General features: G+C 50.0%; 3 protein-coding genes across 13 annotated transcripts; all 3 read right to left on the bottom strand.

Moving 5' to 3' along the window:
* Positions 1 to 17372: 17372 nt before the first annotated feature.
* On the bottom strand, positions 17373 to 53848 carry RNF212 (ring finger protein 212). Of its 10 annotated transcripts, none has more exons than XM_036921473.2 (12): positions 53652 to 53848; positions 49855 to 49916; positions 48529 to 48627; positions 45151 to 45207; positions 44420 to 44478; positions 42812 to 42864; positions 42672 to 42732; positions 41670 to 41715; positions 37584 to 37647; positions 18719 to 18791; positions 17722 to 17874; positions 17373 to 17547 (listed from the first exon to the last, which is right to left on the bottom strand). In XM_036921473.2, the coding sequence occupies exons 1-12, from the start codon at positions 53758 to 53760 to the stop codon at positions 17484 to 17486; spliced, it is 900 nt and encodes a 299-aa protein (XP_036777368.2). In that variant the 5' UTR covers positions 53761 to 53848; the 3' UTR covers positions 17373 to 17483. The 10 variants fall into 10 exon arrangements, with proteins under 10 accessions (XP_036777368.2, XP_036777369.2, XP_036777370.2 ...); XM_036921474.2 differs by having other exon boundaries at positions 17722 to 17871; XM_036921475.2 differs by having other exon boundaries at positions 48553 to 48627.
* A 1509-nt stretch (positions 53849 to 55357) lies between these two features.
* Positions 55358 to 99750, bottom strand: LOC118930319 (transmembrane emp24 domain-containing protein 11). The gene is made up of 5 exons (XM_036921480.2): positions 99194 to 99750; positions 74090 to 74190; positions 57380 to 57505; positions 56497 to 56643; positions 55358 to 55728 (listed from the first exon to the last, which is right to left on the bottom strand). Exons 1-5 carry the CDS (start codon positions 99435 to 99437, stop codon positions 55579 to 55581), a joined length of 768 nt encoding a protein of 255 aa, XP_036777375.2. The 5' UTR covers positions 99438 to 99750; the 3' UTR covers positions 55358 to 55578.
* A 20072-nt stretch (positions 99751 to 119822) lies between these two features.
* LOC118930315 (spondin-2) lies at positions 119823 to 123640 on the bottom strand. Of its 2 annotated transcripts, none has more exons than XM_036921470.2 (6): positions 123253 to 123640; positions 122853 to 123078; positions 122493 to 122716; positions 122231 to 122422; positions 121794 to 121968; positions 119823 to 120523 (listed from the first exon to the last, which is right to left on the bottom strand). In XM_036921470.2, the coding sequence occupies exons 2-6, from the start codon at positions 123073 to 123075 to the stop codon at positions 120339 to 120341; spliced, it is 999 nt and encodes a 332-aa protein (XP_036777365.1). In that variant the 5' UTR covers positions 123076 to 123078; positions 123253 to 123640; the 3' UTR covers positions 119823 to 120338. The 2 variants fall into 2 exon arrangements, with proteins under 2 accessions (XP_036777365.1, XP_036777366.1); XM_036921471.2 differs by having other exon boundaries at positions 123366 to 123639.
* Between the last annotated feature and the right edge of the window lie 15389 nt (positions 123641 to 139029).

Here is a 139029-nt window from a genome sequence, read left to right as displayed (position 1 = left end):
CTCGACCCCTCCCCACTGGGCCCCTCTACAGTGCAAGCTGGGTCCTCCGTCCTCAGTGTCCCCCTATTGCTGTCCCCAGGAAGGCAGGGACCAGCCTCTGAGGGAAGGCCTCTGGGTGGCCCAGACTCCAGGGGTGGGGGCCTTTGGTGGCCAGTGATGGATGCCACCCACATAGATGCAATGGGGCGCCCGGCCCTGCTGTGGGAAGCCCTGCTCAGGGGCCACGGGGAAGTGGGGACCGAGGCAGCCCTCAGCAGGTGGCCAGATGTGTTCCCCAGACGGGTCAGGCTGCACAGGTACAGCTGACTGGGCTTCAATCTTGGGGGGGCTCTGGGGAGTGAGGTGGGCTCTGGTGGGGGTGACTGTTGCCAGCCCCCAGGAGACAGCTGCCCTCTCCACCAGAAAAGGGCCGAGGGGCAGCGCCTGGAACCTCCGAAAGCCTCTGGAACCGCCCTGTCCTGAGCCTGGGGTCAGAGCTGTTCCCCCGTGGCTTTCATGGGGCCTGTCCCCCACCCGCCCCAGGAGGCCTGGGAGGCTGACCACCTGGCCACGGGGGCGCAGTCCTGGTCCTCCGGGCCCAGCGGCTCTGGGCTCCCCGCCGAGGGCCCTTTCGGGTGTCTGGAGTCTGGAGGGTCGTGTATTGGGCTGGTTGGTCTGTGAGCATGTTGGGGTGCTGGCTGGGCAGGGGGCCCTCAGAAGACAGACTGACGCCCACCTCGAGGAGCTGCTGGCCGCCCCAGAGCCCAGCTCCTGCTGCTGCAGCTTTCACCTCCTGCCCTCGGTGTCCACGGGCCCCTCCAGGGGCGGCCTGGCGGGGTCAGCGCCCTGTGCCCCCTGCAGCTCCCAGGCTCTCCTCCCGCAGCCCCCTGGTCTGCAGCTGAGAGTCCCCACCCCTGCTGTCCCCGGGCTGTTTTCTGCTGGACCCTACCATGACCCCTGGCGGTTCCAGTGCCCACACGCCACCCCATCCCCTCAGCAGCGGGCCCCACTGCGAGGCCCCGTTTTGAGTCCCAGGGTGGAGGTGTGTGTAGCCAGCCCTCCGGATGGCCTCGCTGACTGGCGGGCAGCGGGCAGGCCAGGCCTCTTGTGGAGCTTGGCTTCTCTGCCCACCCCCACCTGCCACCTGCCCCTGCTCTGTCTCCGAGGGCTTCCTGCCCTGCTTTGGGCTCCCAGGCTGGGTGCGGAGGGTGCGGGGGGTGGCAGCCCTGGGGACGAGGGTGTGGGCCTGCGGGCAGCACCCTGCTGATGGGCCGGGAGGATGGGGGTGGGGGGGAGGAGGAGGCGTCCAGAGGCACACAGGGAGGGGTGCGGTGGTGGGGCCACGCCCGGGGCTTCCGTGCCCCTCCACGTGCACCAAGAGCAGCCGCTGAAGTGCCCTCAGCCCCAGGCAGACGGGCTAGCTGGCGGCTGCCAATGCTACAGGGACCATGGCAGTAAAAACGCCAGCTCTGTGGGGCTCCCCGTGTGGAGGCTGGGCCTGGGTCTGGCCGGGGGTCCCAGTCTGGAGGCAGCGTCCAGCAGTGTCCCCAGTGATCCCAGGGCCACACGGGTGGGGACGGGGCAGGAGCCTCCAGTGTCCTTGGAGGGGGTGCCAGGGATTGCCGCAGGTGCCACCAGGCCAGTGATACCCCCTTGATCCTCTTCTGGACCGTCTGAGCTCGTTCCCTTGAAGCCCAGCGAACTTGAAAGGCAGCCCAGGCTCTGACACCCTCGAGTGTGACACCCCGCCCGCCCGCCCGCTGCCCAGCCCTCCTGGCTTCAAAGAGGTATCTGTGGGGTGTCACAGCTGTCCTGGAGGGGGGGCCTGAGGCTGATGCCCGGGGAAGGGGGCCGTGTGACAAGAGGCTGAGGATGCGGGGACGTGGGGCACTCCCCCCCACCCCAACAGGCCTTGGGCTGGGAGGGACTGGCAGGAGATCAGAGCCTTGTCCCAGGGCCAGACAAGGGGGCCTGGGACAGTAATGCAGAGTGTGGGATGCCGGAAAGATGGCAGGAACTCGGGACGTGTGACCAGGACACAGGACGGGCACTTTGCAGGGCGCAGCCTCGGCTTGGACTCTCAAGGGAGGCCAAGGGCTGCCCACCCTCCAGGCGGTGCTGCAGGGACCAGGCTCGGGAGGGGCGAGTGCTGAGCACTCCGGGATGACCTTGCCAGGCTCAGGCAACTGGGCTGGGCCGCACAGGAACATGTGGGCCTGTGGGCAGGCAGCTGGGGGGTGGGTCAGGGAGCGGGACTCCCACAGGGTCAAGCCTGGGAGCTGGACCCCTGGGTGGGCTGCGATGTGCAGAAGTCCCTCACTTGGCACCGACATCTGGTCTGAGAAGCTTGTGGGTCCCGAGGGGCCAGGGCCGACCAGAGCCCTGCAGTGCCCGGTGGGTGGGGCCTGGGCCTGCTTGTCAAGCAGAGGGGCTGGGCCTGGGCAGGGCTGAGGCTGGCACTGGGGGGCTCCCCCAGCCCTGCACTGACCTCCACATGTGCCCGGCCCACACAGCCATGGGCCCTGGCTGGGCTGAGCCCTCTCAGGACAGGCTGGGGGAACCTGGGACGGGATGGGGGAAGCCTGAGAACAGGGGTGCTCATGGGGATCCAGCATCCCAGCGTCCAGTGTTTATTTTTAGGGTTCACACCACTGTCTCTGAGGGGTGTTCCACCCTAGGCTGTCTGGGTGCTGAGAGAAAGCCCTAGCTGGGCACGCCATGCTGGCTGAGCCCTTGTGACCCAGAAGTGGACCTGGCTTGGAGTGGCCAGCCAGGAGGGCAGGCAGGACCTGCGAGGTGGGTTTTGCTGGGGGCCCTCCTGCTGTGGTACCTCCATGCCCGCATGGGGCTCCGAGTGGGCTTGGACTCCGGGCCCAGAGGATATCCCCCACCTGGTGAGACTGTCCCCAGGGGACACCCATCCAGGCCCCTCGGACAGCTGGGGGCACTGTCACGTGCACTGGCCCAGCAGGGCCTGGGCTGTAGGTCGGGCCCCCAGGCTGGCTGGTCATGTACAGTCCCTGGGCGTCCTGTCCCCAGGTCCATGCTGGGACCGCCCTTCGAGCACTGCTGTTCTCCAGCACCGAGTCCCTCGCCTGCCAGCCCTGTGGAGGTCCCGCTGTCGCCTCCAGCCTAATCCAACCCTCAGTCCCATCTGGGGTGTCCACACCCCATGCCCGCCCTGACCTCTGGGCTGCTGCTGTCTGTGCAGAGGGGGTTGGCCCACTCAGACCCACACACTTCAGTGGCCCTAGCCCAGATTTCGGGCTGGAGCTCTGCAGGCAGGCTCTGCCTCTGCTGGGCTGTCTTGGAGACCACCCAGGGGTCACCACAGGGGAGCCCCGGATCAGCCGCCTCCTGATGGCTTGTTCTGGCCTCACTGACTCAATCCTCCCTGCTGCCTGGACAACCTGGGGTCCTCTCTGGGGGGTCCAGGGCCCCCACCCCTCAATGTGTCTCTGCGGGGCAGCAGCCTGACCAGACCCTGCGGTCTCCTGCACCCTCGTCAGCCGCTCATGCCCCCGGCAATGCCAATTCCAGGCAGAACTTGCCCCAGCCCAGCTTAGCGCGCCCGTCACCACGTGGCTGCTGCCAGCAGGGCCGGGCAGCCTGGGGGTGGGGGGGGCGGGGCCCTGCCAGCACACATCCCACACTCTGGGTCAGGGACCCTCGGCACCCGTGTGCTCAGGGCGCTCTCTGGGCCCTCTGGTGGGGCCTTGACTCTGGCATTTGTTTGGGGCTGACAAGACAGCATGTTTGGGTCAGGCCCAGGAGCCGGCAGCTTCCTGGGGTCACGGGCTGAGCACGTGCAGCGTCCCCCACTCCTGATGTTGGTCAGGCCTAGTGGGGCCGTTCTGCTGGGCAGGAAGGCTTTGGGCCACCCCGGAGGCTGACTCAGGGTCCCAGCCCACTGCCCCTCGGGGCTGTAGAGGGGCCCACGGAACGGTGCATGGCTCTCCGGGAGCCCACCAGCCACCCGCTGCCGAGCCTGGGGGAGGGCCCACACTGGCCTGGGGGCAGGCACCCCACCAGGCCCATGCCTGAGAGGGTGGGGTGGAGACCCACACCTGGGGCTGGCCAGGGTGGGGCTCCACTGAAGAGTCTGCTGCAGCCCCAGGTAAGGGGGGCTCCGAGGCTCCCCTCTACCCAGCAGCTGCACATCCCCCCACCCCCTGCGACAGCCGCCAGGCATCTGGCCCTGGGCCGGCAGGTGGTGACAGCTGCCAACAGCTGGCTGGAGGGGCGGGTGCCCATCCCCAGTCATGAGGAGGGGTGGGGAGTCTGGCCGGCCCTTGGGGACTGGGGTTGGGTGGCAGCTGAAGTGGGGTGAACAGGGAAGCCCAGGGGCAGGCGAGCCCTCCTGCCCGGGTGCTGTGAGGAATAGGTGGGGGCTCTCAGCCTGAGGCTGCGGCGGGGACTCCCGGAGGCTCCATGGCCCCTGGGGGGCACCCGGGGGGGCAAGGCTGGCTGGGGTCGGGTCCTTGCTGCAAAGCAGTGTCCACCCCGAGGGGCAGCAGTACCGAGGGGCCTGGCAGGGGAGGTCCTGGCGAGAAGCGCCCCCCCACCCACCGCTGACACCGGTTCCCCCCAGGCTCACGGTGAGGGGTGGGGGCAGCTGGCCCACCAAGACCCGGAAGGTGCGAGTGACCCCCCCCGGGGCCGCTTCTCCTGAGCCTCCAGCCCCTCCGCAACTGCTGTTCTCTCAGCAGCCAGGAAGGGACCTGGGTGGGACCCCCTCCCTTGGGCGTGTGGGGACCTCCCCTGGGAGACTTGGTTTGGGGTGGGCTTGTGGCCCAAGAACACGGGGGCCTCAGACTTAGGCAGAATCCAGGGATGGGGCAGCAAGCTCAGGTGGGCGGCAGAATGCGACCCGGCTGCCGCACTGCTGTCTCTGAGCCTCCCCTGAGGTGGACGTCCCTGGCAGCCTCTCCCAGGACAGCCATCTGGCAGAGCGTGGCAGTCAGCCAGGCCTCTGATGTGTGGGCAGGAAGGTGGGAGTCTGGGGGTCACCACCCCACCACTCTTGGCCCTGAGAGGCAGGGAGCAGGACTGTAGCCGCAGCCCTCATGTGCTCCGCGCAGCCCAGTGTGCGCAAGCCGGCATCTCCGGGGTCCGGCAGCCCCTGTGCTGTGAGGTCCCAGGCCAGGACCCACCCGCTCTGACTGTCCATATCCTCATCTGCGGCACCGAGGAGACGCGCCCAGCTCCGGGACTGCGGGAGTCCCCAGCGGCCCACGGACAGGGTAAGCCCAAGACTTGCTCTGCTTCCATGGAGCGGCGCAGGGGGCCCCCAGGACCTCGGCCTGGCCCGGAGCCGGAGGGTGGGGTGGGTGGGGCAGCGCCGGCTCTGCGGAGGCAAATTCCTTCTTCCTTCAGAGCGTTTTCCTCTGATTTTTTCTACTTTCTTCCAAAAGCCGTCCGCCGCTGTTTGTTCCTGGACCCCCTCCAAGACAATCGGGCAGCTCTGCTGCCGGCCACAAAGCTCCTTTGACGGTGGTGGTGCGGCTAAACCAACAGAGGGGCTGGGGTGCGGCCGCAGGGGGAGGGGCGGGCCTGCGGGGCAGGCTCTGGGAGGGGCCGTGCTGGGACCCCGGCCGGGGCTGCCCAGCGGAGCCCACTCTGCTGCTGGCTGTGAAGACGAGGCTGGTGCCATGAGGCCCCTCTGGCTGAAGCACGGCATCGCGCATCTCCTCTGAGGGGCACGTCCCGGCCTGTTAGCGTGTACCCCAAATGAGGGCGTCTAGTCGGCCAGGGACCAGGCTGCCTGTGGGCCGAGTGCAGCTCCAGGGCTCTGGGCCTTCCTGGGAAATGGGTGGTGTTTGTCCTGGGGTGTCTGTCCCCTGCCCTATGTCCCCCCATCCTTTGGCTCTGCAGGGCTGGGGTCTGGCACCCACACTGCACACAGCTGCAGTCATTGATGCCTGGTGGGGGGAGGGCTGCCAGACCCGGGCACCGGGGAGTGCGGCACCAGGTACAGTGGGGGCTGTGCCTCCTTCCTTCCCTCTTGGGAACCTAGAGGCCTGGCCCCCTTTGGCACCCCCAAAAACCAACACTGAGCATAAGGTTGTCCGTAAATGCCTGGTGACTTGGAAGACCTTTCCTCTGGTCCAGCAGCAGGGTGGACAGGTGGTGGTGGGTGTTACAGACGTGGGGCCCCTGGGCTGGGGGGCTGGCCGGCCATGGGCTGGCCACAGGAAGCGTCTTCCCAGGAAAGGTGCGGAGCTGGTGCAGCTGAGCCGGCCTGGCTGCTGTTGCTGGGCGTGCAGAGACACCATGGAGCTCAGCGGGCCAGCCTGGCCTGGGACAGGCCCCCAGCCCTGGGCTGCCCCCTGCGCCTCCGCAGGTGAGCCCTGTGTGGCTGCAAACGCACATGTCGCCCATGGGCCCAGGCGGGCAGCAGCGGGCTGAGGAGCAGACCCAGAATGAGGCACAATCCACTCTTTGTTCCTGCGGCTGCCCAGAGCCTGCGGGCCAAGAGGAAATGAGGGGAGCGCCAGCCAGCAGCCCTCACCCGCCCCGCAGGCCTCACTGCCCGGGCCCGGCAGGCGCCAAGGCTGGCCCCCAGGGGACCTGAGGGGCCTGCTCTAGGGAGGGGTGCTGTGGGGCCCCCGCAAAGGACAGCGGGAGCCAGCTGCTTGCCACGCCTGCTCCCAACTTCCACCTGGGCAGGCTCCAGGTCCCAGTGCACCTCGGCTGTGAGGGCGGCAGAGGGCCCTGGCCGAGTGGGCTCTGAGCAGAGGTCCCAGCAGACTTGTAGCCCCTGCCTCATGGGATGGCCCGCCGGTGGTCTCCCACCCACGCTGCTCCCCTCCTGTCTTCCCTGGCTGAGGGTGTGTGGCGGAGGGCAGAGGTCTTGCTGGATTGGGGGCTGGTGCTCCTTGCCACTCACCAAAGACCTCCAGACATGGCCAAAGGGTCTGCATCTGTCCTTGCGGCAGGTAAGCTTGGCCTATGGGGATCTGAAGGGCAGATTGCCCAGTGGACTCCACCCGAGGGCCGTCCCCAGAGCCAGCCTGGGCCCCGATGGGAGTGTGTGCCCATGAGCATGCACGCACGCACACACACACACACACACACACACACACAGTTGGGGCCTGGGCCCCCCATGCTCCTCCCTCACACCTTCACTCCGCACACCCCCAAGGGGCCTGGGGCATGAGGCATGGGGCTGCAGGACCCCAGGAGCCCGTTCACTGGGCTGCCCTTTGGGGCCCACTGCATCAGGGCTAATGGGCCGCCTGGGCCTCACCTGTAAGGAGGCCCTCGGTCTTGCCACCATCCTGCCTGGGCTGGGAAGGCCGGCTGCCCAGGTGCCCAGCTCCAACCCTCATGGGCAGATCCCACCCAGGCTGCGGCAAGCAGGGTGCCCCCCTTGCCACGACAGTGTGCCAGCTTGGGAGCACATCAGTTCCAGGTCACCAGCAGGAGGGGGCTGTGGTCCCCACCCGTGGACCTCAGGTGCATGTGCTGGACCCCCAGGATAGCCTAGGGCCAAAGCCCACCCAGAAGTGGGAAGGTCCCAGGCTGGGGCAGAGGCTGTCACCACCCCCTCGAGGTTCAAGCCAGCCCCGGCCTTGTGCTGCAGCAAACGCCTGGTCTCAGCTGTGCGGTTCCAGGGCTGGGGGTCCTGGCCCACCCTCCCTCCTCTGGCCCCAGAAGAGGCTGCCCTCTGGAGGCACAGGAGGCAGGCCTGGCTCTGCAAAGGGCAGCTGGAGCGGTGAGTGCCCTGGGTGATGAGCACACAATGTCCCCAGCCAGGGGTCGGGGGCAGCAGGCCTGGCTCCCCTTCCCTTGGGGCCCAGGTTCCTCAAGTGAGTGCTGGTGAGGGTGGCCCCTGGGGTCAGGAACGGCCCAGTGGGGGTGGACTCCGCTAGCAGTCCTGGGGAGCCTCTCTCAGTGCCCAGTGCCGGCTGCTGAGATGCACAGCCCACCCTGCGTTGGCTCCCTGAGCACCGGGCCCCTGCCTTCTGGAAGCTGCAGAGCCAAGAACCAGTCCCATGTCTTTGCAGCTCAAGCCCATGTGGGGTGGGGCGAAAGTTCTTCCAGGAGGACAAGTAGTTGCAGGTGAGCCCAGCCCAGGGGTCGCAGCAGCTGCCCTCAGCCCCGGGGGCGCGTGGACAAGAACAGCACTTACCTGGGTGCTCGGCTCGGCCTCACGCCACCCAGTGCCCAGGGTCATGGCCTCAAGGGTGCCCCTGGAGAGGACCTCTGCCTGGTGCTGAGCTCCCCAAAGGGATGGAGGGCAGAAGCCATGTGACTTGGTGAGGCCTCTCGCGCCCACAGCTGGCTGGGGGTGCCTGGTGACTGGACCTGCTTGGCTAAGAGCTGGGTCCAGGTGCCACGAGGGGTTTGGGTGGACGCTGTGGGGTGCAGGGTGGGCATGCTGCGGCTGCAGCTCTGCTGGGCTCTGCTGGGGGGTCTTCAGAGCCTCCTTCTGGCCCCAGTGCTGCCCTGGTCTTTTCCTCCTTAGCACCTGTCTGCCGCCCTGCCTCCATGCCCCAGGCCGGGGCCCAGCAAGCTCATGGGGGGCTCATGGTGTGTGCAGGGGGAGGGCAGGTACTGGGCAGGGCCACCACGATGGGGGGCAGGAGCTAGGCCAGCATGGCCCCTGAGCCCTAGGGCACCGGCTCACACGTGGCGGGGGCGTCGGGGTGTCTGTGCTGTGAGCAAGCAGGAAGGGGTCTGGGCTCACGTTACAGTTTCCACTGGAAAAACAGCCCCATTTAGAATGTTGGCTCCAAGCTTTTAAAAAATTGCAAATATATCCAGTTTCCTGAGTGCTAAGTGAACTTGGTAGTTCCTGCTGGCCCTGCTGAGGGTGGGAGCCCGCCCAGCTGGAGCCACAGGCGGGCGCCACAGGAGGCAGTGGGGGGCCCGTGGGCAGAGCTGACCTGTAGCTCTGGGGGCCCTCTGCGGTTGGGCCAAGGGCATCAGGCCTCCAGCACCCAGGCAGGTACTCAGGGTGCAGGCCTGGTGGGGAAACGGGCTGGGGCGGAAGGCCCCTCTGTCCCAAGCGGTCAGCCCCATCTGGTGGAGACGGCCCTCCCAGCCCCCCGCATCCCACAGGGCTGTGGCAGCTGTGCTTCCTCCCAAGGTTGGGGAGCTGGGCCTGCTGGGGACGCTGTCCTGGGCGCTGCTGCGGGTCCCACATGCTCGGACGAGGCCCCGGCAGCAGGAGGGGCCCCGGTGCAGACCTGGGCTTCAGGGTAGCGGGTGGCAGAGCTGCTCTGCGGTTCCGCCAGGGGGTCACCACATGCAGTTGTGGGGCGGGGGCGGGGTGTGTGCACTGAGTGTGCGTGTGTGCCCAAGCGCATGAGTGTCTGTGCTCACGTGAGACTATGTGCACATGTGAGCACACACAGTGTGGGTCTGAGCACATCCCCTGCCTCCTCCACACTCTGGCTCGGCCCCCAGCACCCCTCCCACAGCAGGGGGACCAGGTCTCCCTCTGCCTGCTGCCAACAGCAGGTGGGCCTTGCGGGGCCCTGGTGGCTCTGCGGCGGGAGGTGCAGGGGCAGAAGCCTGCCACCCTGGTCCTTGGGTTCCTCACGCCAGGAGCCTCCAGCCGAGGGCAGGGCCCCTGCCCACCCGTGGGTGCAGGGTCTTCCCTGAGCCGGCCTGTTTTCTTTGGAAGGCAGCAAATGCTACTTGTATGGTGTGGCTGACACACCAGATGACAGAAGCGCCCTCTGGGTAAGCCAGGACCCCTGCCCGCCACGTTCCCAGCTTCACTGAAGGCTCTGGTGCCAAGATGTCTGGAAATGCTTCCAAGGATTGGAGCTGCACTTGGAAGTCGGGCCGTCCCACGTAGGATGGAGGCTGAACGGCATCAAGACAGTGCCCCCCAGCTTGGCTGCGGGCAGACAGGGAGCCAGAGGCTTGGGCGGAAGACCTCGGTCCCCCAAGGCAGGAGCTCAGGCGGTCCCAGAGGCCCAGACCCTGGGGCTTTGCAATGCCGTCCAGCCTGCCTGCAGCCAGTTCAGGAGCTGAAGTTCCTTATGACCTTGTTCTGTAGAGCGTCCCCTCTGAGGTGGGCCCAGCCTGGGGGTGATCGTGCAGAGGGTTCTGGAAGTCTCAGTAACCCCAGCTCCACCCTGAGGGTGGGGGACCACCGTGGGACCTCACGGTGACCCCAGCCCAGGGTGTTGAGTGCCAGGAAACCATTTCTGTGCTTCCTCACAAGGGGGAGAATGGCCCGCACTCGGTTTACACCCAGCGAGCATCCGCACACGCATGGAGACGCCTCTCCCTGACACCAGTTCAGGCTCCATTGCAAAGAAAACAAACCTCAGCACAGGGGCTGATGTGCCAGCCACACTCCTGAATGATCTGCCCAAGGTCTCGGCTCAGAAAAGTACAAGGCAAATTGTTTTTCTGCCAAAGATGTAAAAACGCAGAAGCCAGGAGTGGGGACACTGGAATGAGGTGAGAGGAGGCAGTGGGCAGAAGGCACAGACAGCTCCTTACTGGCTAGGCAGCCGGCCACCTGCCCAGGAGACACGCAAGGCCAGCGTCCCCTGCAGGTTTCTGGATGTGGGAGGGTCTGCGCCCACCAGGCCTGAAAGCCTGGGTCAGAACCCACTTGCCAGGGCCAGAAACAGGCGGATGCCAAGGAACGCCACAGCCCCAGGTCCTGGCTAGTGCCGAGTGCGCACAGCCCCCGAGGGCCCCGCAGAGGTTTCTCTCCGTTCCTCCCTCCCCACACATTCACATGTAGAGACATGTGCTCACACACGTGCATGCCTGGGTGCATCCACCCCTCCATCCATGCAGGCCTGGCGCTGCCCCGCTCTCGGGGTTCATGCCGCCTTGTGGAGTTGGGGACGGTTGGCCTGAGGGGGTCTTGAGGGGCTAGAAGAGGGTCCTGTCCCATAGCAAGGGCCTGGACGGAGGGCAGGGTGAGCTTCTGGGAGGGGCTCTGCCCTCACTTGCTCAGCAGGGCTGGGCAGGGCTTGTATGGCTTGGAGCCACAGTTTTCCGGGTCTGCAGCCACACGATTCCCTGGGCATCCTGTTCCTGGCCTCTCCAGCACCCCCAGCCCGTGGAGGGCCCCCTTCAAGGGCACTGGTGCTCCCGATGACTCAGGTCGCCCTCACCCGACTGAGTCAGCCCCAGCTCTCTGTGGGGCTCGAGTCACCCAGTGAGGTAATCCCGGGTTGGGCAACACTCTGAGTCATGTGCACCCCCTCCCAACCCGGTTGTCCGCCCAGGCAGGGGGGCAGAGCAGGGGTGGGAGGCGGGGTGGAGGCTCGGGTCAGCTTCTGCCTGGACCTGGTCGGCTTCGTGGCATCTCCTTGTCCTCTGCCTGGTTTGAGGCCATGTTGGACCAAGCCTGGCCCCTCCATCCTGTGCTCTATGCCCCATCATGTGGCCCCAGCGTGCCCAGGCTGAACCGCAGGTGGCCCTGGGCTCTGGAGCAAGGGCCGTGTTGCGGTGTTTCTCTGATGGGAGAGAAATGTTTCCTAAAATGGATTTGTTGGGGTGCTGAGGGTCTGTGACCATGGGACAGAGTGCCTTCCGACAGCATCTGCAGCACTGCGTCCCGTCCTCAGGGAAGCCCTCCTCCAAAGGCCCCAGGGAGCTGCGTGCCCACTCCCACCTTCCTGGCTGTCCTTTGAGGACACAGCTGGGCCCTGCAGCTGGGGTGACAGGGATGGGACCTGAGGCTGGGTGCAGAGGGCTCCCCACCTCGGTGTGTGAGCAGTGGGTGCAGCCCAGGAGGCCCTGGAGGTGGGGCTGGGGCCAGTGGTGCCCGTTCCCACAGGCCTGTGCCTGGAGCTCCTGGGGGCGTGGTGCCGTCTGCACATCTTTAGGGAGAGACCCCGGCTGGGGAGCCTGGGCCCCTCCTGGCACCATGGGGTCACTCTCTTTGGTTTTGCCCCCACCAGGGCAGGTGGCACAGGGAACGGGGTCCCGTTCTGTGCCTGGCTGAATGGGCTCTGTCACTAGCCTGCTGGCCCTCCACAGAGCCGAGGCCGGCCACCGGCCCCGTGCCTTCTAACAGCTCCAGACCTGCACCACGGGCCCTGCTAAGCAAATGCACGTCACTGGGCGTGTTCTGTGTTCCTAAGGCGAGACACACTTTCTGGAGGCGACTTTCCAAGTAGCAGTGGTTGAAACACACCATTCTGGGTGAGCCTGTGCTCACCATTGCAGCTCCAGGGGGCTGCCTCTGTCTCTGGGACCTGCTGGCCCATCCGGCAGCTCCCCCCTGCCCGGAACCCACCGAGAGCACACGGGCGGGTAAACCCGCTGGCCACGGGCTGGCTGTACGGCCGTCCTGAGCCTCCCAGTGCCCGTCTCCTGGCCTGTGCCATTGGGACTCATGGGACCTGAGGCCCGCCGACCACAAGGCCCCACCCTTGGTCTTCCTGCAGGGGGCACTTAGTGTCCCCCCAATTTCTGATTGCTCACACTCACTGGGCAGCTCCTGGGGGTCCCTGGTGCTGTGGGCAAACATCCCCCAGCCACGTGTGGGCTAACTGGGGCAGAAGGCTGGTGTGGAGGGGAACGCCACGGAGCAGGGCCCAGTGACCTGGGCAGGGACGGGACGAAGCTTCTGGGATCGGGAACATGTCTCACTGAGGCAGGGCGTCCCGCCTGTGAAACTGAATTCTTGGCCTATTCACAGCCCCACGCAGTGGGGCAGGAGCAGAGAGGGCGTTAGACGTGACAACAGTCCTGTGGGTGCTGTGCTAAGCTGCTCATCGCTGCTACAAGAGAGACAGACGATGGAAACCCTGGGTTTTTTAAAGAAACTTCTGACAAGTACAGAAGGTTCAAGGGCAAGTGTGCTGTGCGCACACATCCAGCCACCACCTTTGGTTTCTCAGTGAGGCCACCAGCGTGGTCGCCTGCCTGTGGAAGCCCGAGGGTGGGTGTGCGTGGCCCCAACCCGCAGCAGCTGGCCCTCGCCCCCGACCTGGGCCTGCCTCCCGGATGAAGCAGGCGGTGGGCGGCCGGCGAGCGAGGCTGCTCTGGGGATCGGGGCCACACCTCGCTTGCCCCCATACAGCCTCTCCCCAGGTGATGCTCGCACGCCGCCCGGAGCCGGCGTCCTCTGTGCAGTGACTGGGACGGAGCGTTTTAAAAGGAGAGAGCGGCATTTCTGCAGGCGTGCTTCCTCAGGCTGGGTTCCGGAGTGCCTCCCAAGTTTTTTATTGTGGTAAAACATACATATTGCCACATGGGCCATTTAAACCCTTTTTGAGCGTAAGGTCTGTGGCATGAGGTCTGTTCACTGCCGAGCGGCACAGCCACCCGCTAGTTCTGGGACGCCCCCAGACACACACCACCCAATCAGCAGGGTCCCCCGGCTCAGGTGCCTGAACTCTTTCTTGGAGTGTCCGCACAGCACGGTGGACACAGCTGGGCACGATGCCAAGGTCTCCACAGATGCAAACGGGTGCTAAACACTTCACTTAGCGTCCTTTGATTTTATTGTGAAACACCGGTGCCTGCGCCTCCCGTGTCTCCTGTGTGGGATCAGTCAGCTGACAGTCTGGGCAAGTGTTTTGCTCCTGGAAATGTAACCCGCCCCAACCCCCCCCGGCCCTGCCCACCCGCTCACGCATGGAGATTCACCTATCAGCCTTGCTTCAGAGGTTTGGTCCTGCGCATACATTTGGACCTAATTCAAGGGTTTTGACAGCTTCACGGTTCCTGTAGGTGTTTCCTGCAGCAACGTCCCAGCTGCTGGCTACAGGCCCTGCTGGGCCGCCTTCCTGAAGCCCCAGAGCTGCCTGAGTGCCCGGACTCCACCACCAGCACCATGGGCTGCCAGCGCACCCAGTCCTGGAGCGCTCAGACGTCCCACTTCCTACCATCAGCTGGGGGACGGAGCCTCCTCACCGCCCTCTGGCTTCCACAAGCTGCAGCCCGAGGTTGGAAGGAACTCTCTGACCATCGAGCGGGTAACTGCAGCCCTGCGGACCTGGTAAGAAAGACATGGGCTGTGTGCTGTGCTTACCTAAAACCTAATTTTCAAGGAATGCCTTTTTGTGCTGTTTACAAAGTCTGGCTCTGTGGCAGGCTGGGGTTCCAGCAACAGCCCTTTCCCCGGGGAGCTGGGGTGCCCCGGCCAGGCTCAGGGAGGCCCAGCACCTTCAGAGCCAGCCAGCCAACAGGACAGGCGCCTCAGCTGGGTGGCCGCCTGCCCTCCCAGCCAGGACTTCAGTAGGGCCACAAGGCGCTGACTCCCTTTCCTAAAGCAAGTGGGCGTCCACACTGGCAGCATCAGGACACACGGAGAGTTACCAGATCTCAGTTACATCCCAGGAAAATGAGACACAAGTGTTCACCTGCGCAGCATGCCCTCCTATGCCTGGAGACACACGGTAACACGTGTGGTTTCCTCACACACCTGTCCACATACTTGCCAGAGTGTATCTAAATACACCAGTGAGGTGTGCTGGACCTCATGTGCTTAACCTGGGTGCCCCGGAAGGACATGCATGTGGTTTTCCATCTGGAATGCTTGCGCTGGCCCTGAGGAGCCATCAGGTGAAGCCAGAGTGAGAACCGCTCCACTTGGAGGAAAGGCTGGTGTGCTTCAAATGTGCCCATGTCTGCCATCTGGTTCAGAACAAAACGTGTGCCAGAGCATGTGCAGGTGAGCATGTGTGTGGCTCACCCAGGCGTCACGCTCCCGGTGTGGGGAGGACGTGGGGCCGGCCGCAATCCCAGGCATCAGCAGTTGCCTGGCGTCGGGAGCGGTGCTGGTCCAGCTCCCGTTCTTTCACTTTTGAAAAACACATCCAGGAATTGTAAATTCATACCCGAATCACACTCTCCATGCATGGAAATTCTGTGGTTAAAAGCGAGGTCCCTGCCAGAACGGCATCACTTTGCCTCTGAGGCAGCTGGTGCACGGCAAGAAGGGCCGAGGCCCCCCGGGGTGCTGCTGCTCCTGCGGGGCTGCCAGGGAGGGCGGCGGGGGCTGGGCAGAGCTAGGCCCACAGTGTCACCTGGGTGCTGGGGACAGGCCCCGACACGGGCGTGCACGCTCAGTGTGGGAGACCCTTTATGTCCGAGGGGCGCGGACTCTGTTGCACTGACGGGAGCAGTGGAAGCCTGAACCACAGGCCTGCTCTGTCCGGGTGGCGGGGAGCAGGCGGCCACACGCGCCAGCCCCTTTTGGGGTGGGATGGGTTTCAGAGCCATGTACACACGCAACGCTATGTGTTACAAGTAGAATGACATGGAAAGCAGCCCCTAAGATGAGGCCTTCGGGCCACAAGGTGCCTCTCTGCACACCAGTGGGAGGTCTGCTCCCACGGGGCTCTCCCAGAGCATTCCTGGTGGGACATGTGGTCACCAGGGCTGGGTGGCACCTGAGTGGCTGCGCCCACAGGGGGGTGGTGGGCTGGCTGTGGGCACTGTGCCTTGCAGGGGTGGTGGCCCTTCTGCTCTGTGACGCAGACAGTTTCCTCCGACAGCAACGGGAGACCACCAGGCGCCTGGCCCTGTGGAACAGACCCCGCCACCTGTGGCTCGCCCGGCCCCAGGCTGTCCCCGCCCTCCCACAACCCTGTGGGCCTGGCCAGCCCGACACAGGCTTCTGCCCAGCCCCACCTCCTTGCCAGACTTGCCCCCTCAGCCGCATCCCGCACCAGGGCTCCCAGGACCACATCGCCCAGACTCTCTGGGCCCGCTCCTGAGGATGGCCCGCATCCCCCAGCTCCTTCAGGCTGGGCCCCCAACCCTCCCTCTGGCTCTCCTGGTCCAGGGGTTTGGGGTGCTCCAACTGAGCTCCCAGCCCCAGTGCTCCCAGCTGGCCAGTCCTATGGCAGGCGCTGAGGACCGCGTGTGGCCACGGTGCTCATGGCTGCTCTGGCATGCCAGACGTCACTAGGCCTGCCCCCCACGCGCGGCCGGGGCACCACGTGACCCAGCAGGCGTGGCACAGAGCCTGCTCCTGTGGTCCCATTTTTATTAAAACAAGAACAAATGACCTGACCCAGCAAGTAGGGCTGAGGTGCTGAGGAAGGAGGCGCATGCCCAGGCAGCGCATGGGGCTACTGGACTCAGGGAGCAGCCGCCGAACCGCCGCTGCCACTGCTCCGTCTGGCGCCCAGCTGTCCGCAGCCCCACGGACGACCTTCAGCCCGCCGCCACCGACTTCCACAGACTTACTGTCACGTGGCCCGCACCTGGTGCATGGTCCGCCAGCGTCTCTGGGCCGAGCCTGGCCCTCTCCGCGCCGGCTGAGGATGCTGGAGCTGCCACCGGCATGGCAGGGCCTGCGCTTCATCTGGACTTGTACCTGCTTTTGCCTTCCAGGGGGTTTCTGAGAAGGAGCTCAGGAGCGCTGGTGCTGGTGAGCTGAGACAAGGCTGGGTCACAGGCGCTGGCCAGGCAAGCCCTGGGGCCCACGGGCTGAAATTCAAGGGGTGACAAGTGTCACATGTGGAAAATACAGCAGCAGCACCCATCTAAATGGTGTGCGATGGGGTGGAAGAAACAGCGAACCTTAAAGTTAGGAACCGACCATCGGGCACACCTGCGGGAGGCGCAGAGCAGCGGCCGTTTCCAGAGTGGTTCCAGGGAGGCCCACGCCCACCTTCCAACCCAGTCCTGCTGCCCAGAGTGCGCGGCCCAGGCCGGAGTGGGCGCTGGGGGAGGGCCATGGGGACGCTCACCCTGTGTCCCACCAGTAGCCCTCCCTTGGAGGGAGGTGACAAGGTGCGTGAGACACTGCGCATGGGGCACAGGCCACCGTCACGGACTGTACGACGCCTGAGATTTCCAGGAGTGAGCCAGCCTGGAGCAGACACACGTGCTGCGAGGTCTGGACCGTCAGCCTCTGGGCTGCACCTGGCTGTGGGGTGGCTGTGCGCCCTTCCCTCAGGACTCTGTGTCTCCCCCCGTGCAGCCCCCGGTGCTGTGCATGATGGCTCCTGGCTCCGTCACCTCGAGTAAAGTGTAACCCGCGGCCGCAGGCTTCCCAGGAGGAGGGTGGGTCTTCCCTGCTGGCACCCACCCTCGGAGGAGCCTGACCCGTAAGGTGGCCAGACCCAGGGCTCTCTCAGTGTCAGGCAACCATAATGCGAGGATCATGGTGGGCCCCGTAGGCCTCTTTTCAAGCCCTGGCGGTCCCCACTGCTGGGGTACGGAGGGAGCCCCAGCCTCAGCCCCGCCAGCCAGGAGCAGCCGGCACAGTGTTTGTGTCTGGGCACAGAGCATCCCCGAGCACGCAGCGTGTGTATGAATGTGCATCCCGCGGCAGGATGGCTGCGGTGGAGGCAGCAGGGCTGGGCTGGCCGGGCCGTGTGGGCCCTGATCTGCCGCCTACTCATCTCGCCAGAGCCAGCAGGAGGGTGTCCTGTGCTTGCAGCAGCACTTTAAGGGCAGTCTAAGGTATTAGGGGCAGAGATTCAAACTGCACACATATGTTCCCCAGATAGAAAGCTTTATTCAACTGCATTACTTAATTATTCCATCAAGAAAGAAGAGGACACACTGCCTGCTAATGTCTGCTCACGGGCTGGCCTTGGACCCGGGTGTCAACAGAGTCGAGGGGCAGGACCACGTTCGCCTTGCGTGTGTGACTCCCAAGGCCGGCGGACCCTGCGGGAAGCACGGAGAGCCAGGCTGAGGACGCAGCTCAGCTCCCCGCCCCCGTGCTGAACCACTGGCCGAAGGCTCAGGGCCACAACGGTGACAGCGAGGCTTGGTGTCGCGGGTTTGGAACCTCCGACGGCTCCTCCTCGACCAGCTCTGCTCTGCACCGCCTGTACTTGCCTAAGTGCTGCTTCTGCAGCAGCCCCGAGATGCTGGCTGGTGGTCTGGGCACCTCCGAGGCTGGGCGTGCCCCCTCTCCTCCCTCCGCCGGGAACCAGGGGGGCTGGCGCTGGGGACAGCCCCTTGCCCGGGATCTGCAGCGGTGGGACCCTGCTGAATCAACAGACACACTGTCAATGTCTTCGCAATGTAAACACTCAAACTTCAGCTGTTTTTTAGTTTTAAAGGCCATGTGTGGACAAAAAACCACATTCAAGTGTCCAGGAGGAGCAAAGTCACCCGCTACAGCCAGAGAAGAGGCTTCTCTGGGCTATGTTGACATGGGTGAGCCCCTCCCACCAGGCTCTCCTCTGCACTGATGCCAACCAAAGTCAGGAGTTACCCTCAGAGGCACGAGGATGGAGTGAACAGAGGGGCACATGGTGGCACACAGAGGAGGCCCTGGGTCAGTGGGGAAGGCATTGGTGCGGGAAGCCAGGAAGGAGCTTTCACTGGGTGGTGGGGAGGGTCCCTTTTCAGGGAGCCCAGTTGACTTAGAGCTGCAGACAGGGCCCTGCAGAGGAGGCAGGGGAGGGGGCCTGGAAAGCAGCAGCCCAGAGCTGACCCAGCCCTACCTGCTTTTGAGATAAAGTTTGGTGGGATGCAGCGTGCCCACTCACGCACTCTAGGACTTCTCTGCATGATGGATGCAGATCTGAGAATATTTGGTACCTGCCTTTTACAGAAGCACCTGCTCTCCTGGGCTGTCTCTGTGACAATATACCATGTGAATGCTAAGGGGCTCTTTAGGATTTTTTGTAACAGGACAACTGTGTAATTATGTTTTAGCTTCAAAAAGCAAAATGCAGAGCATCTACTGTATAATCTCACTCAAAACATAAAAATGGGTTTAAACAGCAAGACAGCAGAATGTGAAGAGCATTGCTCCTAGTGAGTCAGGTCACTGGAACCTGCCTCCCCGGCCTCCCAGTGGTTAGGCGGCTGCGTGGGGCACTACCTGGGTGCTGGTGGCACGCTGGCGAGATGAGGCGTCAGGCTGGGGCGCTGAGGGCCACGGTGGGAGATGCCGCCTGCAGGGGACAGGTGAGCATGAGCCAGGGAGGGAGGCCACACCCGGGCCCCGCACCCCACCTGTGGGGGGTGCCCGCACCCCCTGCTCTCCTGGCAGGCAGGCGGCTGTCCACTCGATCTTCTCAGTCGCAGGCACTTTGCAGCTCGGACGACATGCAGAGCGTCCCAACTGGCCCCCCGCCCCACCTTGTGGGCGCAAGGCGCTCCCTGCCCCCCAGCCTTGGCTTTCGCCCCTCGGGGTGCCTGAGAGAGAAGAGGACCCCCAGAGGCTCTCTGCTCGGGCCAGGGGCAGGAGCGGTGGGCGACACAGGGGCATCCGTGCCCGCCACTGCCCGGTTTGTCTGTTGAGATCTTCCGGGTTGGTGAGAGACTTCTCGTGTAGATGTAAATGGGCCCCGGTATGTTCCAGTCACCCGAGGGCAGATGTGGAAAGACTGCTCTGGTTGATGCCTGAATTCCTTTGCATCTGAGTTTTGGAGAATTTTAACAGAAGAAAGGCAGGGAAAGAAGGGAGACAGACTTCAGGCTAGGCTCCCTGTGTTCCTTTCACTGCTAAGAACCTGGATCAGAGAGGATAGGGCCTTTCCCAAGGCTGCACAGCGCCAGGTGGCCGAGGGGGGTCTCATCTCTCTGCCCTGGGCTGTGTGGGCACCAGAGCACTCCTGAGTCTACAGCGGCACCAAGAGGCCCTGTGCAGCAGCTAAGAACAGGGAGGCAAATGGTGCTAGCAGGCTGGTTATTGTGCCTTCAATGTTTGGACATCTGGGGCCTTGCTGACCCGGGAGGCAGAGCTCTCCCTGGGGCTGGCCAGCTCCTGGAGCCGGTATGTGGTTTGCGGGTGAGTGGGCTGGGTATAAAAACCAACGCACCCAGGGCCTACACTCTGGGCGCCCCCCGGCCTTACATTGCCCTGCCTCCTTGAGACCAGGCACCAGGGACTGGACTGACTCCGAGCGGCCAACCCCAGAACTGGCGGGCGGGCTCTTCCCACTGCCTCCTCACTCCTCCCTGTGAGGGTCCCCCAACCCCTGCTCCCTCTGTCTCTGGACTGAGCCAGTCTCCTTCGCAGCCTCCCTGTTCTGATTAACCAAATCCCGGGTATGTTTCAAACACAACTGTAACGGCAGAGACCTGCTCGGCAGTTATGTGCTTGGCACCACAGCCGTCCCCTGAAATACTTGCTTATTTGCTTCTCAATTTGTGGAGACAGCTGTAACCAACAGAGATTAGGAGAGTGAGGCCCCAGGAGGCCAACGCCTCAGGGGGTCGTGTGGGCAGCGCTGGGGGCCAGGGGGCACCGTGGCCCTCTGACCCCGAGAACATGGGTGGCCTGCGTGCCCGCAGACGTCCAGTCCTAAGGACCGCATGGCACTGCAGGTCTGCTCTCATGGAAGAGGTGCAGAGCGCTGCCGGAGGGAGGCCCCACAGGTGCCAGGAGGGTGCTGTGCTGCCAACAGGGCCCCTGCATGTCAAGGCTGTGACTTCTGTCCAGGAGAACCATGTTATCCAGGGCACTTCAGAAAGGTTTCCATTAGAAAAATTCAAATTTAAAACACTTTGACATTTAAAGGTGGTAAGTTTCTTTACCCTCTTGGTAAACATGAAAAAATGAATCTTCTGTGGTGCTAGGTAAACAAGGATGTTTTCTGGGTGGGACAATGTGCTCTGTGTGGCCTCTGTGGGGAAACAGGCCAGAAACACTGAGCGGTCAGGCGCGAGGCCCGCGTCCCAGGTTGCTGCTCCGGCGGACTGACGCATGCGATGAGCGTTCGTAGGGCAGGGGCTTCTAGCTACCGCGGCATCAAGACCCAGGACCCCGTGTGGGGCTGGACGCACTGCATGGACGATGACGCTGGGGAGTCAGCAGGGCAGACGGCGATGTCACCTGGCCACCGCATGGCCTGTGTGGAGCTGGGGAGGTGCTGCGCCAGGTGGGGTGGCTGTGCTTGCAGGGGGCGGATTCTGTGGGAGGGACGGGTGCCCATGCCACCGCAGCCCAGCTGCACAGAGCAGAAGCCAGGAGAGGCTGGGAGACTCGGGGCCAGAGTGCCTGAGAGGCTGCACAGCGCCAGCCAGGCTGCAGAAAGCATGCGTGCGTATGCAGGGAGACCCCGAGAGCCTGGGGGGAGAGGGCAGCAGCTTGGGAGCTGGCTGGAGGCTGGGAGGCACCGGCACAGGGTATCAGAGGTGGAGTCCGGGCCCTTCAAGGAGGAAAGAGGACCCGCACGTCGCCACTGCAAGTCACTCCAAAGCCCCTGAGCACATGCCACAGAGCCTTCGGGGCAGTGAGGGAAAAGCAGCTCGCTACACAGAGACGCAGTGGGACTCAGGGAGCCGGAGGGCAGGGGCGGGGGGCCGTGCGGGGCCATGGAAGAGCTCCTCCTCCAACAGGAAGACAGAGGCCACGCGGCCCAGAGAATCCACTGGCCGCCAACTTCCCTACAACGGAAGGTACTTCGTGCTGAAAGGAAGCAGCAGCTGACGGTGGCCAGGCCCCAGGAAGGGATAAGCAGTTCAGGGATGGTGCCAATGTGAATGGAAGGACAAGCGTGCTGTGTGTGTGTGTGTGTGTGTGTGTGTGTGTGTGTGTGTGTGTGTGTGTGTGTGTGTGCGCGCGCGCGCGTGCAGGGACTGGTTCCTTGTATGATCTTCAAGAAATAAGAGTTTGCTTAACATAAATAACAGTACATAATCCTGGGCTTTTAGCGCCTATGGATGTCATATACACCACGTGTGACATGTACAGTTATGTATAAATGGCACATACAACGTGCAGGGATGTGGTGCTGCTGTTTCATCAGAATAAGCCAATATTCACCTCAAGATGCAGGCTGGGGGCCCCAGGGCAGACACTAAGGAAAGAGAAAGCTCGTTGCTAAAACACCAACAGAGGGACCGAATGTGTCCTCATCGGCTTGGTGGCCACAGCAAAGTACCACAGACGGGGTGGCTTCAGCAGCGGCAGTTTATTTCTTACAGGCCAGAGGCTGGGGGTCCAAGGTCAGGCTGACTCCCCCCTTTCTGGGTTGCAGAGGGCTGTCTTCTAGCTGTGTCCTCCCACAGCCTCTGAGCAGACGATGGAGAGAGCACGCCAGCTCTGGTGCGCCTCTTTCCTACAAGGACACTGATCCTATCAGGTTAGGGCCCCACCTCTGTGACCCACCAGAGGTCCTGTCTCCAAATATAGTCACGCTGGGGGTCAGGACTTCAATATAGAAATTCTGAGGGGACACGATTCAGTGCATAGCAAACTGACACACTAAAAATTTTAATACAAAAGAAGGCATTTAAGGAGATACAGATAAACAAAAGACCCCAAGTCACATATAAAACAAATAGTAACATGGCAGACATGAACCCAGACACGTTAAGAACTATATTAACTATCAATAGATGAACACTCCAATCAACAGGCAGAGAGTATAAGAGTGAGTCAAGCAAGAAGAAAGACATGATCAACCTTACACTGCACAGGAGGCATGCTTCAGACTTAAGGACACAAAGAGGTTGAACATAGAAGGCTGGGAAAAGATACATCAAGTAAATTATAATCAGCCTGAAAATTAAATGAAGGAAATTCTGTATAAAAAATAATTAAATATTTGGGTATAAGTTTATCAATAATGAATAAGACCTGCACCCTAAGAACTACAAAAGCTTCCTTAGACAAATTAAAGACCGGACAGATGGAGAGAGGGGAAGGTCCATGGGTTGGAAGACTTAACACCCACATAGCAGTCTTCCTCAAACTCACTCAGAGAGTCAATAAAACACCTACCAAAATTCTAGCAGCCTTTTCTGATAGAACCTGACAAATGGATCTTAAGGTCCAAAGGACCTAGAATATCCAAAATTATTTTGGTAAATTAAGAACAAAGTTACAGGGCTTACACTGCTTTCAAAGTCTTACTGCAAAGCAACAGTAGTCAAGCCAGTGTGGTGTCTGTGGAAGGACAGCACGCTCACCAGTGGGCATGATGGACAGGCCAGAGGAAAGCCTGACTATACAGCTGACGGGCAACTTCGATTCTGGGCTGTCTGCTGTTTGCAGAATGACAACTGGTGTGTGCACACGGATCTGGCAACCTGTAACCTTACCAACCTTGTTTACAGTTCTAGTGTGATTCTTACAAGTTTCTACATACAAGAGCACACTGTCTACAAAGACTGACAGGTCTTCCTCCCACGTACGTGCCTCCGGCTCCTTGTTCTCACTGACTCGACAGCATCAGATGGCGGTGGTGCTTGTGGGCACCTCATCTCCCTCCCCACAAGGGAAACAGTCGTTCAGCACTGTGATGTTGGTGGGGGTTTTCTGTAGATGCCCTCTTTCTGGTTGAGTTCCCTTCTATGACACATTTCCTGAGAATTTTTTATCAGGAGTGATTGTAGAACTTTTTACATCCGGAATTCTGCCAATAGTTTATGGATCTTCAGATGTCAAATAATTTTTAATTCCTGGGATAAACCCCGTTTGGTGATGGTATATAATCCTTTTTGTGTTGCTAGATGTTATTGTCTCACATATTCTAGAAGAATTCTGCACTTAATTTCATATTAAGTCACCTACTTTGCTGGCATAGAATTGTGTATAATATTCCCTTTTAGTCCCTTTAACATCTGTGGGATGTGTAGTGATGTTGCTTCTTTCATTCCTGAAACAGGTGATTTACTTAAAAAATTTTTTAACTTAAATATAGTTCACATACAATATTTCATTAGCTTCAGGTGTATAAGACAGTGATTTGATATTTTTATGAAACAAAATGCTCACCATGATAGGTCTAGTTACCATCTGTTACCATACAAAGTTGTTATGATATTGATTAGATTCCCAGGCTGTACTTCTCATCCTTATGACTTATTTCATGATCAGAAGTCTGTGCACCTTTGACCCCCTCGCCTACTTCTCCCACGCACCCGCCTTGCTCTTCTGGTGGCTAGCAGTCTGTTATCTGGTTTTTGAGTCTGTTTCTTTTTCTTTTAGGTTCTACATTTAAGTTAAATGATATATTTGTCTTTTTCTGTCTTATTTATCTAAAAGTGATACCCTCTAGGTTGATCCACATTGTCACAAATGGCAACATTCCATTCTTTTTTATGGATAAGTAGTAATTTGTTATGTATATGCACCACCTCTTCATCTGTTGATGGACACTTAAGTTACTTTCCTATCTTGGCCATTGTAAATAATAAGGCAATAATCACAGTGGTGCACATCTGTTTTTGCATTTATTTTCATTTTCTTCAGAATTCCGTAAGTGGAATTACTGGATTACATGGTATTTTTACTTTTACTGTTTTGAGAAAACCCCAGACTGTTTTCCATAGTGGCTGTACCAATTTATATCCCACCAGCAGAGCAGGAGGGTTCCCCTTTTCTCTGTGTTTTTTTATATTTTTATTTTGGTATCGTTAATGTACAGTTACTTGAACACTATGGTTACTAGACTCCCCCTATTATCAAGTCCCCCCCACATACCCCATTATAGTCACTGTGCATCAGCGTAGTAAGATGCTATAGAGTCATTACTTGTCTTCTCTGTATATACTGCCTTCCCCATGGCCCCCCTACATTATGTATGCTAATCATAATGCCCCTTTTCCCCCTTTATCCCTCCCTTCCCACCCACCCTCCCCAGTCCCTTTCCCTTTGGTAACTGTTAGTCCATTCTTGGGTTCTGTGAGTCTGATGCTATTTTGTTCCTTCAGTTTTGCTTTGTTCTTATACTCCACAGATGAGTGAAATCATTTGGTATTTGTCTTTCTCCGCCTGGCTTATTTCACTGAGCATAATACCCTCTAGCTCCATCCATGTTGTTGCAAATGGTAGGATTTGTTTCTTTCTTATGGCTGAAGAGTATTCCATTGTGCATATGTACATCTTCTTTATCCATTCATCTACAGATGGACACTTAGGTTGCCTCCATATCTTGGCTATTGTACATAGTGCTGTGATAAACATAGGTGTGCATATGTCTTTTAGAATCTGAGAAGTTGTTTTCTTAGGGTACATTCCTAGGAGTGGAATTTCTGGGTCAAATGGTATTTCTATTTTTAGTTTTTTGAGGAAACTCCACACTGCTTTCCACAATGGTTTGCCTATTTCTTTATAGGATTTTTATTTTGGTGTTGAGTTTTGTGAATTCTTTATATATTTTGAATATTAACCCCTTATCAGATTCATTACTTGCAAACATCTTCTCCCATTCAGTAGGCTGCTTTTTTTTTCTTGATGGTGCCTTTTGCTGTACAAAAGCTTTTTAGTTTGATGTAGTCCCACTAGTTTTTATTTTTGTTTCCCTTGCCCGGGGAGATGTAACTAGAGAAATATTGGTAATGCTGATGTCCAACTTTACTGCCTATATTCTCTTCTAGGAGTTCTATTGTTTCCTATTTCGTATTTGGGACTTTAATCCATCCCGAGTCTGTTCTTGAGTGTGGGGTGAGACTGGGCCAGTTTCATTCTTTCGAATGTTCCTGCTCAGTTTTCTTGACACCATTTTTGAAGAGACAGTCTTTTCCCCATTGTATATTCTTGCCTTGTCATATGTTAATTGACCATAATACCCTCTATGTTAATTGACCAAAGGTTTATACCTGACCCTTTATTCCATTCCACTGGTCTATGGGCCTGTTATTGTGCCAGTACCATCCTGTTTTGATTGTTGTGGCTTTGTGGTAGAGCTTCAAGTCAAGGGAGCATAATCCCCCCAGCTTTATTCTTCCTTATCAGGATTGCTTTGGCCATTCGGGGTCTTTTGTGGCTCCATGTAATTTTAGGATTACTCGTTTGAGTTTTATGAAAAATGCCATTGGTATTTTGATTGGGATTGCACTGAATCTGTAGATTACTTTGGGCAGTATGGACATTTTAAACAGTATTAATCCTTCCAATTCATGAGCACAGTATATCTTCCCATTTTTTTGTATCATCTTTAATTTCTTTCATCAGTGTTTTATATTCAGAGTACAGGTCTCTCACATCTCTTTGTTCAAACCTAGTCTTAGGAACTTTACTTTTTGGAAGCAATTATAAATGGAATTTTCCTAATTTCTCTTTGCTATCTTATTATTAATGTACAGGAGTACAATAGATTTCTGTGTATTAATTTTGTATCCTGCAACTTTACAGAATTAATTTATTGGTTCTGACAGTTTTTTGGTGGCATCTTTAGGATTTTCTATATATAGTGTCATGCCATCTGCAACTAGTGACAATTTTACTTCTTCCTTACCAATATGGGTGCCTTTTCTTTTTCTTGTCTTATTACTGTGGCTAGGACTTCCTGTACTATGTTAAATAATAATGGTGACAGTGGGCATCCTCGTCTTTTTCCTGGTGATACTGGTAATTTATGTTCTCTTTTTTGGTCTGTCTAGGTAAAAGTTTATCAATCTTGGTAATCTTTTCGAAGGGCAAACTTCAGATTCCATTGACTTTCTCTATTCTCTATTTCACAGATTTCTATTATTTTGTCGCTTAAGATGGATACTTAACAGATTTTAGTCTTTCCTAACATAAGCATTTAAAGCTACAGATTTCCAAACCACCCTGTCGAGGATTCTCAAAATGGCAGAGTGAGTAGGGTGATGGAAATCTCCTCCCAAAAACATATATATTTTGAAAATACAGTGAACAACTATTCCTAAAAGAGTGACTGGAAGATACAGTACATGAGCCAGGCTACATCTGTGAGAGCCCAACATCTCATGGAAAAGGGTAGGATACAAAGCAGTGCCCCGGCAGGACCCGAGCACTCCCCCAACCCCAGCTCACCAGCGGGAGGAAGGGAATCAGAGTGGGGAGGGAGTGGAAGCACAGGACTGCTAAATAACCAGCCCTGGTGGTCTTCCCTGGAATCACAGACACACATTGTCTGGTGCACTGGGTTTTGGAGGAGCAGAAAAGCAAGGCCCAAGATTGAGACTGCAAACAGGTTCCCACAGTTGGCTGCCCTGGGACAAAAGAAAAGCAGGTGTTTTAAAAGTCTTAAAGGGACAAGGATTTAACAGGTGGATAAAGTCGTCCTGGCACACTCAGCCCAGCAGGCTGGTAACTTTAAGGAACTTCAGGCACCCTAACACCTTGGGTGGCAATGCAGCTCTGAAGCCCCTCATGGCGATAAGCAACCTGTCATTCCTTCCCCGCCACCAGCACTGCAAACTGGCTGACCTGCCATTGCTGTGGACCAGCTGGGGAGCATCCCTGCCTACAGCAACCACACAGCATAGCACAGAGGCTTCTCCCTGCGCGCGGCTAACCGGCCCAGACCCAGAGGCTGCTTGACTGCTTGTGGTTGACCAGCACAGACAGTGGAGACTGGCGCATAGTCCGGGAGGCACAAAGGGGCTTTGTTCTCATGGCAGACCATGTGCTGCTCACCTGTGACCTCCGCCAGTGCCCTAGGCCATCCCGAGGGCCACCCCACCAATGGCAGATTGGGGGATTAACCCAGCGGTTGCTCCCTGCATGCAATGGACTGGTGTAGACAGTGGATATGGGAAGCATGAAGGGGCTCTGTTCTCACAGTGGGACACGCGCCACTGGCCTGTGACCCCAGCCAGTGCCCTAGGTCACCCTACCCATGGCAACTCAGAGCATTAACCCAGAGGCTGCTCTCTGTGTGCGGTTGACCTGCACAGACAGCAGAGACAGGCAAGGCAACCAGGAAGCAGGAAAGGACTTTGTTCTCCCAGCTGACATAAGCGCCACTTGCCGGCGACCACTCCCATCGCCATGAAAAGGCAGAACCTCGTTCAGTCTAAAATCCCTCAAACACCAGAGAGAGGGCCTGGTGAGACTGAAATCACCAATATTCCTGAAAAAGAACTCAAAATAAAAGTAATAAGCATGCTGATGGAGCTACAGGGAAATAAGCAAGAGCTAAGGGATGAATTCAGAAGGGAGATAACACAAATGAAACAATGGAAGGATTTAAGGTCAGACTGGATGAGGTGCAAGAGACAGTTAATGGAACAGAAATCAGAGAACAGGAATACAGAGAAGCTGAGGCAGAGAGACATAAAAGGATCTCTAGGAATGAAAGGATATTAAGAGAACTCTGAGACCAATCCAAAAGGAACAATAGTCGCATTATAGGGGTACCAGAAGAAGAAGAGAAAGAAAAAGGGATAGAAAGTGTCTTTGAAGAAATAAAAATTGCTGAAAATTTCCCCAATCTGGGGAAGGGAGTAGGAGTAAGTCTCTCAGACCATGAAATCCACAGATCTCCCAACACAAGGGACCCAAGGAGGACAACCGAGACATATAATAATTCAGATGGCAAAGATCAAAGACAGGGACAGAGTATTAAAAGCAACCAGAGAGAGAAAAAAGATCACCTACAAAGGAAAACCATCAGGCTATCATCAGATTTCTCAGCAGAAAGCTTACAGGCCAGAAGGGAGTGGTATGATATATTGAATGCAATGAAACAGAAGGGACTTGAACCAAGAATACTGTATCCAGCAAGATTATCATTTAAATTTGAAGGAGGGATTAAACAATTCCCAGATAAGCCAAAAGTTGAGGGAATTTATTTACCACAAACTATCTCTACAGTGTATTTTAAAGGGACTGCTCTAGATGGAAGTGCTCCTAAGGCTACTAGATGTCACCAGAGAAAATAAAACCACGGCAAAGAAAGTAGACCAACCTACTACTAACTAAATGTAAAATAAAATCAGCTATCCACAGAATCAGTCAAGGGAAACACAAAAGAATACAGCATAAAATGCCTAACATATAAAGAGTGGAGGAGGAAGAAAAAGAAGGCAGAGAAACAAAGAGTCATCAGACTGAGTTTATAATAGCATAATAATTGAGTTAAAGTTAGATGATTAGATAGTAAAGAAGCTACCCTTGAACCTTTGGTCACCATGAATCCAAACCTGCAATGGCAATAAGTACATACCTTTCAATAATCACCCTAAACGTAAATGGACTGAATGCATGAATCAAAAGACACAGAGTAATAGAATGGATAAAAAAGCAAGACCCATCTATATGCTGCCTACAAGAGACACACTTCAAACCTGAAGACATACACAGACTAAAAGTGAAGGGATAGAAAAAGATATTTCATGCAAACAATAGGGAGAAAAAGGCAGGTGTTAGAGTACTTGTAGCAGACAAAATAGACTTCAAAACAAAGAAAGTAACAAGAAACAAAGCAGGACATTACATAATGATAAAGGGGTCAGTCCAACAAGAGGATATAACCATTATAAATATCTATGCACCCAACACAGGAGCACCTACATATGTGAAACAAATACTAACAGAATTAAAGGGGGAAATACAATGCAATGCATTCATTTTAGGAGACTTCAACACACCACTCACTCAAAAGGAGAGATCAACCATACAGAAAATAAGTAAGGACACAGAGGCACTGAACAACACACTAGAAAAGATGGACCTAACACATCTACAAAACTCTACACCCAAAAGCAGCAGGATATACACATTCTTCTCAAGTGCACATGAAACATTTTCCAGAATAGAACACATATACGAGGCCACAAAAAGAGCCTCAGTAAATTAAAAAAGATTGAAATTCTACCAACCAACTTCTCAGAAACACAAAGGTAGAAAACTAGAAATTAATTGTACAGAGAAAACAAAAAGGCTCACAAACACATGGAGGCTTAACAACATGCTCCTAAACAATCAATGGATCAATGACCAAATTAAAACAGAGATTGAGCAGTATATGGAGATAAATGAATACAACAGCACAAAGCCCCAACTTCTGTGGGACCCAGCAAAGGCAGTTCTAAGAGGAAAGTATATAGAATCCATGTGTATTTAAAGAAGGAAGAACAATCCCAAATGAACAGTCTAAATTCACAATTATTGAAACTGGAAAAAGAAGACACATGAGGCCCAAAGTCAGCAGAAGGAGGGACCTAATAAAGACCAGATAATAAATAAATAAAATTGAGAAGAATAAAACAATAGAAAAAATTAATGAAACCAAGAGCTGGTTCTTTGAGAAAATAAACAAAACAGATAAACACCTAGCCAGACTTATTAGAGAAAAAGAGAATCTACACACATAAACAGAATCAGAAATGAGAAAGGAAAAATTACAACGGACCCCACTGAAATACAAAGAGTTACTAGAGAATACTATGAGAATCTATATGCTAACAAACTGGAAAACCTAGAAGAAATGGACAACTTCCCAGAAAAATACAACCTTCTAAGACTGACCAAGGAAGAATAGAAAATCTAAACAGACGAATTACCAGCAATGAAATTGAATTGGAAATCAAAACACTACCCAGGAACAAAACTCCTGGGTCAGACGGACTCACTGCTGAATTTTATCAGACATTTAGAGAAGACATAATACCCATTCTCCTTAAAGTTTTCCAAAAAATAGGAGGGAATACTTCCAAACTCATTCTATGAAGCCAGCATCACCCCAATACCAAAACCAGGAAAAGACAACACAAAAAAAGAAACTGACGGACCAATATCCCTGATGAACATAGATGTGAAAATAGTCAACAAAATATTAGCAAACTAAATTCAAAAATACATCAAGAGGATCATACACCATGACCAAGTGGGATTCATCCCACGGATGCAAGGATGGTACAACATTAAAAAATCCATCAGCATCATCCACCGCATCAACAAAGAGGACAAAAACCACATGATCATCTCCATAGATGCAGAAAAAGCACTTGACAAAATTCAACATCCATTCATGATAAAAACTTTCAACAAAATGGGTATAGAGGACAAGTACCTCAACATAATAAAGGCCATATATGAAACCCACAGCCAACATTATACTTAACAGTGAGAAGCTGAAAGCTTTTCCTCTAAGATGGAGAAGACGACAAGGATGCCCACTGTCCCTGCTTTTATTCAACATAGTTCTGGAGGTCCTAGCCATTGCAATCAGACAACACAAAGAAATAAAATGCATCCAGATTGGTAAGGAAGAAGTCAAACTGTCACTATTCACAAATGACATGATGTTGTACATAAAAAACCCTAAAGACTCCACTCCAAAACTACTAGAACAAATAACTTGATTCAGAAAAGTTGCAGGATAGAAAATTAATACACAGAAATCTGTGGCATTCCTATACACTAATGATGAACCAGCAGAAAGAGAAATTAGGAAGACAATTCTACTCACAATTGCATCAAAATGAATAAAATACCTAGGAATAAACCTAACCAGGGAAGTGAAAGACCTATACCCTGAAAACTATAAGACACTCTTAAGAGAAATTAAAGAGGACACTAACAAATGGAAATTCATCCCATGCTCTTGGGTAGGAAGAATTAATATTGTCAAAATGGCCATCCTGCCTAAAGCAACCTACAGATTCACTGCAATCCCTATCAAAATACCTACAGCATTGTTCAATGAACTAGAGCAAATAGTTCTAAAATTCATTTGGAATGACAAAAGACCCCGAATAGCCAAATCAATTCTGAGAAGGAAGAATAAAGCTGGGGGGATTATGCTCTCTGACTTCAAGCTCTACTACAAAGCCACAGTAATCAAGACAATTTGGTACTGGCACAAGAACAGACCCACAGACCAATGTAACAGACTAGAGAGTCCAGATATTAATGCAAGCATATATGGTCAATTAATATACGATAAAGGAGCCATGGATATACACTGGGGGAAATGACAGCCTCTTCAACAGCTGGTGTTGGCAAAACTGGACAGCTACATGTAAGAGAATGAAACTGGATCACTGTCTAACTCCATACATAATAGTAAACTCAAAATGGATCAAAGTCCTGAATGTAAGCCATGAAACCATAAAACTCTTAGAAGAAAACATAGGCAAAATTCTCCTGAGTATAAACATGAACAACTTCTTCATGAACATATCTCCCCAGGCAAGGGAAACAAAAGCAAAAATGAACAAGTGGGAGTATATCAAACTAAAAAAGCTTCTGTACAGCAAAGGATACCATCAGTAGAACTAAAAGGCATCCTACAGTATGGGAGAATATATTCATCAATGACATATCTGACAAGGGGTTAACATCCAAAATATATAAAGAACTCACACACCTCAACAAACAAAAAGTAAATAATCATCCAATTACAAAATGGGCAGAGGAGCTGAACAGACACTTCTCCAAAGAAATTCAGATGGCCAACAGGCACATGAAAAGTTGCTCCACATGGCTAATCATCAGAGAAATGCAAGTTAAAACCACAATTAGATATCACCCCACACCAGTAAGGATCGCCACCATCCAAAAGACAAACAACAACAAATGTTGGCCAGGATGTGGAGAAAGGGGAACCCTCCTATACTGCTGGTGGGAATGTAAATTAGTTCAACCATTGTGGAAAGCAGTATGGAGGTTCCTCAAATAACTAAAAATAGAAATACTATTTGACCCAGGAATTCCACTCCTAGGAATTTACCCAAAGAAAACAACTTCTCAGATTGAAAAAGACATGCACCCCTATGTTTATTGCAGCACTATTTACAATAGCCAAGAAATGGAAGCAACCTAAGTGTCCATCAGTAGATGAATGGATAAAGAAGAGGTGGTACATATACACAATGGAATATTATTCACCTGTAAGAAGAAAACAAATCCTACCATTTGCAGCAACATGGATGGAGCTAGAGGGTATTATGCTCAGTGAAATAAGCCAGGCAGAGAAAGACAAGTATCAAATGATTTCTCTCATCTGTGGAGTATAAGAACAAAGAAAAAACTGAAGGAACAAAACAGCAGCAGAATCACAGAACCCAAGAATGGACTAACAGTTACCAAAGGGAAAGGGACTGGGGAGGATGGGTGGGAAGGGAGGGATAAGGGGAAAAAGGGCATTATGATTAGCACGGATAATGTAGCGGGGGGGCACGGGGAGGGCTGTACAACACAAAGAAGACAAGTAGTGACTCCATAGCATCTTACTACGCTGATGGACAGTGACTGTAATGGGGTATGTGGGGGGGACTTGATAATGGGGGGAATCTAGTAACCACAGTGTTGCTCATGTAATTGTATATTAATACAAAAATTTAAGAAAAGAGAAAAAAAGGAAAATAAAGCTACACATTTCCCTTTAAACATTGCATTATCTATATCCTATAAATTTTGATGTTGTATTTTCTTTCATGCAGCTCACAGTATTTCCTGATGTTGATTTTTTCTTTGATCCGTTAGTTACAATTGTGTCAATTTCCAAATACTTGTTTTATTCTCAGATTTTTCTTCTGTAGATTTCCAGTTTAGTTTCATTGTGGTCCAGAAATAATAATGTATGATTACAATCCTTTAGAAATGTACTGAGACTTGCTTTACATCCTGGCATATGGTCTATTGTGGTGAATGTTCCATTTGCACTCGAAGAGCGTGTTCTCTGCTGTTGTTGGGTGGGTTTATAGTTGTGAGTCATTTGGGTTAATAGTGTTCAAGACTCCTGTCTTTTACTATCTGTCTAGTTGTTCTATCAGTTATTGAAAGTGGAGTATTTGACACTTTTATTGTCATGAAATGCCCATCTTTGTCTCTAGTAATATTTATCTTAAAGCCTACTTTGTCTGATCCGAAAATAGCCACTCCAGCTATATATTGGCTCTTTATCCTTTTATAGTTTTTCTTTCAACCTCTTTGTATCTTTGAATCTGAAGTGCATCTCTTATAGGCAGCATCACATTGGATCCTTCTTTTGTACCAGTGTAATGATGTTTTTTATTGGAGCATTTAATGCTGTCACAGTCAATGTCAGAACCATGGGCAGATCTGTGTGCCATTTTGCTGGTGTCTCCTACATGCCCATCTCTTCTGTCCCTATTCCCCTTTACACGCTCCTTGTCTTGTTCTGTCAAGCTCTCAGAGAGGACTACTGAGCCCTCTAAAAATAAAGTCTGTTTCTTCTTCCCATTTAGTCAGCTTTCCCTTTGTGTACCTGCTGATGTTACACGTATGTATATTGTAAAACACTGTCTTTCTGATGTAGCGACTCTTTATCATTGTGAGATGTTCCTCCTCCTCGTCTCTAGAAACACCCTTTGTCCTGAAGTCTGTTCTGATGCTCACATCATGACTCTAGCTCTCGTCTATCACTGTCTGCATGGTACCATTCCACCCTGCTGCTCTGAACTTACTTGTGACGTTGGATTTAAAGCATGTCATGTAGGCAGTATGTGGTTGTATTTTGCTCTTAGTCTCTGTCTTATGACTGGCATGTTTAGTCCACTCATGTTTAATGCAAGTATCGGTATGATCTGATTTACACCTGCCATTTTGTAATTTTTCTGTCTACATTTCGTCTTTTTCTTTTTCTCCCTTTGTTACCTTTTGTGTTAAACAAATGTTTTGTAATGTAATATTCATTTTTAAACTATTCTTGGAGCTATGTCTGTTGTGGTCACTTTAAACTGAACAAGTCTAATTACTATGTAGCACCTCTGCCCCAACCTAGTTCTTTTCTCCCCTCCTCTGAGACTATTGTCATACACATTACATCCACTGATATTGTATCCCCAACAATAGTGTTACAGTTGCTTCAACAGTCTTATGTTTCCTTAAGTAAGAGGGATGGAGAACAAGAATACAGTGGTTTATACTCTCCTGCAAGCTCACCACCTCTGAGGCTCTTCCTACCCCTCGGTGTGGCAGGTATACACTTCAGTGTCGCTCAGCCTGAATGCCTCCATCAGCACTTCTTGGGGGGCTGGCCTATTAGCGATTAATTGTTTTTGTTACTACGTATGTTTATTTTGTCATCATTTTAAAAGGAGAATTCTACTGTATATGGGTTTCTTGGTTGACATTTTATTTACTTATTTATTTTTAATTTTTTATTCAGGTATGATTGATATACACTCTTATGAAGGTTTCACATGAAAAAACAATGTGGTTACTACATTCACCCACATTATCAAGTCCCCCCCGTACCCCAATGCAGTCACTGTCCATCAGTGTAGTAAGATGCCAGAGATCCACTATGTCCCTTCTCTGTGATACACTGTCCTCCCCGTGATGCCCCACACCATGTGTACTAAACATAGTACCCCTCAGTCCCCTTCTCCCTCCCTCCCCACCCGCCTTCCCCCACCCCTCCCCTTTGGTAACCACTAGTTCACTCTTGGAGTCTGTGAGTCTGCTGCTATTTTGTTCCTTCAGTTTTGCTTCATGGTTATACTCCACAAATGAGGGAAATCATTTGGCATTTGTCTTTCTCCGCCTGGCTTATTTAAGTGAGTCTTGGTTGACATTTTATGACATTGCATATGATTGTAACTGGGAGGATTTGAGCAGAGAATACAAAGCATTGAATGAAACAGGAATCCATGGATCTATTCTGCTATAAATGAAGATATAAACTGGGTTAAAGGGGCTCTCTCTCACAGCAGGATGCTAACTGCTCTGTGCAGAAGGGCGTGTGAACATGAGGTCGCCATGTGGTGGCCGCCAGAGCAGGGCTGTGTGCATCGGCTGGGGCCGGTGGGGAACAGGGTCGTGGTGCGAGCCTGAGGGATGGACAGACACCGGGTGAACCAGCTGGGGTGATACAGGCCGACCCCGGGTGCCCTGACGTGACATGCTGAGAGGAGTGGCAGCATTTCTGGGTTATTCCTGCCAGGGGAGAGTGGTCTGGCCTCATGAGGAGACACCAAATGACCCAGGTTGTGGGTTGCATTTTAGAATTCAAGGTCTGTGTTTTTTAGAACTGTTGAGGACAGAAAAGGCAGGGCAAGTATGAGGGGCAGTTCCTGCCTGGAGGAGACTGAAGGGGCGCACAACTAGATGTAGGGGGCTGTGGGTCAGAGAAGGAGGGAGGCCCCACCGTGACTGCCAGCATGCCGGCGCTGCTGATGCTGACCTGCTGCAGGCGGTGGGTGCTTCTGCAGGAGGCCCCTTGCACCCTGCAGCAAGTGGGGTGCCGTGTAACACGCTCTCAGTAGCTCAGAGATAAGACAATGCTACAGAGAGGGGGCAAACCTGACAAAAATCCAACTGTTGAGGAGTCTCATGAGAGGGGGATGGGAGTTTTGCACTGTTCTTACCATTTCTCTGTGTTTGAAATAGTCTCAGAGTAAATGATGAGGATACCAAGTAGTACAGCCATCTTACAGTGTATCTCAAAGTACTCTGAAGAATTTAGAAAAAGGTAAACATTAAGATCTAGAAGAAAATGATTTGGGTATAGAAAAATCCATCTAAGTATAAAAACCTATATAAAAAAGATTATAGCAACAGACTTGAGAACATAAAAATGTTAATCGTCTAAAATTTAAAAACTCAAATACAAAATTAAAAAGCAAATATGGTAAAGTCAATGTCCTTCATACTGAGGATTTCAGACATACACAGGAGAAAGGGAAAAACAGACAATTCACCAGAAAACCCAAGAGACGACCCCCATGAAGACAGTCAGCATGCCTAGCATCACAGAGGTAAGGCCCTTTCTCTGTGGGGTTGGCGGGGGGGTCCTCACAGACAGACGTGTGGGAGCAGGACACCCTCCGCAGCCCTTCTGTACCTGACCATGCCTCACGACACACTTGGAAACCATCAGGAGGCCCCTGGACCCTCCAGAGACGTGTGCAGGAGCACAAAGCATCGGAGCGAAACCCACGTTCCCTGGTTGGTAAGGCTGGGCAAGAGGAGGAGGTGGGAAGGGCCTCCTGGGCCGGAGATGTGTTCAGGCAGGACGGTGAGGGCACCGCCAGTGTGGAGAAGGTAGGCACAGGGGTGCCTGGAACTGCGGTCTCATGCTGCTGGGCTCCACCCCTCATCCTATAGGATAAACCACTTGGGAACAGTGAGGGCTGAGCCATGGGCAGGACCAGGACACGTGAGGGCAGTTTGCCTGGCCCTGCCCAGGTGCATGGGACGTCAGTCCCCCAACGCCACCAACTAAGGCCAGCACACAACAAGCCCCGGCAGCCAGGAGATGCCACTCAAACACCAAGGAAATGGCACCGGGTGGTGACAGGGTGCTGCCCCCATGTGATATGCCAGCTACAATGAGTGAAATGTGGGGGCACGCGGCGGAGTTTCAGCAAGGCAGTGGCACAGCGAGCCGCATCCAGGGTCTGCCTGCTGACAGCACAGCAGGCCCAGGGTGTGAGAGAAGGGGTCCCCAGAGGAAAGGGAGGGAGGGGGCAGGATGCACGCAGACCCCACAGTGAGGCACCTCCTGGTGGGCAGACACCCCAAAGTGGGTGAAGCGACATCTCCTAAGGCTGCAGGGGCACCTCCCTCGCTCAGGTGCACAGAGGCGCCAGCAGGCTCTAGACAAGCGCCACTCAGAAAATGGGCATCCCTGGCCTTCTCTGAGGCAATTCTTAGAATGTCAGCTTCAGTAAGAACAATGAGGCAAGACGGAGGAGGGATGTAGGTGGCGACGGGCGAGCAAGCACTGCAGTGTGAGCCCCTCCAGGCGGCCCAGACTCAGGCCCCAGGGCTGGCTGGGGCTGGCGACCAGGACATGCAGGCAGAGGGGGCCAGGGGCCTTGTGCTCTGGGGCAGTGGGGTGTCAGTGGAGGGGCATGGGCTCCAGAAACTGGCCAGTGACTCCAACTGCCAGGAAGCAAACCAAGAGGAGTTACGAGAGTGTTTTTCTCCTGACTGGTCCATGATGCTCACAAAGGCGTCCCAGAACGAGCCCAGGAGCTGCGCCCTGGGGGTGTGAGGCCGCCCAGATGGGCGCTGGGAAGGACGTGCTCACCTGGATGGGCTCTGATGGAGGTGATGAAACTTCCCCCTAGGGGAATGTATTCAACAAGGGGCCTGGGGTGTGGTGACAGGGGCCTTCACTTACCCATGCGCCCATCTTGAGGAGGACTAATCAGGGAGATTCTTGTCGGGCCAGCTGCGATCTCAGGCTAAGCACATAAAAAGGAAAACAGTGATCAGGCCAAAGCTGCCATTAGGAGAGCAAGACCTCCCCCTGAGAACACGGCTCCTCAGTCTCCGTCCACCTGCCAGCTTCCATCTGCCCCCTGCGAGCACAGGGCACCCACTGTCCCACCAGGGGCACAGCAGCGTGGGCATGAAGAGCAGCACTAAGTGCTTTTAAGAATCTCAAAGAAAGACAGAGTAAATGAAGTTCTTGGCTGACCGTAGAAACTCTAAAACCCTGAGTAAATCCCCATTTTGGGTGAATAATTGTCACCCTGAGATGCAGACACAGACAGTGGGGCACGGTGCACTGCTGGCAGGGAGCAGGTGTGACCAGCTCTGCCCAGAGCTGTGCCCTGTCGTGCCCCCACTGAGCGCAGAGAGAGCAGCCTGTGTGTTAGAGGCCCTGCGCCAGAACCCGCCTGGCACTGTGGGTGGAGCCTGGAGGGCGGGGTGGACACAAAGCCTGCAGGAGCCGGGCCCAGCGCTGCTTCGGGCTGCCCAGCTCATTTCCTCGGCCCTCCTGGCCTTGCTGCAGGGGCCCCTCATACCGGGGCCCCTCTGGTCTGTCTCTGGACTTGGCCACCATCCCTGCCTGCTGGGATCGTGGTGACCCGTCTTCCAGCTCCCGTGCCCTCCACCCTGATGGACCTTTGCTCCATCCACCATGGAGAAGCCACCCCACCAGCCCAGTGGTGGGTCTGTCCAAGGCACCTTCTACAGACAGCTCAGGCCCCACTGATGCTTCGCTCTTGTCCCAGAAAAACTTCTGAAATCCAGAGTGTCTCTCAGCAAGGCCTCCACCTGCTCAGGGTGCTCACTCCTCACTCTGGTCCTCCTGGCGGCCCTCGGCTTCAGGTGACTGGATGGCACTCACTCAGGGAGCCCAGGCCACGTGCAAGCTCACAGCCACGGCTGGCACGCCTCCTCACGGCCTTCCACAGGGGTTGTCCCTTCCTGGCCTCTGCCTCGTTCTATCCATCACTGCCACGTGTGTCCACTTCACGCCAACTCTGACCAAGTGAGACAGTATTTGAAACTTCAACAGAAACACTTGCATCACTGAGGGCGAAGCTGCTCGTCAGCTTAGAATCACAGCTCTTCTCACACTGGCTTCCAACAGGAAAGGATTTGTTTTGGTTGAGCCACCTCCTGGGTCCTCCATTCAGGGAAAATCCAGCAGGTGAAGCAAAAAGAATTTACAGACCCAGAGTGCCTGGGTGGTGGCCACACAGAGGCCAGGCCTGGGGAAAGGCACAGGTGCCCTATGGGAATGGGGTGACGGCTCTGTGAACACCTTGCTGGGCCTGGCCAGGACCTGCTTTCTGGAGCACATTTGAGAGCTACTGTCTAGGACTTGGGGGCACTGCCTGCTCCGCTCAGCTTACTGAGGACTTCAGTGGCCACTCTGACCCCACAGAGTGGGGCTCTGCCAGGCAGCTGGGCCACTGTGGCAGCACGAGGAGGCCAAGGCACCTCGGGGGAGGCCCAGCTTTGGCAGCATTCTGGGGAGCATGGCTTCAAGAGTGGAGGCCTCTACATGGTGGCAGGAGGTCACGGGGGAACAAGAGGCAATGGCCCACATGGCAGATGGCCACTCGGAGCAGCATGTGTGACGTGCAGCCGGCACTCACACCCTCTTCCCACGGCCTCCTAGATGTTCCCAGACGGCACAGCTGCCTTTGTCCCCTGCCAGGCCCCCAGGCCCCATGTACCTAGAGCACAGGCCGGGCCGGCTCTGGGGATGCAACCAAATGCAGCTGCACTGCGCCTCCCAGTCATGTGCGCTCCGTGGAGAGCTTTTCCGGCCACAGAATGAAGGTGCTGCAAAGATCCGAATCCCCGATGTCAGGAAAGCATGGGTGATTCTGGGACAGGCAGAAAGAGTGGGTGTGTGGAACTCCCTTCTAGGTTGCCTGGGCCACGGGCTGGTCTCCTTGTCCCGGAGTGTCTGCTGCCCTGGGCTCTGAGGCACCCACACGTTTGTTTCCGCCGCTCGCTCTGTGGATCCTCATTAGACCAGCACACACATTTAATGGCTTCCCTTGTAAATTAGTGAGCTGAACAAAGTATGTACTCCCTTCATATACGAAGGTCCCTGTTTTACTGTGAGAACCGTGGGCTTCGTCAACGCCGCCCCTTGGGCATCACAGAGCCCTGTGCTCATTGACCTGGAGGCCTGCGTCCTTGCCCACGCACACCAGTGTTTCCGTCTTTGTTTGCGGGTGGCAGGCCTGGGGGTAGGCAGCAGGCTCTGCATCTCTGCCTCCTCTCTGGGGGTCCCAGGGTCAGCACAGGGCAGTGGGGGGGAGGGGTCCTGGAAAACCAGCCAGGTTGCACTCCTGGGGCGACCAGGAGGCACAGGCCCCAGGCCGCTCTCACAAGGGCTCACGAGGCAGGTGCTGCGGTGCTCTGCCCTGCTGCCCAGCAGCCCACCCACACCAACGATGCCCCTGTGGTGCCACTCACCTCTGAGAAATCCCCTGGGGTAGGTTCCCCACCCAGACAACACCTGCTCTGGGCAGCCCCACGGCAGGAGCTGGAGCTCCCTTCTCATTCCTCTCAAGAGCAGGCAGTGACGCCCTCCACCCCATCACCTGCTGCAGACCCGTGCTGTTGGGGTGGCCTCCTGGAACCTTAGCATGGGGTCCTAGGAGGCAGCTCTCAGCCAGCCCCATTTAGGAGCCTGAGGAAGCTCTAGCCTAGGTCGCCCCTACAGGTGCCCACTCCATGCGGACAGGACGTTCAGGAGGCAAACAGCGGATAAATTTCCCTTGAAGACTTGCATCCTGCTCTGGAACAGGCCGGCTGACCACAGCCCACAGCCAGCTTCTGCTGAAAGAGTTTTTATTAATGAAGCTCTCCTGGGACACGGCTGCACACTTGCTTCCTTCTTGCCAGAAGTGGGGAGCTGACACAGAGGTAGGTCCACGGCCCACCCGGCCCCCAGCAGACATTTGCTGACATCTGCCCTAGAGCCTCACGTTGGGGCTTCCGAACAGCTCACAGGATTCTGGCCCCTCGTCCACAGAGTCTCCTGGTGGCACCAGGTGACGTGCGAGTCAACTATGTGCCAGCCTTCAGTCATGGACCAGGCTGTGCAGGGCTGAGGCCGGGGTCCAGCCTCTGGGAAGCAAAGGCCAGCAGATGGGGGGTGGAGGCTGGGCCCAAGGGTGCCCAGTGCAGGGAGGAGGTGCGCCCACAGCCCGCTGCTTGGAGGGATGGGCAGCCTGGGGCGGTGAGCTGGACACGAAGGGAGGCGCAGGCTCACGCCACAGCCCAGGGGTGATCTCATCCTGCTCTCTGTGGCTCTGCATGCCCTCCTTCCCCTGGAGTCCAGCCCCCGCTCCCCCCCACCAAGCGTCATTCTCAGAGACCAGCCTGCACACAGTGGCCACCAGGAAGACAGCCTACACGCACAGGAGCAAGAGGGCAACTCCGTGCGTCGCCTCTCAAGGCAACGTGCAAGACACACGCATCGCAGGCACCAAGGAGCACTTGTGGACCAGCGACCCTGCCCTGTGCTCCAGGCAGGAGCTGTCCCCGCCCCTCCCAGGAGGCACACACTGCTCCCACCCCTTTTCTGAACTGCCCAGGGAGTGAGAGCTGGTGCCCTGCTGGGCTGGGCAGTGCAGGGCCACACTTCCCACTTCCTCTGGTCCTGCTTCCTGCAGGCTGCTGCCCCACCCCCAGGGCCCATACCATCTCTGTACCCCCTCCACTGGAGCTGATTGGATTGACCCTGGTTTGACCCAGGTGGAGGCTGCCGAACTCCCACGCCAGCAGGCCCACTGTCCTGTCTCCCTCCTGTGGCGGCCATGGCCCCTCGTGGAATGGGAGCAGGCTGCTGAAATGGCCCCGACAGACTCAGGCGTGGCCTAGCCACACTCAGATACGGTGTATGACTGGTCTGCGGTTACCTGAACAGTTCTGCTTAGTAGTGCTGAGAAAAACTGTTAAGCGCTAACTATGTGGGGGACAGTGGCACAAGGCATGACGTACTCACCTTTCTCATCGGGGAAGGAGTGAGGTCAACTTCCATGGACTCCACTCTGTTAAGGAAACAGTGGGATACATTTACTGGCCTGGGATCAGCTAAGCCGGAGCAGCACAAACAGAAACGAGACCCCGAGCAGATGCCCAGCCTCCCTCTGGCTTCCTGACGCCGTCAGAGCCCCCCTGAGGATCTGGTGACTCGTCTCCCTCCTTAAACGCTCACTGGACACACAGTGTGTCCAACACCACCTACATAGCTCTCTGCAAACATGGAAGCCCCTTCATCGGCCCTAGCAAGCTATGGAACCGGCTCCAGGCCCAGCCCACCCTCCTCCTGCAGCAGGGCCTTCCGCGCACTGCCTCGAGAGCCGCTGGAGGAGGGACGGCTGGGTGGCGCTCCGCTGTGTGACCCGGGCTCAGTAAATGTTAGCTCCTTGATGGATCAGCCCATGCCAACAGGGGGCAGCAGGAGGAAGAGGACAAAGGAGGCAGCAGGGCACCAAACGCAAGGCCGAGCTGCCAGATGGGAGCTGAGGGAGCAGGGGAGGGGGCGGGGACCTCCCGCTGCCCTTGTCTGCACACGGACTCAACAACAACCACTTCAAGAAGAAACCAAAGTGGGGGAGGAACACAGGCATGACCATCCGTGGCAGGGGCTCAGGTGGGTCAGGGGCCACCAGCCCGGCTGCACCAGCCCGGCTGCACTGTGGGCCTCCTGTCTGTCCCTGCACCTCCTCGCTGGCTACCCTGTCAAGTGCACAGAGGGTCCCGGGGCCATGCCCATGGGACCTTCCCAAGCCAACCCCTGGGCCGCCAGGATGGGCCGCACTGGGTCAGCCCACCTGCTGGTGGAGCCGAGTGAGGGGAGGGTAGCTGCAGAGAAGGCGAGAAACAGAGAGGGGTGTTCTCCCCACCCGTAACCGGCTTGTGGGGTGCAGGGAGGAGGGCTCGTGCACCCCAGCCCTCGCAGGGCCAGACTGCTGGTCAGGCCGCTCCTACTGGGCACACGCACCTTCCAGAGGCCAATGTGTCAGGGGCCAGGAGCAGATGTCCTCTTAGCTCAGCGGGAGGAGCTGTGAGGAAAAATCTGGTGTCAGTGCCCTGGGGTACTGCGGCCACCCCCGTCTGTCCCCCAGGCCTCACTTCACTCACTTGAAGCTGGGATTTTCCCGGTGCTGAAAGTTGTCTTCTGTGCTAATCTCGTGCTACACAATGGAGAAAATGTATTGACTGAACTAGAAACACTTAATTTCAAGTGACTCCAGTATGAGAGGCTAAACGGCCATGGGCTCTCCGGGCCCCCCGCCCTTCCCCTCCTTCAGCCTGTGTTCCCCTCGTGTTTCCTGAGGACACGCTCTGGGCCTGTGGCTCACTGACATGCCAGAGCCCAGAGCCGTGCAGACTGGCTGGCCACGGTGGGAGGGAACCACAGCTTCCCAGGTGCTGACCCAGCTCCTCTGAAGGGCTCATGTTCCTGCTTCCAAAAGCCTCTGGAAAGCGAGCTTTGCTGCCTGCTGGGCACAGGGGAGGGTGTCTGGGTGGTCTGGGGCGAGGGAGGCCACTGGCAGAGTGCATGGGGTCAGCAGGAGAACCCCACAGCCATCACCACCATGGCAAAGTGCCCCACTAGAGAGGCCGAGGACACCAGGTATGGGAATCTGGTGCCTGGGACACAAAAATAAGCAAGCATACGATGGCAAAAATGGCCAGAATACTCCAGCACCATGCAGCAGAGCAGCTGAAAAACACCCACGGGGGAAGGTGTGCGGTGGGGGCTGAGCAGAGAATCAGGCTGGCGCCGGGGCAGGAGGCTCGGAGCACAGAGTGGGCAGACCCACCCGAGCTGCAGAAGCAGATGCAAGGGCATCATTTGGAAGGATAATGACTGGGAATTTCCCAGAACCGATGGACAATATGATTCCATAGAAAGAGCAAATTATACACAAAGGTCAAGTCTCCTAGAGGCTCCCCGCTGCAGTGCGTCTTCAGTCCTCTGAGGCTGTGAGAGTCCTCAGCCTGGGCCATCACTGCCGCCCGGTGCAGCCCTCAGGTAGCCTGCTGACCCTGGAGTCACCTTCACACGAAAGCACACGGGCACCCCCTCACCGCGGCACAACAGCTGGCAGGGCCTTTCACCCCTGGCAGGGCCTGCGCAGAAACAGTGCGATAGGCCGCCAGTTCCTTCTCCAGCCTGCGGCCCCTAGACGGCCAGGAAGCAAGTGTTCACATGGGCTGCACGCTTGACCAGCTGGGCAGACAAGAGCTTTACAGGGCCATCCACTTTGAGTTAATGCGCAACCCACCAAATTGGGACTTGTTAACATTTATCACATTAAAGAGTTTAATAGAAAACTATCACATCTCACAAAACAGGACCCCACTGAGCGCATCAGGACCCCGGAGGTGTGTCAGGTGCTAACCGGCCGGGAAGCACTGGCAGCCAGGACTGGCGGCCCTGCCTGTGCTCGTGGACCACCAGACGCAGGCGGGTCTTGCTGGGCCTGGGCCTGGGGGCAGAGCCCCCAGCGTGGGTCCCGGAGTCAGCGGGGAGCCCTCACGGGAGGACCCCCACCAGGGGACCCGTTTGTGCCTTTTCCTATTTCCTCTCCCTTTTCCTTGCCATCGGCTTCCTGGTAGCTCTGCCCGGACAGATGGTTCTAGCGAATCAAAGTGCCCCTCCTGTGCTCTTCAGTCTGGGGTAAGAGCTCAGAGCCCAGGACCAGATGCCAGCAGCCTCGTGCGCCCACGAGGAGAGCTTACCTTTGCAGCTGCTCTATTTGCAGTGCTGACTTCTGGAGGGACTCTTCCAGCTTAGAAATCTAAACACGACAGGCGTCCAGTCAGTGGGCCGCTGTGCCACGGGACAGTTCACCGGAGACACGACCCACTGAACTTCTCAAACCGCGAGCCACAGTGGGAGTCGGGGCGCCATCCCACACTCTCTGCTGTGCATCTGCTCCCAGCCCTGGTGGTCAAGGCTTGGACCCGTGCCAAGTGGAGGCTGCATGCCACACTCCGAGGGGCTTATTCCTGCAGGCGGGTCCCATGGCGTGCACCCCGCCATACCCAGCTGGCTACTCCCGTGTGCCCCCTGCTTGAGCCCACCAGCCCTCGGCCGCCCCCCCACCAGGAGACTTCAATCCAAGTCAGACTGGAGCTCCAGGCTGATGATGCTGTTTTCCTTCCATTTAGCTTAGAGCAAGCGGGGAGGATATTTAAAGAGGAAACAAACCAGCACCTCAAACTTCCTTTCGGAGCAACCAGCTGCTTACAAAAGGAGCCTAGTCCACTTGGGGTCACGGGGCATCAGTGCAGATACCCCAGGGACCACAGCTGGGTCCCAGGAGGCTGCGTGACTGATCGGCAGCCGTGTGGGAAGCAGGGCACGCGTTAGCCCAGCAGTCACTGCCTATAAGACCCGCCAGCGGGTGAGGTGTCTGGCGAGAACCCAAGGTCAGACCTTCCTAAAGTGGCCAGTCGGCTGGACTTACCTTTTCTCTATAGAAGGCCAACAGTCTTTTCCTGTGTTTGTCTTGAAACTCTGAAATCTGAGAAGACAGCACACGTCAGCTGCTGACGAGGGCATGTGGCCACAACAAACTGCGTTTCGTCCTGAGCACCAAGGCTGGGAGGCACCTTCCGAGCAGAGCACCATAGCACACTGCACTTGGCCCACCTGCCTGGATGTGGGCCCCGCTGGACCAGGGCTGCTGGCCACCACCCTGTGCCCAGAGTAGATGCTTGGTACAGCCAATCACAGATGACTGTGTGCAGCAGAGTGTACTCCAGTGCCTGCAAGCTGGGCAGCGAGTCCTGCGGTGGCATGGGCACTGAGGCTGCTGCCTCACTGTGCGGCCTCAGGGGCACTCCGGGTCTGGCCATCGGCCAGGACATGCCCACGCAGGTCAATCAAGTGTGCACGTCCTTTTGGCAACAGCAACTGGGTCACAAATGGCCTCTGACCTAATGGGAACGCCCTAAAACTGCGCCCTGGGCAGCGGCCAGGAGGGAGGGGGGCATGAGGGGCACAAAGCCAAGCAGGGGCAGGCAGAGCTGAGATGTCCCAAGGGCCCAGCACCACAGCCACCTTCCCTCCCTGGGAGCCCATGCCTGTGGTGCACGGGGTCTGGGCTGGGCTTCTAGAGTGCAAGCCTGAGCAGGGAGAGCACCCCATGACTCACACGAGGGAGGGAAGGGCTACCTCACAGGGGTGATGACCCCCAGCCATCCTCCTACAACAGGGGCCTGCAATTGCTGAAGACCCCTGAACCCGTGCCCTGCATACAGCTGATGGCAGCATCTACCACTCGCACTCCCTCCCAGACCCTGCTAGTGCCCACAACAACAAGGGGCGGCAGGCACTCCCCAAGGCACGTGGGACCCTAAGCAAAGCACATGGCCCAGCCCAGGCATCCTTCAGCACCCCACCCCCAGTCACGGCCACCTCCAGAAGACAGGCTGCAGTCAGGAGTTCACGTCCTACCAGCCTGGCTCCTGTGTCTGCTGAGGGGCTCAGTGCCCTCAGGGTGTGGAACACAAATCACATGGGCTTCCTCTCCATGAGACAAGGGACACTTACGTCCACGGTGGGGAGGGATGGTGGACACAGGTTCTGTCCCCTGCCTCCATGCGCCGCTCCCCCCCCCCCAAGAAATCCTTGTCACACAGCTACATTCCCCAAGCCCTCCTGACATGAGGATGGTTCTCAAGCCCTGCAGCTCCTTGGGTCTGCTTCTGGGCGAGACGAAGCCCACCCACATCGACCTGTGACCGGCTCCTCCTTCCCGCTCCCTGCCACACTATGTAGGGCAGTGAGGTGGGGCCGTGAGCAGCTGGGAGGGGTCTGGGCCAACCTCATGCCACAGTCTCAGAGGCTGACACCCTGTCTCCTCAGTGGTATCCCTCTTTGCTCTACTCCCTCGGCAGGAAGAGGACCACCACACAATGACCCCTAAACCTGTCTTTGTGCAGGGTCCAAATTCCCAGCACCAGCATCTGGGCAGGATCTCAGGATGGCCCTTCAGGAAACTGGGCCTCTGCAAGGCCCCTGGACAGGTGGGCGGGCCTGGGGCTGCCTGTGAATGAGGACTGTGGCGAGAGCCAGTGTGCTGGCCTCTGCCAGTGGATCTGCTTCCAGCCCTGGTGGTCAAGGAATGAGGGGGCATCCAGGAGCCAGAGCAGAGACATGATGATGCAGGTAAGGCCCCTGCAAGGGTGGCTGGTGGGCAGAGCTGACCCTGGGGAAGCCCGAGGGGTCTGCGGCGCCTGCTGCCCTCCACAGGGGGCGCCTGTGCAGCCCCGCCACGGACCCCGGGCTCACCAGTCCGCCTCAGGTCATCTTGGAAAGGATGGTGTTCGCTATTCCAAACCAGATGGGGAAGGGTCACTAGGGCCCAAAGACCCTGGCAGGTAGTTTCCAGGGAAGAACCTGCCATGGATGTGACCTAGGCTTGGTCAGGTCCCAGGGGAGCCCCAGCTTTGGTTTCAGGCTGGTTTTATGCTCATGAAGTAACTGAGGGCCCCCATAGGCTCTGTCCTGTGGGTTCTATCTGTCAATGTTTGCCCAATAGGAAGGTAATGCTGACAGAAATCAAACTACTAATTCATTTAAAAATAAAAATAAGCCCAACAGGCTGGTGAGCTGTGATGACGCCCATGTCATGGCCTCTGCACCTGGGAGATGGGTCATGGTCCAGAGCTGGGGAGGGAGGCCACTGTCGTCAGCTGCCTCCACGGTGCCCGCCCCACGCCCTGCCTCCCTGGGTATGGCACAAGGCCCTGCAGGACTGCTGGAAACCCTGTATCCCCAGCAGGACTCCCTGGAGCCCAGCTGCTGGGGTTATGAACATTGCGGGTATAAAGACCTCCCACCATTCATGATCACGGGCAGCTTCAGGGCCACTGTGACCATGGCGAGGGTGATGGGCCCCCCCGGAGCTCGCCTTGTGCCCGCACTGTGGTCTGGGGCACTGTGTGTCCCCTGGGGGCTCCCCAGGACTATGAGGCTAACTGTAGATGGGACGATGCGGGGACAGCTGTGACCTCATAGCACCCAGGTCGTCAGGGGGATGGTCTTAGCAGGCTGGCTGACCACAGCCAGCAGGCAGACAAGCCAAGCACTGGGAGTGGCTGAGGCAAGCAGTGGTCTCCCCCACCTGCTGCCCCAAGATCAGGACCTCAGCTGGAGGCGGCTCCTGGATGCTCCCTCATCCTGCCTCTTCCGTGGAGGGCAGGTGGGAGGCGGCGACACAGGCATGGGGGCCACATGGTTAACAGAAGAGGGACAAGCACCCTTCTCTGCAGGGCAGTCTCCCGGACAGCTCACTGGACTGGACGTCTGGTGACATCCATAGAGGTCACCATGGGCTGCAGCTGGGTGGGAACCATTCATGACAGTAGAGGCTGAGGGGCAGGGCATGCAAAAAGCATAGAGCAGAGGGGAGACGGAGGGGCGAGCTACAGGGGTACAGGTTGGGGGGGACAGTTCCACAGTGCTGGGGGGCGGGGGTGTGCTGGAGTGGAGGCCCCAGGAAAAGAACAGCTTACCCAAGCAGCCTGCTCCCTAAATCTAGACAGCCCTGATCTGGGCTCCTAAACCCAAAATTCTAAGGCCCGTCCCTCAAATGAGGATCAGTGGGGCGTCCTGGCCCAACAACCGTGTCCTGAGCACAGCATAGGCACAGCCAGCCAACAGAGTGGGGCAGGCTGCAGACAGTCATGGTGAAGGCAGTGTGGACCCAGGCAGAGCCACCTGCCAACTCCAGGGAGGGACTGGTTCCAGAGCGAGCAAAGCATCCCAGCTCTTCTGTGGTGACTCACCTGGGCTGTCCCAACACCCCGTCTCCAGCAACCGCCAGAATGGGAGTTACCTGAGCAAGACGTGGCCCACGCACCTGCGAGGTCTCCTTTGAGTACTTCTTACACAGCCTGTCGATGCCCATGAAGAATGCTTGGATGTGCCAGTCAGTCTGAAAGAAGAGTGGCTGTCCAGTCACTGCCTCAACACGTGCTCAGTGAGCAATGGCTCGAGATCTAGAATTGACCACGGATGACACAAGCGACAAGCACCGACTCCAGCATGGCCGCCTAGCAGTGGAGGCAGGTGAGGGGCAGCCCTGCTTCCTCCAGGAATGAAAGGGCAGGGCTGAGGGCTGTGGGTGCCACCAGAAGGCAGCGCCAAGGCTAAGGGGGCCAGGCACGAGGAAAGGTTGGACTCAGGAGGGAGGACAAGGCAACCTATGCCATCCCAGGTATATGCTGAGTCACGTACAAGGCAAACATACGGCACTTAAGAAGAAAATAAGGGCCTAAGGAATGGCATCTGCCTATTCCCATTTGCTGGTGCAGGGATGCCCACCCTGCATCTCCACTGCCAGCACAAAGGCCAGGTGCCCATGGCCCCGCGGTGTGACTGGGGGAGCTCCAGACAGAGCATGGATGTGGACACAGCAGACCAGGGTACGCGAGCGGCTGGAGGGGTGCCGTGCCTCCCAGGCTGCTCTGTTTGCACCATAAGCTTTAAACAGGTGTCAGGATTGCCCTGTGGGCCCACCATTTACCTCCTCCTTGTGCTCCCCAAATTCCACTGAAATGACAGCACTAAATGTGGGGGGAAATCTGGATTGGGGGGGATCTCTGGAGGAGCGGCCAAGGGGCTGGGGCAAGGGAGGGCTGTGGGAGAGGCCAGGCAGGGATATGCCGTAACCTCTGGGTCTCCTCAGCCATTCCCCAGTGCTGAGTGTCGGCTGTGTTCAGACCATGAAGGATTCACTGGGCTGCCCACTTACAATATGCACACTTTTCTGTATACACTTCAACAAAAGTACAAGCAGTAACTAAAGTTCCCACTCACTGCTCAGTTAACTAATGTGCTTTTAGAAGACACACGAGTCAGAGGAGTAACTGAGTAGTGAAAGAGAAACCGTAGGACAGCCGACAGCTTACAGTTCAGGCAAGGAGCCAGAGCCCACTGCAGCCTGCACCCCAGGCACGGCACAGCAGCAACAGGGCATGTGCGGGAGAGGACAGTGGTCTGGGGTGCCCAACGTGCCCTCAGCGTCCTTTACTCAGGAAGCGTGAGGTCTATGACATCAGAGTGAATGACTCTGTAGACATCACAAATGACTCAACACTGAATCTCAAGTTTAGAAGGAAACAGTGTGATTAATATTCAGGTACTACACATTTCCACTTACATGTTTTGAAAGTAAGACCATATGACAAGGGACTTTACAAATCAGGCATTCACCCTTCCTACCTGTGAAAGCAAAGTAAGTGTGATCAGGTTACAGTGCATCTCCCCTTTAATACACATAAACAGACTTACTTTTCCAAGAAACACCCAGAATTTGAGCATCTAGTTTTTCCACATACAGAGAGTGGATGAGATATGGGTATGTATATGGTTGAAAAGATTCATACAGCTAACAACCTTTTTCTCCCTGCTTTGCAAATATGCCCCCAAATAGTGATCTAAGATACAATACTTAAATACCCCAGGTATTTCTTAAAATTAGATTTAACAGTGGAGTCTTAAAGTCTTAACTATTCTAAAAGAAAGCAGCTCCTCCACCCCACACCAGGTGGCTCTGTCCAGCGCCCCCCCACCGGGCAGCACTGACCGGCTCGCGCAGCAGCCCTGGGTAAGCACTTGGGAGAGTCGGCAGGCTCTGGCTCCCACGGGGCAGCGCCAGGACCATAGCATCAGAGGCTCCCCACGCTGCCCATCGGCCCTGCTCACACACCTGCCCTTCTGCAGGGCCTCTGCCCACGTCTGCAGGAACGCTGGCACCACATCACCTGCTGTCCACGGGGCTGGCCACATACCCTGCCTGCCTCACACTGGACCCTTCTCGGACACCCAGGCCCTGCACGCTGGTGCACCCGAGTCCCCGGGGAAGCCCACAGCACTTCCTTGCTTCCAGCCCCTCCTGTGCGAGTGGAGCCTCTCTCTGGGCTCTGCGGGGCCCTCACACTCCCCTTTTCACTGACCAGCTTGGGGCTGGGGCCGACCCGTCCATGCTGAGGTCCCAGACCTGGGCTGTCTCTCCTGCTGGTCTGGCCCAGGGATGCTAAGAACCAGGGGAACACCAGGGAGCTGGGCAGCGGAGTCAGTGCACATGCGGATTCCGACTCTGCTGGCCCTGCAACACTGCTGGGCAGCCCTCTGCTCTCCCCGGGCGCCCCACTTCCCCATGTGAGTGCTTGAACGCACCCCTCACATCACCTCTCGAGCTGGGGCCTGCCTGCATCTCCCACCTCTCCCTCTTGGGAGAGATGCCCCACCAGGCCAAGTCTACCCTCCAGCTGTGTCCCCTTGCCTCTCACCCACAGCACAGGAGGGGTCCTTGTGTGGAACGAGTGGGTCCCCGTCCCCCAGCCTGCGCAGCTGCCTCCTCTGCCCTCTTCCTGAGATGTGCTCAGGTTGCCCTCCTGGAAACTACCCACCCTCCACGTCTCTACTGCAGATTCCAGAGCAAGAAAATTCCCCTTGTGACCATCACAGCCAGATGCCGTGGAGCCCAAGACCAGCAGCATCGACCCCTAAAAACCTAAGAGCTCTATTGGGGGTGGGGGAAGTATGGACATGCAGAGAGGGAGCCACTGCCCTGAGAGGCAAGCCGATACTTAACGTAGGGAGGGTGCTCATAAATCCATGGAAACACTCACTCCAGCAATGGAGGTGGGGCCCAAACCAGCAGTCTTCAGAAGTGCCAGCCACCAGGAATGCGTGAGAAGGAAGCCCAGGCCTGTGGACGAGGGCTGTAGACACAGGGAGACCGCCCCCCCACCCTCCAGGGCTGGGACGCCGCACAGCTGCCCCTCAAGGGCAGCTGGGAGTACCATGTCCACCCCAGGCTAGCACTGTACCCCTGGGATGCCCCCAAAGGAAAATCCAAGCAGTGGACAGGTGAGGTTTAACAGCCAAGTATTAGGAAATATGAATGACTTTTACTAGGAAATTAGTTAAATAAACCATGGTACAGCAACTAAGATATATTGTGCAGCTTTAAAAATGATGATAGACTTACTTTAATGTGGAAAGAGGTCCACGTCCAATGAATAGGTTACTGAACTGTATACATGCACCATCATTTTTGTCTTAAAAGTCTGCATCTATAGGGAAAGCCTGGAAGGATACTCCAGAGCTTAAGGAGAGCTCATCTCTGAGCAGTGGGTCACTGGATAGCCAGGGAGCTACCTCGGGGCTCTGCCAGAGCCCCCAGGCCCTGTCACCTCCTGTCTGTGGCGTCTGCAGCTTTTAGAGGAGTGACCTGTAATACTAGAACCTGCTTCAGCCACTAGAGCGGGGCCCTGGCCCTGCCCAAGCCACACGGGGGACCTCCTGGCTGGACGCTCTGCCCTTCCCCCACACCCTTGCCCAGCATCCCCGGGGGCAACACGTGGGCTCACACATGCCACCAAGACCACGGCACTCCAAACCACGATTCTCTGCCACCCTGGCTAGACACAGCTACTTTCTGTCCACAAGAGCTTTCTGCTGCCTTCACCCACTTTCTTCAGAAAGGCTCCTCTCCAGGCCGTGACCTGCTCCAGCTCCCTCCACCCTCTGCCTCCCCTCACTCTTACCTTCCCTCTCATCTCCATGCTAGCGGCTCCCCACATGCATTCCTGGCCAGCTTGACCCCCAGCCCCTCACCCTCTCTGCATGGACGCGGATGACCCTCCTGTGTCTCAGCGTCCGAACATGAGCTGAGTGTGCACGCACCGGCTGCTCGCCAGTGCTCTGTGTGGCCCCAGCGATTGCCCTGCTGCCTTCTCGGACGCACCTCTGCTGACTCTGCCAACCTCCCCCAAGGGGCTGCCCCCAGCCCCCCACTGCTCACCTGCCCAACCTCGCCCACAGCAACCCTCTCAAGCGATCACGTCACCTGCACACCAGACATTTGCCTTTTTCAATACACATCTGAGACTCAGCAACTCTGCTCCCTGGTGCACAGGCAGCCGAAATGTCTACATTCACCCAAGGACATGAACAGGGCGGTCCCCAGAGCACTCTGTGACAGAAACTAGAAACAATGCGCACCACGCCCGTCAGAGGCAGAACCGGTGCCGGATGCAGTGTACGCTGTGCTGCATGAGGCGGGCGGCTGCAGTCACACACAGGCGCACGGATGCGGCTCACCACCTGATGCAGACGCGCAGCCAGACACAGAGGGAGTGTGCCCCTGCGACCGCCTTGGTGGGCTGCGGAGGGGTGGTGCTGGTCAGCCTCCCCACGTGTGCGCTGGCCTCACAGGTAAGTTCACTCTGAAATCCACTGTTTCGTACTTATGCCTTTTTCCTGCATAAACTTTATGCAGCTGACTGTCGAATGGCACGCAGTTGGGGTGCCAAAGCCCCTCACAAAAATCTGTGCGTAGCTTTTGATTCCCCAAAAATTTATTTTATAACAGCCTACTTACTGCTGACAGAAGCCTTCGGTCAACAGTCAATTAACATATTTTGTTGTAGGGGTTACATACCACATTATTAAAATAAGTTGGAGAAAACAATTTTTCAAATTGTCACACGTTCCCAATAAACTTTCCAATACGCTTATTGAAAAAAATCCTCGTAAGTGGACCAGCGCAGCTATGCCCAAAATTTACTGTTGTTGTCCAAAAATTAACTGTACTTCAATTAAAAGCTTAATAGAAAGAAAAATACACCTACCAGGTCACTGCTTAAACCCAATGGTCTCCCCTGCCCAGAGGTACGGGGCCGGAGCCTTGGAGGCCTGCCTCCTCAGGCTGCAGGACCCCTGAACCTCGGCGGGGCCGTCGCCGCCTCCCCCGGCCCCGCGACCCCCGCCCCCGCGGCCGTCGCCGCCTCCCTCCGAGGCCGGCCTGGGCGCCGGGACTCTCAGCCCCTCGGGCCCGGTGGGAGGCGCCTTCCCGCCCCGCGCTCGCGCCCGGAGTGCCCGGCTGCGGCGGCCACTCGAGGACCGCGAGGCCGCGCCCCCCGCCAGCCAGCCCTGACCTTGCCTGACCTTTGGCCAGGCAGACGTCGCAGTACACGTGGCCGCAGTTGGTCAGGCTGAAGCTCGAGGTCCGGCGGGGCGGCTGGAAGCAGCGGTTACAGAACACCCCGCAGGCCATGCCAGGCCGGGGTGCGCGCCGCGCCGCCGCGAGCCGCCCGAGGGCCTGACGCGAGGAGAACCAGGCCTCCGCACGGGGTGGGTGTGGGTGTGGGGGGACGCCTGCGCGCGTGGGCAGGGGGCGCTGCGTCTGCGCAGACGGTCGCGCGCAATCTGCGCCTGCGCACCCGCGCTGAGTGCCACTCCCGCCGAAACCGCCGCGGGAGGGTACCCGCCGAGAGGGGAGGCAGGCGTGAGAAGGGCTCTTCTCCTCGCGGGTTGTCGCTGGACATGGAGAAGAGGAGCAGGCACCGCGGACCTGGCCCTCTCTTTCCACCAGGCAGCCCCGGTGATTGCCCTGGGTGGCAGCATGCCGTCCTAGCCCAGTCCTGGCGACGGTGCCCCTATCAGCGCTGCACAGGCACCCCTGGAGGGCGGACACGGGCGCAGAACTGAGAGAGGAGACACAGTTTCCAGACCCCCAGCGGGGCGCAGGGGTCGGGGGCTGCCGGTGGTGGTAGTGGTGGGGGTCACCGCCGCAGGGAGCCTGGGCGTGCCCCGGTTTGGTGAGTACATTAAGGAGGAGTGGACAAGGTGGCTTCCCATGCCCACCGTAACGGGGTGGGGGTGGTGGAGGGACCACACGAACGAGGCAGGTGGAGCCGGGAGCTTAGGGCGAGGGACCTTCAATGGCCACCATGGTGGAGGGAGGTGGGAGGGAATAGGGGCACCGGGGAGCCAGGGCAGAGCCCAGAAGAGCAGGAGGGAGGAACCAGGGGCCCGGGCGGAAAGATGTAGGGGTGGCAGAAACCAAGAGGGCTGGGTAGACCAGGACTGGGTAGATCCACCAGGTGGATCAGGGGAACCAGGATGGTGTATGACTGGGGCTTGGGGCCCACTGGCTTGGGGGACCATGTGAGAGGTGGTCTGGGAGGCTTCTGCTTGCTTTTCACATGTGCATGTGAAAGGGCCTGACTAGGGGAGGTTGTTTCCCTTTTAAAAATAATAGGTGGGGGGAGCTCGGGGAAGGGACTCTTTGTACTGTTTTTGCAACTTCCAATGAGCTTATCTCCTTTAAAAGTTAATGAAAACAGATGGAAGTTACTTTTCATAGTTACTCTCTTGTGCCCCTCCCCTCCCTGCAGAGGTTCCCTCCACATGTGGACGTGCTCAGAAGGTCTCCAAGGCCTATTGGTGACCAAGTAGGGAAACCCGGTTTAGAGAAAGCTTCTGGGCAATTTGTGGAGAAAAGTTGCTGCCTTTCAGTGAAATTGGAAAAATCACAGATTCGGGATGGCTCTTTTTGAATGGAATGCATTTGGGAAAGGACATGCTCCCTTTGTGCAGTACTGTGTGTATGAACTTCATGTGGTCAGTGAGCCCTTGAAATGTGGCTGGTCCAAATAGAGGTGTGCTCTGAGTGTAAAACACATTTGGGTTTCCAAAGCATTCTATCAAAGGAGGAATGTATGCTATCTCATTAATAATTTTATGCTGATTATATGTTAAAGAGGCAATATTTTTGATGCATTGGGTTAAGTATAGGTCACTAGGATTATGGCAACCAGAAAAGGTAAAATGTACATGTGTAGCCCACATTCAACTTCTTTGGACAGTGCTGGTCTTTACCAAGTGTAGAATAGGAAAGGATGATGTGCTTAATCTATCAAACTCAGGAACCACATTGTTAAAGTGACATTTTATCAGTGTTGCAATGCTGTAACATTAATTTCAACCTCTGAAGTCTCCAAGTCTCAAAAGTAATCCACATTTATGAGTGTATTTGATTTATTAACTCAAACATTATGCAAATTAGCAGTTATTTATCTTTATCAACATTTTAAACAAGCTTCTTAGCTATAAAGAAGTCTTTAAGGTACTTCATTTGGAAAATTCCAATTGAGATGAAGATTAATGTTTGTGCAAAAGCCCACCATAAAACATTGCTATTTGTATCTTCACTGGTCATTCGAAAATTTTCTTCACGGTCCTATGCAGAAGAGAAATAAGCAAGTTTACTTTTGTGTAGTACTTAATGTATGAATTTGAGGGGAAGGTACTATATGCACTCAAGGTATTTAATATTTCCCAATCAATGTCTTTTACCAAAGTACAGTATCTGATTTGTGAAGCCAGAGTTTGTTGTTAACCCAAAGACAAGTAAGAATCAACCTTACAAAGCACACCTCTGTATTTTGGTGCAAAATGTAAGATATATTTGATCTGTTACTATGTACATGTTGTCACCAACAAGCAGAATGACCATAACCCAATATTGATGATTTCCATCATTTGAGTCTTTAATCTGGGCACTGTGCCAAGCACACCTGTACTCATCTTATTTTCCAAGTAAGGACACTGAAGCTTGGCAATGACATAGTCAGCAGTGAGGCAGATTTGAGCCCACATCTGGCCAGAGACTACTGAGTGCAGTGACCCAGAAAACAAATGTCACAAGAACAAGATTAGTATTAGGAAGTGGGCATGCTGAGCCCCTTCAAAATGTGTGGTGTGTTTGGAAGCACTTGCTCATTTTGAAGCTCACACCCCGAAGGTGAATGAGCCTTCGTAGAGGGAGCTCACAGTCCAGCAGACAGTGAAAGATTGCTCTTCCCTACACCCTGTGTGTCCACACAGTTATAGCTCGGCGAGAAAGACCAAAGAGCAGGCACCTTATTCTTTCTTTGGTTCAGGGCTTTGTCTCAAAAATTATGTTCCTGGCAGGAAGAGATAAAATAAGCTGAACAAGCAAACTGACCCTTTGATAGTTTTGTTCTTTGACTATTTGTTCAATTTGCTCAATTAGATGTTCAAGCTTAAAACTAACTTCATTAACTTTGTCCTTTGCTTGAGCAATGGCTGCATCGAGGTCATGTTCTCCAACACGAATCTCTAAGTGGATCCGCTGTACAAACAATAAAAAAGGAAGAAACATGTTTTTAAAACAGCTCCACTCTTTCTTTACTTTGTCCCTCCTGGGTCCTCCCATTCCTCTGTCCTTCCTTTTTTCCTTTCCCCCTTTCAGTGGCAGGTGCTGCTTCTCCATCTCTTTTTTCCTCATTGCCCACCCCCACACCCCTTCCCTTTTATATCCAAGAGTCTTCCTTTATAATGATAGTGCATTAAATGGTAACATACTGATCTGAAAGCATCCTGACACCTTCCCGAACATTAAACTATTGGACAAATGCCTCTGGTGTTGAGAAAATTTGATTACTCTCAGGAAAATTTTTTTAACATATAACTAAGTTTCTGATTCTGAATTACAAATTCTCTTCAAAAGTTCTCAGCACATTTAGAAAATAGCCAGCCACCATTTACTGTGTAAGAGTTTTATTTACTGGAATTCCCTTGTTAATTCACCCTTCAGCCTTCACTCGTTTTCAGGCCTGAATAATCACAGTTCTTTTAACCTTCCCTCACGGTTCTTATTTTTCAAGCCCCTTAATCAACTTCACGGCTCTCCTTTGAACCCCTTCCAAGCTCTCCAGCTCCCTCCTTGGTTACTGTGCTGAGATCTGGGCTCAGGGCTTTAATAGGTTTCTAGCTGGTCTGGGAGTAATGGTTCTGCATACCAATGTCATGCCTGAATAGTGCTGATGTGTGTTCATCTCATCAAGGACATGGAGGCGGATACTCACCAGCTCACTCCCTCCGAATGACACAAGCCTCGTAGAATTAGATTCTAAGCAAATGACGTGTTCACCAGGCGAATGTGAAGTAAAATAGAATGTCCCGCGTGAGCCATATAACTTTGACAATAATACCTAAGATTGAGGATTTCCATAGTTTAAGTTTACTATTCTCTACATTCCATTCTTAAAGATAAGTCTCCTATACAATCTAGTAAAAATAGTACAATTCTTAAAGAAGAAATCAAATGGCCAATAAGCATGAGAAATTTTTAGCTATGCTAGTAATAATAATAATAAAACCAAACACAGGTTAAATATTCTTTGTTCATGATCAGATTGACAAAGATTTAGAAGTATCCTAACTATCTCCAAACACTGTTTTGGGAAATTTAGTTGAATTTTGGAGAGCAGTTTAGCAATATGTTTTAAAAATTATAATGTATATACCATTGACTGAGCATTCTACCTATAAACATTTATCCTATGGAAATGCACAAGTAGGCAAAGTTATATGTAAAAGGATATTCAGTGTGATATTATTTGTAAAAGCAAAATTTCATTTTTGAAATAACTAATACTTTTTGGGAAGGGATTGATTAAATTTACATAATGCCACATAAAGGAACATTATGTAGCAACAAGATAAATTATATCTGTATCCATAGTAAACCAAAGAGACTCTGGGTAGAGCAGGCTGTGTAAGGTCCTGTCTTTGTACAAGTACACATGCACATGCATGTTCCTACATGCCTAGAAGAAGATTCTGAAGCATACACACCAAGCTGTTAGGTGGTTATATTTATTGGAGAGCTTTGGTTTTCTGTTTAATTTCTGTATTGTTGACATTTGAAAACAGGTATAGGACTTCCAGTCTGGCATATAAGGAGCTTGAAAGTTGCTGCTCTGGCCTAACAAGTAAAAGCCTGGATAAAAAGAAAATGAATTCTTAGATCTTTTAGAGAATTGAGGTCGCAGGTCAAAACACTGCCCATATATTGGAGAGACAAGCAAATACAAAGAGTCCCAACTTACCAAAGTGGAAACCTCTGTGGGAACCAATAGTAAGTTCCTTTATCCAGGACATCATGTCCAGCTTTCCACAACACAAAAATCATAAGGCATACTAAAAGGCAAAACCAGTTTGAAGAGACAGAGCATCAGAACCAGATTCAGATATGGCAGGGATATTGGAACTAATCAGATTAAGAGTTCACAAAAACTGATTGTATGTGAAGGCTCTAATGGAAAAAGACAACATGCAAGGACAACCAATAATGCTCTGTTTATTAATAGAGGGATGGAAATTCTAAGAATCACAAGGAACTGCTTGAGATCAGAAACACTAACAGAGGAAGAATGCCTTTGATGGATTCAGTAGTAGATTGGGTGCGGCTGAGGTAAGCATCTCTGAGCTAGAGGCTATGTCAACAGAAACTCCCAAAACTGAAAGGAAAAAAATGGAATAGGATATCCAAGAATTGCAGGGCTACTAAATATGTGATATACACATACGGGCAATAGCAGAGGGAGTCACAAAATACTTAAAGCAATGATGATCAAGAATTGCCCCCAAAGTAATATTGGACACCAAACCACAGAGCTAGGAAGCTCAGAGGACATCAAGCAAATACCAAAAAATATATATATATCAACATATCATATTAAAACTGCATGAATCAAAGAGAAAATCTTGAAAGAAGCCAGAGGAAGGAAATAGCTCTAGAGGAGCAAAGATAAGAATTACATCTGATTTCAGAAACCATGTAAGCAAGAAGAGTGGAGTGAAATATTTAAAGTGTTGAGAGGAAAAAGACCTTACCAGAGTAGAATTCTGTATCCTGCAAAATTCTCCTTAAAAAATGAAGGATAGTTTTTTTCCACTTGAAAGTTGAGGGAATTTATCACTGATAGATCTGCCTTGCAAGATATGTTTTAAAAAATTCTTCAGAGAGAAGGAAACTGATATAGTTCAGAAATTCAGATCTACATAAAGAATGGAAGAATATAAGAGAAGGTACAAGTGGGCAGAAAAAATACGGTGGTGTGAGAAGTAAGGCAGAAATCTCACAAAACCACATATAATATGAAAATACAGCAAATACAACTAATCCTAATACAGTGACCAGAAATAAGATTGCACCAGACAATCTACATCTGGGAAAAGAGAACATTTCATGGAAAAGGGATTATGAAAAGGCAGAAGAACCTTGTTCAATCCAAAATACCTCAAACACCAGAAAGAGGGCTCAGTGAAACAAATCACCAATCTTCCTGGAAAAGAACTCAAAATAAAGTCAAAGGCATACTAATGGAACTACAGAAAAATATTCGAGATCTAAGGGATGAATTCAAGAGACAGACACTTTGAAAAAAATAAAGCTGAAATGAAACATACAATGGAGGTATTTAAAAGCAGATTAGATGAGGTAGAGGAGACAGAAAATGGAATAGAAATTAGAGAACAGGAATACATAGAAGCTGAGGCAGAGAGAGAAAAAAAGGATCTCTAGGATGAGAGAATATTAAGAGAACTGTGTGACCAATCCAAACAGAACAATATGCACATTATAAGGGTACCAGAAGAAGAAGAGAGAAAAAGTGATAGAAAGTCTTTTTGAAGAAATAATTGCTGAAAACTTACCCAATCTGGGGAAGGCAATAGTCTTTCAGGCCATGGAAGTGCACAGATTTCCCAACACAAGGGACCCAAGGAAGGCAACAGCAAGACATATAATAATTAAAATGGCAAAGATGAAGGACAAGGACAGAGTATTAAAATCAGCCAGAGAGAGAGAAAAAATCACCTAGAAAGGAAAACCCAAAAGGCTAAAATCATACTTCTCAGCAGAAACCTTACAGGCCAGAAGGGAGTGGCATGATATATTCAATGCAATTAAACAGAAGGGCCTCAAACCAAAAACACTCTACCTGGCAAGATTATCATTTAAATGTGAAGGAGGGATTAAACAATTTCCAGATAAGCCAAAAGTTGAGGGAATTTACCTCCCACAAACCATCTCTACAGTGTATTTTAAAGGGACTGCTCTAGATGGAAATGTTCCTAAGGCTATATAGCTGTCACCAGAGAAAATAAAATGACAATAAAGGAAGTAGACCAATTAATTACTAACAAAATGCAAAATAAAATCAGCTACCCACAAAGTCAGTCAAGGGATCCACAGAGTACAGAATATGACACCTAACATATAAAGAGTAGAGGAGGAGAAAACAAACAAAAAAAAGAATCTTTAGATTGTGTTTATAATAGTGTAATAAGTGAGTTAAGTTAGACTGTTAGATAGTAAGGAAGCTGCCCTTGAACCTTTGGTAACCATGAACCTAAGGTCTGCAATGGCAATAAGTACATATTTATTGATAATCACCCTAAATGAAATTGGACTGAATGCACCAATCAGGAGATATAGAGTTACAGAATGGATAAAAAAGCAACACAAATCTATATGCTGCCTACAAGAGACTTACTTCAAACCCAAGTATATACACAGGCTACAAGTGAAGGAATGGAAAAAGATATTTCACGAAACTAATAGAAAAAAGCAGGAGTTGCAGTACTTGTATCAGACAAAATAGACTTCAAAACAAAGAAATTACTGAGACAAAGAGGGCATTACATAATGATAAAGGGGTCAGTTCAACAAGAGGATATAACCATTATAAATATCTATGCATCTAACATAGGAGTATCCAAATATGTACAACAATACTAACAACTAAAGGGGGAAATAGAATGCAATGCATTCATTTTAGGAGACTTCAACACACCGCTCACTCCAAAGGACAGATCAACCAGACAGAAAATAAGGAGGCAGAGGCACTGAACAGCACATTAGAACAGATGGACCTAACAGACATCTACAAACACTCCACCCCAAAGCAATAGGATACACATTCTTCTCAAGTGCACATGGAATATTTTCAAGAATAGATCACATAGTAGACCAAAAAAAGAGCCTCAGTAAATTCAGAAAGATTGAAATTGTACCAACCAAATTCTCAGATCACAAAGGTATGAAACTAGAAATAAATAACACAAAGTAAAGAAAAAAGCCCACAAACACATGGAGGCTTAATAACATGCTCCTAAATAATCAATGGATCAATGACCAAATAAAAATGGAGATCAAGCAATATATGGAGACAAATGAAAACAACAGCTCAATGCCCCAACTTCTGTGAGTCATAATGAAGACAGTTCTAAGAGGAAAGTATATAGCAGTTCAGGCCTATCTCAGGAAACAAGAACAATCCTAAATGAACAGTCTAAATACACAATCAATGAAATTGGAAAAGAACAAATGAGGCCAAAGTCAAGAGAAGGGGGGACATAAAAAATATAAGCAAATAAATAAATAAAATTGAGAAGAATTAATGACACCAAGAGTTGGTTCTTTGAGAAAATAAAAGAGATAAACCCCTAGCCAGACTTATCAAGAAAAAAAGCCTACACACACAGACAGAATCAGAAATGAGAATGGAAAACAGTGTGGACACCACAGAAATACAGAGAGTTATTAGAGAATACTATGAAAAACTATACGCTAACAAATTGGATAATCTAGAAGAAATGGACAACTTTCTAGAAAAATACAACCTTCCAAGACTGACCCAGGTAGAAACAGAAAATCTGAACAGACCAATTACCAACAACAAAATTGAATCAGAAATAAAAAACTACCCAAGAACAAAATCCCTGGACCAGATGGCTTCACTGCTGAACTTCTTTGACATTTAGAGAAGACCTAATACCCATCCTCAAAGTTTTCCAAACAGTAGAGGAGGAGGGAATACTCCCAAACTCATTCTACAAGGCGAACATCACTCTAATACCAAAATCAGGCAAAGAAACCACAAAAAAAGAAAACTACAGACAAATATCCCTGATGAACATAGATGCAAAAATACTCAACAAAATATTAGCAAACCGAGTTCAAAAATAAATAAGAAAGATTATCCATCATGATCAAGTGGGATTTATTCCAGGGATGCAAGGATGGTACAATATTCAAAAATCCATCAACATCATCCACCACATCAACAAAAAGAAGGACAAAAATCACATGATCATCTCCATAGATGCTAAAAAAGCATTTGACAAAATTCAACATCCATTCATGATAAAAACTGTCAACAAAATGTGTATAAAGGTCAAGCACCTCAACATAATAAAGGCCATATATGACAAACCCACTGCTAACATCGTGCTTAGCAGTGAAAAGCTGAAAGCTTCTCTTCTAAGATTGGAAACAAGACAAGGATGCCTACTTTCCCCATTTTTATTCAACATAGTACTGGAGGTCCTAGCCATGGCAATTGGACAACACAAAGAAATACAAGGCATCCAGATTGGCAAGGAAGAAGGCAAACTGTCCCTGTTGGCAGATGACATGATATTGTACATAAAAAAACCTAAAGAATCCACTCCAAAACTACTAGAACTAATATCTGAATTCAGCAAAGTTGCAGGATACAAAATTAAGACACAGAAATCTGTTCATTCCTATACACTAACAATGAACTAGCAGAAAGAGAAATCAGGAAAACAATTCCATTCACAATTGCATCAAAAAGAATAAAATACCTAGTAATAAACCTAACCAAGGAAGTGAAAGACCTATACCCTGAAAACTACAAGACACTCATGAGAGAAATTAAAGACACCAATAAATGGAAATACATCCCATGCTCATGGATAGGAAGAATTAATATTGTCAAAATGGCCATCATGCCTAAAGCAACCTACAGATTCAATGCAATTCCTATCAAAATACTGACAGCATTCTTCAACAAACTGGAACAAGTAGTTCTCAAATTGATATGGAACCAAAAAAGACCCTGAATTGCCAAAGCAATCCTGAGAAGGAAGAATAAAGCAGGGGGGATCTCGCTTCCCAACTTCAAGCTGTACTACAAAGCCACAGTAATCAAGACAATATGGTATTGGCACAAGAAGAGACCCATAGATCAATAGACTAGAATACAGAGTCCATATATAAACCCACAAATATTTGGCCAATCAATATATGATAAAGGAGCCATGGATATACAATGCAGAAATGACAGCCTCTTCAACAACTGGTGTTGGGAAAACTGGACAGGTATATGTAAGAGAATGAAACTGGATTACTGTCCAACTCCATACACAAAAGTAAATGAAATGGATCAAAGACCATGAAACCATAAAACTCTTAAAAGAAAACATAGACAAAAATCTCTTAAACATAAACATGAGCAACGTTTTCACGAACATATCTCCTCAGACAAGGGAAACAAAAGCAAAAATGAACAAATGGGACTACATTAAGCTAAAGAGCTTTTGCAGAGCAAAGGACACCATCAGTAGAACAAAAAGGCATCCTACAGTATGGGAAAATATATTGGTAAATGCCATATCTGACAAGGGTTTAACATCCAAAATACATAAAGAACTCCCATGCCACAACGTCCAAAAAGCAAATAACCCAATTAAGAAATGGGCAGAGGAGCTGAACAGACACTTCTCCAAAAAAGAAATTCAAATGGCCAACAGGCACATGAAAAGATGCTCTATATCGCTAATCATCAGGGAAATGCAAATTAAAACTACAATGAGATATCACCTCACACTAGTTAGGATGGCCAACATCCAAAAGACAAACAACAACAAATGCTTGCGAGGATGTGGAGAAAGGAGAACCCTCCTACACTGTTGGTGGGAATGTAAATTCAAGCATTGTGGAAAGCAATATGGAGGTTCCTCAAAAAACTAAAAATAGGAATACCATTTGACCCAGGAATTCCACTCCTAGGAATTTACCTGAAGAAAACAAAATCACAGATTCAAAGACATATGCACCCCTGTTTATTGCAACACTATTTACAATAGCCAAGATACAGAAGCAATCTAAATGTCCATCAGTAGATGAATGGATAAAGAAGAGATGGTACATATGCACAATGGAATATTATTCAGCCATGAGAAGGAAACAAATCCTACCATTTGCAACAACATGGATGGATCTAGAGGGTTTTATGCTCAGTGAAATAAGCCAGGTGGAAAAGACAAGTATCAAATGATTTCACTCATTTGTGGAGTATAACAAAACAAAAACTGAAGGAACAAAACAACAGCAGACTCACAGAACCCGTGAATAGACTAGTGGTTACCAAAGGGAAAGGGGTTGGGGAGGGTGTGTGTGAAGGGAGGGATAAGGGGATTAAGGGGTATTATGATTAGCGCACATGATATAGGGGGGCACAGGGAAGGCAGTAGTGACTCTGTAGCATCTTACTATGCTGATGGACTCACTTACTATACAGTGAATGCTATGGGGTATGTTGCGGAGATTTGACAATAGGGGGAAATTTAGTAACCACAATGTTGCTCATGTGAAACCTTCATAAGATTGTATATCAATGGTACCTTAATAAAAAAATAATAATTATTGGTAGTTAGATGGTAGATAGACAAAATGAAAAGGAAGGTAGGAAAGCAGAAGGAAGGAGGGAGGGAGGAAGAGAGGGAGGAAAAAGGATGGAAGGAAGATAGGCAGCTAGATAAGTAGGTTTTGAAGGTTACCAAAAATAATTCTTCATTAACCGTCTAGAACATTGTATCTTAAAAGAAGTCAGTTAAAAAATAAAACAAAGTATTTCTTGGTTTCACTGGATATGGCTGGTAATTGTAGGTCTGCTTTTGTTATGTAGCTGTATTCCTATTCTGTTAATGTGTGTATGCAATTCAATTAGTAGTTTGTTAAAACCTATACATGCTTACGTTACTCTACAAGAAGTTATGTCAAAGAAATAATCAATCTTCCCATGTTTTCTTCCGCCTGCTACTTCTATAGCTTTTCTTCTTCCTTCCTAATTACAGCCCTTTAGTAGAATTCGTGCCTCATATCAAAAATTACCGAGTATCATAATTCTTCCAAGTGGTAAAGATACCTCAAGACAAATGCTGGGCACAGAAGCCACAGGGCATAAATCTGCAAAGAAGTAAAAAGCTAACCTTTTCAAAGAATATTGCTTCTCTCTCACTTACCAACTTTACATTTCCCTGTATGGCCCCGGAAAACGGCTGGTTAGCCAGAGACGGGTAAGATTCCTCAAGGAAGGAACAACCTAAGACAGGCACAGTCGCAGGGGGGCCATCAGGTGAGAAATTGGGGATCAACAGAGGTGAGGCTTAGAACCTCACCCCCTGTTTTGAGAGAAATCTTCTGCATCCGTGGATGTTTTGTTGCCCTTGTCTAGCTTGGATTAATACTTAGTCTGTAGGCACAGACCTGATCATCTACATTTGCCCTCTTACAGCACTAAATTATGTCTTCTACCTTTATCTTGCATCTACCTACCACTTCAGCATTTTATTAAAAAAAAAATAAGGGAGAAATGTGGGATTCACATATAAATCAAGTATAAAAATCAAATGAATAGTCATATCTGACTTGATTGTTTATAGTTCATGATGTGTGATCAAAACCAAAAGTTTCTGTGATATGACTGCCCTTGCACTGTTCACCGTGTAAGAACTTATTCACTATGTAAGAACTTGTTCACCATGTAAGAACTTGTTCGTTATGCTTCAGAAGATTGGAGACTTGAGAATTAGGCTTGGGGTTGATTAATGATTGTGCATTGAGTCCCCTATACAGAATTTATTGTTGTTAACAACCATTTGATCAATAAATATGAGAGATGCTCTCTCAAAATAAATAAATAAATAAATAAATAAAAATAAAACAAAGTAAAAAAAGAGAAGGTGCAAGTAAAGGTAAGATTAAAACTTATTTTTCTTAACTGACTTGATAACAGTCTGTTTAAAATAATAGCAGTGATGTGTTTGATGATTATAATTCATGTATAAGTGAAATGAATGATAGCAGTGATGCAGAGCATGGAATTATAGGGAACTGTTATTATATGGAACTCCCACTACCTTGAAAGTGCATTGATACTTGAAAGTGGACTTGGTTTAGTTGCTAATGTGTATTGCAAACTCTAAGTTAATCACTAAAAAAGGTTTTTAAAAGGATAATTGATATGCTAAGGAGAGAAAAATGGAACTATATAAAATACTGAAAACCACAAAAGTTAGAAAAAGAGTAGAAGACAAACAGGAACGGAGAACAAGGGCAATGAATAAGGACACAGTAACAAATATGGTTGGCACTAAACCACCTATATTAATAATCACTTTGAATGTCATTGGTCTAAGCGCACTGACTCAAAAATGGAGATTGCCAGAGTTGATCAAAAGATCAGACCCAATTGTATATGTCTATAAGAAAGCCACTTTAAATATAAAGATACATATAAATTAAAAGTTAAGGGATGGAGTGATGGTTCCATGAGTGTATACACATCAAAATTCATCAAGCCTTACATTGTGTGGTTTGTCGTGTGTGCCTCAATAGAAAAAAAGGTCTTTTAATTTACTGTTAAAAGGATGGATAGAGGTGTATATACAAACTTTAAGCTAACCTTAACCAGAAGGAAGCTTGAGTACATATATTAACTTCAGACAGGTAGAACCTCAGAGCAAGGAAAGTTATCAGGGATAATTATATAATAGAGCATTCCATAATGATAAACAGGTCAATTCTCCAAGAAAAAGTAATGTGTATGTGTATGCATCTAACAACGGAGTGTCAAAATACATGAAACAAGAATTTGTAGAACATAATTCACTATTATGGTTGGAGACTTTGATACCCCTCTGTCAGAAGTGGACAGATCAGTAAGGACACAGCTGAACTCGGCAGCACCATCAATCAACTGATAATTGACATCGATAGATGGCTTCATCCAGCAACGGCAGGCTACATATTCTTCTCAAGCTTGTATAGAGCATTCACCAGGATGGGCCACATCTGGACTGTAAAACACACCTTAACACATTTAAAGTAATAGAAACTATACAATGTAGAAATTAGTAACATAAAGATGACTGGGAAATCTCAAAATATTTAGAGATTAAATAGCACATTTCTAAATAACATGGGTCAAGGAAGAAATTGTAAGACAAACTTTAAAATATTTTCAGTTAGGAGAGAATTCCAGGAAGGTGGAGTAGAAAGCATCAGGAATCTGGTTCCCCATCTAGACAACAATTACACTGTTAGAATCTATCTAATGTAACTGTTTTGGAATTCTGGAGTCCATTGAAGATTTGCAACTTCCAGAGTACATCATGGTTTATTTTGTTTCAATTTTACCTCTCCTCACAGTTGGGCAGCTACCCACCCCCAAACCCCAGCCACATGGCAGGCAGTGTACACATGTTCCTGGAGTAGCTTGCATACAACTTATGGAAGCCAGGGTGGGCAAAAATGACTGTCCTCCAAATATCAGGGATCTGCAATACCACATTTGAGGGAATTCTTGGTAAGATTTATTGACAGATTTATCATCAGAGACTTTGGAGACCAGAAGGCAATGGGTCAATATATTCAAAGTACTAAAAGAAAAGGCCAGCAGGAACATGGAAATATGCTAAACATTAATTAATACTAGGGAAATGCAAATCAAAACTACCATGATGTGCTACCTCACACCATTAGGATGGCAATTATAAAAAAATTAAGTTGGCAAGGATGTGTAGAAATTATAACCCTTGCGCACTCTTATTTGGAATGTAAAATGGTACAGCCACTATGGAAAACAGCATGTGGTTCCTCAAAAATATGGAAATAGAATTACTATGTGATCCACTTCTGGGTATATATCCAAAAGAATTGAAAACAGGGTTTCAAACATTCATACACCCATGCTCATAGCAGCATTATTCACAATAGCTAATATGTGGAGGCAACCCAAGTTTCTGTTGATGGATAAATGGATAAACAAAATGTGGTACACATGTGTAATGCAATATTACATGTGTAATATTCCTTAAAAAGGAAGGAAATTTTGAAATATGCCACAACATGGATGAACCTTGAGGACATTATGCTAAGTGAAATAAGCCAGTCACAAAATACCAAACACTGTATGATTCAACTTATAAGAGGTACTTAGAGTAGTCAAAATCATAGGGGAGTTACTGTTTAATGGATAGAGTTTCAATTTTACAAGATGGAAAGAGTTGGGATGGATAGAGGTGATGGTTGCACAACATTACAAATATATATGTATTTTACCCTAGTTAAAAAATATCAAACAATATTTTGAGCTAAACTGAAATGAAAGTACAACAGCAAAATTGGGGGATAAGTGAAAGTAGTACTTAGAAATTTATAGCATTGAATGCATATTAGAATGAAAGATATATTTTAAATCAATCTAAGCTTTCACCTTAGGAAACTAGAAAATGAAAAACTAAATCCAAAGTAAGCAGAAGAGGAGAAAAAAGTTCTGCTCTAATAAAAATTAGTACAGAAATCAATGAAATTAAAAACAGGAGATAGGGTAAACCGATGAAACCAAAAGCTGGTTCTTCAAAAAGATCAATAAAAACCAATAAGCCTTTAGCTAGGCTACTTAAGAAATAAAGAAGATCCAAATTAATACCTACACAAAGTAAAAATAGAGAACTTTGTGCTTTACCCCAGTTAAAAAATATCAAACAATAATAGCAACAAAAGGCCTATATATTTAATGGTGAGAAACTGAAACCCCCACTAAGATCAGAAAAAGGCAATAATGTACCCTCTCACTATTCTTTTTTCAACATTATACATGTCATAGCTAATGCAATAAGAAAAGGAAATAAAAGATACACAGATTAGAAAGGTAGAAATAAAGCTGTTTTGTCCACAGATGACATGATTGTGTAGAAAAGTCAAAATAACAAAATTGTACTGGAACTAATATGCAATTATAGTAAGGTTGCAGGATACAAGGTTAGTATGCAAACGTTAATTACCTGTGGAATAAGAAAAAACACATTAAAATTAAAAAACCAATGCCATTTACATTAGCATTCCCCCAAATGAAACACTTAGGTATAAATCATATAAGATATATATGCAGAAAGCTATAGAACTGTGAGGAAAGTAATCAATAATGAAATAAATGGAGATATTCCATATTCATGGATAGGAAGACTCAAGGTTGCCAAAATGTCATTTCTCCCCAGTTTGACCTGTAGACTCAACACAATCCCAATCAGAATCTCAGCAAGTTATTTTGGAAATATTGACAAACCTAAAGTATATATGGAGAGGCAAAAAATATAGAATAGCTAAGACAATATTGAAGGGTAAGAATAGAGGCCCAACACTACCCAGCTTCAAGACTTTGCTATAAAGATACAGTAATGAAGATAGTGTAGTATTGGTGAAAGAATAGACCATTGAATTAGTGAATCAGAATATAGAAAGCCCAGAGATGATACACAAATATAATCAACTGATCTTTGGCAAAGGAGCAGAGGCAGTACAATGGAGAAAAGACAATCTCTTCAACAAATGGTGCTGGAACAACTGGACCCACGGGCAAAGACATGAATGTGATACAGATCTTACACGTTTTACAAAAGTTATCTTAAAATGGATAGTTAAATGTAACACAAAGCTATAAAACTTTTAGAAGACAACAAAATGTAGGTACCTTGGGTTTGGTTATAACTTTTTAGATACAACATCAAAGTCATTATCTATGAAATAAATAATTGAGAAGGGGGACTTCATTAAAGTTAAAAACTGCTCTGCAAAGGACATGGTCAAGATAATGAAAAGACAAGCCACAGATGGGGAGAAAATATTTGTAAAAGATAAGAGAAGTGACTGTTACCCAGAATATCCAAAGAACTCTAAAAGCAACAAGAAAATGGACAAGTCAGTTTAAATATAGGGAAAAGATCTGAATAGACACTTTATGAAAGAAGACATAAGGTGGCAAATAAGCATATGAAAAGGTGCTTCTCCTTATATGTCATTAGGGAATTGCAAATTAAAAGCAACAATGAGATACCATTTCACACCTATGAGAATGACAAAAATAGGGAACACTGGCAACACCAAATGCTGACAAGGACATGGACAACGGGAGTGCTCATTCGTTGCTGATGTGGAATGACAGTGACCTTGGAAGACAGGTTGGCAGTTTCCTATAAAACTAAACAGGCTCTTAACATACAGTCCAGCAATTGTGCTATTTATTTACCCAAATAACATGAGAACTTAGGTCACATGAAAACCTTCATGTGAATGTTTATAGTAGCCTTATTTGTAATTGCCAAAATTTGGAAGCAACCAAGATTTCCTTCTGCAGGTGATGGATAAATAAGTCATGGTATACATCCTAACAGTAGCATATTATTCAGTGCTAAAAAGAAATGAGTTATCAGGCCATAAAAAGATATGGAAGAAACTTACATGCATATTACCAAGTGAAAGATGCTAACATAAAGAGGCCTACTGTGAATTCCAAGTATATGACTTTCTGAAATGAGGCTAAACTATGGAGACAGTAAAAATGATCAGTGGTTGCCAGGAGTTGGGAGGAGGGAGCAAGGAGTGAGTAGGTGAAGCCCTGCAGACTTTTAGGGAAGTCAGACTACTCTCCATGTTACTAAAACGGTGGATACACACCATACATTTGTAAAACCCATAGAATGTACACCTCCATGAGAGAACCTTAAACTGTGAACTTTGGGTGATTATGATGTATGTAGGTTCACTGGTTGTAACAAATGTTCCATTCTGGTACATCTGGTACATTTGGGAAGAGGGCATATGGGAACTCTGTTCTTTCTGCTAAAGTTTTCTGTGACTCTAAAATTGCTCTAAAAATAGTTTAAATCATTTAAAAAATAGTTATATATTACATACAGAAAAATGCAATGAAATTTCTCCTTTTTCAAGGTCTTTCAGTTTTGATTTGGAGAAAATTAAAGATCTTGCCGTTTACTTAATTTCATTTAACAGACTGTTGATAGGGAACTTTTGTTAATAAAAGCACATACAAAGGTCAATTGATTTCTGATTTTGCATGAATAACAAAGAACTCTCCCTTAAAAAATATTCGGTGACTACTCATACCTTTTAAATTTAATTTCTGAGTTTTAGTTTAAGGTTCTACATGGTCTATTTCCAGTGAATATTCAAGTCAGTAAACATGTTTTAAATGCCTATCAGTGTGGTGTAATGGAAAAAAACATACTTGATAAAATGTGTTGCTGCTTGCCAGAGATATGGTCTGTATACATCATTTAACCTCTCAGAACCACAGTTTTCTCCTCTACAAAATAGAATAGGAATATTGGAGGTGGGATAATGGAACATGGGATACAAAATGCCTATGTTTGAATGGTACATATATATTATTGTTGTTGTGGGCCCTGCCTATCCTACCAGCTATGCTATTCCCTTGGGCTGTCACTCACATGCCATAGGAATGTGCACATGACCCAGGTTAACAATTCAGATCGCCCCACAGATCCAGTATACGCAGTCCTTGTGGGAGTGCTGATAGGACCTTAAAGGGGACCTTAGCTTGTAAGAAATGCTGAAACTAGAGCTTTTTCTTATCATTTTCCTTCCAGATGCTGAGAGATTTCCTGAAAATAAGGCCTATGGGGTGAGAATTTTCTGTCTCCACAGCCAAGAAGAGGGTGGGCATATATTAGGCACCTGATAAATATTTGTTGAATGTTTGCAGAATGAAAATATTTCTCTTCCTTACTAGGAGAGGACACTGTTTCAGGCAATTGTATTTATTATTATTTTTAGACTGAAGTGTAATTGACATACAATATTCCATTAGTTTTAATTCAGATGTACAACATAGTGGTTGAATATTTATATACATTATACAATGCTTGCTGTGATAAGTGTAGTTATATCTGCCACCAAACAAAGTTACTACAGTAGTATGGACTGTGTTCCCTATACTGTACTTTTCATCCATGTGACTCACTTATTTTATAACTAGAAGTTTGTACCTTTTAATCCTCTACACCTATTTCACCCATCCCTCCACCCCTCTCCTCTGGCATCCACCAGTTCTGTATATTTATGAATCTGTTTCTGTTTCATTTGTTCATTTGTTTTGCTTTTTATGTTCCACATATAAGTGAGATCATGAAGTATTTGTCTTTCTCTGAATTATTTCACTTAGCATAATACCCTCTAAGTCCAGCCATGTTGTCACAAATGGCAAGATTTCATTCTTTTTTATGGTTGAGTAATATTCCATCTTATATATGTACTACATCTCTATCCATTCATTCTATGGTTGGGCACTTAGGTTGCTTCCATATCTTGGCTATTGTAAAGAGTGCTACAGTGATCATAGGGGTGCATATATCTTTTCAAATTAGTATATTCATAATCTTTGGGTAAATACCCAGAAGTGGAATTACTGGCTCATATGGTATTTCTATTTTTAATTTTCTGAGGACTGCCATACTGTCTTCCACAGTGGCTCCACCAGGTTACATTCCAAGCAGTGCACAAAGGTTCCATTTTCTCCACGTCCTCACCAACACTTGCTATTTCTTGCTTTTTAGATAGTGGCCATTCTGACTGATGTGAGGTGATAGCTCAATGTGCTTTTGATTTGCATTTCCCTGATGATTAGTGAAGCCAGTGTCTTTTCATGTGCCAGCTATCTTCTTTGGTTTAGGTATAACTGGCCAGAATTTGGAGGCAGGGTGTAGGGAGGAGAAGGTGGCTGTACTGACAGGTGACTGGAGTTAGGAAAATAGCCCTACTGGAGCTGTTGTCAGGGAAGTGCCAAGTGCTCCAAGACGAGATTGCTGCAGTAGGCCTGGGTCAGCCTGAAGCTAGGAGTGTCCAACAGTCCAGTTGTAGTGGAGCCCTAGTGTCCCAGCTCCCACCCTCCATATGGGTGGGGGTGACAGGACACCTGCCCTCAGCTCAAGACAACCAGTCATGAGTTTTCATGAGAATAGGGATTTTGAACTCTTTCCATCAGGTACCCTCTCCTTACCAGAGAAGATGCCTGTTTTGTTCTACCTGGCTCTGATCCACCACCATCCTGCTCCTCCATGAGCACATCCCCAGAACATCTCTAAGTTCAAAGGGAAGTAGCTCCTGCAATCTGTGCTTGAATTGTTGGACTGAGCAAGTCAGGGCGCCTTGAGCTGACATGGTGGGGAACGGGCATCTCTGTTATATCCATTGCACAGATGAGGAAACTGAGGAGTAAAGCAGTTAAGTAACCTGCTGAAGATTCGTCTTATAGATGACATTCTACACTTTAACTTGGATCTGACTCCAAAATCCACATTCTTTCCACCTGACAGTGATGCTTTTCTACTCCCCCGTTTACCCTGTGAGGAAGAGGCCTTGGGGCAAGACCCAGAGTTTATCACGGTACTAAAGAGAGCCCCTTCTGGGACAGGACAAGGTGGAGGTGGCCTGTCTGGCCTTCGTGCTCTGCTAAAGCTGCAGTACCTGCAAAGTGGAGGAAGCCTGGCCTTGCAGAGCCACAAGGGCAGGTGGACTACATGGATCTCTCCACGCACCGAGACCGGCAGGCCTTGGGGTGAGGAGTATGAGGCCTGCCATTTGTATTTTATTTAAGCTTTTAGGTTAAGGAGTCACTGCTCCTCAGCTGTACCATAGGCCCAGAGGAGGCAGGCACTGTTCATCTTGGTGCAGGGCCTCTGTTCAGGGTCCTACATGGTAAAAGTTGTAAATGTTGGTTAATGGATGCTTATGCAGAGATATTTAGTTTGTGGGATATATGACATGAATTTATGGCAAATGAAAAATTTTAGTAACAAAACATAAAAGAATGTTTTACCTCATCATTGTAGGTTGTAACAGTCACAAACATTCCCAAACCAGGAGCAGATTCAAGGAAATCTTGTCTGCCTATGTTCCATTGCTGTATCTTGAAAGTCCCTGTTTCAAAAATACAAGATAATATATTAACTACAAAAATTGTAAGACATATAGTTACTGATAAATCAATTTAAATTTTTTTCTTTACTGCCTTTCCCGTGTCCCCCACACCCACTACATTATGTGTGCTAATAGTAAAGCCTCCTTTTCCCCCTTATCCCTCCCTTCCCACCCATCCTCTCCAGTCCCTTTCCCTTTGGTAACTGTTAGTCCATTCTTGGGTTCTGTGAGTCTGATACTATTTTGTTCCTTCAGTTTTTTCTTTGTTCTTATGCTCCACAGATGAGTGAAATCATTTGGTACTTGTCTTTCTCCATCTGGGTTATTTCACTGAGCATAATACCCTCTAGCTCTATCCATGTTGCAAATGGTAGGATTTGTTTTCTTCTTATGGCTGAATAATATTCCATTGCTGAATAATATTCCATTGTGTATATGTACGACCTCTTCTTTATCCATTCATCTACTGATGGACACTTAGGTTGCTTCCATTACTTGGCTATTGTAAATAGTGCTGTGATAAACATATGGTTGCATATGTCTTTTTCAAACTGGGCTCCTGCATTCTTAGGGTAAATTCCTAGGAGTGGAATTCCTGGGGTCAAATGGTATTTCTATTTTGAGTTTTTTGAGGAACCTCTATACTGCTTTCCACAATGGTCAAACTAATTTATATTCCCCCCCACCAGTGTAAGAGGGATCCCCTTTCTCCACATCCTCGCCAGCATTTGTTGTTGTTTATCTTTTGGATGTTGGCCATCCTAACTGGTGTGAGGTGATTTCTCATTGTGGTTTTAATTTGCATTTCTCTGATGGTTAGTGATGTGGAGCATCTTTTTGTGTGCCTGTTGGCCATCTGAATTTCTCTTTAGGAGAAGTGTCTGTTCAGCTCCTCAGTCCATTTTTTAATTGGCTTATTTGCTTTTTGTTTGTTGAGGTGCATGAGCTCTTTATATAATTTGGATGTCAACCCCTTATTGGATGTCATTAATGAATATATTCTCCCATACTGTAGCATGTCTTTTTGTTCTACTGATGGTGTCCTTTCCTGTACAGAAGCTTTTTAGTTTGATACAGTCCCACTTGTTCATTTTTGCTTTTGTTTCACTTGCCTGGGGAGATATGTTCATGAAGAAGTTGCTCATGTTTATGTCCAAGAGATTTTTGCCTATGTTTTTTCCTAAGAGTTTTATGGTTTCATGACTAACATTCAGGTCTTTGATCCATTTTGAGTTTACTTTTGTGTATGGGGTTAGACAATAATCCAGTTTCATTCTCTTGCATGTAGCTGTCCAGTTTTGCCAACACCAGTTGTCAAAGAGGCTGTCATTTCCCCATTGTATATCCATGGCTCCTTTATCATATATTAATTGACCATATATACTTGAGTTTATATCTGGGCTCTCTAGTCTGTTCCATTGGTCTGTGGGTCTGTTCTTGTGCCAGGGCCAAATTGTCTTGATTACTGTGGCTTTGTAGTAGAGCTTGAAGTCAGGGAGCATAATTCCCCCCACTTTATTCTTCCTTCTCAGGATTGCTTTGGCTATTCAGGGTCTTTTGTGGTTCCATATGAATTTCAGAACTATTTGCTCTAGTTCATTGAAGAATGCTTTTGGTATTTTGATAAGTATTGCATTGAATCTGTAGCTTGCTTTAGGCAGGATGGCCATTTTGATGATATTAATTCTCCCTATCCATGAGCACAGGATGTGTTCCATTTATTGGTTTCTTCTTTAATTTCTCTCATGAGTGTCTTGTAGTTTTCAGAGTAAAAGTCTTTCACTTCCTTGGTTAGGTTTATTACTAGGTATTTTATTCTTTTTGATGCAACTGTGAATGGAATTGTTTTCCTGATTTCTCTTTCTGCTAGTTCATCGTTAGTGTATAGAAATGCCACAGATTTCTGTGTATTAATTTTGTATCCCGCTACTTTGCTGAATTCAGATATTAGATCTAATAGTTTTGGAGTGGATTCTTTAGGTTTTTTAATGTACAATGTCATGTCATCTGCAAACAGGGATACTTTGACTTCTTCATTGCCAGTCTGGATGCCTTTTATTTCTTTGTGTTGTCTGATTGCTGTGGCTAGGACCTCCAGAACTATTTTAAATAAAAGTGGGGAGAGTGGGCATCCTTGTCTTGTTTCCGATCTTAAAGGAAAAGCTTTCAGCTTCTCACTGTTAAGTAAAATGTTGGCTGTGGGTTTTTCATATATGGCTTTTATTATGTTGAGGTACTTGCCCTCTATACCCATTTTGTTGAGAGTTTTTATCATGAATGGATGTTGAATTTTGTTGAATGCTTTTTCAGCATCTACAGAGATAATCATGTGGTTTTAGTCCTTCTTTTTGTTGATGTGGTGGATGATATTGATGGATTTTCAAACGTTGTACCATCCTTGTATCCCTGGGATGAATCCTACTTGATCATGATGGATAATCTTTTTTATGTATTTTTGAATTTGGTTTGCTAATATTTTGCTGAGTATTTTTGCATCTATGTTCATCAGGTATATTGGTCTGTAATTTTCTTTTTTTTTGTGGTGTCTTTGCCTGGTTTTGGTATTAGAGTGATGTTGGCCTTGTAGAATTATTTTGGGAGTATTCCCTCCTCTACTTTTTGGAAAACTTTAAGGAGGATGGGTATTAGGTCTTCACTAAATGTTCCATACAATTCAGCAGTGAAACCATCTTGTCCAGGGATTTTGTTCTTAGGTAGTTTTTTGATTACTAATTCAATTTTGTTGCTGGTAATTGGTCTATTGAGATTTTCTGTTTCATTCTGGCTCAGCCTTGGAAGGTTGTATTTCTCTAGAAAGTTGTCCATTTCTTCTGGGTTATCCAGTTTGTTAGCATATAATTTTTCATAGTATTCTCTAATAATTCTTTGTATTTCTGTGGTATCCATAGTGATTTTTCCTTTCTCATTTCTGATTCTGTTTATGTGTGTAGACTCTCTTTTTTTCTTGATATTTTGGCTTTTTTTTTATTGAAGGGTAGTTGACACACAGTATTACATTAGTTTCAGGTGTACAACACAGTGATTCAACATTTATATACATGATAATTCTAGGTACCAGCTATCACCATACCAAGTTGTTACAATATTTTGACTATATTCCTTGTGCTATACATTACATCCCGGTTACTTATTTATTTTACAATTGGAAGTGCATATATATATATATATTTTTTTTCTTTTTTGTGAGGGCATCTCTCATATTTATTGATCAAATGGTTGTTGACAACAATAAAATTCTGTATAGGGGGGGTCAATGCTCAATGCACAATCATTAATCCACCGCAAGCCTAATTTTCATCAGTGTCCAATCTTTTGAAGCTTAACGAACAAGTTCTTACATGGAGTACAAATTCTTACATAGTGAATAAGTTACATGGTGAACATTACAGGGGCAGTCATCACAGAAGCTTTCGGTTTTGCTCATGCATTATGAACTATAAACAGTCAGTTCAAATATGAATATTCATTTGATTTTTATACTTGATTTATATGTGGATACCACATTTCTCTCTTTATTATTATTATTTTTAATAAAATGCTGAAGTGGTAGGTAGATACAAGATAAAGGTAGAAAACATAGTTTAGTGTTGTAAGAGAACAAATGTAGATGATCAGGTGTGTGCCTGTAGACTATGTGTTAATCCAAGCTAGACCAGGGCAATAAAACATCCACGTATGCAGAAGATTTCTCTCAGAACGGGGGGGTGAGGTTCTAAGCCTCACCTCTGTTGATCCCCAATTTCTCACCTGATGGCCCCCCTGCGACTGTGCCTGTCTTAGGTTGTTCCTCCCTTGAGGAATCTTACCCGTCTCTGGCTAACCAGTCATCTTCCGGGGACATACAGGGAATTGTAAAGTTGGTAAGTGAGAGAGAAGCCTTATTGTTTGAAAAGGTTAGCTTTTTACTTCTTTGCATATTTATGCCCTGTGGCTTCTATGCCCAGTATTTGTCTTGAGGTATCTTTATCACTTGGAAGAATTATGATACTCGGTAAATTCGATATGTGGCATGAATTCTATTTAAGGGTTGTAATTAGGAAGGAAGGAGGAAAACTATAGAAGTAGCAGGCGGAAGAAAACCTGGGGAGATTGATTATTTCTTTGACATATCTTCTTGTAGAGTAACTTCAGCATGTATAGTTTTTAAACTACTAAGTAAATTGTGCACACACATTAACATAATAGGAGTACAGTTACGTAACCAAAGCATACCTGTAATTACCAGCCATCTCCAGTGAAACCAAGAAAACCAGTTAGGCACCTTAGGCATTTGTGAAAACTTATCTATGATATGGTGGATATTGTCCAACTGAACTTGAACAGTCTGAGAGAATTCAGATAAATTAAAACAACCCATTCCTGGGGACTGTTCACATCCCATATGTTCTTTTAACAGTAAATAGTCTGTAGTCGTAAGATTTTTGGAGCGCTACAATTTGCACTTCTCCTAATTCTTGGTTGAGTTCCAACCATATAGATCCAGTCAAATTTGTTGTTTTACTGTATGCACAGGCCAGCTTAGATATTTCCTTCTTCATTCCCATGGCAAGTCCAGGAACTGGTGGGATGAGTGCATCTACAGCTGTAGCAGTGCGTGGATCTTTGTTGGGGTTTTTTGCTGATCATCTTCTGGCATGAGTCTTCCAGAGAGTGCTGATGTTGAAAGTTCTTTTTCATATCGTATCTTAGTTCATTTTCGGGGTAGCCCAATTAGGCTTTGATCCTCTGTATAAACAAAACAGACCCTTTGCCTACACTTTTATATGCCCTTTATATCATTGTGTAGAGCTCATTGGAGGTCACCACACAGGAACTGCTTTTTTTTTTAACATTAATCTACACTTACATGACAAATACTTTGTTTACTAGACTCACCCCTATACCAGGTCTTCCCTATATACCCCTTTACAGTCACTGTCCATCAGCGTAGCAAAATGTTGTAGAATCACTACTTGTCTTCTCTGTGTTGTACAGCCCTCCCCTTTGATATTTTGGCATTTTGATAAGTATTGCATTGAATCTGTAGATTGCTTTAGGCAGGATGGCTATTTTGATGATATTAATTCTCCCTATCCATGAGCACAGGATGTGTTCCATTTATTGGTTTCTTCTTTAATTTCTCTCATGAGTGTCTTGTAGTTTTCAGAGTGTAAGTCTAGGGGTTTATCTATTTTGTTTATTTTCTCAAAGAACCAGCTCCTGTTTTCATTGATTCTTTCTCTTGTTTTAATGTTCTCCATTTTATTTATTTCGGCTCTGATCTTTATTATGTTCCTCCTCCTACTCACATTGGGCCTCATTTGTTCTTTTTCTAGTTTCATTAATTGTGAGTTTAGACTGTTCATTTGGGATTGTTCTTCTTTCCTGAGGTAAGCCTCTATTGCAATATATTTTCCTCTTAGAACTGCCTTCACTATATCCCACAGATTTTGTGGTGTTGAGTTATTGTTTTCATATGTCTCCATATATTGCTAGATCTCTGTTTTTATTTGGTCATTGATCCATTGATTATTTAGGAGCATGTTATTAAGCCTCCATGTGTTGTGGGCTTTTTCATTTTCTTTGTGTAATTTATTTCTAGTTTCATACCTTTGTGATCTGAGAAGCTGGTTGGTACAATTTCAATCTTTTTGAATTTACTGAGGTTCTTTTTGTGTCCTAGTATATGATCTATTCTTGAAAATATTCCATGTGCACTTTAGAAGAATGTGTATCTTGTTGCTTTTGGATGGAGTGTTCTGTAGATGTCCTTTTGGTCCATCTGTTCTAATACGTTGTTCAGTGCCTCTGTCTCTTTACTTACTTTCTGTCTGTTTGATCTGTCATTTGGAGTGAGTGGTGTGTTGAAGTCTCCTAAAATGAATGCATTGCATCCTATTTCCCCCTTTTAATTCTGTTAGTATTTGTTTCACATATGTAGGTGATCCTGTGTTGCATGCATAGATATTTATAATAGTTATTTCCTCTTGTTGGACTGACCCCTTTATCATTAGGTGATGTCCTTCTTTGTCTCGTGTTACTTTCTTTGTTTTGAAGTCTATTTTGTCTGATACAAGTACTGCAACTCCTGCTTTTTTCTCCCTATTAGTTGCTTGAAATATCTTTTTCCATCCCTTTACTTTCAGTCTGTGTATGTCTTGAGTTTGAAGTGTGTCTCCTGTAGGCAGCATATAGATAGGCCTTATTTTTTTATCCATTCAGTGACTCTATGTCTTTTGATTGGTGCATTCAGACCATTTACATTTAGGGGATTTTTTGATAGGTATATACTTATTTCCATTGCAGGCTTTAGATTCGTGGCTACCAAAGGTTCAAGCATAATTCCCTTTCTATCTAAGTCTAATGTAACTCACTTTGTGTGCTATTACAAACACAACCTAGAGGTTCTTTTTTTTCCTCCTTTTTCTTCCTCCTCCATTATTTGTATGTTATGAATCATATTCTGTACTCTTTGTCTATCCCTTCAGTGACATCTATTTAGCCTTAGGAATACTTCCTTCTATAGGGGTCCCTCAAAAGTGCACTGTAAGGGTGGTTTGTGGGAGGTAAATTCTCTCAGCTTTTGCTTATCTGAAAATTGTTTAATCCCTTCTTCAAATTTAAATAACCTTGCCGATTATAGTATCTTGGTTCCAGGCCCTTCTGCTTCATTGCATTAAATGTATCATGCCACTCCCTTCTGGCCTGTAAGATTTCTGTTGAGAAATCTGATGATAGCCTGATGGGGTTTCCTTTGTATGTCATCTTTTTTCTCTCTCTGGCTGCTTTTAAAAGTTTGTCTTTATCCTTGATATTTACCATATTAATTATTATATGTCTTGATGTTGTCCTCCTTGGGTCCCTTGTGTTGGGAGATCTGTGCACCTCCATGGCCTGAGAGACTATCTCTTTCACCAGATTAGGGAAGTTTTTAGCAATTAGCTCCTCAATGACACTTTCTTTCCATTTTTTTCTCTCTTCCTCTTCTGGTACCCCTATAATGAGAATGTTGTTCTGTTTGGATTGGTCACACAGTTCTCTCAATATTCTTTCATTCTTAGATATTCTTTTCCTCTCTGTGCTTCAGTTTCTTTGTATTCCTCTTCTCTAATTTCTATTCCATTTACTCTCTCTTCTACTACATCTAATCTGTTTTTAAATCCCTGCATTGTATGTTTCATTTCGGATATGGAATTTCTGAATGATTGAATCTCCATCTTAAATTCGTTCCTGAGTTCTTGAATTTTTTTTCTGTACCTCCATGAGCATGTTTATGATTTTTATTTTAACTCTCTTTCAGGAAGATTGGTGAGTTCAGTTTCATTTGGCCCTTTTTCTGGGGTTTGTGAGATTTTGGTCTGAGCCAGTTTCTTTTGATGTTTTATTTTTCTATGAGGTGCCCTCTAGTGCCCAGAAGCTCCAGTCTCTGGAGCTGCTCAGCCCCTAGAGTGAGGTTGGGGGCCATATGGGAGCAGAGCTGGTGCCTGGGGAGAGGAAAGATCTGTTCCCCGATTCCCATCTGCGGTGCCTGTCTCTGGTGTCAGAGCCAGTGGGCGGAGCAGAGGTGTAACCCTTTGTGCTTGGCGTCTCTAGCTGTTGTAGGCGGAGCTTCCCTCTGGCTGGCCTGACAACCGCACAGTGACTGCCGGTTTGCGAGCCTGTGCCAGCAGGTAGGAGGGAGGAGCAGGAGGCTGCCTGTCACAGTGCGGGGCCTCGGAGCTGGGCAGGCAGCCAGGGGGATTCGGCGCCTGAAGCTCCCCCAAGTTCCCAACCAGCTGGGCAGAGCCACCTGGACAACCTCGTCTAGCTCTCCTCTCCCCCGCGTAGCAAGCTCCGTGCAAACCCTGCCCCTTCAGCCGCCCTCTCACTGCTAGGAAGTGTCTCAGACCGCCTGCCTCTCCCTTGTCCCAGAGGGTCCGGGTGTGGATCCCCATCCTCCACAAACAATCAGAATCTCAGTCTCTCAAGCATTCCACCTGTCTGAGCTCCCCAAAGTCCAGAGCATCAAGACTGGAGTGCATAGGATGACCTGAGCTCTTGCTCCGGTCCTCATTATTTGCACACTACTGCACCACTCTAGCCTCAGCTCCCTCAGAAAAATGGGGATGATACATATACTTTCTAAGTCTCAGAGTTGTGAAGACTGTTGAAAAAAATGTAAAAAGTAAGGCTGTGAAAGCTTTCCACCTGGAACATAAACTCTGTGTAGTCAGGACTAAGAGAGCCTCTCCAACACCCCCGGGGGTTCTCCTGCCTTCAGGGCATTCCTCCTGTGGCACTGTGTGCACTCGTGGCATAATTCCTGAAGCACAGGTGTGTGTGTGTGTGTGTGTGTGTGTGTGAAGAGCCCTTCCTTTCACTGTCTCCAGGGGCTCTGCCTAAAGTTTGGACCATCTCATTTATTCTCAGAATGTGCTCTGAGGAAATATGGTTATTCATCTACATTTGATATATATAATACAATGAGCACATTTTCATGGGGATAGCACTGCTCTAGGAGCTGAGGGCAGAAGTGAATAGAAGCTTCCATGGAGCTTTCAGAGGGACAGAAACAGAGAAGCAAATAAATATATAAAGTGGAAGGTGTTAAGAATGCTGAGAGGACAACCAAGGAACAAGGGCAGGTAGTCCTCAGGGCTTTGGCTGTCACCTGGGGAAGGCAGGGCAGGCTTCTCTGACATTGAGTGAAGACCTGCAGGAATAGGGGAGTAAGAATACATATAATTTTATTATATTTATACTTCTATATCACATTCAGAGCTAATTATGTGCCAAGCACCATTCTAAGGAATTTACACGTATAGTTTGAATTTTCATGACAACACCATGTAGGCAGATACAATTTTTATAAATATATATGAAGAAACCAAGTCATAGAGAAAGTAATTTGCTTAAGGGCACATACCTAGCAGGCATCAGAGCCAAGACTGAGACCCAGGCAGTGTACACCTTTTCCTTCGCCACTTCATGGTGGTGTCTCCATCTGGGGAAAGATTCTATGCAGGAGTATATGTAGGCGCATGCTTGGGGTGTTCAAGGAACAGCAGTGTCTTCCATGAGGCCATCAGAGAGACCGACATGAGATGAGGCTGAAGGCACAGCAAGGACTGGGTCAGGGGGGTCTGCAAGCCCACTGAGGATTCGTGGGAGCAGTTGGTCCCAGAAGTGGGATGATGTGGCTTCACATAAGAATGTTTTGTTGTTGTTGTTATTTTATTATTATTATTATTTTGTGTGTATGTGTGTGTGTGTGTAGGAAAGAATGGAGATGGATGAAGGATGGAAGCAAGGAGGCTATTGTCATGACCTAGGTGCCTCAGGCCAGTTGCTAGTGGTGGAGGTTGTAAAGTGTTGGATTCTGCACTATTATCTCTGTTTTACTAGTTGGAAACTGAGTCCCAGAGAGATAAAGTCACAGCTACAGTCACAAAGCTACTAAGTTGTAGGGGCAGAAGTAGAACCAAGACAGTCTGACTCCAAAGCCCAAAACCAGAACTCCAGCTACACTGCCTCCCTGGAAGGCAAATGGAGGCGAGTCCCTGACAGACCTGAGACAGGAAATTTGCCTGGATGCTGACTGTAGAGGGCAGCTTCTGGAAAGTGAGTTCTCTTTGGGGGACCCTGTAAGTCCGGGGAGAGGAAATCCTGGGGCAAAATACCTCTAAAAACCGAAATCAGTCAAAGGGAGAAATAAAGTTTAAAACCCATTTATTCTTTACAAACTGCAGTCCAGGGCCATCTCTCTCCCCTGCTCCTGAAGAAGCCAGCAAGAATGCCAACCTCTCAGGTTCAGACACTCCCCAGGTTGCCAGGGTAATTACCCACTGACGTGGAGATGAACTTCTCTCCACCCCTGAGGATAAGCAAATGCACTAAAGCCAGGTGAGATATTCTGGAAATGTTACAATTTTACCCACAGACACCTACAGAGAACATTGCCTTGTATGGGAAATCTGCAATAAACCCTTGAACACTGCCTGTGCTTTGAAGTGACCAGCCCAGTAAACCTCTGGCAGTTTAACTGTATATCATGTATATTCTATACTTTTCAGAATGGTCCATCTCAAGAAGGTCTTTAAAGAGGTATCATTGGCAGTTCTGGAAAAGATGGAGTTCGTCCATTGCACCCTGTAATTATAACTAAAAACCTTGGGCAAAATGTATACAGCAAGTATCAGAAGACTGTATGGTGGAGATAAGGTGACTGGCTAAGACCTTACAACTCACAGCTTGACTCAGCAGTGAGCTTTCTCTTTTACCCACCTCTATAAATACCAGCCTGGTGCTATAGTGGTCTGCAACTGCAGACCAAACTTAAAAAATGATAGATAGATAGATAGATAGATAGACACATAGATACATAGATACATAGATAGATAGCCTGCTTAAGAAAAATCTACTCTCTTGAGCCAAAGGATCTGGACTAAGGTGATCCTGCAGAATGGAACCCCTTTGAGTATACCCATTGTACTCCAGATGAGCACCATGAAAGAAACTGTACTTCTCCCCACAGGGTCCTTCAGCTGGGCTGGGTAGAATTCTAAGTGGAGGACAATACAGAGGCAGCACCCCTCTACACTAGAGTTAAGGGAAGCTTACAGAAAGTAACGAGCTGGAGAAAGTGATCTTTATATCTACTTGTGATATCTTGGGCACACCTCCAAGCAGCCTATGCATGTAACCAATCAGAATCAATGCAGCAAAGGATTTAGGAATTCATATATGGTATGGAATACTTCCCAGTTAATAGACACCAAAACCAAATAACAAGATAAAAGAATAGAGCCAAAAGAAAACAGATAATAAAAGAGCCAACCTAATCCTGCTGGCTAGATGTATGCCCTGAGAAAATAACTATTTCTATGCTTTGGTTTCTTCATATGTAAAAACATCATAAAATACCATCTACCCAGGATACTACACATAGTGTGTTGACTCTAGAGAGCATACAAGCAGAGGAGACCAGAGTCCCAGACACTAAATTGACATCAGGAATGTATATTCTGAATCTAAATGGGTTTGCTACCTGCTAAAATAGACAATTTAAATAGGAACCAGAGTCATAATGTAATACTAATAATGCCTTGGATACATTACAAAATTACTGAACAACATCCAGGAGAATAATAACTTGAATGGGAAAAGACAGTTAATAGACACCAAAGCCAAAATAACAGATGTTGGAATTATCTGACAATTTTAAAGCAGCCATTATAAAAATGTGTCAAGAGTTTTAAACACCATTAAAATGGAAAAGTAGGGAGCCTCAGAAAAAGAAATAAAAGATTAAAAAAAACAAGGACACATCAGGGCAGGAAATTTGAAATTGAGAGCTCATTAAATGACTCACTAAAATAATGGAGATGACAGAGGAGAGTCAGTGAACTTGAAACTAGATTAAAAAAATAAATTTATTCAAATAGATTTAAAAAAAAGCAACCCTCAAACAGAGCCTCATGAATCTGTGGGACAATAACCTAAGTCCTAGAGGAGAGAAGAAAAAGGATAGGGCTGAATAAACTGGAGAAATGATGGCTTCAAACTCCCCAAATTTGGTGAAAGAGATAAACCTACAGATTCAAGCTGAGTGAACCCAAAATAAGACAAACTCCTGAAATGCCATAACCAAATACATAAAGACCAGATTTCTCAAAATTGAGATGAAAAAGACAATGGAAAATACAAACGATGCATTACTGATGGGGGCAGGGTTGGTGGGGGGGGGAGGACTATATGAATGATGACAGACTTCTCATCAGAAACACAGAGGCCAGAAGGAAGTGGATTGGTGTTCAAGTGTTGAAAGTGTTGTCAAACAGAATTCTCTACCAAAAATATTCTTTCAGGGTGAATGAGGGCAAATATTCTTAGGTCAAGGAAAGCTAAGAGAATTTTTCATCAGATCACCAGCTTTAAAATAATTGCCAAAGGAAGTTATTCCAGCAGAAAGAACTGTGACAGGGAAATTGAAATATCAGGAATGAAAAGAAAAATGGAAGGGTGGACACCTGGGAAACTGCAGTTCTGTATCCTCCTCCTCCTGTTAAGTTTTTTGATGGTTGAACACAAAAAAATGTGTTGTGAAGGGCTTAAAGATGGCAGATAAGAGGTGAGACAGAAGCCTCCTCTTAAAACCACATATATTATGAAAATATAGCAAATACAACTAATCCTGAAAGAGCAACAGGAAAAAACACTGTGACAGACTGCATACATCTGGGGAAAACAGCAGACCTCATGGAAAAGGATAAAGTACCAAAGTCGTGATCTGGTGGGACCCAAGCCCTTCCCCAACCCCAGCTCACTGACGAAAGGAAGAGCAACAGAGCAGGGAGGGGGTGGAGGCCTAGGACTGCTGAACACGCAGCCCTGGAGATCGACTCTGAGAAAACAAACCTACATTACATGTTGCTCTGGAGATTAGTGGGATTGGAAAGCTAAGACAGGCAGAATACTCAGAGAGATTGAGATTTCAGGCACTTGTGGAAAACAGGCATCCACAACTGGCCACTCTGGGACAAAAGAAAGGCAGGCAGTCTGAGAGACTTCCTAACAGCAAGAAGGCTGCTAAAGGGGCAAGGATTGCACACAGTTTGCTGCTTGGGAAAAAGGGCAGGTGGACAAAATTGTCCTGGCACACTCAGCCCAGCAGGTTGGGAACTTTTAGGAGCTTCAGGCACTCCATCCCCCTTGCTGGCAATGCAGCTCTGAGGCCCCCCACTACGATATGCAGCCTGTTGCTCCTTCCTCCTGTCAGCACCAGCTTGCAAAACTTCTGCCCCTCCCATTGTGCCAGGCCAGCCAGAGGGTGGCCCCACCTATGGCAGCTACAAGGGCATAGCATAGAGGCTCCTCCCTGTGTGCTTGGCCCACTGGCCCTGGCAGTGGAGGCAGGCACTGAAGCCAGGAAGCAGGAAAGAGCTCTTTCCTCCCAGCAGGCAAAAGTGCCACTCGCCTACAACCCAAACCATTGCTCCAGAGATTGAGAAGCTCCAGGAAATAGAGTGTCTGGGCACCCAGGGTGCCACCTATAAATATGAAATGTCAAAGGAACCTGGTTCAAACCAAAATCCCACAAACACCAGAAAGAGGGCCAAGTGAAACTTAACTCACTAATCTTCCTGAAAAAGAATTCAAAGTAAAAATCATAAACATGCTCACAGAGCTACAGAAAAATATTCAAGACCTCAGGGAGGAATTCAAGAAAGAAAAGTTTGAAAAATACAATATCTGAAATGAAACACAATGGGGGGATTCAAAAGCAGATTAGATTAAGTAAAGGAGACAGTAAATGAAATAGAAATCAGAGAACAGGAATATAAAGAAGCTTAGGCAGAGAGAGAAGAAAGTATCTCTAGGAATGAAAGAATATTAAGAGAACTGTGTGGCCAATCCAAATGGGCCAATATTCACATTATAGGGGTACCAGAAGATGAAGAGAGAGAAAAGGGGATAGAAAGTCTCTTTGAGGAGGTAATTGCTGAAAACATCCCCAATCTGGGGAAGGAAATAGTCTCTTGGGCCATGGAGGTACACAGATCTCTGAACAAAAGGTATCCAAGGAAGACAACACCAAGACATACAATAATTAAAATGGCAAAGATGAAGGACAAGGACAGAGTATTAAAAGCAGCTAGAGAGAGAAAAAAGATCGCATACAAAGGAAAACCCATCAGGCTATCATCAGACATCTCAGCAGAAACCTAACAGGCTAGAAGGGAGTGGCATGGTATATTTAATGCAATGATACAGAAGAGCCTCAAACCAAGAATACTCTAACCCAGCAAGATTATCATTTAAATTTGAAGGAGGAGTTAAACAATTTTCAGATGAGCAAAAGTTGAGAGAATTTACCCCCATAAACTGTTTCTACAGTGTACTTTGGAGGGACTGCTATAGATGGAAATGTTCCTAAGGCTAAATAGCTGTCACCAGAGAAAATAAAACCACATTAAAGGAAGTAGACCAATTAATTAAGCAAATGCAAAATTAAATCAGCTACCCCCAAAGTCAGCAAAAGGATGCACAAAGAGTTCAGTATATGATACCTAACATATAAAGAGTGGAGGAGGTAGACAAAGAAGGGAGGGGGGAAAAAAGAACCTTTAAATTGTGTTTGTAATAGCATACTAAGTGAGTAAAGTTAGACTATTAGATAGTAAAGAAGCTACCCTTGAACCTTTGGTAACCACAAAAAGCCTGCAGTGGCAACAAACACATATCTATCAATAATCATCCTAAATGTAAATGGATTGAATGCACCAATCAAAAGACATATAGTACTGAGTGGATAAAAAAACAAGACCTGTCTATATGCTACCTACAAGAGAATCACTTCAAGAGGATCACCTATGAATGTGAAACAAATACTAACAATTAAAGGGGGAAATAGAATGCAATGCTTTCATTTTAGGAGACTTCAGCATGCCACTAACTCCAAAGGACATATCAACCAGACAGAAAATAAGGATGCAGAGGCACTAAAAAACATACTAGAACAGATGGACCTGACAGACATCTACACAACATTCCACCTAAAAGCAGCAGGATACACATTCTTCTCAAGTGCACATGGAATATTTTCCATAATAGGTCATATACTAGGCCAAAAGAAGAGCTTCAGTAAATTCAGAAGGATTGAAATTGTACCAACTAACTTCTCAGACCACAAAGGTATGAAACTAGAAATAAATTACACAAAGAAAATGAAAAAGCACACAAACACATGTAGGCTTAATAACATGCTCTTAAATAATCAATGGATCAATGACCAAATAGAAACAGAGATCAAGCAATATATGGAGACAAATGACAACAATAACAACATTGCAAGATCTGTGGTACACAGTGAAGGCTGTGTTAATAGGGAAATACATTGCAGTACAGGCCTACCTCAGGAGAGAAGAACAATACTATATGAACAGTCTAAACTCGCAATTAATGAAACTAGAAAAAGAAGAAAAAATGAGGCCCAAAGTCAGTAGAAGGAGGGACATAATAAAGATCAGAGCATAAATAAATAAAATTGAGGAGAATTAAACAGTAGAGAGAATCAATGAAATCAGGAGCTGGCTCTTTGAGAAAATTAACAAAATAGACCAACCCCTTCAAGAAAATTTAAAAAATAGATAAACACACACCACATAGCCAGACTTATCAAGAAAAAAAGAGAATCTACATGCATAAACAGAATCAGAAATGAGAAAGGATAAATCACTACGGACACCACAGAAATACAAAGAATTATTAGAGAATACTATGAAAAAATATATGCTAACAAATTCGATAACCTAGAAGAAATGGACAATTTTCTAGAAAAATTCAACCTTCCAAGACTGACTCAGGAAGAAACACAAAACCTCAACAGACCAATTACCAGCAATAAAATTGAATTGGTAATCAAAAAACTACCTAAGAAAAAAACTCCTGGACCAGATGGCTTCCCCGCTGAATTTTACCAAACATTTAGTGAAGACCTAATACCCATCCTCCTTAAGGTTTTCCAAATAGTAGAAGAGGAGGGAATACTTTCAAATGCATTCTATGAGGCCAACATCACTCTAATACCATAACCAGGCAAAGGCACCACAAAAAAAGAAAATTACAGACCAATATCCCTGATGAACATAGATGCAAAAATATTCAGCAAAATATTAGCAAACCGAATTCAAAAATACATCAAAAAGATCATTCATCATGATCAAGTGGGACTTATTCCAGGGATGCAAGGATGGTACAATATTCAAAAATTGATCAACATCATCTATCACATCAACAAAAAGGACAAAACCCACACGATCATCTCTATAGATGCTGAAAAAGCATTCAACAAAATTCAACATCCATTCATGATAAAAACTCTCAACAAAATGGGTATAGAGGGCAAGTACCTCAACATAATGAAGGCCATATATGATAAACCCACAGCCAACATCATACTTAACAGCTCAAGGCTGAAAGCTTTTCCCCTAAGATCAGGAACAAGACAGGGATGCCCACTTCCCCACTGTTATTCAACATAGTACTGGAGGTCCTAGCCACAGCAATCAGACAACACAAAGAAATACAAGGCATCCAGACTGGTAAGGAAAATCCAGACTGTCACTATTTGCAGATGACATGATATTGTACATAAAAAACCCTCAAGAATCCACTCCAAAACTATTAGAACTAATATCTGAATTCAGCAAAGTTGCGGGTTACAAAATTAATACACAGAAATCTGTGGCTTTCCTATACACTAACAATGAACTGGCAGAAAGAGAAATCAGGAAAACAATTCCATTCACAATTGCATCAAAAAGAATAAAATACCTAGGAATAAACCTAACCACAGAAGTGAAAGACCTATACCCTGAAAACTACTAGACACTCTTAAGAGAAATTAAAGAGGACACTAATAATTGGAAATTCATCCCATGCTCTTGGGTAGGAAGAATTAATTTTGTCAAAATGGCCATCCTGCCTAAAGCAATCTACAGATTCAATGCAATCCCTATCAAAATACCAACAGCATTCTTCAACAAACTGGAACAAATAGTTCTAAAATTCATATGGAATCACAGAAGACTCCAAATAGCCAAAGCAATCCTGAGAAGGAAGAATAAAGTGGGTGGGGGGCGATCTTGGTTTCCAACTTCAAGCTCTACTACAAAGCCACAGTAATCGAGACAATTTGGTACTGGCACAAGAACAGAGCCACAGACCAGTGGAACAGACTAGAGAGCCCAGATATAAACCCAAGCATATATGGTCTGTTAATATATGATAAAGGAGCCATGGACATACAATGGGGAAATGACAGCCTCTTCAACAACTGGTGTTGGCAAAACTGGACAGCTACATGCAAAAGAATGAAACTGGATCACTATCTAACCCCATACACAAAAATAAACTAAAAATGGATCAAAGACCTGAATGTAAGTCATGAAACTATAAAACTCTTAGAAGAAAACATAGGCACACATCTCTTAAATATAATCATGAGCAACTTTTTCCTGAATGCATCTCCTTGGACAAGGGAAACAAAATAAAAAATGAACAAATGGGACTACATCATGCTAAAAAGCTTCTGTACAACAAAGGACACCATCAGCAGAACAAAAAGGCATCCTACAGTATAGGAGAATATATTTGTAAATGACATATCTGACAAGGGGTTAACACCGAAAATATATAAAGAACTCACATGCCTCAATACCCAAAAAGGAAATAACCCAATTAAAAAATGGGTGGAATTAGACCATTGTGGAAAGCAGTATGGAGGTTCCTCAAAAAACTAAAAATACAAATACTATTTGACCCAGGAATTCCACTCCTAGGAATTTACCCTAAGAATGCAACAGCCCAGTTTGAAAAAGACATATGCACACCTATGTTTATCACAGCACTATTTACAATAGCCAAGAAATGGAAGCAACCTAAGTGTCATTCAGTAGATGAATGGATAAGGAAGATGTGGTACATATACACAATGGAATATTAAGGGGCATTATGATTAGCACACATAACAGGGGGAGGGCATGGGGAAGGCAGTATAGCACAGAGAAGACAAGCATCTTACTATGCTGATGGACAGTGACTGTAATGTATGTGGTGGCAACTTGATAATGGGGGGAATCTAGTAACCACAATGTTGGTCATATGATTGTATACTGATACCAAAAAAAAAACCCCCAAAAACTAACAGAATAGGAAAGACATACCACTCAGACAATCAAAAGAATGCTTGAGTGGCTCTATAAAGTAGACTTCAGAGCAATGAGAATTACCGACAGAGAGGAGGAACCTTACATAATGATGAAAGGTCTATTCTCGAGGTGAACATAACTGTCCTAAATGCCCCAGTGTCCAGAATACATGCAGTGAAATGCTGCTGGGACTTGAGTCCTTAGCAATCGGCAGAACTGCACAAAAAAGCAGTAGAGAGGCAGTATGACAGCTTCTTGAGCAACAGGACCCACTTGCCGTTTCTAGAACTTTCTGTCCAGCAGCAACAGAAATGCCAGGTGCGCGTAGGTATCCCCACCTTCACCCGAAAGCCCGCAGCCTGGCCGTACACCCCTGCTGGAGCGGCCGACGGGCACACGGCGTTTTCCATGTGTGCGGCTGGCCACGTGGCAGCCTGTGCGTGTCTCTCCCTTTCTCCAAAAGGATGGTTCCTCTGTGAGTTCGCTCCTGAGCTTCTCCCAGCGCCCCGCCCTGCCCCTCTGCTGGCTGCCCTGCCCCTTATGGGACCAACCGGCCTCCCTGTCCTTCCATCGCCAAGGGTCACATGGCCTGCAGCCCACTCACCCTTCCCACCTGCCTCTGGGTGGGGCCTGGGGCCTGGCCCTCGGCTGGGGGCAGGGCTTGCCCTGTGGCCGAGCTCTCTGAAGGTTTGTGGGGCGAGGGAGTGTGCCACAGAAGTTCAGGAAGGGATTTTGAGCTAATGAGGGCCCGTTGGGCCCGTTATTAAGACTCCAGTGTTCCTGGCATATCGCCTTGAGTTCCTGGAATGAGTGAGGCTGGGTTTAGGTGGCTTCTAACAGGGTCTGCACACCCTGGGCCGCCGCTTGGGGTCCCTGGCTGGCAGGGCCGCGAAGGCGAGGGGTCATGCCCCTCGCTGCCACCAGATGGCGGCAGAGTCAGCCTGCTGGGGTGGTCCGTGGGGGTGGTCCGTGGGGCCGGCAGGACAGGAGCGGGCTGCCTGTCCTGCTTCTCACCGCCAGCCAGGACAGCTGCAGGGCTTTCTGGCCAGGAACAGGGACACTTAGGCAGGGCACTGAGCCGGTCTGTGCCTCATTGTCCCCACGGGATGTCTCAGGTATGAAGAGTCAGCAAGTTAATATTGTAGACTGCGTCGTGCATTATATCAGCGCTTGGTAACTATTCTTACGTTAGTATTGGGCTTTAACAGTGCAGTTTTCCCTCCACTCCCAGTGAGTCCTACAGCCCAGTGAAGTCCTGTGGTAATACCGACCTTTACAGATGAGGCCAAGGCAGAGGGGCCAGGCGAGTTCCCTAAGACCGCCCGGCTGGTGAAGGCGGAGCCAGGATTAGACTCAGCCTGATTCTGCCTCGAGGGCCCTGGCACAAGCCATACCACCCCTTCCACAGGGCGCCGTGTGTGTGTGTGTGTGTGTGTGTGTGTGTGTGTGTGTGTGTGTGTGTGTGTGTGTGTTTAAAACCAAAACGTAGTCCTTGCTGAGCTTTGGGGCAGCCCAGTTTCCAGGAACCCTGGCCCGGCTGGGGCTTCGTGCGGAGGGAGTGCTGCCGACAGGAGGCGGCCACACGCACCATGTTCGGCACCCACGGCCTCAGAGCTCAGCTCAGCAAGCGTGGAAACCGAACCCCTGGCGACACGTGCGCATCCCAGATGCCCCCATGCCCCTCATTGTGCAACCCGCCGAACGGGCCGCCGCTGAAGAAGGCTGCCTTTGTCTGTGTGAGCGTGTGACCTCTTGTGGCAGTCCTAGTCCACGTGTCTTCGTGTTGCCTCCTGGAGGGGTGGGCTGCCCGTTGTCCATGCTGCATAGCAGCGTCTTACGGGGGGGTGACCGTGTCACCTGCACTTGCCCAGTGGTGGCATCTGGACAGTATCGTTTTTGGCCATGAAGATTTATGTGCGTGTGAACACACATATGAGTTTCTGTCAGGAATTTCCTGCACTTACCTGGGTCTCGGGGTGTACCTGCCATCCAGCTTCAGTGGATGCCAGAGCCGTGGTGGTGCCCATGCCTGGTGTGTGTGAGGCCCAATGTGCCTGCACACCCGGTACCTTCTTTTCCATTTTGGCGTTTGGTGGGCTTGTGGTTGCATCTCACTGGGCGTGGCTCGGGTTTTCCTAGTGATACAGATGGAGTGCCTTTCCACTGGTCTCCTGGCTATTTGTGTCCCTGCTCCTGGGAAGCCCATCTCTCTGTCTCGTGGGTGCTGGGCAGTCCTCCATGCTGGCTGTTGCTGCGCTGTAGAGGCTGAGCACATCTGTCCCTTTATGTTTATCCTCAGACATCTGCCATTTCTTCACTTCTTCACTGAGGAGAAGAGTTTGGGAGTGCAGACACTTCTCTCAAACTGGCATCATTGGAAACCATGGTGTTTGCAAAGGGCCTGTCAGGAGAAATCAGTCGCCCCAGAGGCCGAGGCACTCTCCCTTGGCCAGGGAGCAAAGGGGCCATGATTCAAGCCAGCACCACCAGGGTGGACACTGTCCCACCGGGCCCCTCCAGGTCCTTTTCCAGCTCTGTTTGCCCCCCTCTGGCTTTGGCGTGCTTTCTGTGGCCTGTGACCTGAGGGGGCGCCGTGTGCACTCACAGAGAACGGGAAGGGCCCGGGGGCTTTAGAAGCCTGTGCCCTAAAGCCAGCCAATGGCGCATGCGGCAAATGCCCAGCTCTTCCGCCTGGGGCTGAGACAAACTCTGGGATATATTACCCAACTATTTTTTTAGGTTTTTTAAAATCGTGGCAAAATATACATAACAAAATGTAACATTTTAACCATTTTTTAAATGTACAATTCAGTGGCATTAAGTATGTTTGCCCTACTGTGCACCTGTCACCACTGCATTCCCGGAACTGCTTCGTCATTCCCAGCCCTGCCCGCACTCAGGCGGTGACGCCCCTTCCCCTCCCCCCAGCTCCAGCACCTCTGTTTCACTTTTTGCCTTCAAAATGTCACCACTCTAGGGACCCCATATAGGTGGGATCATGTGGGATTTGCCCTTTTGTGATGGGTTATTCCATTTAGCATCATGCCCCTAAGGTTCATCCATGTTGCAGCACGTGTCAGAATTTCATTTTTATTCATTTCACTCTTTTTTGTGATGGAATATGTTTCATTATGTGGACAGACCACCTCCCATGCATCTGTCCATCTGCTCCTGGGTGACACTTGAGTCGCTCCCACCTTTGGCTGTTGTGTGAACAACATGCGGTGTGCATGAGTCCCGGTCTTTGTCCCCTTGGGCGTCTGCCCAGAAGTGGAGTGTGGGGTTGTGTGTCTGCAGTGGCATCTCCTCCTGCCCCTGAGTCCCCTGGGCTCAGGTCCCCCTGGGCTTCACCTGCAGCCTCACCTGGCCCAGGGTTTGTCCCTCTCTCCCCTGGAAGCATCTCCTTAATGGGGTACTTGTGCTTGAATCTTCAGCTTGGGGTTGGCTGCAGAGAGCAGCCCAGAAGGTGCCCCTGAGCGGGATGCGGTCTCCCATGAGGACGTGAGCGGGGGCTGCCACAGTGCAGCAGAGACCCATAGCCACCCTTGCTGGGCGCCCACACCTTGCCCATCTCCCTGTCTCTGTGAGGTTTGCACTCTGAATTAAAGAACAAAAAACCCAGGTAGTTTGGCAGAGTGTGAGAGTCATATCTGGGGACTCTTTGAAAGGATGCCACCAGAGGCAAAATTTCTTTAGTTCCAAATTCTAATTTTTTTCTGGTTATGACTGTTCCCCACATCATGATCGCTGTGTCCACAGTGCCTCTCCCTTTCTCTTGGTACCTGCCTTTTATGAGGACTAACAGCCTTATTTTTAAAAGTGTCTCCAAGGACTAACGAATAAATGGTTTTAAACTCATGAGGCCAGCATGTACACAGCTGCCCCCCCAGGGCTCTCTCCCCGCTCCTCGTCTGTCCTGGAAAGAAAGACCTTGCTCCCTCTTTTATTAAAGACTTTCTGGAATTTGAAACAATGTCAAAATACAGACTATATCTGACTCTGACGTCTCTAAGCAAGTTCACAAAGCAACGACCTCTTATCCTGCGTTCGGCTCAGGGGCCTGACAGGCAGGTTCTGTTCCGTCCCCCTCTCGGCCTCCAGTAGGGGAACGTGGGCCTCCTCTGCTTCCCAGGCAAGTTCCTCCCTTTCAGAGAGGCGTTTGAGCTGGCATTAGAGCCACACCTGCTTCTCGGGTGGCTTAGGGCAGACCCTGCTAGGCCGAGCTGGCAGAGCTGGAGACAGAGCCCAGGCAGGTGGGAACTGGTATCGGAGGGCACCTGAGGCCGGCCGCGGTCATGGCAGGTGCATCACTGCTCTCGGGCCGGTATGAGCTCCACTCTCCATACACGGCAGTGGGTGCAAGTCTCCAGGCCCTTCGGCAGGGAAGGCCAAGCGGTCTTCGACTCTGTCCTCCTCTGGTGCTGAGCTGCCTCCACCTTGGGAAGGCAGAAGGCTAATTCCTCAAATGCCTTGCAGTATATTTTTAGTCCAGTGAGCAAAAACATACTTTTTGGTAGATTCTGATGACTGGCTCTGAGGCTGCTCTCTGGACTTGGACTTTCTAGGTGGGTGTATTTCATTGGACCCCACTGGACCTCAGAGCTGTGAAGAGAGAAATGACACGTAGCTGGTGTATGATCTGCCTGGATGGTCTCAGGTCCCCTCAGAGCTCCAGGAAATTTTGAAATTTGTTTTTTAATTTTAATGGCCATCTAAAAATTAAATGCAAGCTTATTCTGGATCACACTTCTTAACCAAGTAGCGTTCGGCATGTGCGTTTACCACTGAGTGTGCACTAAGCAAAAGAGATTTCCTGGGCAACGACTGTTTTGCAGTGGCTCAGTGACAGGGGGCAGGAGCCACCACCTCCCAGCACAGGCAGCCTGGACACGCAGAGGCCCCGAGCCAGGTCTGTGTGAATGCGGCAAGCAGATGAGCCGAGCCGAGCTCCTGGCTGTAGGAATGGGCTTGCAGCACTTAATGAACAAAAGAAGCCGAGAATAAATATGCAGTGAAATGTTTCCATAAAAGGGGCTCTTAAAGGAAATGCTGAAGACATGTATTTTGGTGTGTGCTATGGTATTATTTGGCACATCAAATGGGCTTATGATTAAAGATACAACCATAGTTAAAGGAAAAATAATGATAAGAATAGAGGCTTAACTGATGGTCTCTTGTGTTCAAAATTCTTGTAGAAGTTCACCACAGTCAAGCATGAAACTCCTCCAAACCATGCCTCTTGTACTAAACCCAGCGTCAGTAATTTGTGCATCTCTTTAACTCTAGGAATTTATCTTTTTAAAGTCTGCTTTGAATACCTCCGCTTTCTTTTGGTTCATATTTACATGGTGTGTCTCTTCCAATTCTTTTCCATTGAACCTTTCCTTATATTTAAAGTGTCTCATTTGGAAACCGCATACAGTTGCTTTGTTTTCAGATCCAGTCTGACAGTTCTTGTCTTTTCCTCGGAGAGTCTGTGCATTTACACGTGATGTGGCGTGAAATGTAGTTGGGTCTAAGCCTGCTATACTGAAGCTTGTTTGTCACCTACCTCTTTGTTCCTGTTCCTTTATCCCTTTTTTCTTGCCTTTTTTTTGATTAATCAAGCATTTTTTCCCATTTCTTCTCTATTAGCATATTATACATTCTGGGACTTCAGGACCATCTCTCTTTTAAATGGCCTGACATGTTTCCAAATTTGCCTGTAATTTCAGCGGCTTTTGGTTATGTGGGAGTAATGGCAAAGAGACTGCAGAGTGGGGAGGACAGAGACAGAGGCTTGAGAAGGTGGGGGCGGGTGCCTGGAGTCAGAGAAGAGCCAGGGCAGGACACGGAAGGGCCACCCTGCATGTGCATGGGGAGAGGGCGGGACAGAGCAGCTCTGGACTTGGGAGGAGTAGCCGGCCGGACTGAGGCCTGCCCTCCGCATGGTTGCGGAGCACCATCTTGCTGCGTTTGCCTTCCTGCCTCGGACCGCTCCAGTGGGTCAGGGGTTCCCCGGTCTCACTGCCATGGGTGTGTCTTGGGTCAGGGCCCTCCAGCTGGCGGGCACGAGGCAGCAGGCAGGGTGGGCAGGCTACTCCTGGCCCTCACACTCCTGCTTTGCCTCCTCAGATGTGAGCTGAAACATTTCCAAGTTACTAGGAAAATGACCTGCTGCTACAGAGCTCTGCACCCGGGATCTGGAGTGCGTGAGAGGGGGCAGGACTCTGAGCACACACAGCACCTTCGTGTGTGTGGCTGGCTTCTAAGCTTTGCAGACATTAATTCAGTCTTCATCGCAAACAGAAGGAATAGGTCTCATTTTATCCCATCTGACAAATGAGGCAGAGAGATTAAGCAGCTGGCTCAAGGGCACACAGCTACCATGAGGCAGAGATTGGGTTTGGATTTGGGCAGTACCAGTCGCTCGCCACAGCCCCCAGCTGGGTAACTTCAGCAGCAATGGGGCCTGGAGCTGCCCAGCGGCCCCCCATCTGCCTCCCCATTCTGCTCACCCCAAAGCTCTGCCTCACACGGAGCCCCTCTTTGCCTCCACCCTTGGGCATGTATTTGAGTGTTCGCAGGCTGGGCCATCACTCCTTGAAGCAGAACACCCGAATGTAATGGCCGGGATGAACTGAGGGAGAATCTGACTTCCCAGCGCAGGATCAGATGGGATATACAAGCGCATGGCGAGCATGTTCGGGGAGTACTACTGGGGCTAGGCCCTGCTGCTTTTCTTTTTTTTTTCATTACAGTCACAGAATTTGGTGTCAGCCCGACTTGAGTGTTAAATATCGTACCGGATTCTCTGTACAATTCTGAGACGGTGGGCACCAGTTTCCTTCCCAGACGGCCAGTCAAGCTCAGCTGTGCGTGTGTGTCCTTGGTGGCAGCGGGAAATGCACGGGACTCACTGGTGACGCAGGCCCCACGGGCACTGGGCTTGGGGGCAGTCTCAGCTCTGCGCATGCAGGCCTCCCCCTGCAGGGTGTTCCTCCCCACAGGGCCTTGTGGAGCTCCAGGGGGCTGAAGTTCAGAGACACATCAACTTCTGCTGTTCTGTCCTGTTTCACTAGGCTGGTCTCAAGACCGCACAGATCTTTGGAGAATTCACCACAATTAGCATGATTAACGACATCAGAGATTCTTTTACTTAAGGAAACCTGACCTTAGGAAACCAAATCAAGCTTGGACTGTACGGTGTCACGCTATCTCCGGGGAAGACCATCCCACGTGGTTCTCACTGCCGGATAACGTACGCGTCACATCAGCCTAAGAACAGGAACAGCGCCTTGTGTCCACCATTCAGCAGACACCCACCCACCTACCTGTTACCAAGGTGTCGCTGGGGACGTCTTTCAGTATGCATCTCTCCTCTCGTTCCCCTGCGTGGAAGTAAAAAGCCGCTAAAGGTGAAAAACAAAGACTTAAAAGTGTCAGCACCCGCATTTCTGTCGCTGCCACCGCCGCTCCCGGCAGGTCTCTCCTTGAAGTCGGTGGGCTGAGAGTGGCGGGGCTTGCTGTGTGTTTCCCTGCGTGACTTTGCAAATCGATTTCTGTGAGAAGTAACATGTGGTTATACTTGCCGAGTGATTGCAGCAAATCCCAGGAAACAAGATAAAAAGACGCCTGAACCTTGGGGCCTTTCCAAACACGATAACGTCAGAATTCCTCCTGATCTGTTCCTTTGTAAGAATCTTGATGTGTTCAAATGGAACGGAGGACAAGGAGGGGCGGGGCGCGAGCCCAGAGGAGCCCAAAGGGCCGAGGCCGGCAGGTGCCCCGTGACGGCCACGCTGGCCCTGGGGACCAGCTGGCACGGCCGTTTACTGGTTGTTTCCACTGCTCAGCAGGTGAGGGAGAAGGAAGTGAAGATGGTGAAAATGAGAGGAGGGGCGCGCAGGGGAGGCACGTGGGTGTGGGGCGAGGAGGCGGGTGTGGGCGTGTGGGCAGGAGGAAGTGGGCTGCCAGGGAAGCCTGGGTTTAACTGAGGCCGCACCCTGATGGAGAGTCTGTTTTGTCGTGAAAAAGGAGTTAAACTCACCCAGGATGATGCATTCGGTCCTTTCATCTCTGGCATGCAATGTTTTCTTTTTAAGCCTTTTATTTCCAAATACTTATATACTCATACAAAGTTCACACAGAGAGGTCCCCTGCACCGTCAGCCAGCTCCACCCCTGGGTAACATCTCACGTGGGAAGACAGCCACGTCACTGCATCACGAAAACTGGGGACTCGATGCCCGAGAGTGCAGTTAAGAGACTGTAGACCTAATGTGGGTTTCATCTGTTTTTGCATACACTCATTTTTTAAAATGTGAGTGACCTAGCAAAAGAATGCTTCCCAGCGAGTAATTACGATACTCTTGAGACAAGTGGGACGATGGGGAAAATGCAGCAGCACGGTCTGGAGTAAGAGGTCGGCTCCTGGGGCCTGGGTCACCTCGGCGGACTGCTCTTCAGCTGGGTGAGCGCTGGCAGGTCAGCAGGGCCCAGGGCTGGGGTCTGTGAGGCAGGGATGTGGTGGTGGCATCTGCCTCACAGCAGGGTGGCAGGGCGTAGATGAGGCCTTACCTGTACCTAGCACCCCTCAGGCACTTGGGGAAAGGGTGTGGCTGTTGGTGTTTCCGGCACCAGGTGGCGCCCCTGTTGGGTGCCTCCCTACTGCAGGCAGTGGGCTGTCAGGCACAAGGCCCATAGCTGTCTCCCTCTGGGACGCCACCCTCAGCCCCTCCTGGCACTGGAGCCCATCTTCTTGTCCTCGGGAAGCTTGGTTCCTGGGGCTCCAGCCTTTGCCTTCCTCCTGGAGCCCAGCCCCTCTGCCCTAGCCTCCCCCGACCACTCTATTAGTCTGTTTGAGCTCCTCAAACAAAACAGGGCAGACTGCGTAGCTCATAAACCACAGACATTTACTCCTCCCAGCTCTGCAGGCTGGAAGTCTGAGATCCGGACGCCAGCACGGTGGGTTTCCGGTGAGCACCCTCTTCTGGGTTGTAGATTGCTCACGGCATCCTCACATAGCACACGGGGCAGTGCAGCTCCATGGGGCCTCTTTGTGAGGACACTGCTCCCATTTGTGAGATTCACCCTCATGATTAATCACCTCTTAAAGGCCCACCTCCTGATACTATCACATTGCCTGTAGGGGTTCTAGCATGTGAATTTTGAGGGTTCACACTTAGATCATAGCAACCGCCAATGCTTTCTCACTGAGGAGCCCTACAGTGTGGTGTTTACAGGCCTCCACTCTGGGGCCACTGTCTGGGCTCATCTTCTCTGCCACTTGCTTACTTTGTGACCTTGGATAAGCTGCTTAATTGCTCTCTGCCTCCACTTCCTCAGCCACAAGATTGGGATGATAATACCCACTTTATGGCGTAGTTGCAGAGATGAAATGCTGTATCTAGAGTGCTGAGAACAGCCCCCGGTACGTGCAGACACCACATAAAGTGGGCCATCATTATCACCCTGCAGCCCAGCACCTTGAAGGGGTTGTCCAGATGGGCTGTCTCCACTTCTCCCCCTCCGCTCACTTCCAGGAACTCTTAATTATGGAAAATGTTAAGCACACAAAACTGAGAATTGTGTGATGAACTTCAGTCTTTTTTCTTTTAAAAAGATTGTTAACACTAACAAATTTTTTTCCTGTGGAGTATTTTAAAGCAAATTCCAGATCAGAGGACATTTTCACCCATCAGCACTTCAATATGCATCTCTAACTAGTAAGGACTTAATAAAAAACAAACCTTAAAATCACCATGCTGTTACGACACCTAACAATGTTGGTTTCTTACTATCATCTAATAGCCAGTTCAAAGTCAAATTTCCGTGATTATCTTGAAAGGCCTTTTTATAGTTGATTTATCTGAATCGGTGCCTAAACAGAATCCACACATTGCATTTGGCTGTTACGTGTCTTAAATTTTTATTCTGTAGGGTCCCCCTTCCCCCCAACCAGCATTTTTCCTGGTTAAAGATTGTTAGAGATAAGGTTAATCATCTCAGAGTTATCTACACCCCAGATGTACGTGGAAGTGTTCAGAAGTGTCCTCGGCACTGCACACATGTCATGTGTTCCTGAAGCTCCTGGGTCCCTGGTGACATGCACATTCTGATTCCGGAGTCGGGCCAGAGCCGATGCTGCTGGCATGTGGACCAGCTCTGCGTGGCAAGGTGGACTTGCTCTTCCTCCTGTTGCCTGCAGACTGGTGTGTGGGGCTACAGGCGCCATTAGACTCTGGGTCAGACTTCTAAGCAAGAGTAACAAGTGCGCTCTTCATCAAGATTGTTTTGACTACTACAAGTCCCTTGAGATTCCATATGAATTTTGGGATGAACTTTTCTAATCTGATAAAGCAGCATTGGGATTTTGATAAGGACTGCAGTGAATCTGCAGATGGCTTTGGGTACTATTGACGTTTTTACAATATTAAGTCTTTCAATACGTGAACACAGGGTGTTTCCATTTACGTCTTTAATTTCTTTCAGCAATGTAGCTTTCATTGTACAAGTCTCCCACCTCCTTGGTTATGTTAATTCTTAAGTATTTTCTTCTTTTTGATGCTACTGTAAATGAAATTATTTTGTAATCATTTTTTCAAATTTCAGATTATTGTTTTAGATTGTTCGTTGTTCATGTATAGAAATGCAACTGATTTTTGTGTCTTGAATTCATTTATTAGCTCTAATAAGTTTTTTATGGAATCTTTAGAGCTTTCTACACACAAGGTCATCTGTAAACAGAGAATGTTTTACCTCTTCATTCCCAGTTTAGATGCCTTTTCTTTCTTTTTTTCCCCCGTCTGATGGCTCTGGCTTGAAATGCCAGTACCGTACCGGCCGGAAGTGGTGAGGGTGGGCACCCTGGCCTTGTTCCTGATCCTACAGGAGAGGCTTTTGGTCTTTTGCTACTAAGTGTGATGTTCACAGTGGGTTTTTCATTTATGGCTTTTATTATGTTGAGGTAGTTTCCTTCTATGCCTAGTTTTTTGAGTATTTTTGTCATGAAATTTTGTCAAATATTTTTTGCATCAATTTGAATTTTGTCAAATGCTTTTTCTTCACCAGCTGAGGTGATCATGGGTTTTTTCTTTAACCTTCATTCTATTGATGTGTCTTGTTACATTCGTCAACTTTCATATATTGAGCCATGCTTGCATTCCAGGAATAAATACCACCTGGTCCTGGTGTATGATATATGCTTTTAATACACTGCTGAGTTTTGTTTGCTAGTATTTTGTTGAGCACTTCTGCATCAGTGCTTATAAGGGATGTTGGTACTTAGTTACCTCTTCCCACAGTATCTTTGATGCCTTGGCTCAGGGCAATGCTGGCCTCAAAGAATGAGCTGGGATGTGTTCCCTCCTCTTAATTTTTTTTTGAGAAGTTTTTGAAGGAGTGTTATTAGTTCCTTTTTAAATGTTCTCTAGAACACACCACTGAAGCCATCCTATCCAATTTTTTTGTTGAACGATTTTCTACTGATTCAGTCTCCTCACTAGTTATAGTCCTATTCACATTTTCTATTTCTTCATGATTTAGTGCTAGTAGGTTTTGTGTTCCAAGCAATTTGTCCATTTCGTGTAGGTTATCCAATTTGTTGGTGTACAATTTTTCATGACTTCTTATAATCCTTTTTATTTCTGTACTGTCGGTTTTAATGTCCCTGCTTCCATTTCTCATGTGATTTGAGGCCTCCCTCTTTTTTTCTTGGTCCATCTACTTAAAGGTTCCTCAATTTTGATGTTTTCAAAGAGCTCACTTTTGGCTTCATTGATTTTCTCTATTGTATTTCTATTCTCTATTTTGTTTATCTGTGCTTCGGTTTTTATTATTTCCTTCCTTCTGCTAGCTTTGGGTGTAGTTTGTTCTTTTTCTAGTTCCTTAATTTATAAAGTTATAGTGCTGATTTGAGATCTTTCCTATTTTCTTAAAATATGTATAGCTATAAATGTCCCCTCTTAGCTGCATCCCGTAAGTTTTGATATGGTATGTGTGTGTGTTGTAAGATAAATTCTAGCCGGAATAAGCAGGCAAAGAGAGGCAACAAAGGGCCAGGTAATTTATTTAAATACCCCCAGGTGAGGTTCTGTGGCCTTATTGTCAGAGGCCAGAGAAGTCACACCCCGTTAGGGAGGTGGGGAGATTATAAGGGATCAGGAGGGGGAGGAGTGGGCAAGCTATCCTAGGGGGCGTGGAGAGGTATGATTGGCTAAAGGTGACATAATAGACAACTAGAAACTTCTTTCCTTCCAAGAGGGAGGAGGCTGACATCTGGGTCTTAGTTGGCACATCAGGATGGACTTCAGGGAGAGCTGCCCCCTTTCCATATATGGCACGGACTTTGGGGTCTGGTCTGTTCTCCCCCTTTGGCATCTCTCTGTTCTGTTTGCATGTCCTTGTTTTTCCTTTCTCCAGCCTAACGTGTGTTTTCATTGGTTTGTAAGTATTTTCTCATTTCCTTGTGATTTCTTCATTGATCTGTTAGTTTGAGAGTGTGCTGTTTAATTTCCACAAATTTGTGAATGTTTCAATTTTACTGTTGTTGTTGATTTCTGACTCCATCCTGTTGTGGCCAGAGAAGATGCTTCATGTGATGCCTATTTTCAAAAATCTACTGAGACTTAATTTGTGGCCTAACATGTGGTCTATTCTGGAAAACGTCCCATGTGCCCTCGAGAAGAATCTGCATGCTGCTGTCAGGTGGTGTCCTACATGTGTCTGCCACATATGGCTGGTTTATTGTGGTATTTACTCGTCTTCTGCCTGATTGTTCTGTCCATTATTGTGAGTGACATATTGAAGTCTCCAACTGTTAGAATAAAACTTGCTATTCGTCCCTTCAATTTCATCAATTTTTGCTTTATATAGTTTGATATTCTGTTATTAGGTGTGTAAATGTTTATAATTGTTGTATTTCCTTATACTGAAACTTTTATTAATATATAATGATCTTGTTGATCTCTTGTAATCATTTTAGACTTAAAGTCTATTTTGTCTGATATTAGTATAGCCACCCCTGCTCTGTTTGGTTACTATTTGCTTGGAATACATTTTCCTATCCTTTTACTTGCAACATGTTTGTGTCTTTGCATCTCAACAGGGTCATATAGTTGGATCATGTGTTTTTATCCATTCTGCCAATCTCTGTCTTTTGATTGGAGAGTTTAGTCCATTCATATTTAAAGTAATTATTGGTAAGAATGGACTTATATTCTGTCATTGTGCTATTTGTTTTCTATATGCCTTATAGCCATTTTATCTTTCATTTCCTGCATTTCTATCTTCTCTTGTGTTTAGTTGATTTTTTTTCCCCACAATGAAATGTTTAAATTCCTTTCTCATTACCTTTTGTGTATATTCTATAGCTATTTTCTTTGTGGTTACTAAGGGGATTACATTTAGCATCCTAAAGTTTTAACAGTTTAATTTGACTTAATGCTATCTTAACTTCAATAACATATAAACCTTTGCTCCTTACAGCTCTCTTTCAGTTGTTGATGTCACAAAATTACATATTTATACATTGTGCACCTCAAAATATAAACTAATAATTATTTTAAATGCATTAGTGTCTTCCTTATCTTATATAGGAAATGAGACTTGTTTACAGATCAGTTACAATAATATTAGTTTTAAAACTAATAATATTTTTTCTTTAAATGTATTAATCTCTAAATTATGAGGAAAAGAGAATGTGGATTTACAAACTGTTGTTACAATCATACTAGCTTTTATAATTACCCATGTACCCAGTATCTGCCTTGGCTGAGGTCTTTATTTCTCCAGTCACTTCCAGTCCCCGTCTGGGGTCCTCTCATTGCCCCAGCAGGACTCCCAGAGCATTTCCTCCAGGACACATCTGGCATTCACAGACTCCCTCAGCTTTGGTTGTCTGGGAATGTCTTAATTTCTTCCTCAGTTTTGAAGGACAGTTTTGCCAGATAAAGGATTCTTGGTTGACAGTTTTTTTTTCTTTTGGCACTTTTAATAGTTATTTCTGGTCTCCAAAATTTCTGATGAAAAAATCTGCTAATAATCTTATTAAAGATCCTTTGTATGTGACAATTTGCTTCTCTTTCTGCTTTCAAGATTCTCTCTTTGCCTTTTAAAAGTCTGATTATACTGTGTCTTGATGTGGGTCTCTTTGAGTTCATCTTACCTGTAATTATTGAGCTTCTTGGATGTTTATATTAATGTTTTTCATCAGATTCCAGAAGTTGTCAGCCATCATTTCTGCAAGTTCTCTCTGGTCCTCTCTCTCTCCTCCTCCTGGGACCCCCTCTGCATATATGTTTGGTCCACTGAATGGCATCCCACAGGCCCCTTGGGCTCTCCTCACTTCTCTTTAATCTTTTTTCTTTCTGTTCCTGAAACTCAATAATTTCCATTGTTGAATCTTCAAGCCCACTGATTCTTCTGCCTGCTAAAATCTGTCTTAAAATCCCTCTAAAGAATTTTTTAAATTACATTCACCCTTATTATCAAGCCCCCCGGACCTCATTGCAGTCACTGTCCATCAGTGTAATAAGATGCCACAAAGTCCCTATTTGTGTTCTCTGAGCTACACTGTCTTCCCTGTGACCCCCCACACACCATGTGCACCAATCATGATACCCCACAATCCCCTTCTCCCTCCCTCCCCACCCCTCCCCTTTGGTAACCACTAGTCCCTTCTTGGAGTCTGTGAGTCTGCTGCTTTTCTGTTCCTTCAGTTTTGCTTTGTTGTTATACTCCACAAATAAGGGAAATCATTTGGTATTTGTCTTTCTCTGCCTGACTTATTTCACTGAGCATAATACCCTCTAGCTCCATCCATGTTGCTGCAAATGGTAGGATTTGTTTTTTCTTACGGCTGAATAGTATTCCGTTGTGTATATGTACCACATCTTCTTTATCCATTCGTCTACTGATGGACACTTAGGTTGCTTCCATATCTTGGCTATTGTAAATAGTGCTTCGACAAACAGGGGAGCATATGTCATTTTGAATCTGAGAAGTTGTTTTCTTTGGATAAATTCCTAGGAGTGGAATTCCCAGATAAAATGGTATTCCTATTTTTAGTTTTTTGAGGAACCTCCATATTGCTTTCCACAATGGTTGAACTAATATAAATTCTCACCAGCAGTGTAGGAGGGTTCCCCTTTCTCCGCATCCTCATCAGCATTTGTTGTTCCTAGTCTTTTCTATGTTTGGCCATCCTAACTGGTGTGAGGTGACATCTCATTTTGGTTTTAAGTTGCATTTCCCTGATGATTAGTGATGTGGAGAATCTTTTCATGTGTCTGTTGGCCATCTGAATTTCTTCTTTGGAGAAGTGTCTGTTCAGATCCTCCATTTTTTAATTGGGTTATTTGCTTTTTGGGTATTGAGGCATGTGAGTTCTTTATATATTTTTGGTGTTAACCCCTTGTCAGATATGTCATTTACAAATATATTCTCCCATACTGTAGGATGCCTTTTTGTTCTGCTGATGGTGTCCTTTGCTGTACAGAAGCTTTTTAGCTTGATGTAGTCCCATCTGTTCATTTTTTATTTTGTTTCCCTTGCCCAAGGAGATGCATTCCTGAAAAAGTTGCTCATGTTTATATTCAAGAGATTTTTGCCTATGTTTTCTTCTAAGAGTTTATGGTTTCATGACTTACATGCAGGTCTTTGATTTTTTTAGTTTACTTTTGTGGAGTTATACAATAATCCAGTTTCATTTTCTTACATGTAGCTGTCCAGTTTTGCCAACACCAGTTGTTGAAGAGGCTGTCATTTCTCCATTGTATGTCCACGACTCCTTTATCATATATTGATTGACCATATATGCTTGGGTTTATATCTGGGCTCTCTAGTCTTTTCCATTGGTCTATGGATATGTTCTTGTGCCAGTACCAAATTGTCTTGATTACTGTGGCTTTGTACTAGAGCTTGAAGTCGGGGAGCGTAATCCCCCTGCTTTATTCTTCCTTCTCAGGATTGCTTTGGCTATTCAGGGTCTTTTGTGGTTCCATATGAATTTTAGAACTATTTGCTCTAGTTCATTGAAGAATGCTGTAGGTATTTTGATAGGGATTTCATTGAATCTGTAGACTGCTTTAGGCAGGATGGCCATTTTGATGATATTAATTCTTCCTATCCATAAGCACAGGATGTGTTTCCATTTATTGGTATATTTTTAATTTCTCTTAAGAGTGTCTTGTAGTTTTCAAAGTGTAGATCTTTCCCCCTAAGGAATTTTTTACTACAGTTGCTGTGCTTTTCAGCTCCAGAATTTCTTTTGTTTCTTTTATGTCTTCTGTTTCCTTATCGATAGTTTCATCTTGTTTGTACATCATTTTTGTGACTTTCTCTATATCTTACTTTTGCTCTTCCAGCATCCTTAAGGCAGCTGTCTTGATGTCTCTTTCTAGAAGATCTGCCATTAGCTCTTTTTTTTTCAGGTACAGCTTCTGTTTATTTTTTTCCTATGAACGGTGAATACTTTCCTATATCTCTGTTTGCCTTGTGATTTTTTTTGAACACTGGGCATCTGAATCTGATGATGTGTTAGCTCTGGAAATCAGATTCTCCCCCTTCCCGGGGTTTGCTGTTTTTGTGTGTTACTGTTTCGTTTGTTGTTCTTGTTTTTAATCCCTGTTGGAGGGTGTCTCTGGACTAAGTATCAGCTTGAAGTGTAACTTAAGGTCTTCTCAGGCCTCTTCTGAGATGTTCCCTGGGTTCCATATATTCAGTTGTTTTTGAATGTCCTAGTCTTTAATATGTGGCTCCCAAAGGGGGAAAAAAGTGAAGAATGAAGGGGCATGGGAAGAAAAGGGCACCAGCCCTTCTAATCCCTTGGAAGTCACTGCAGGGGATGGGTGACAATGGCTCCCACCTCTCTATCTGTGCCTCTGTGACGGGGAGCAGCAATCTGCTGTCAGAGCACAGATCCCCAATGTTTGGCTGGTGACATCTTTTATGTCCACGTTAGCTCCTGCAAGCTGTGTTCAAGCCTCTCCAGGAACTTGCACCTGCCTCATGGCATGGGCTGAGTGAGTGCTACTGCGCTAGGAGCTGAAGTTGACTGAAATCCCCCACAATTTTCAGTCCAGTGCTCACCTGTGGATATTGCAAGCCTTCAAGAGACCCCAAAATCCAACATGGTCACATCAGACATACTCTGCCACACACCTGTTGTTCAGGTTTTTATCTCACAGATGCTTCCTACTCTATCGTCTTCCCCTTTTCTCTTGACTCCTGTGTCCTTTAGACAGAATGATGTTAGTTTTTTAATATAAACACATGGTGTACTGGGCTGTCACTGCCTCTAAGCTTTTAGAGGACAGAGCTACCTTTAGAAGCTCCTCCAGTGCCATTTTCCTGGTATTTAACTCTGTTTTTGTTAATCTGAAAGTGTATAAAAGCCCCCATTCCTGAAAGATGGTGTTGAGTTCATAACTCTGGGTTGGCAGTTTCTGTGTTCATGTTAAAAGACTTGTCTGATACCTTCTGGCCCCTTTGCTGCTGCTGAGTGATTGCCGTCATTCCAGTGGGTGCTCCTCTGTGGGCGAGTCGTCCTCATCCTCGGGGCCCGTTGACAGTCTCTGCTCGTGTTTAGTGCTCAGCAGTTTCATGTGATAATGTGGACACAGATTGCTTCCATTTCTCCTGTTTGGGACCGAGTGTGCTCGCTGGCTCTTTACCTTCTTTTTTTATCCAGTTCTGTAATATTTCCACTATTTTCTCTTTAAATATCATCTCTTCTCCATTATCCCCATCATATTCTTCAGAATAGAACTTAAAACATTTAGAACTTCTTTTATCTTGTGTATCTTTTAAAAATTCCCCATCTCTTTGTCTTTCTATGGCATCTTCAGCTCTGCCTTCTAGTTCACTAATTCTTTCCCCAGCTGTGCACGGAGCAGCTCTTTAATCCACCGGTGGAGGCTTTGTTGCTGCACACGGCTTTTCCTTCCCAAATGCAGCTGTTTACTTCCAATCTCCCCTGTTGACAGTCATTTTTTGTTGTGCCTATTCTATATTCTGGTTCTGACAGTTTTGTTTTCTGCAATCATGGGTGTCTAAATCTGTTGGGTTGTAACCTAATGACTTGTTTGCTTGTTTAATTGGTGATTTCTGTGTTTCACTCATTGCTTGACTTTAGTAGGAGGCCTGAGACCATCCTGGGAGTTGGGAAAGCCTCCCACAGATATATGTACTTCTGCTTGTCCCTTACATCAAGGGATGCTGCTGACCTTGAGGCCCCACTCAGTGAGGGGCGCCAGGCTCACCGTCTCGGCCCGGCTGCTGGCCCAGGGTGCCCTGCCTCTCCCAGCTGTTCATGAGCTCACTTAGTAACCCCAGCTTCTCTTTGCTGCAGGTCTAGTTCAACTTTTTTGTTTGCTTATTTTTAGATGCAGGAAGAGGAAGTGAGAGTTCTCCCCTACCTCTTAGGAAAAGGGCAGTGTCCAGATGGTTTATCCTAGAGTTTAGGGTCTCATTGTGCTGTGGTGGACAATGTCCCTCAGAGTGCCTGGGCAGACCCACACCCAGTGCAGGCACCTGGGTTATGCCATCCAGCATCCTTTCTGTAGTTTCAGTTGGGATTGGGCATGGGTGGAGTTGGATGTGAGCTTTTAGTCACCATCTCCACCAGGAAGACCTCTCCTACCACTTCCCAAAGCCCTACCTCTGCCTTTCCCCCAGCTGCTGCTGACCACTCAGTCCCCACCCCATTGCCTGCTGCTGCTGATCACAGTGGACCATTCTCATGGTCTGCCCCCTCCTCCTCCCATGGTTGATACTACTGACCACTTTTGCCACCTCCTTGATGTGCTGGCTCTGGATCCTGACACCACCGAGCTCAGCCTGCAGCCCCCTGAGATGCACAGTATGCATTACCAGCTTATGTGAGAGGCCTGCAGGGATAAGCACAGGTGCCAAGAACCATCAGCCAAAGCCCCGCATCTACTCAGTGTGCAACAGTGCTGCAGGGCCCCCAGGAGCCCAGGAGGGCACCTGTCCTCACTGGGCTGGCCTGGCTGGGCCCACACTTTCCTGAAATTAACTCTGTGCTCCAGGACATCTCTGGGAGCACTGCCAGGCATGGTCTGTCAGTGTTTCTGTTGCCTTTACATCAGAATAAACTTGGATTGCATGCAGTTCTCATCACTTCAGCTGCGTCTGTAAGGCCCAAACCTCCATACCTGGATTAGTGCTGCAGCCTCTTCACCTGGTTCCTGCCTGTGCTGGCCAAGTGGCCAGGTGGCCCTTCACAGTGTACACTGATGGGGTAATTCTCTACTCAAGCCCTCTTGTGATGCTCCTCCAGGCATCATCTCACTAGGAGCAGGAGCTCATGACTCATCTGACCAAGACTCCTGCCAAGTTGCCCCCACTGTCTTCTGGCCACATGGGTCACCTGGCTGCTCCCCAACACGGTGGGCCCTTCATCTCTTGCTCTTCCACTGCCTGGCACATTCATCACCACATCTCCCAAAAGGTTTCCCCTCACCCTTCAAAGCCCCTCTCAGAGGGAGTTTGTTGGTGAGAGTGTCCTCACCACCTTCCTGAAACAATCTCACCCATCACAATCACCATCAACACCACTGTTACCATCACCACCACTGTCACCAGCACCACCACTACCACCACCATCACCAGCACAGCATCTCATCCCCTCCTACAGAGCCTTGGCACTGTCTGATGCAAAGTTTTCTTACTGGTTTATTTTCATCATCTGCCTCCTTCACATCCACTGCTTTAACATAAAGGATGTTTCCAAGTCAGCTGCAGGTCTGGGCGCTCTGCAGTGTGGCTGCCCTCAGTGTGGCCCTGGGTGCTTCTGTGAGGGTCCCTTCACATGGATGTGCACAGGGCAGTGAATGTTCTGACCCCAAAGAACGACGTGCATCATCCCCTGGGCCCCACCCAACCCTTGCTCCAGGAAGGGGGATGTGAACATGGGTATGTACCACAGTGTCTTTCCCCAGCCTTTAACGTTCTTGTGGGGTTTTACATGTCCTGTACATAGTACGTGGTTTTGTGAACCTTCTGTACAATCTGTCATTTGACTAGACTGTTCGGCCTACCTGCATGGGTTTGGATCTATGATCTTGTTATGTGCTTGGTTCCATGGTGTACTTTTGAGTTTTGAGCTCAGGTTTGCTAACTGAATCAACGTGCTTAATCATATCTTACACATGACAATCTCAACATCAGTGGCTTTGTGGGTCTGATTTTGTGGCTTGCCATTTCCTCTGATTTACGGGTATTGTGCAGGTTTTTCCTCATGGGTTTGGTGGATTTGAGCTCAGTTACTGTGGGGTTCTTTGAGTCCTGTGTCTGCAGTGGGGTCTCCAGAGATTTGTGCTCATTTCTTCCAGGCTCCACAGGGCATTACCAGCCCAGTTGTCAGCAAAGTGTTTAATTAGGGGTTGTTCAGATCTCCACTGCAATCTCAGATGTCACATCTGTGTGCATGAGTTTATATTCAGGAATTTTCAGGCATAATGTCTTTTCTCTTTGCCCAGCCAAGTGCAGGAGAGACTGTGCCCTTGTAGGGCCAGCTGTTGACTTGCCCCTGCACTAGGGGTGGTGCCCACAAAAGCCTCAGACGCCCCAGGCAAGAGGTGCTGAAGGCCAGCAGGGCTGTGCTGGGGACTGTATGGCTCCTGCACACACCACTGATGCTGCAGCTGCTTGCTGTTTTGCCCCAGAGGAATCCCACATTCTACCACTTCATCAACATATTACTGAAAAATAAAGGTGAGACTCTCAAGATGGCAGCATGAGTAGGATGGCAGAAAACTCCTCCCAAAACCATATATATTTTGAAAATACAGAAAATACAACTGTTCGTAAAAGAGTGACCAGAAGATACAGTACATGAGCCAGGCTACATCTACATCGTGAGAACTCAACGTCACAGGAAAGGGTAGGATACAAAGCCGTGACCCGGCGGGACCCGAGCACTCCCCCCACCCCAGCTCACCAGCTGGAGGAAAAGAATCAGAGTGGGGAGGCAGTGGAAGCACAGGACTGCTAAATAACCAGCCCTAGTAATCTGCACCAGGAGCACAGAGACACATTGCATGGTGTGCTGGATATTAGAGGAATTGAAAAGCAAAATCTGAGACTAAGACTGTGAACAGGTTCCCACAGCTGGCTCCCCTGGGACAAAAGAAAAGTGGGCATTTTAAAAGTCTTAAAGGGGCAAGGGTTTAACAGGTAGACAAAATCATCACGGCACACTCAGCCCAGCATGCTGGGAACTTTAAGGAACTTTAGGCACCTTAACCCTGGGTGGCAATGCAGCTCCAAAGTCCCTCATGGTGATAAGCAGCCTGCTGTTCATTACCCCCCACTGGCACTGCAAGCAAACCAGCTGACCTGCCATAGCTGCGGAGCAGTCGGAGAGCAGCTGTGCCCACAGCAACCACACAGAGGCTTCTCCCTGCACATGGCTAACCGGGCCAGACCCAGAGGCTGCCCCCTGCCCGCAGTTGACTGACACAGACAGTGGAAACCAGCGCAGTCTGGAAGGCACAGAGGGGCTTTATTCTGATAGCGAACATGTGCTGCTCGCCTGCAACCCCACCAATGCCCTAGGCAATCCCAAGGGCCGCCCCACCCACACAGCCCAAGGAATCAAGCGAGAGGCTGCTCCCTATGTACAGTTGACCAGCACAGACAATGGAGACAGGTAAGGCAACTGGCAAGCAGGAAGGGACTTTGTTCTCCCAGCTGACACACATGCTACTTGCCGGCGACCACTCCCATCACCATGAAAAGGCAGAAGAACCTTGTTCAGTCCAAAATCCCTCAAACACCAGAGAGAGGGCCTGGTGAGACTGAAATCACCCATCTTCCTGAAAAAAAAATTCAAAATAGAAGTCATAACCATGCTGATAGAGCTACAGAGAAATATTCAAGAGCTAAAGGATGAATTCAGGAGGGAGATAACAGAAATGAAACAAACAATGGAAAGATTTAAGGTCAGACTGGATGAAGTGCAAGAGACAGTTAATGGAACAGAAATCAGAGAACAGGAATACAGAGAAGCTGAGGCAGACAGACATAAAAGGATGTCTAGGAATGAAAGGATATTAAGAGAACTCTGTGACCAGTCCAAACGGAACAATATTTACATTATAGGGGTACCAGAAGAAGAAAAGAAAAAGGGATAGAAAGTGTCTTTGAAGAAATAAAAATTGCTGAAAATTTCCCCAATCTGGGGAAGGAAATAAGTCTCTCAGACCATGAAGTCCACAGATCTCCCAACACAAGGGACCCAAGGAGGACAACCGAGACATATAATAATTCAGATGGCAAAGATCAAAGACAGGGACAGAGTATTAATAGCAGCCAGAGAGAGAAAAAAGATCACCTACAAAGGAAAACCCATCAGGCTATCATCAGATTTCTCAGCAGAAAGCTTACAGGCCAGAAGGGAGTGGCATGATATATTCAATGCAATGAAACAGAAGGGCCTTGAACCAAGAATACTGTATCCAGCAAGATAAGCATTTAAATTTGAGGGAGGGATTAAACAATTCCCAGATAAGCCGCAAGTTGAGGGAATTTATCACCCACAAACCATCTCTACAGTGTATTTTAAAGGGACTGCTCTAGATGGAAGTGCTCCTAAGGCTACATAGATGTCACCAGAGAAAATAAAACCACAGAAAAGAAAGTAGACCAACCTAATACTAACTAAATGCAAAATAAAATCAGCTATTTATTTAATAAATAAAATTGAGAAGAATAAAACAATAGAAAAAATTAATGAAACCAAGAGCTGGTTCTTTGAGAAAATAAACAAAATAGATAACCCCCTAGCCAGACTTATTATAAGAAAAAGAGAGTCTACACACATAAACAGAATCAGAAATGAGAAAGGAAAAATTACAACAGACACCACAGAAATACAAAGAATTATTAGAGAATACTATGAAAATCTACATGCTTACAAACTGGATAACCTAGAAGCAATGGACAACTTTCTAGAAAAATACTACCTTCCAAGACTGACCAAGGAAGAAACAGAAAATCTAAACAGACCAATTACCAGCAATGAAATTGAATTGGTAATCAAAAAAACTACACAAGAACAAAACTCCCAGACCAGATGGATTCACCACTGAATTTTATCAGACATTTAGAGAAAACATAATTAATACCCATTCTCCTTAAAGTTTTCCAAAAAATAGAAGAGGAGGGAATACTCATGAAGCCAGCATCACTCTAATACCAAAACCAGGCAAAGACACCACAAAAAAGAAAACTGCCGACCAATATCCCTGATAAACATAGATGCGAAAATACTCAACAAAATATTAGCAAACAGAATTCATAAATAAATCAAGAGGATCATACACCATGATCAAGTGGGATTCATCTCAGGGATGCAAGGATGGTACAACATTTGAAAATCCATCAACATCATCCACCACGTCAACAAAAAGAAGAATAAAAACCACATGATCATCTCCATGGATGCTGAAAAAGCATTCAACAAAATTCAACATCTATTCATGATAAAAACTCTCAAGAAAACAGGTATAGAGGGCAAGTACCTCAACATAATAAAGGCCATATATGATAAACCCACAGCCAACATCATACTGAACAGCGAGAAGCTGAAAGCTTTTCCTCTGAGATCGGGAACAAGGCAGGGATGCCCACTCTCACCACTTTTATTCAACATAGTACTGGAGGTCCTAGCCACAGCAATCAGACAACACAAAGAAATCAAAGGCATCCAGACTGGTAATGAAGAAGCCAAACTGTCCCTGTTTGCAGATGACATCATATTGTACATTAAAACTGTAAAGAATTCACTCCAAAACTACTAGAACTAATATCTGAATTCAGCAAAGTTGCAACATACAAAATTAAGACACAGAAGTCTTTCGCATTCCTATACACTAATGATGAACTAGCAGAAAGAGAAATCAGGAAAACAATCCCATTCACAACTGCATAAAAAAGAATAAAATACCTAGGAATAAACCTAACCAAGGAAGTGAAAGACCTATACCCTGAAAACTACTAGACACTCTTAAGAGAAATTAAAGAGGACACTAATAATTGGAAATTCATCCCATGCTCTTGGGTAGGAAGAATCAATATTGTCAAAATGGCCATCCTCCCTAAAGCAATCTACAGATTCAATGCAATCCCTATCAAAATACCAACAGCATTCTTCAACAAACTGGAACAAATAGTTCTAAAATTCACATGGAACCACGAAAGACCCTGAATAGCCAAAGCAATCCTGAGAAGGAAGAATAAAGCTGGGGGGATCTCACTTCCCAACATCAAGCTCCATGACAAAGCCACAGTAATCTAGACAATTTGGTACTGGCACAAGAACAGACCCATAGACCAGCAGAACAGAATAGAGAGTCCAGATATTAACCCAAGCATATATGGTCAGTTAATATACGATAAAGGAGCCATGGATATACAATGGGGATATGACAGCCTCTTCAACAGCTGGTGTTGGCAAAACTGGACAGTTACATGTAAGACAATGAAACTGGATTATTGTCTAACCCCATACACAAAAGTAAACTCAAAATGGATCAAAGACCTGAATGTTAGTCATGAAACCATAAAACTCTTAGGAAAAAACATAGGTTTATCTCTTGGACATAAACATGAGCAACTTCTTCATGAACGTATTTCCCCGGGCAAGGGAAACAAAAGCAAGAATGAAGAAGTAGGACTATATCAAACTAAAAAGCTTCTGTACAGGAAAGGACACCATCAGTAGAACAAAAAGGCATCCTACAGTATGGGAGAATATATTCATAAATGACATATCTGATAAGGGGTTGACATCCAAAATATATAAAGAGCTCATGCACCTCAACAAACAAAAAGCAAATAAACCAATTAAAAAATGGGCAGAGTAGCTAAACAGACACTTCTCCAAAGAAGAAATTCAGATGGCCAACAGGCACATGAAAAGATGCTCCACATCACTAATCATCAGAGAAATGCAAATTAAAACCACAATGAGATATCACCTCACACTAGTTAGGATGGCCAACATCCAAAAGACAAACAACAAATGTTGGCAAGGATGTGGAGAAAGGGGAACCCTTCTACACTGCTGGTAGGAATGTAAACTAGTTCAACCATTGTGGAAAGCAGTATGGAGGTTCCTCAAAATCTAAAAATAGAAATACCATTTGACCCAGGAATTCCACTTCTAGGAATTTACCCTAAGAATGCAGCATTCCAGTTTGAAAAATACAGATGCACCCCTATGTTTATCGCTGCACTATTTACAATAGCCAAGATATGGAAGCAACCTAAGTGTCCATCAGTAGATGAATGGATAAAGAAGATGTGGTACATATACACAATGGAGTATTACTCAGCCATAAGAAGAAAACAGATCCTACCATTTGCAACAACATGGATGGAGCTAGAGGTATTACGATCAGTGAAATAAGCCAGGCAGAGAAAAACAAGTACCAAATGATTTCACTCATATGTGGAGTATAAGAACAAAAGAAAACTGAAGGAACAAAACAGCAGCAGAATCACAGAACCCAAGAATGGACTAACAGTTACCAAAGGGAAAGGGACTGGGGAGGATGGGTGGGAAGGGAGGGATAAGGGTGGGAAAAAAGAAAGGGGGCTTTACGATTAGCATGTATAGTGTGGGTGGGGGCACGGGGAGGGCTGTGCAACACAGAGAAGACAAGTAGTGATTTTACAGCATGTTACTATGTTAATGGACAGTGACTGTGAATGGGTATGTGGGGGGGACTTGGTGAGGGGGGGAGCCTAGTGAACATAATGTCCTTCATGTAATTGTAGATTAATGATACCAAAATAAAATTAAAAAAAAAAGAAATACCTAGGCCTTCAAATTCTACTCCTAGGAATTTACCCTAAGAATGCAGGAGCCCAGTTTTGAAAAAGATGTATGCACCCCTATGTTTATTGCAGCACTATTTACAATAGCCAAGATATGGAAGAAACTTAAGTGTCCATCAATAGATGAATGGATAAAGAAGAAGTGGTACATATACACAATGGAATATTATTCAGCCATAAGAAGAAAACAAATCCTACCATTTGCAACAACATGGATGGAGCTAGAGGGTATTAGGCTCAGTGAAATAAGCCAGGCAGAGAAAGACAAGTATCAGGAATGATTTCCCTCATCTGTGGAGTATAAGAACAAAGCAAAAACTGAAGGAACAAAACAGCAGCAGACTCACAGAACCCAAGAATAGACTAACAGTTACCAAAGGGAAAGGGACTGGGGAGGATGGGTAGGAAGGGAGGGAGAAGGGGAAAAAGGGGCATTATTACTAGGAGACATAATGTAGTTGGGGGAGAGGCACAGGGAAGGCAGTATAACACAGAGAAGACAAGTAGTGACTCTATAGCATGTTACTACGCTGATGGACAGTGACTGTAATGGGGCATGTGGGAGCGACTTGATAAGGGGAAATGTAGTAACCACAATGTTGCTCATGTGATTGTACATTAATGATACCAAAAGAAAAAAAAAGACATCTCATTTGTCTGCTATTTAGGACTTCTGGAAAAATTATGAAGTGAATTAAGTCCCTTATTCATTCAGCAAGCGTCGCCATCTCTGCTGTGCACCCTGGCTGTGCTGTGCTGACTGCGCCAGGTGCATGTCCTTCACCCCAAAGCCACTCACTGGGCCTTACAGGGCTGGGTGGGGGCTGTGAGCAGACAGATCAAGCCTCTGCTGGCAAGAAGTGTCACCTAGTGTGGCGATTCATGAAAACACAGGGAGCTGAGCACGGGGCTCAGGTACAGCCGCCTAGAGGCCAGGCCCCTTTTCAGCTTCAGTGGGGTGTGCAGGCTAGTGCCTCCTGGGGAGTGCTGGGTCAAGAAGTATCTCCAAGCAGTGCCCCAAAGTTAAATGCTCATAAATCCAGACAGCGTGTGCTGGAACTCTCTCCAGACAAGTCCCTCCTCGTAGCAAACAGTGCCCTCTGTTCAACAGGACATGCAGGCATCGCATGTGTCCAATGCCTTAGCTAGGCCTTCCACCCCAGTACCCCACTGCGGGAGAAATGGGTCACAGGCAGCTACTCTCACTCATTCCTCCCCAAGGTAAGGGTTCACGGTGACCCCTGGGGATATAAATCTGGAGAGAGGAATGATCCCAGGAAGTGAGCCTCAGTAGAGGACAGAGGGGCCTGACACTAAGCCTGCAGGGAGGGCTGTCAGGGAGGAGAGGGTTACCATCAAAGCGGATGGAGGGGCATCACCCAGCCAGGGGGGGACCAGGGGGGTCCCAGGGGCCAAAGGAACTCAGTGTGTTGAATGGGGGTTCCAAGCCATGGAATGACCCAGTGGGGACACCCTGGACCTGCAGAGGGCACTGGGTGTCCTGACCGAGCCGGCTGGGTCATCTGTGGTGTGCAGCGGAGGCCCAGTCAGCAAGGCTGGGCTCAGGGTGAGGATCCGAGCAGTGCAGCAGGTGGGAGGGAGGGAGGCAAGGTAGGTGGGGCACCGGGAGAGGGGTGGGGTGCTGTGGGGCAGAGGATGCGAGCAGATCCTGGGGACGGGTACTGGGGGCCAGGGGCGGAGCCAGGGGGCAGGCCCATGGCTTGGGGTCTGACTTACAGGTCCAAGCAGGGGGAAGGTTGGTCTGGAAGTGCCCCAGGAGCAGGGAGCAGGCCCTCCTGCTCCCTGCCACCTGAGAACCAGCTGAAGGACTGGTGCTGGTGGGAGGGATGGGGCCAGAGCAGATGTGCAGTGGGCTCCCAGGCTCATCAGCGAGGCGGAGCCTGGGTGGACAGGTACCAGGGGCGGGCACAGCCCAGGGCACCCCGTGGGGGCTGCTCCTCTGGGCTGTGGTGCTCTGGGCCTTCACGCTGCATTTGGCTGCCTTCAGCCCTAATGCCCGCAGTGTGCCACTCCCTGAAGGCTGGGGCTTGGCCCATACCACCGCCCCTCCAGGAAATGAGATGGTGCCATGGTGTCAGGAACAACTAGTCTTTATTCAAGTGCAGAGACACCAGTAAAAGGGCAAGGCCACAGTGAGGCATCGGCGCCTGCCCCGCTTAGCTCCCACAGGTCTCCTGCCCGGTGGCAGCCTCTCTGAGGAGCAGGGGTGGCGGTGGGCCGTGTGCCAGCAGCTGTGTGGACGACCAGGTCCAAGGCGCTTCACAGCCATGTGGGGTGCGGGATCCTGTGCCTGGGTGTGTGGTTCTGCAGCATCCGAGGGGCACTGGGTACAGGCCCCCTGCAGGGAAGACAGCCTCCTGCGTGGCAGTGACCAGCCAGGGCGTGGCAGCAGAGGCCCCTGAGCTCAGTCAGGAGTGCGCACCCCAGACAGGTGCTTGGGAGGAAAGTCCGCACAGGAGGCGCCTCCCACGTGTCCTGACAGCCAGCACATCTGCTAGGGCCTGTCCCCAGTGGAGCACAGGCAGGTGAGGCAATCCCTGCTTGGCTGTGGCCCTGACCCCAGCAACCAGAAAGGCCTGGCGGCGAGGGCTCAGACACAGCTGTCAGGGACACACTCCGCCTCCTCCTGGAGCTCAGGGCAGGGCACCCCGTGGTTGGCCGGCTGCACGCGGATGTAGCGAGTCCTGTTCTTGGCTCCCAGCTTGCCGCAGGGACCCCCACACAGCCCCCAGGATGACCACAGGGACACCTCGCAGTCCAGAGGCGTTTCTGGAACTGGACCAGGCACAGGAGAGACGTAAGCACGTGTGTGGGGAGGTGCTGCTGGCACGAGGTCCCCCACCAGCGGGACTATGTCTCGTCGGGGGTGGAGAGGGAGCCCTGGGTTATCGGCCCTGTTTGTAGCAGCGAGGTGACACCGCCTCCCCGAGACCACCATGCAGAGCAGAGATAACATGCGGCTGGGAGCACGTGGCTCCCCACACAAGGCCCTCCCACAAGCCTAAGGCCCTGGGCTTGGGGTTGGTGCCCAAGGGGCAGTGAGGGCACGCCGTGAACATGCTCTGAGATGGGGCCCAGGCTGACAGGGTCGCCACTGCCTCCTCCCTGTTCATTACTGACCGCAGGCCACACGCTGCCCAGCACCCATGTGCAGAGACCCTCTCCCGCAGGTGGGGCCACCTCTGCTACCTCCTCACCAACCCTGCCAGGACGCACTTAGTGAAATGTTCTTCCCTGCCAGCTGGGACATGGGCCAGACGAGGGACGAGGCCCCCTTGGGTACAGGCGTAAAAGGCTTTTAGTTGCAAATGTTGTGCAAGAACTAAGTCTTCAGTTTGGAGTTTGAATCAACCAAGTTCCAGATCTCAGAACTCGCCGGCGCCACACCCAGCGTGTTGGGCCCTTTTGAGGTCACACATCAGGGTCTCTCCACCCAGGAAGCATGGTGTCCTGAGCGTCACCAGCAGGGGTCTCCCTGGTTCAGGCCCTTCACACCCCGTGGTCCTTGGCAGCCCTGGTGGCCTGGCCCAGCTTGCTGTGGGCACCACATCCACGGTGGTTTGGAGCTGGGCCCCACCCCCCAGCTCTGCAACCCCAGCTTGCTCTGGGATGCTCTGAAGGTGCCACGTGGGGCAGACAGGCCTGGCAGGCTGGCCCGGCCCATTGCCCTTCATGGGTTTGCGGGTGGGCAATGGGCGTGGCCTCTGGGAAGGTGGCAGATGCCCAGTGCTGTGACTGCCCCGTCACAGGCATTGCCTTTTGGGCATTTTCTGGCCTCTGTCATTTTCTGCATCTGCAAGTGGGTGCCCACTTTCGAGCATCATTCTAAGGCTGAGGGATAAGGTTGGGCACGGGCACTCTGTGTGGGCGACTGCCTGCCGTGGCCGAGGTCTGAGTGGGTCCTCCTGTGACACACGCTGAGCGGTGCCTCTGCCCGTGTGGTGGTGGTGGGTATGGGGGCTCCCAGGAGCAGGGCCCCAGGCACCCAGGCTGTGTGTCAAGGGCAGGGAACGGAGGCCCTCGGTGACGCGGGAGCCGGGCTCACCTGAGAGGCTGTCCGTGGCCTCGTTGTCCCCGCCTGCCAGGCCCGGGGCAGGCGGGACAAAGCCCCTGGGGCTGTGCGGGAGCTGCACCAGGGTCACTCTGGCGATAGGAGGCAGGGACTTCAACCGTGGGTAGTAGAAGGAGTTGGCCGGGTGGCTGGGAGAGGAGGACGTTATCTGCGGGGCGGGCACAGAGGGGTCGGCCCAGGGCAGAACCAGAAGGCCGCTCCGGGGCCCAGTCGGCGTGGATCGCTGACCCCAGCTGCGCGCCCGGGGCTCAGGCCTGGGAAGCAGCCGCAAAGGGCCCGCCTCAGCCAGGCGCACCCACTGCCCTCTCCCTCCGGAGGGTCTCTCCCGTCCGGCAGAACCGGCACGGGCGCTCCCACTGGAAGGTGTGGCCCCAGGCCCCCGGGAGCCCGCGCATCCGCGGGGCCCCCACCTCGGTCACCGTGCCCTGCGGGATGGTCGCGAAGTTGGGGGAGGAGAAGGTGAAGCCGCTGTCTGTGCCGGCGTCGTGGGGGTGAAGGTCCAGGGCCACCTGCTCCCGCCAGCGGTCGCCGTCACACAGGTCCAGGCTGTCGACGCCCACGAACCAGTCGGGGCTGGGGACGATGCGGACCACGAAGGACACCTGGGGCGCGGCGCGTCAGCGAGGCGCCCGCCCGCCCGCCCGCCCCCTCCCGGGCCGCCCGGCCGCTCACCAGCGAGTGCCGGGCGTGCGCCTCGAGCTCCGCGGCCGTCTGCCCCGTGCCGCTGGGCACGGCGGGCGCGGAGAACACGGCGTGCACGCTCTGCAGCCGCTCCCCCGCCAGCTCCATCTCCCTCATCAGGGCCCAGGCCTCGCCGCGCTCCGCGAAGTCCCGCAGCCCGTTGCTGGCGCGCCGGTTCTTCCTCCACAGGCTGTAGTCGGGGCTGTGCGCGGCCCCTGTGGGCGCGGCCGCCGCGTGAGCCGCCGCGCGCCGGGCAAGGGCCCTGCACGCGCCGCGCCCCCAGCCCAGGCCTGAGTGGGGAGCGTCCCCCGGCGAGAGGCCGGTGCGTGCGGGGGTGCGGGCCGCGCTTACCCAGCAGGGAGGACCACTGCGCGGGCGGCCGGAACAGGGGGTACTGCTTCGGGAAGGCCGGCTGGCTCCACTGGCCCGTGAAGGTGACGCGGTACCGAGCCAGCGGCCGGGCGGTGCAGACGGACTCCTCGCCCCGCGGCTGAGCCGCCGCGGCGCCCAGTGCGGCCAGGAGGAGAGCCCAGGGGGCGCCGCCCCGAGCGGCGGCCAGGCCCGCGGCTCCCATCACCTGCGAGGGGACGGAGAGGGCCCCAGGCTGGCACCGCTGTGGTGCCCTCGGGGCTGTCGGGCCGCCGCTGCGGGAACGCCGGGCGCCCAGCACCTTCGGCCACCGACACGGTGGCTCCGCCCGGGGCAGCGACGCCGTATGGGGTCCCCGGGACGGTGCGCGGGAGCTCCGAGCCTGGTGGGCGCTGGCCCGGGGCTAGACGCCGGACCGGCTTCCCTCCGGCGGCGCCGCGGCTCTTCGCCAGGAGGCCCGGGCCGGTCTGGGGGAGGGACGCACGCGGTACTCACCCAGCGGGAGCGGCCGCAGGGCGGGCGGCCGGGCTGCGGGCAGGAGATGGCCCGAGCAAAAGCCCAGCGCTCTGACTTATGCCAAGGTCGGGCCAGCGGGCCAGTGAGGCCCCGGCTCCCCCACCGCGGCCGCCGGAGAGCGGCGGACGGGCTCGGCAGGGAGGGAAGGGACGGAGCGCCCGAGCGGCCCGCCCTCTGGCGCCGAGCAGAAGCTCCCCGGCACTGAGGTCACGCTCCGCTCCGGCCGCACCCGTCTCCGTCTCTCCCGCCCGCCTCCCCTCCCCCTTTCCCTTCTCCCCTCTCCCGTCAGGCTCCTCCTAGTCTTCCCGGAGGTGGTGCTGCCGCGAGGCTGCCAGCAGAACTGGGCAGGGGCACCCTCTGGGCAGGTGGGGCCTGAGGGCACCTTGGGTCGGACACAGGCCCAAGTGTGGGAGACGGCTGGGGAAACGGGCTGCCTGACCCTGGGGCTCTGGGTGTCAGCAAACACAGCCACCTCCTTCCCGTCAACAGGGCAGCGGAGCGGCCCGCCCTGCTGGCGGGCGTCTGATGCCGCCCCCGGGGGAGTCAGAGCCCCGCAGGTGGAATGCTCAGGGTCGCCGCCCTGCCCCAGGCCATGCCCTCCCCGAGGCCAAAAGGCTTCCCTGGGGCCCCGGCCCACTTTACTTTGTGGAGGGACCTCCGAGGACCCCTGGCCTGCCCGAAGGGCAAGGCTAGCAGATTCTGAAGGTCACCGCTGCACGGCCCAGGGGGCAACTCGGCGGCCTGGTTTTTGGAACCATGTGAATGTTTCACATATTCAAAAAAGAAGAGAAAATAAATAGAATCAAGAATAGAATGCAAACAAAAACAAACGATGTAGCTGGCAGTAGTGGTGAGCACCCATTTGGGCACAGGTCCTCAGCGTGAAGACGTTCTATGGTCCTCAAGCACTTGGTCTCAGGCCCCTTGCACTCCTGACGGTCACTGAGAACCCCAAGGGGGGCCTGTGCTCGTGTGGCTTATATCCCTTGATATTTGCCACACTGGAAATCGTAACAACGTTCCCTTAAAAATAACAAAAATAAACCTATTACATGTTAACAAAAATAGCATAATGTTTTATGAAAAACAATCAGATTTTACAAAAAGCAAACCTTCATGAGAAAAGTGGCCTGGTTCACGTTTGTGCAGAATTTTCTCTGGCCCTCAGGGCCCCACGGGGCGTCCCTGGCCGGGTGGGCTGCCGTCAGGGCAGGAAGCACTGCCTTTGGCTTGCAGGTAGGGTGGGCGGCAGGCAGCCTCTGCAGGGGCCCACGCGCTCCCAAGAGGGGCCGACGGGCGTCTCAGTTTTGTTCCTGAAGTGGCTGCCGGGGTCTGAGGAGAGAAAGCAGGAGCCAGGCCTGGGATCCCTGGGCTCAGGACCAGTCCAGGTCTCGCCTGCTCCCCAGTGGCCAGAGGTGTCCTCAGGGCTCACCCTAACTTGCAGGAGGCCCCTCTCCCAGGACCCTGCACCCACGTGGAAAGGCCTTGCAATGAGGCGGTGCCTGGGGGCTGAGAGGCCAGAGGGATGGAGGCCTGGAGCCTTCCCTCGCTACCTGCCTGGGGCTCCCTGGGGAGGAGCTTCCTCTGGAGGCACAATGCCCCCACAACAGCACCTGAGAGTGTTCCTGGGACACAGTGGCACTGGGAGGGGCCGGAGGGAGGCCTGGGACGGGTGTGGGCAGGGCCTCAGCTAGGAGCCTGGCCAGCAGGGAGTCAGCTGACCTGTGAGTAAACCACTCTGTCCCTCAGACTCCTCTTCTGCAAACCAGGACACTCTATCTTGCCTCCCACAGAGGACCAAGTGGGGTAGCACTTGAGAAGCACTTTGTAAGGTGACCCCACAAACAGAGGGGTTCCTCTGTATGTCTCCACCCTCAACTCTAAGTTCATCCACTCATTAGCACATGTCACACACTTCCTGGGGCTCAGTGCTGGGGACACAGAAGTGACCCCAACAGACAAAAGCCCTGCTCCCTAAGGCTGGGTGGAGTGGCAAGGGGCAGGGACATCTGTAGGCAGCTTTAGCTGATGAATGGGTGCTCGGTTAGTCGGCTGAGCCAGTAACAAGGCCCCTTCCTGGGGAGTCACTTCTGGTCCGTCACCCTTGAGGGGCTTTCAGGGGAAGAAGCCTCAGGCTGTGGCTGCAGGCCAGGCCTCTGCACCCCTTGCTTCCTCTCTGTACCCCCTACACTCCTGTCTGCCCCCCCACTCTGCATCTGCACCCCCACGCTCCCTGTCTGCAGCCCACCCCTACTTGCCCCAGTTGCAGAGAAGTCCTGTCTGAATGCAGTTCACCAGGTCTGTCTGCCCCCTCCCCTAACTCTACAAAGGCTTCAGGGGCGCCGCTTGTGCCCTGACCCCCAACCTCAGGGACTGCTGCAGCTCGGATGAGCAGAGTGCACAATGGATAATCGATGGGCACAACTTCCCAGGCTGTTTGCAGATTCACAGGTGTCTTCACTCCAGATGTGTCCCTAACGGTGGACCCTGGGCAGTAGTGAAATCTCTTTCCAGCTGGGTGCTCTGTGTCGCCTTACCTGTTCCCCCACACTGTGGCCCTGCCATGGGTGCAGAGCCCAGGATGCCCCCTGAGGGGTGCTGGGCTTCCAGCTGGACAGGGAAGGCTTCACAGCGTTCCACTTAGAGTCTGGGGGAGGGGCCCGAGGCTGGCACGACTAGGGCTCTTTCAGGCCCCTCCCGGGCATGGCATAGGTTCACCGCAACTGGCCCAGGCTGGGAGCCCCAGGGGGGCATGCTGTCTCCTCCAGAGCACACAGACCCAGGCGCCGTTGTGTGGTTCCCCAGGGGGGCCTGCCCACCACACACGCACATCTGTCTGCTCTCTGGTCCTCTCACCAGACGTTGACCCAGGGCCTCGTTCCCGCCAGACACCACAGACTGCACACACACATTTTCCAACGGCAGCCTCTGTCCCTGAGGGCTGAATATTGCCAGCAATGGGCAAACAGTCCACAGGCATGCCCCTTGCCTGCTCTCCTGCCCGCTGTCCCAGGACACGGCCAGCTTGTTCTGCCCCAGGGCCTTTGCATTGGCAGCCATGCCACCTAACGAACCCTTCCCACACACTTCTCCCTGCCCTACAGGTAAAAACGCCTCCTAACCACCGGCCAGGGGAGCCCTGGCCACACCTAGCCGTGCCCTGTCACGCCATGACTTTATTTTCAGATGGGGCTCCTGCAGGGAGAGTCTGACCAGTGTGAGCAGACAGGGTCAACCACAGAGTGTAAAGTGGCTCAGAGCTGTCAGGAGGCTAGAGAAAGTCTCTGGGCTGTTCCCAGAAATGATTTCCAAAGCTGCATGCAGGGCTGGGCTGAGGAGCTGCTGGCCCCACGTGCTCAGAACCCAGTAGCTGCCCCGTGCCTGCCTCTCCTTCCCCCACTTAACTTCCTTCTGGATCCAGGTTTCTCTGAGTACTTCTGCTTGGTGGAGACTGGTTCAGGCAGGAATCCTGCGTCCTGGGTTCGGCTCTGCCCCACACCCCCAGCACCACCCCCTCTCCTCTCTGCGCCTGGAGCTGATGCCCTGGGGGGGTCTTGTCGGCAGCCTCGCCCTCTGTCACTGTGCCTAGGAGGCCGGCCGGCTGCTGAGCCGCAGCTCTGGGAGGAGATGTACCATCCGGCTGTGAGCACAGGCTTCGCCGCCTCTACTCGTGAACAGAGGTCTGACTGTCCGGTAGGACTTGCCATGTTGTCTTCATCCAGATTAAGATGCCAGGCAGCAAAATGGCAAAGGATGGACCTCTGAAAATGCTTTCCTTCATAAAATATTGAGAAAACAGGCATAAATGGTCAGAACTAACTTTTTAAGTACTCTGGGAATGAGCCAAAGGCTTACAGCAGTCTTTGGAGAGTATTTTTTTTTCTGTTGTAGTTAAGAAAATGGGCTGAATCTTGGTTAAGTACAGCAAGATATGAAGTGTTTTCTCTGTTGATTTTTACCATCTTATCCACTCTAGGTGCACAGTTGAGTGGTGGTAAACACACTCACACGGTGCAACCGTCACCACCATACATGCAAATAACTTGTTTCATCTTGTGAATCTGCACCTGTTAAACACTCACTCCCACCTCCACCCCCAGCCCCCGGCAAACACCACCTACTTTTTGTCTATGAATTCGACTCACCTAGGGACCTCATATAAGTGGAGTCACACAGTGTTTATCTTTTTGTGACTGGCTTACTTCACTGAGCATAATGTTCTCAAAGTTCATCCATGTTGTAGCATATTGAAGAATTTATGTCGTTTTTAAGGCTGAATAATATTGCATTATGTATGTATCTATATCTGCATCACATGTTGCTTATCAATTTATCCATCAATGGACACTTGGGTCACTTCCACATTTTAGCTCTTGTGAATAATGCTGTTGTGAACATGAGTGTACAGATGTCTCTTTCAGACCCTGGTTCCAATTATTCTGGGTGTGCACCCCGCAGCGGAATCGTTGGATCATAGGGTGATTCTTTTAACTTGTTGAGGAACAGTTTTCCACAGTCGCTGCAGCATTTTACACTCCCACCAACAGTGCACAAGGGTTCCAGTTTCTCTACATCCTCACCAAGCTATGAGGTGTTTGACTTGCCAGAGACCCATCCTCACTCTCTAGCTTTGTAGTAGCCTTGAAAATTAACAGCCCACATTCATAGTGAAATCCAATAGCCTGTCAGTTGCTGGATAGAACAAAACAGGGTTGGCCCTCTTTCAAAGCAGCATTTCCAGAAAATTGTCATTATTTGGCTGACTTAGTGGTTTCCTGGAAGACCCCATTTTCAAGACTGTCTGTATTTGAATTGATTCAGAGCTTATCCAGTATGAAAGTTTTATCCCCAGGGGTGATTGTTGAAAACAATTATAGGCAATTAGTGAGTTTTGTGGTTGCCTCAGGTGTTGGATAATAGGCAAACAAGAAACTGACCAAAAACTTAGGAAAATCTGAGATGGGATGTCCTCAGGGAGCTGTGAAAAACACTCCTGGAAATTTAGAAGGCCACCCAAATTCCTAGGGCTAGGCACATGTTTAGGAAAGACCTGAAAAGGCCCTACACTTGTACCTTTGACTAGCGTAGAGGCTCTGTACAAGCAGGAAGTGAGGGGTAAGGCAGCACTGTCAACCACCTGGCTGAGTATTGAAAACGTGCCCCCAAACCCACCGAGAGTCCCACAGCAAAGCCTTGGAGACCAATTGGCCCAGGCATTTAGGGAAATCTCTGTCCAGTCATCAGCCACTAAGCTAACCAACTGGAGACTAAGTTGCCACACATGCAAAGGATGTAGATTTTACAGAATTAATTCAGAAAAGTCACTAAACAAACTGCAACAGCCAGCCACAGCAGCAAATTCTCAGGGGCTAGAATTTGATTTCCATATTTACCATATTATGTTATTATTATTACTATTTCTTGTTATCAAATGTACATCACAGTGGTTCTACAGTCCTTCTCCTTCTCCCCCTACCACCTCCCTTCTTCTTGGTAACCGCTAGTCCCTTCTCCATGTCTATGAGTCTAATGCTATTTGGGCCCTTCAGTTGTGCTTTGTTCTTATACTCCAAAAATGAGTGAAATCATTTGGTACTTGTCTTTCTCCACCTGGCTTATTTCACTGAGCATAATACCCTCTAGCTCCATCCATGTTGTTGCAAATGGTAGGATTTGTTTTCTTCTCATGGCTGAATAATATTCCGTTGTGTATATGTACCACATCTTCTTTATCCATTCATCTACTGATGGACACTTAGGTTGCCTCCATATCTTGGCTATTGTAAATAGTGCTGCAATAAACATAGGGGTGCATGTGTCTTTTTGAATCAGGAATCTTTTTTTCTTCAGGTAAATTCTTAGAAGTGGAATCACTGGGTCAAATGGTATTTCTATTTTTTGTTTTTTGAGGAGCCTCCTTACTGCATTCCATAGTGGTTGCATCAATTTGCAGTCCCACCAACAGTGTAGAAGCATTCCTATTTCTCTGCATCCTCACCAGCATTTGTTGTTTCTTGTGTTTTGCATAGTGGTCACCTATTGTATTATTTTAAATGTTCAGTTTTCAACAAAAATTATGAAATATGCAAAAGCACACAAAGTATGGCCCATTCCAGGGGGGAAAAGCAATCAATAGAAACTGTAATTGAGGAAACTCAGATGTTGGATTTACCAGAAAACAAAAACTTTAAATTATCTGTCTTAAATATGTTCAAAGGACTAAAGGATGCCATGTTTAAAGAATCAAGGTATGAGGATGACGTTTCACCAAATAGAGAATATCAGTAAAGAATAGAAATTATAGAAGAGAACCAAATATAAATTTTGGTGTTGAAAAGTACAATCACTGAATTGAAAGATTTGCCAGAGGCACTCAGCAGCAGACTCGAGGAAGTAGAATTAAAGGAGGTAGCAAAAAAGGAAAAAGGTCGGTTGAGATTACGCAGTCTGAGAAACAGAAAAAAGAATGAAACTGTTGGGACCATCAAACATACCAACATGTGCATAACTGAAATCACAGAAGAAGAGGGGGATAAAGGGCAGAAAATTTTTTTGAAGAAATAATGGCTGAAACTTCCCCAAACTGATGAAAAACATATACAAGAAGCTCAGCTCATTCCAAGTAGGGAAAATGCAGAGACCCACACCAAGAAATATCCTAATCAATCCTCGAAAGACAAGACAGAGAGAATCTTGGAAGCAGCAAGAGAGAAGCCATCATTGCCTACAGGTGATCCTCGGTCAGGTTGACAGCTGACTTCCTACCAGAAGCCATGGGGATCAGAGGCAGTGGATGACATACTCCAAGTGCTGAAAGAAAACAGTCAACCAAGGATTCTGTATCTGAAAAGCCTATCCTTCCAAAGTGAAAGAAATCAAGACATTCCCAGGTAAACAAAACCATGATCCATCACTAGGAAACCTGCCTGAGACCTGCTGAAAATGGAGTGAGGCGCTGCTTCTCTGGCACGAGCTGGAAGCAACGAAGCCGAAAGGTTGGGTGAGGGCCCAGCAGGGGTCCCACGGATGTGCAGCCTTGGGCAGGGGGCACAGGAGGTACAGAGGGCAACAGTGTCACGGCCCAGTGGATGGTGCCCACACTGCAGGCCCTGCCTCCACAGTGACCGGATGGCAAGGCCTGCCTCTTCACTGGGAGCACCAGGGGACGAAGGGCCAGCAGGCTACACACGGTAAAGAAGCCTGTCACCATGGGGTTAGGAGATGCAAGGATGCCTCTCGTCAGCTCTGAGGAACGCAGAGAATGCAGTCGGCTTGAGGAAGAGTTCAGCAAACAGACACAGGGCCGCGCTCCCGTCCTCTGGGGGCCTTGCAGAGATACCAGCCCCACCTCTCCTGGCCGGCAGGATTTTGGTGTGCGGTGCTGGCCCTGCCATCTGCGAGACCGCGGGACCCAGAGGCCACGACACGAGCAGGTCCCTTCTGCGGGCCACCTCCACGGGAGTGTCTGGCTGCCTCTGCCATGCCTCAGCAGCTGGCAGTGCCAAGGAGGGGGAAGGCTCCCATGCCAGGGTCCCAGGTGAGGAAGGGGGCAGCGGAGCCCCTGGCCGTGCGGCAGCTGTGGGGTGTGGGCAGAAGGAACCCTCTGCGGTTCGTTGGCACCCTCTCGTCACCCCCTCCCCACCCAGCCTGTCCTGATGGGTCTTGTGTCAGAGCTTCCATTTGTCTGGTGCTAATCTAAGAGAGTCTCAGATCATTGGCTTTTACTTACCACAACTGCCCATAAACAGGTTTCGCCCCATTCTGTGGTGAGGAGGCCGAGGCGGAGGTGGCACTCAGGTGCTGGTGGGCCCGCGGGCTGGCCTCCCCTCGGGGCGGTGCTCAGCGGCAGCCCACGGCGGACGCTCCCTGCTGGCAGGCCTGGGCGCAGATGGCAGAGAACTCATTCGTCCTGCAAAGGGGCTCAGCACCTAGCATGTGCCAAGCGCTGTTCTCGGTGTCCAGGCACACCGGAGGCAGAGCAGAGATGCCGGCCTGGCGGGAGCCCCCGGGTCTCCGAGGGCGGGAGGCAGCTGGCGGTGGGGCGGAGGCCAGAGGAGGGCGAAGCGGCCGAGTCCTCACGGACACAGAGAAGGAAAATGTTCCTTGAATGAAGGAAGTTTTGAATCTGCAGGTCAAAAGGGCACACTGAGTCCAGGAATGGCATAAATGGTGGCAAAGCCAGACTGTTTTGGGGAAACATGAAGTTTGCAGCTACAGAGAACTCAGCGCACCGGGGGGCGGGAATCCGGGGAAAGGCCGCGCTGCTCTGCCACCTCCCCCGGGTGTTCCAACAGACACGCAGCCCTGTGAGCTGGTTTGGGGGTAGGAGACCTTCCTGGACCCCCGCGAGCGCCTCAGACCCCCGGGCTGCAGAGCCCGCTCCACACTGGGGGGCCCACAGGCAGCACCAGGGCCTTCTGGGGTCTGCTCCGGTTATCTGCGGGCACATGACCAACCGCCCTGAGCCCAGTGCCTTAAAACCACGACATCTGTGTCGCCTGCAAAGCTGGTGGGTAGCTGGTCCTGGACACTCCTGGTGCCCCTGGGTAGCCGGGAGGCCGGCTGAGGCCCGCGTCATGTGGAGGGCCCTTCACTCACCATCAGGGGTTCAGCTGGCTGGGCCGGGAGCCCTGCTGTGGCCTCTTTATGGCCCTGGCTTCCACCCGGTGTCTGGGTATCACAAGCCAGGAGGGGGCTGAATGGTGGTTCCTAACCCACGCTCATGAGTCACAAGGGCCAGCCCTGGTCCATGGGGGTGACACGGCTCTGGGAGGGGTGGGCTGGGGGGCTTACGTTTGGGGAACATACAGGCTGCCTGCGGGTCTTTGTAGCAGCTGGGAAGGGCCCAGTGTGGAGGGTCCTTGCTCTCCCAACGCAAGGCAGGGCCTCTCCCCAGGAGCACTGCCACCTCCTGCACCCACTGGGACCCTCTCCGGGGAACAGCTCTGAGATCCGGTGCGCACTGTGTGTGGAGAGGGTGCAGAGACTGCGCATGGCCTCCCCGCACCCTTTCTGGGTTTGGAGCAGGGCCGACGGAGGGTGTGGGGCTGCAGTCGGCCAGAGTCTAGATGAGCAGCTGGGCCAGGCCCTCCCACGGCTCCCTGCATCTGACCTGCGTGGGCCGCGACCTGTCAAGTCCTCAGCAGCTCCCTCTGCGGAGTGGGCGGGGGGGCACTGGGCTCCACAGATGACCCTCTGCTCCCCACGTGCTTTAGCACAGAGATCATCCTTCTCCTCGTGACCTCACTGGCAGCCAAGCGGCTGTGCTGCGAGGGGAACTGCGTCCAAGCTTTGAGTCAGCCGGCCCTGCCTTGGCCGCTCCTGCTCGCCAGCCGGGCAGGCTGTGGATCCCGGGAAGGGGTTTGGAATTTGGGGATTTAGGCTTTAATTTCTTACTTCCTTCTTTCCAGTGGTGTTCCTTGTTCCCCCCATGCTGGTGAAGTCTTTGTGGCAGCTGCCCCTGGATGTTGGGGGGCCCGGGGTGAGGGGCTGCTTCCTTGGGAAGTGTCTCTCCGAGGACACCAGGATGGTTAGAAGGAGAAGCTTTGAAAGAGCCAGCAAAGAGGCTCAGAAAGGGGGTGCTTGGAAAAGGGGGTCTCATCAAAAGGGGTGCTCCGCACAGCAGCAGGCTCCATGATGGCCCATGTCCCACAGCAGAGGACAATCGGGCTGGCCCTGTTCCCAGACCCGGTGGTCCCAGGGTCAGGGGAAGCATCCCCCAGCTCCCAGCTGCCATTGCTTCCCCCACGGGCCCCCATGGCTGGGGCCCTGATTCTGCAGGGCAGGGGACAGCTGGGCTCCGCCGAGGTGGGGGACACACCACACTGCCTGGGCTTTGAGCCCTTGGGGAGATCTGTGAGAGGACACACACTCCTGCCCCCCCAAGTCCTGCCCCACTTCAGCCCCCCCACCCCTCCCAGGACACACGGAGCAGCTCCCTCTGGGGCCTTGGGGTGGCGTGCAGGCCCGCCCTGCCCACTCAGCAAGGAGGCCTGACCTTGCCTCCAAAGGGGTCCCCGTGGGCAGGCCACCTTCAGAGGGGTGGGATTCATTGAGGAGCCAGCCTGTGGGGAGGGGCCGTCCACCCAGCAGGGGGAGTGGGGGGCAGCAGCCACTTGGGGCCCAGCCCTGGCCCACACTGACCACCAAGCCTGGAGGCCCGGGCTGCGGGTCAGGCTCCTGGATGCCCTGGGCAGCACACACCTTGCCTCCCAGCCCTCCTGGCAGGGCTCTGCCCGTCCCCGGTCTCCTGAGCCAACACCACCCAGAACCGGGGAAGTCCTTCCTCCCCCTTCAGGACCCAGTTCCCAGCTTGGAAGTTCTGAGCAGGCGCTGGAGGCCCCACAGCCTTGCCGCAGGAGGCCCCAGATCGAGCCTGGCCAGTGGCCTACTTTCTGTCTGGGCACAGTGGGAATGTGGGTCAGCGCTTGCTCACCTGGTCAGGGGCCAGGGCCAGTGGAAGGAAAAACACCAAGCCTGAGGCTGCCTGGAAGGCCCCGGCCCACCCCACGTCCCCTCACCCACCGCCGGCCAGCCAGCAGGCAGGGAGGGACCCTGGCACTCGGCAGCCTGCTGCCCAGTTCACCCTCACTCACCCCTTCCTCCAGGCCGGCAGGCACTCAGTCGGCCTGGCCTGGCACCACAGAGACCACTGCGCCGTCCTGGCCCCCTTCTCTCCTAGAGGCAGTTGGACCGAGCCTGCTGCCCCAGCGGGTGCCCCTACTGACTGCACACAGCAGGCTGGCCCCTCCCTGCTCCAGGGGGTCAGCACTGTCTCCTGGAGGCTGCCTGAGGGTGCCCCAACCCTCTGCTGGCTCCAGGGGTTCTGCTTTCAAGGGGCCAGCGCCCAGTTCAGGAGGGCCCACTTCTGTGGCTCCTTCCTGGAGGTGGCCTGGGGAGTGTGGCTGCAGCAGGGGGTGGTGCACGGACACAGAGGCCCGGACCCCACAGCTGCTTTGTGTGCCTGTCCAGTTCCCTTATGCGAATCCCCAGGGACATCTTACAGCACTGGGAGTGAGGCTTGTTGTTGATGATTCAAACGAAGGGCCAGGCCCCTTCCCCACACACTGCAGGGGTGGGGGATGAGTGGGGAGCTGCAGCACCACCTCCCCGGGCAGCAAAGCCATGGGGTGAGCCGCCCACGTGAGGCCTGGCAGACGGGGCCAGGGCCGCCCTCTGGTGAACCAGGGCTGGGGAGGTCCCTTAGGCAGAACCGGGGGCTGGCCTGGGGCAGGCGAGGGCACGGGGCTTCTACAGGCAGGCCACAGTGCCTCACACCACACCAACTCTGTGGCCAAGACACTCAAAAGCTTTGCTTCTGAAATAACTTAAGATTTACAGCGAAGTTGCAAAATAGTCACGGCTCCTGTACCCTCCATCCAGCATCCTTTAACATTAACTTTTCAGCCCCAGACAGCCATCACAACGGGACTCATCGCTGGTGCGTGCTGCTGTCAAGCTCAGACCTTGGCCAAGTGCCATCGGTCTCCCTCCACTTCAGGACCCCTCCAGGGCTCTCGCTGGGTGGCGGCCACCATTCCTTAGACCTGCTGGCCAGCACGGTGTGAAGGGTGCAGGCAGGTGGTATACGGCTCCACATCTGGGTCCTTGAGCCTGGGGTGAGGCTTGGGCAGCATCCCCAGGGAGGGGAGGTAGGGGCGCATATTGAGCTGATGTGTTGATGCTGCATCAGGGCCTGCACGCTGAACTCCCAAGGTGGGTTACCTGGGCCCAGAGCTGGACGCGGCAGGCAGGGCCATGTGGAGGGAAATCGAGTCTGTGGGTGGGCTGGTCACCCCGGCCCGGTGAGAAGAGCAAGTCTGAGCATTCCCGGGCTCCCCTCTGGTTCTGCCCCACTTGGGGGCGTCCCACCTTCTGTGGGGGAGGGCCCAGCAATTGGAACCCCTGATGTCATGGACATCCCTGGCCAGCCACTGGTCAGGCCCCATGGGTCTGGGAGGGTTCTGGCTCAGCCCTTTGTCAGCACTCTGAAGGTGCAGCCCCCTATGGGAGCTATGCTGGACCCTGCAGGCCTGGCACAGGCTGCCTGCTGTCTGCCGTGGAAGGCTGAAAGTCTCACCCTTGCCCTGGGATAGGCAAGGCACGGAGAGCTGGCTCCTCTTCTCACCAGCTGTGTGTCCTCAGGGAGGCTACAGGGCCTACAGGCCTCTCCAGAGCGATGTGGGCCCTGCGTCACACCTCACCTCTGCCTTACACTGTGAGCACAGCCATGGGCAGACATACCTGAGCGTGCAGGGGCCCGCCTGTGGTGCTGACAGCACTGTGGCCTCTGCCCACTCCCTCACCTCATCCTTACAAACCCACGGAACCCTGAAATTCTTGTGGGCAAGTGGCCCGGCCAGGGCTAGGAAGGTTACATGCTTGCCAGCAGAAAGACCATGTTACTTCAAGAGAGGAAACATTCGTGCATCCAGGAGCTCTCGGCGGTGCCAGAAGCAGGGACTGAGATGTCCTCCATGGGTCTCGGAGGAAGGACTTCACCTCACACCCACCTAGCCCAGAACTAATCCCTGTGAGCACAGAAGAATTAGTACGACTGCCTCCCCTGTGCACTGTGCATGACCACTCAAAAGGCCAGCAGACAACCGTGGGTCAGTGGAGGTCACCAGGCTGGTGTCAGGACGAGGCACGTTAGTAAGTGAGCAGATGGTGGGAGCAACAGGGAGGTAGGCCCCAAACCCTTACGTACCAAACAACTCAGGGGCTAAACTCATAAAGCCACTGGAGGGCAACATGGGGACTGACTGGTACAGGCATGGGCTCTGCCAGATGGCTCCATGCCCAGGTCTCTTGGCAACAGACAAGGAGAGGTGTGGTGTAGAGGGTGGCCTTCACGCTCCTCTGGAAACGTGGCACTTTCCAATAGGCGAGGCTGAGACATACTTGTCTGCAAAGGAAACTTCCTACAAAATTTTCAATGAAGAACAAGAAATGTCACAGCCATTCCCTCAGTCTTACCCACTTGGAGACAAAGAAACACCTTCCTAGGTAACCAACCCTTAGATGAAATGGGAAATGGCATCTGAGCGTGTGGGCTCTCTGGAGAGCAATGAAGACGCACCACGCCTCAGCAAAGCCCAGCAGCTTGACCCACAAGGCACTGAGATGCTCAGAGGAAAGAGTACAGCAAGGGGTCTGTGACCAGGCAGGAAATTAGAACTGGAACAATAAAATGCATTTTTAAAAATTTAATCTAATTAAAAATAAATAAAGTATCATTGACATACAATCTTATGAAGATTTCACATGAGCAACATTGTGGTTATTATATTCACCCATATTATCAAGACCCCCCCAAACACACCCCATTTCAGTCACTGTCCATCACTGTAGTAAGATACCACAGAGTCACTACTTGTCTCCTCTGCCTTCCCTGTGCCCCGCTACATTGTGTGCACCAATCATAATGCCCCTCAATCCCCATCTTCCTCCTTCCCCACCCCCCCTCCCACAACTCCCTCCCTTTTGGTAACCGCTAGTCCCTTCTTGGAGTCTGTGAGTCTATTGCTGTTTTGTTCCTTCAGTTTTGCTCCATTGTTATACTCCACAGATGAGTGAAATCATTTGGTATTTGTCTTTCTCCGCCTGGCTTATTTCACTGAGCATAATACCCTCCAGCTCCATCCATGTTGTTGTGAATGGTAGGATCTGTTTTTATATTCCATTGTATAGCTGAGTAATATTCCATTGTATATATGTACCACATCTTCTACAATAAAATGCATTTTTAAAAGTAGAAAGAGGGAATTACAAAGCTAAATCAGAAATTAAGTAGAAAACAAGTAAAAAGGAGAAATGATTAAAAAGTTTTTCTAAGAGAAGATAAAATAGAAGACCCTGGCCCTGCCCAGAGGTCTGGTTAAGGACTGATGGGCTCTGTCAGGGTCTGTGTGCACTGAAATCTAGAATCGCACACCCAGTTAGGGGCGAGGAAGGAGACAGGGAGGAAGGTGGGAGGGGAGAGCCGCCCCCAGCCCGGGGCCTGGGGCAGGCGGGGAGTCGTCCGGGGACACTCACCGCCCGACATCCAAAACTGGGGGGAGCACAGAGAGACGAGTCTAAGACACCAGCAAGGTGGTTAAAACAGAACGAATAAAGGGAAGCACCAGGAACAACGTGCGGGGCTGAGGACGATTCATCCTTAAACCAGAAGGAAGGTCACTGCTGGGCCCGCTTTCTCAGGACAGAAACTGGCAACGAGCCCCAGGAGACCAGGACCAGGAAATGCAAAAGCCTGATGCTGACGAAAACAGGAAGCTGGGCAGGCATCACTCAAGAGTGAAGATGAGCGGCACCCCGGACCAGAAGCAGCCGGCACTCCGCACCACGTCTGCAGAGCCGAGTGTTACAGCTTCCGTCCAGGCCGGGCCTCTGGGGTGGCCTGACAGTTGACTCAAATAATTCCTTGAGAACTCAGCACAGAAAATGCATAGAATCAAATCAATAGACACTGAAAAGAAACACGACATAACTGAGCAATCACTACTGATAACACTAAATAAAATAGAAAACAAAGACCTAGCACGCAGCAGTGGCCCCAGTCATTTTGCGTCGAAAACATACACGCAAAACTGCTCCAGACACAGGAAAGTGGCAGGACACACGCCGCCGCCTGCCTTTGGACATTTTCAGGGAGGTTCTGGCAAACGCAGTAGGAAAAGACAAGCAAGTAAGTCAGAAAAACAGATACAATTATTTGGGTCGACGACGTGACTACAAACCTATGGACTCCCCGATGCCCCACTTAAAACGGAGCCTGTAAGAAAACGTGGTCGGAGGCGGGTGCACAGAGACGGGGCAGCTGCCACCGCACCATGAGGAGCACCAAGCAGGGGCCAAGCCGCGCCAGCACAGGCCCCGCAGCCCGTGTGCCGGGAAGGGCCTGCAGCCCCCCGGCACTCCAGCTCCAGGCGGCCCCCTCTGGCAAGCGGAGGCCTGTAGCCCGGCTGCAGGGCCCAGACCTACGGTCCTGGAGCAGAGGGCGCGCATGGCAGGGACCGGGCGACACGGGCAGCCTCACCGCCCGCAGCGCAGGGAAGGCCTGAGTGTGGGCCCTGAGCTGAGCCCTCCACGTGCCCGCTGCGGGGCTGCCGGCTGCCCCCTCTGTCTCGGGGCTGGGTGAGCGGCGCGTGGTTTGCCGGCATCGGCACACACACCTGGGGCCTGGAGCCCCGCCGTGCGCCGACAGGGAGAGCCCCCCCTCCAGCGCCCGGGATGGAGACCAGTCGGGATCCTGGACCACGTGAGAAGCTCCGGAGGACACAGCGGGGGATCCAAGTCGGAGGGGAGACGGGGGCCCAGTGCGCCCTGCAGTGAGGAGGAGCAGGAAGGGGCAGAGGCAGGGCCGGCCCAGCTGGCAGACCCTGAGCAGGTGAAGGGCCGCAGTCCCCCGAGGAGCAGATGGGCCTCAGAGCAAGCAGCCCAGGCCACCGCGCCAGCCGGCGAGGAGCAGGTCTGGGTGGTGGGCTGGCTAAGCAGGCAGACCCCACCTGCTCGCGGCAGCCATCAGCCCAGTTTGTGTGCCCATGAGCCAACTGCCCGTGGAATGCGGTTTCTGCCGGCTGCTCCCAGCAGACAGCTGTTCCCCATCAGGTGCCTGTACAGGCACCGCCCCAGGGCACCT

This window comes from Manis pentadactyla, chromosome 5 (assembly GCF_030020395.1).
Source record: "Manis pentadactyla isolate mManPen7 chromosome 5, mManPen7.hap1, whole genome shotgun sequence".
Lineage (NCBI taxonomy): Eukaryota > Metazoa > Chordata > Mammalia > Pholidota > Manidae > Manis > Manis pentadactyla.
Note: the sequence above shows the minus strand (reverse complement) of the source record. Positions and strands in the feature narration are given on the sequence as shown.

Coding starts and splice junctions, on each gene's coding strand:
- LOC118930319 (XM_036921480.2), bottom strand. CDS start 99,437: ATGTTACTTCTCACAGAAATCGATTTGCAAAGTCACGCAGGGAAACAC. Junction 57,506..74,089: donor TTACAACCTACAATGATGAG/GTAAAACATTCT, acceptor CCTCAATCTTAG/GTATTATTGTCAAAGTTATA. Junction 55,729..56,496: donor AAGAACAAAACTATCAAAGG/GTCAGTTTGCTT, acceptor TCTTCTGCATAG/GACCGTGAAGAAAATTTTCG.
- LOC118930315 (XM_036921470.2), bottom strand. CDS start 123,075: ATGGGAGCCGCGGGCCTGGCCGCCGCTCGGGGCGGCGCCCCCTGGGCT. Junction 122,423..122,492: donor CGCACGCCCGGCACTCGCTG/GTGAGCGGCCGG, acceptor GCCGCGCCCCAG/GTGTCCTTCGTGGTCCGCAT. Junction 121,969..122,230: donor CGCAGGGCACGGTGACCGAG/GTGGGGGCCCCG, acceptor CCCGCCCCGCAG/ATAACGTCCTCCTCTCCCAG.
- RNF212 (XM_036921473.2), bottom strand. CDS start 53,760: ATGGCCTGCGGGGTGTTCTGTAACCGCTGCTTCCAGCCGCCCCGCCGG. Junction 49,917..53,651: donor CGACGTCTGCCTGGCCAAAG/GTCAGGCAAGGT, acceptor TTGCTTTCACAG/GTAGGAAGGGTGAATGCCTG. Junction 37,648..41,669: donor CTCCTTCCCCGATGAGAAAG/GTGAGTACGTCA, acceptor TTATGTGCTTAG/CCTGAGATCGCAGCTGGCCC.